The sequence below is a fragment of the Melopsittacus undulatus genome, chromosome 8, assembly GCF_012275295.1.
Source record: "Melopsittacus undulatus isolate bMelUnd1 chromosome 8, bMelUnd1.mat.Z, whole genome shotgun sequence".
Lineage (NCBI taxonomy): Eukaryota > Metazoa > Chordata > Aves > Psittaciformes > Psittaculidae > Melopsittacus > Melopsittacus undulatus.
Window position 1 is genome coordinate 27,466,216 of NC_047534.1, and position 144,179 is coordinate 27,610,394.

General features: G+C 42.1%; 1 protein-coding gene across 2 annotated transcripts; it reads left to right on the forward strand.

Annotated features, from left to right (window-relative positions):
• Positions 1-39,461: 39,461 nt before the first annotated feature.
• On the forward strand, positions 39,462-92,692 carry ANO1 (anoctamin 1). Of its 2 annotated transcripts, XM_031050347.1 has the most exons (26): positions 39,462-39,632; positions 44,029-44,352; positions 46,970-47,068; positions 48,620-48,771; positions 50,324-50,378; positions 52,539-52,590; positions 55,456-55,521; positions 56,008-56,063; positions 57,512-57,553; positions 61,140-61,204; positions 61,773-61,907; positions 63,668-63,828; positions 67,480-67,562; positions 69,544-69,555; positions 70,338-70,409; positions 73,633-73,707; positions 75,514-75,715; positions 76,956-77,067; positions 78,176-78,233; positions 78,339-78,439; positions 78,668-78,813; positions 81,060-81,212; positions 83,288-83,340; positions 84,631-84,815; positions 89,232-89,337; positions 90,109-92,692. In XM_031050347.1, the coding sequence occupies exons 1-26, from the start codon at positions 39,525-39,527 to the stop codon at positions 90,367-90,369; spliced, it is 2,934 nt and encodes a 977-aa protein (XP_030906207.1). In that variant the 5' UTR covers positions 39,462-39,524; the 3' UTR covers positions 90,370-92,692. The 2 variants fall into 2 exon arrangements, with proteins under 2 accessions (XP_030906207.1, XP_030906208.1); XM_031050348.1 differs by lacking the exon at positions 55,456-55,521.
• Positions 92,693-144,179: the final 51,487 nt, after the last annotated feature.

Here is a 144,179-nt window from a genome sequence, read left to right on the forward strand (position 1 = left end):
CTGTTTCCCATGCTGATCTACATGAATGATAAACACAGAACTTCCTAAACTCCCTCAAATTCCCTTTTCATCTGTAGTCACCAAGAAGCTGCTGTTATTCGTGTTTTCCTGAAAGGCAGCTCACCTCCGAAAGCAGACTCCAGAACCTGGTACCTCTTGGTGCACAGTGCTGACAAAAATGGGAGTGCAAACACCCTTTCTCCTTTTCTTGCAAATAGATGTCTGCTTGATAGTCTAAAGGGTGAGCTACAAAATGACAGAGTAACTTCCATGTGGTGCAATTAAAGAGGTTTATTAAGATTAGGTGGAGAGAGTGACATTAAAGGGGAAGAAATGTCCTTGGTGGTGCTTTGAAGACAGCAGAGACCTGGGCTGTGGGAACACACTGGATCCAGCATCAGTCACTTTTTTAAAAGCCACAGCTTTAAAAACATCCATATGTGCAATGTTCTGGTGCATTTATATCCAGTAACAACTGGCATGGCTTTGTTACTAATAATTACTCAGCTGGATATAGACAAGTTAGTTATATTTACGGCTACCTTGCTGGAAAGTACATGCTGTTCAGTCTGACCAGGAAACAATTCCTGCTGCATTATTTGATTTCAATAAATTCAAAGCAGAACATCAAAATGTCTATATTCTTCCCTGGATCATTTTGATATTCAAAGACATGAAGATACAACCATACCTGACTACAAGGCCAGCACCCATCTATTGCAGGTGACGCTCTGGCTTGTGCCAGATGGATCATTGAATATTAATTCTTTTTCAAAAGGTTCAGTACTTCTTTCTTTCCATACCTGTGCCACAGAAACACAGAGGCTTGAGGCTAGAAAAGTAAACACAACTGTTTCTTTAACCAGCTTCTCATGCAGGTCCTTGGATATTTGTGTTTGGGAAAACACTGGGAAACCACTCTGAACTTGTTATTGAGTCACAGCCCCAAGCTGGATTCTCAGGTCATTGTTCTCCTGTTTTCAGCGAGTCCTCACAGAGATCCTGGTTGAGTTCATGATTCACGTGTTTAAACCACAAACACCGTGGTGATAAACTGTGGATATTAATATAGATACTGTTAAAAAAAAACCCCAAACACAACCAAACACACTGAAAAACTACCAGCTACCTATTACAAGCAGTGATAATAGATGAAATAACACAATTTAAACCTACAATTCAGTGACAGTCATATGTGCAATTTCCCTGCTGATGTCTCATGCCCGTGAAAGACAGTATAATATTTATATGCTAACTGGGAAAGAATTACTGTATGGAGACCACTGAGACTTGCACTACAGTAATGGTGCAAAAAAGCAGATCCATGTGTAATATTATCCAAATATTAGTGCAACAGCTTCTCTGCCGCTCTACTGCAATCTGGTACTGCTCTAACTTCAGATATTCACTCATTTACACAAGACCTCAATCCGTTTTGTGAAGTTACTGTAAAATAAGACTCTTAAATCCTCAGCTCCCAGTGCTTAAAAGGCACTTGTGAGAGGATCACACACACCAGAGATGCCTACAGCCTGCACAGAGTTAATAGAGGCCTCAGCATCCTCCCAGTTGGGGCCATGCAAGAAGGTGGCCCCTGTTGGAAGGGAGGAATCCCTCAGCACCCCCAGGGAATAAAAAGACTTTGCACTTCTTCATTTGGGACTCAGAATTGTCTGAATGCAGGAAAAGGAGGTCAGGCTGGGCTCCTGGCTGCCCAGGAGTTGGGCTGGATAGGGAGCCCAGTATTGTGGTGTGAACTCTGATGGCAGGCAGGTGGTCACACTGAGAGGCTAGAAGCACCAATAGAACCTTCTGGAAGTGCTATCAAACCTCCAGGCTTTTCAGTCTAACCTGCAGTGAGTATCAAATCTTGAGCTATTTTAACCCTATCTGCTAATAACTGGTAAGTCTGTGCCAATCTGTGCAGGATGCTGCTTCTGCTGTCTCTCTGCCCTGTAGATGTCTTATAGATGACTGTAGCACATAGGACATGGTCTTCCAGTGTCCAAGCTGCTGACAGCATGTTAATTTGAGCCATTGTTAGTGCCCTAAATGTGTGCTGAGGAGGATGCTGGCTCCAAGGAATGCAAAGAGTGGCAAGAAAATACTTCACCTTTTCTTGCTCTCTGTGGAGAAAATTTGTATTTTTTTTATCCTAGTTATTTGAAGCTTCAGTTCAAGAAAGTAATCAGTAAGTTTAGCCATGCATATCAAAGAGAAGGGAACATACATGTGTAATGGAAATGGCCATGGACTAATGGACTTGCCATATAGGAAGAAGGGATTGACATTAGGAAAAACTTCTCTAAATCACAGAATCATAGAATGGTTTGGGTGGGAAGGGACCTTAAAGATCATCTGGCTCCAATGCCACTGCCACGGGCCTGTATCCTTCCATTCCAACACTCTAGTCAGTGTCCCACCACATCTCTGTGAAGCCAATGAAGTTGTAGCCCTTCAGGCTTGTGCACACCTCTAATTCCTCCTGCTTGTTTTCCATGCAAGGATATTCTTGAGTATAGCACAGGCTTCCTTCAGAAGCTTGAAACTGATGATGGCCACCTCATAGAAACAAACCAGGAAAACTCAGATCAGCAGTAGCTTGGGTCCAGCTAATCTGCTTTGGGATGAGGAGGGAATGGATGCAAAGACAGAGGGTTAAAAGAAGCTGGAGTGTGCTCAGTTTTGCTTCCCACCCTACCAGCCAGCTTGCCATGGCTGTAAGAGTTTCCTTGCAGCAGCAGCAAGGAGAGAATTGGAAACCAACCATGACTCACATGGTCTGAGTCAAATCTTCTCTCTTCCTGTCCTGGCTGGGCTCTCAGGCTGTGTCACTTCCAACTGTAGATTGCCTGGGGAAGAAGTGGGAGGTTCCTCTAACTTCTGTCAAATGACACTTGGAAACTTCAGCATCATTAATGGGAAAACCCTGCCTGCATCCATAATGGTAACTGGTGAAAGCATTTCATAAGGAAATAGTCTTCACATATGCAGAAGCAGGGAGGGCTCTGTCTTGTAAGTTTTGCTATGCAGAACTTCATTTTTCACTCCTGTTACACTGGCTAAACTTGTGAAAATCAGTCATCCTGAATATTTATTCTGAATTTAGGGAATGTGTGGTGATCCCCAACCTGCTTTTGTCACTGGCACAGGCAAAGACTTGTAAAGTAGCAGATGTTTTTTACTGTAGACAGTTTGATTCAGTCCTTAAACTGCCTTCGGGTTAAGCACCTATTTGCTGTACTAGGCATTACTATTTACAAACAATAATGGTTTTCTCACTCCACTTTGGCAAAATGTTAAATCACACACTCAAGAAAGCCAAGACTGTCCACAGAAGTAATATTTCATATAAATATGCACAGTAGCACTTGCAAGACTGGGGCATTGATGAAATGTTTTTAGCAGTATCTGCTTAATAATTCCCATACATCTATGCTTGACCTAAATAAATTCAAAACAAATGAAATATTATGTGCTTTAAGTACATGAGTACTGCATCAATGCAGTGTTACAGAGCCCAAAGACTTGCCATCTAGCCCAGGACCCAGGGCCTGTCAGTGGTAAGCAGAAAGGAAGGAGATAAGAAACAGAACATTTTTCCCCACAAATGCCTTTCCAACAATCAGAGGCTTAAGAGCTTACTGAGCTGAAAATTATAGCCAAGCTACTTTGCATGGTAGACACCATGGAGCTATTTTTCATAAATGTTTCTCAGTACTTTTTAAAAAAAGCTATGCTTCTGACTTGGCTTGTATCACATGAAAATGTAGCAACAGCCAGAGTTGTTAGTGCTGTATTACAATTTACATCATAATCTTATGGTCTTGGTATATTACACGGCAAAAAAACCTCTTTCTGTTCATCCTAATCTTGCCACTTGCTAATTTCTCTGAGTATGCTTCAGTTTTGATATTGTGACTTATTATTCCCTGTTAGTCTTTCCCTCATTGCCTGTGATTTCAGGGCTCTCTGGAACCTGATTCTCTATCTCATATACGACATATCCCTTGAATTTTTATTTGTTGTGTGCATCAATGACAGTGCTGCATGCCATACTGAAGGCCATCCAAGCTACAGCCAGGGTTTGTTTCACCATCATGTGATTGTGTTCATGCTGTTTCGGGTGGCTGCCAGGGAAATGGGCTCTTATCTCTGTATGCCCCAGCCGAAAGGAGAGCTGAAGTGTGTTCCTGCCTTCACTGCCTGCCTCTCAAAAGGGGAAAAGACTTCATAAAAATAGTCCAGAGGCAAGTGCAAGGCACAGAGGTGGCTGGTGGGCTTGTTCTGCCATTTGGGATGGTGGGCCTTAAGCCCTGGCATTTCCCCAGAGTATGAGTACTCAAAGACGCAGAGCCTTCCTTTGCTCAGCTCCAAATCCCAGGAGCCAAGAACTGCATCATTATTGTTGTTACAAAGGTACACAGTACATTGTGCAGGAGCAGACTGTAAATATTTCCAATGAGTGCACTTATTATAGATGTGGATGCCAAGCAGCACTGTCTCCTTCCTCATTGTTAAGAAAGCAGTTTTATTATATAGACAGTAGCTCCTCCGTGCCTTTACCAGTCTTCTCCCAGGAAGGTGTTGAGATGGCACACAGGGTTTATCTCATGCTAAGGAAGAAAGCTGTAGCTGGAGGCTCTGCTTCCTATCAGACCAACGGCCTATTTTAGCTCATGGGGCTCTTGAAAAGACAAATGGTGTTTCCTCTGCTCTTAGAATCAGAGCAGTCCCACTGCTCATTCCTGTCACTTCAGGTGCAAGAGTCGTCCAGCCTTTGTTACTCTAACTACAAAGTCTGTACACCCGCACAGAGAAGATCCCAGGGGATATTGACAGGAAAATGAAGAAGTGTGGGAAGCAGCATGGAATGATGGAGGCCAAGCAAACTCTCCAGATGCAGGATTTTCCCATGCTCTTGACAGCAGTTTCCAACAAGGGGCTTCTTCAAAGCAGCTAAGGGATCTGCTAGAGCTCTTATAGGGGAATGGGAAGGAACCTTGTCCTGCCTCTCGGTACTCCCGGGTGAAGCACAGGTACCACATCACACCAAGATTTTTTTCCATTTCCATTCAAGTCTGGGCAATGTCACCTCCAGGCCTCCTAAAATAATACTAGAAAATTAATGTATTTCAATTTTCAGGACACTACAAATAAATTATAGAATCACGGACTAGTTTGGGTTGGAAGGAAACTTGGAGATCCCTCCACAGATCCAGAACAGAGGTGCTCCAGCCCTCGCAGCATCTCTGTGGCCTGATTTCTCATTAATATGTAGACAACTGGAATGAGCCAGTAACATTGGCTTTATTGCTGTATTACAAAATTATGTCCTTGGTTAGCTGGCCTGCCTCAAGCCAGTCAGCTTGTGGTCATGATGAGATAGGACACTGGAATCCAGTGCTATTTCCAGTCATAAATATCTATGTTGGTCTTGTGGTCACATTTGGTTCTGTTGTAAATCTCCATCCAAAATGTTAATTTTAAAGGAAAGGAAAAGAGCAGGCTCTTTCTGCAAGTGCCTTGCATCTCTGGTGAAACAAAATGGGAAATGAGGCTTCAGTTCAACACAAGCTACTTGCCTGTTCTTCTGCAAAGAATACACTAAATAAATGCAAGTTGAAACACCAACTGTCTCAAGAAACTGACTAAAAAGATACAAAATGTAGCCTCAAAGCATCCTGACTCAGCTTCAGAACATCTAGGGATTATATTCCATGAATGAAGAGTCCATATGCATAAATATATAGAAATATAACTTTATCTTGACATGTTTTCTGCCCCTGGTGTCAAACCTCCAACCACCCAGCCAAAGATGCTTTTCTGATTTTAAACTACAGTCCCACAGAACTCTCTGAGCCATAACCTGCTCTATTTTTAATTACAAAGGAGAGTTGAGAGTAGGATTAGATGCTACTTAGCAGTGTCCCTTCTATGGGTGCTGGGGACAGGAGTGCCAGTAGCTCACCCCAATCCGGAGTGCCTGCCAGATGCTGGGAATACTGCTGAGCCTGTTTCCTTCTGGCAGGGCCCTTGTGCACTTCTGTCCTTGCAGTTTTGAGGGTTAAGTGCTTGTCTGAGATGAAAAAAAATAAACAAACCAAAAGAGAAAGCAATCAGAGAATAGTGCTGCTTTGGTTTTGCCTGAGTGGGCTTCTACAGCGCAACATGGGATCGAGCAGCAGGTTGGGAGAATACCAGAGAATCTGTGTGGGCACCTCTGTGGAGGTGGGTAAGTCTGGAAACCTGTTCAAAATTCTTGGCAAATACAGTAGCCATCCAGCTGGACGTGCAAAAAGTGAGTGGCAATGATTTCATACCTCACATTTGTCCAGAGGAACTCTTGGAGATGCTGCAAGGGCTGGAACAGCTCTGCTCTGGAGACAGGCTGAGAGAACTGGGCTTGTTCAGCCTGGAGAAGGCTCCAGGGAGACCTTAGAGTAGCTTCCAGTGCCTAAAGGGGCTACAAGAAACCTGAAGAGGGGCTTTGGACGAGTGCGTGGAGAGACAGGACAAGGGGGAATGGCTTTAACCTGACAGAGGGGAGATTGAGATGAGATCTTAGGCAGAAGTTCTTCCCTGTGAGTGTGCTGGCACAGGTTGCCCAGAGAAGCTGTGGCTACCTCATCCCTGGCAGTGTTCAAGGCCAGGTTGGACAGGGCTTGGAGCAACCTGCTCTAGCGGAAGGTGTCTGTGCCCATGGCAAGGGGCTGGAGCTGGATGAGCTTTAAGGTTCCTTCCAACACAAAGCAGTCTGTGACTCTGTGATTTCTAAAAACCCAGTAGTCACAAGGTAACCTGGTGTTGTCCTCCCAGGACCAGTGTCTGCTGGAGATGTTTGGTGCATCCCTCTTGGGTCAAACCGTGGCAGGCAGGGCAGAGCCTCCCTTCGCAATGAGGCCCTGCCTGCAGGTCTGCGCGGCTGGAGAAGCTGGAAGCACGGGCAGCGGGGAGCCGGGAGCAGTCCAGCCGTACCCCGGCCGGGGGGGGTGTGACCCCGGCAGTGGCTCCGCTCCGGAAGCGCATGGGCACGGGATGGTTCTTTTCGAACCCTTTTTGTTAAGCTGCGAGAACTCTCAGAACAACCATCGCCGGTAGCAAACGCAGCGGGGAAGCGATTAAGCCGCTGCCCCTCCGCCGTGCCCCCGCTGTCTCCGGGCGTGCTGACCTTTCGCGGGCGCGCTGTCCCCGCCCGGCAGCTGCCGCCGTCGCTCCGGCGCAGCCCCAAGGTCAGGGCAGCTGGCTGTCGCCGCAGGTAGGCGCTGAGCGGCGCGCAGGGTGCGCGGGGAGGGACCGGCGCGGTGCGTGTGGGAGGCGGCTCCCCGCGGAGGGACGCGCTCCCCGCGCCCTTATTTAAAGTGTGGCCAGGGCGCTGAGCGGTGCCGTTAGTTGGATGCGCGGGGCCCTCCCCGAAAACTGGGGGAGGAGGAAGGGGGAAGGGGAGGAGGGATCCTGGCAAGTTCAGTTTTATACCAAGTAGCGACTGGGCTGCGGGGATCTGCTCGGAGATGGATAAGGATGAGATCCACCTGCGCAGGCTGCCGGCATCGCGTAAGTCTGCCGAGAATGTGGGGTACGGGAATGGGGTGGTATGGGTGAGCTTTTTCCCGGCTGTGCGGGCGGTCGCTCGCCTCGGGCCCCCGCTCTCAGTGCCCTGATAAGGGATTTATTATTAGCGTTTTATCAACTTTATTTAAAAATCCAGGAATAATCTCTGCAAAGTAACAATGAAATAAAATAGCCGTGTCCAGTAACGCCTCCCCCTCACTCCCCCCCCGCCCCAAACCATGAACCAGTGTAAAGTCCCTTGTACGTCCATTAATACAATAATTAAAAACCTGTCTTACCCCGGGAAGCCAGTCTAATTATGAAAAACGGCTGGAATACAAAGTAGATATGACAAATTCTTGAGCTGGTGACTGCTGTGAATTTGCACTGGGCCACCGAAGAGCAGCAAAGAAAAAAAGGTCTTAGGAAATGCACTGGGTCTGTAAAATCATGTAGCTCTGTATCGTTAACTAATGTGTGCAGCAAAATAAATTATATATATTGGAAGGGGAGAATATTCCTTGGCTGGGAATTTAGAGAATGTTTAGAGCCAAAGAGCAATTGTTTAAATGGTAGGGGGTGGGAATTTCGTTGGCTTTCCTCTGGAAATAATTCACAGTTCGGTGTCTGTGTGCATGCATGTGCACCCACAGAGGCATTTATATCAAATCTGCATCCACACCGTGTATGTTTACATACCTTTGTGCACACACTCACTAGAACACAAATTCTACAAAGCACTATTTACTGACTGCATTTTTCTACCAGTTTAGAGACAATAAAACTCAGTTTAAGATGCTAACCAGGAACATACTGGAACACATTTGATTATCCAGCTGAATTGTATACAAATGCAGTAAATTTAGAACGGCACCATTTCTAAATTCCATGCTTTCCAATCAAAATTCCAAATCTAACTGTTTGCAGCTAAGAATAGCACAGGGAGCCCTAGTCTTTACTCCCTCTTTTTGGATTCCCACGAAAACTGTTATCCTGGAGCCTACTCATTAAATGGCCAAATATTTCACTGGAGATCAGCCCATTTCTAAAGGAATTGCTGTATGCTCATCAAACTGTAGGCTAGCCCAAGTGCTCAGCTTGGAAAGAAAACTGTTTCTTTAGTGTCTGACACAAACCAGCTGGGCTTGATATCCAAATACTGCGCTATAGGGTTTCTGTGGGCCACTGGTTATCCCCCTTTAACTTCTTTATCAAAATAAAGGAGCTGGAAGTTCTCAAAACTGCAATGGGAAGAAGAAAAGCATGGGAAGCTGAAGTGTTCTCAAAGCATGTTAACAAGGAATCTTGAGAGGGGGTTTTGATGAGGGCAGGTAGGGACAGGATGACAGAGAATGGCTTTAACCCGACAGAGGGGAGGTTGAGATGAGATATCAGGCAGAAGTTCTTCCCTGTGAGGGTGCTGAGGCCCTGGCACAGGTTGCCCAGAGAAGCTGTGGCTGCCCCATCCCTGGCAGTGTTCAAGACCAGGTTGGATGTGGCTTGGAGCAACACGGTCTAGTGCAAGGTGTCCCTGCCCATGGCAGGGGGTTGGAACTGAATGAGCTTTAAGGTCTCTTCCAATGCAAACCAGTCTGGAATTCTGTGACTCTATAATAGATCTGTTGGTAAGAGGACTAAATGATAAAATGACACTAATAAAGCTGTATCATTAGTCATGGAGCAGGTGGCAATTTATTATCACAGTGTATGGGAGAGAGCCCTGAGAAATTGTTTGAGTGGCTCTTCAGCTTTGAGAAACTTCACATAGTATTTTACAGTGTCATTTAATTTACCAGATCACCCATTAGCAGTGTGAACACTGCACACCAGCCTCATCAGTGAGTTCAAGGAGCACTTTTCTTCTTGGAGTCATGTGTTTGTATCTCTGTTGATCAACCATCCAAAAGAGCTTGCTTGTAAAAGCTGTTTGTCAGATGAAAGTCCTGCCTAATTCCATAGTGGATCCATGTATTGTGTTACGGATCTTACCAATTGTTTGGCAAATTTTTGCATCTATTGGAGAGACATGTGGAGACCTGTTCTTGAGGTTTTTACATGGTCTTTATAATCAATAAGCCTCCTGCAGACAGTGATGGAAACTTGCTTGGTAAAAACAGGAAAAAGGTGGGCTCAGTGACAGGGTAATAGGAGACAGAACAAGTGGAGCCCAAACTCCACTTAGCTCTGGGTATATCCTATCAGTTGCCTGCATCCAAAGTACTATTTTACTTTTTGTTAGCAATGAGAAAAGTGACCTCAGTGCCTTATTTTTGACTTTTGGTGGCATGAAAGGGTGCCTCCAAAGGCGAAAAGGATGCCACTTGTCCTCAGCTACATCTGTGCTCTGAGGACCCAGAAACCACAGCTGGTGCCTGCCAGCTTACTTGATGCCAGTTCCTTCCTCATGTTCTGGGGTAATGAAGCACCTAATGAAGGTCAGTTGGGGTGGGCTCTGGGGAAGGGTACTGACGTGTTGGTTTCTGGCAGGACCATGGTGATATCCTGTCACTTCAGATGCACTGGGACAAGTGCTCAGGACTAAGCCCAGGATTAGGAGTCAAGTCTTTAACCATTTCAACAATCAAAAATTCTGTGAGGGAACATCTGACCCCTTTGAAAAACATGAGTTCTTGTCATCAACTTCTATGTCATCAGACTACCAACCGAGAAAATGAAATGTTTTCTCTTTTAACTCTGGAAGACATAGTTCTGTCTGGAGCTGGGACTTCAACACAGCCTCATAGGTTTTCATATGTCTTACCCTGCTTCCCATGGTAGCACTGCAGCTATTTCCATTAGCATTGAAAATGATGAAGCATATTAAGCTGATAATTAATCAGAGATGACAAGGGACTAATAACCGTATTGATTTATTTAGGACTCCTTTTCCAACCCTGTAACTCAGTCATGCACATCATTAACTTAGTATTTTAATTTGTAGCAATAACTTATTAATTTCTAGGAGATGAGCACATACACAGCTGAAGCAGCTGCTCTGGCTTGGTGCTGGACTGCAGGCATGTGCCTTGGGAATGCTGAATAGCTGTGTTGCCTTGTCCTGTGTAAGGCTGGCAGCAAGCAGGGCAGTGTGTCAGTCACTGGGAGCTCTTCTGGAGACTGTAATATACATGGAAACTTAACCACAGATCTGCAATTGGAGGTGAGGGAGGTGAGGTGCTGGCGCAGGTTGCCTGGAGAAGCTGTGGCTGCCGATCTCTGGCAGCTTTCATGGCCAGGTTCAAGGTCTTGTGCAACCTGGTCTAGCGGAAGGTGTCCCTGTCCATGGCAGGGGATTGAACTGGATGAGCTTTAAGGTCCCTTCCAACCCAAACTAGCCTGGGATTCTATGATTGAGATGGTGGGAAGTCAGGCATTGGAGTGCCAGATTGGTGGGTGCGCTAGTGATGTACATGTAACCTGATGGCTACATGCTGTGGTTGGATGGGTGGGATGTGAAATCCAGGGTAAAAGTAGCTGGCCAAAGCAGCAGGCAGAAGAGTAACCCTGGGAAGCAGCATTTATTGGCATCAGGAAGGGAAAAATGTCCCTTTTGACTTGAATTAGACCCTTTGGATTCTGGTGATTTTGAGGAAAGGAAATTCTTGGGGACGTGCTGTGGTTGGAAAAAAAAAAAAGCCTTGCTTTAAATTAGACTCGCTTTGGGGAGAGGGAAGAAAGGAAGGGACTGTGACAAGCATGACAAACTTCCCAAGTTTACTGGGTGAAAGGCTGGTGAATGCTAAGTTTGCTCATCTCCCCTCCTTTTTCATGGGGTTACTTCCAAGTCTTATGCCACTGGATCCTCAATAAGTCACCCTCTGATACACTCCTGACCAGAGACTTCTCCCGGAGGTGAAGGAGGGAGAATCTACTCTCACTGAAAGCCAGCCTTAAATACATAGCTGTATCCCACCATACAGCAAGGGTTTTGGCTTCCTGGGAATGAGATTTTGTTAGCCTCCGCACAGAGCTCTGTATCCTGCTGTGTGTTATCAAGGTACTCCTAAATCTTTGCACTGTAGCATTGAAAGGCTGAATCCTCTGTTATGTCTTAATTTGCTGCAGTCTGCACAGGGACGAGACCTGTCTGATCCAAAGAGCAGGCTCCAGAGGATAGCCTGCCCAAAGTCCTTAGCATTTTCCTTCGGTAAGATGATGGGGAATTGAAAGTACCTGAGTTATCAAACACTCATTTCATATAAAGTTCATGTAGAGTTCCTGGGTCACTTGAAAGGTAAAGCATTAGACTGATCAGCTCCATGAACAAAAGTCATCACTTCTTTCTTCCTTTCTTATTTCTTGTGAGTGTTTTCAGGGATTCTGAAGTACTTCTGTGACATCCTCATATTTCATTCTACAAGCCAGGAAAACAATACTGGCATGAAATAGTTCTGCTTACTTTCAGACTACAAAAGGAGTTTAACTGGGGATGATCTGTGCTGTTATGGGAATATTCACCTTCCTGACCTCACCCAGTGCTCACTGCCAAACTTGAGATGATGGCAGGGTTTGCAGTTCTGTTGTAGGTATAAACCCCATTGTGGAGTTTACAAATGCCACATTTTTGGATGTTGGCAGCCTATGTGCCTTGCTGCAACCCCATCTCGGGGTTATTTTCAGTGGTGCTAAGTCATCTTGTACTATTAGATGTCACGGAGTAATGTAACTAAGAGGGCACAATTTCTTTCTGTACTCTGAAGAGCACAAAAGGATGGTGATGTCTCTGTTATCACTGTGAGGTAATTTATAGTAAATATAAGCCTTTTAGAAAAAACCACAGTGTCTGCCTTGCTTGGGAGGCTTGGAATGCACAGGAAGCAAAGCTCCTAGTGCTGCACTCCATTTGTCCCTACTGCCACTTCAGTGGCTGGCCCACAGGCCCTCAAGGGAAATGGAGTTTTATTTATTTGGTTTAGCCTTTGATTTGGATCCCTCATCCCTTTATTTCTCAAAGTCATACTATCTCCTTTTGGGAGGGCTGTCCCTTCTCCCTGCCTTCTAACCTCCCTGTATCCTTTAACTTTTGTCTGCAGGCAGCTGAACTGCGTCCCTGTGTCTGTCCTCACTCCTCGTTTGTTGTGTTTCTTTGTGCTGCACCCCATGTTGTGCTGCTACAGCTTCCTTTGCTATCTCCAGTGTCTTGTCCCTGCCTCTCCTCTGTGGCTGGCTCACATGCCAGGCTTTTTCTCTCCTTTTCTCTCCTTCAGACTTCCACAGTTTATGTCTTTGAATCTTCTACTGGCAGTGTGTCCTTCCAGCCATTACGGGAACTATTTCCAGATTTGAACTGATAAAAATGCACTAGTAACACTTGATCCAATGCCATTCCTCTTTAGTAGCTTTGCCTGCTTACCTTATCTGCATATCTGATTGACTCTTGGCAGCTTTATATCTGTGCGAGGACCTGGATGTACATTCTTTTTCCCATGAGTAGTGCATTAATAATCTATAGAATTGTCAAAATGTCCTTTCAGGCAGCAGCTCTGAAAAACAGAACTTTTTTTAGTTTTTTAAGCTGATACAAACACCTATGGCTCTTTGCACATGACTGGAAGTGCTCTGAGGGAGATTTAAAATCTGAAATCTATTATGAAAAGGCTAAGTGGTTTGCAGGCATTAACTGCTCTTTTTCTGTCTTGTAAATTATTGAACTTGCATCTTGACATCAGTGATTACAAATTATGTATTCCTGGCTCCCAGTCTTGCTGGCTTACCTCTCTCGCTATTTGTATCTTGTGTAGAGTGAAACTTGCTGACTGTGTGCTAAAATGAGAAAAAACCCCACCTCTGCTTTCTAAACACATTGCAAATATTTGTTGCCTCTTGTACATCTTCACTGATGTCAGCTGGAGTCCTGCTTGCAGAACAAACTTGGGATATGCAATAGGGATCGGTGTGTTTATAAGTAAGGTTCCCTAGGGAAAAAATTGTCCAGAGAGAGAAAAACATGTTTCACAGCACTCAATTAGGGACGCCTATATTTATATAGTTAGTGATAGCCCATATGCTACTAAATGCTCTTTAATTGGTTACATTGGTTTGTCCACCTGCCTGTCTATACATAGCCGTTGGCTAAGCTAGAATTTCCATGTTAGTCTCTGCGTCTGCTTACAATAGCTCAGTGTATTATACTTTGACACATACACAATAACTGGCTGTATTAAGATTGGATACATAATCAATAGCTTGCTGTATTAGTGGATACATGTACAGTGTAGCACACAGCAACTAAGATACAATTGGTTACATTAAGCCTATGGAAGCCTGGTCTCTAAGGCTTGCTCACAGTTCACTATTATGTCTTAACACATCCCAGTTTCTTCTCATCCTGCTTGCACTGTTACTTTTGCTTCTTTACCTATGGCTTTCTTCATCCTCGGTTCGTGTCAAAGCTCCACATAGGCACTTGCTGACTTGGGATTGTGGCCTGCACTCCTCATAAACACCATCTTCTAATGCTAAAACATCAGGATTGGGCACAATATGCCCACTGCTTTGCAGCCAGTCCACAAATTCGTGAGAAAGGGAAAAGGCTGGCAAGCAAATGACATTTCCAGTGCAGGTTCAGAACACATTTTAAAAAGAAAATAGTAAAAGTGAGCAGATACTGACTTCAGCAACACCACAGAGGTAAAAGTAATGAATGTAGAGTCCTCTGAATGCATTTTAAACTTCTTTTTAACATGATATTGTGGGAGTTTTGTAATGGTTTTTAAGAAGAGGACCAAGAGCCAAGGTGGAATTTTAGGGCTATGTGTCACTCAAAGTTTTAGTTTTTTAACTGCTTTGAAGTAAGGAAAGTGGCAGAAATGTATCTAGTGCTGTGTTAACAGTCCAAGCAAAATCTATTCTGTATTTATGTCACATCATTTGTGCTATAGCGTCTTGGCTGACGACGTACCACAAGACATGTCACTGAATGTGCTTTGCGATTCTTCCTGGATTTTGGCAGGCAGGGATTCAAAATATGGTATGACTTTATGCTTGTGCTATGATTGCCCAGAAGAAATCTACTGCAGACTGCAAAAGATGACAGCTTTTATGCAAATACCATTAAATTCATCACAATGAGTTGCGGCACTATTGTCCTGAAAAGGTTTTCTGCTGATGGATGCAGGCAATTTTGGCAAACCAGCAAGAGGAGGAAAAAGAGGATTGTATGGGCATGCTGCATTTGCTGCTCTGTTTCTGTGAGTAGAGCATTCAGCTCATATTAAATCACCTCTTTAGTTTGGGGTAGTATTACTATGGTGTATTTTTATAGAGAAGCCAACCTTTTGTGTTTAAGCAGGTGTAGATACTGCTGGTGGAAGGGATGGATGTAACAATTTGGGATGTACTGTTTGGTGCCACAGTTTATCTAAAGGGAGGTATCAGAGTCAGAACCCCTGCAAGGGTAAGACTAAGCAGAACATGTCAAAGCAGCTAGACCTAGTACTGTGTTCAGCTTTGGAGCCCCCAACACAAAAGGGACCTGTTTGAGTGAGTCCTGAGGAAGCCATGGAGATGCTGCAAGGGCTGGAGCAGCTCTGATCTGAAGACAGGCTGAGAGAGCTGGGCTTGTTCAGCCTGAAAAGAAGGAGGCTCTGGGGAGACCTGAGAGCAGCTTCCAGTTCCTAAATGGGCTACAAGAAAGCTGGAGAGGGGCTTTGGACGAGGGCCTGTAGGGACAGGACAAGGGGGAATGTCTTTAACCTGACAGAGGGGAGACTGAGATGAGATCTTAGGCAAAAGTTCTTCCCTGTGAGGGTGCTGAGGCCCTGGCACAGGTTGCCCAAAGAAGCTGTGGTTGCCCCATCCCTGGCAGTGTTGAAGGCCAGGCTGGATGTGGCTTGGAGCAACCTGGTCTAGTGGAAGGTGTCCGTGCCCATGGCAGGGTTTGAAACTGGGTGAGCTTTAAGGTTCCTTCCAACATAAACCACTCTGTGATTCTATATGCAGTGAGAGCACCCTTTCCCAAGGCTCACTAGTGAAGGCTACTAATTTATTGTCTGTGTCCTGTGTTCCTGGCACAGAGTTTGAGAGTGGTCTAAAGAAGGAAAATGGTTCTCTGCATGTAGTATGAATGTTGGTATGTGGTCAGCAAACCTCATCCAGATGCTTGTAAATTGCTGCATACTTTTGAATGTTCTTTTTTTTCCTGATGAATGGCAAGAACAGGTTTCTAAAAATAAATTAATGGTTTTCCCTTTTTACTTCCTGTGACTTAATATACTTTATTTATCTATATGGCTACTAGTCATCATCATTCTTCAGCTCACAAGAGTATAAACAAAAATGAGCCTGAGTCACAAAGTAAGTATGTGGAGCCAGGTTTTTTCCAGGATTTTAGCCAGGTGTAGGAGTGTAGGAGTTGGAGCCCGGGAAGGGAAAGGGCTGGCTCTGGGTTCATGCTTCAGCAGTCTTGCATATGAAATAGGGCAGCTTTCTGCATCTTCCTCCAAGTTGGTAAGGCCTTGCAGCTCTGTGCAAAGAGCTGAAAATAAGCAGAGTGGATTTGCAAGGTTAGTTTATCACACCCAAATGGGAGTCCCTTTAATTATTCCTCTTGCATACCCAAGGGTTGATCAGACCAACATCTAAGGCAACAGTTGCTTTCATCTAATCAGCTCTAGAAACAAACATTAACAAATTTAGCCTCCTAGAGCAAATAGTCATTTAATCATTCAGCTAATAGTGTGGCCCAAAACCAGTCATAAACTTGAATAAAACACATTTTAGAAATCTTGTTGTTGGATCTTTAGGAAGTGGGTCTCTTTTCTCTGGTGATTGCCTACTAAAATCTAAGGCTGATCTGTGCAACAGTAGCAGAACATGCTAGAATTTTGTTTACTTACCAGAAAGGTGAAGTAATCTGACCTAAATCATGCTAAACATCATTTTCATTCCCAAAACATATTTTGGGAAGTCCTCTCTTTGTTGCGAAGGAGCACATCTGTCTATTACAATGTATGTTAAATAGGAAAGACCCATTACAAGGTGGACTGGACAGTATGAATTAATGCTGTCAGGACCTCTGTGTATACACATAGCTGTGTGTTGAGAGATAATAGGACTCACTCTTTGTCCCATGGGAGAAGCAGACTTCCTAACAAGCAGAACAATGAAGAGTGAGTGTCAACGTATTCCAATTTTTATCATCATGACCAAAACTTTCATTTCAAAGGATTATTCTGGGGCAGGTACTAGTAGGCTTGTGTCTGCAGGCTCCATCAGTTTGTAGGGTTTAGTGTTGATATCAACAGGGGCATAGATTTGAAATGCTATTTTATCTTTACAATCTCTGTCAATAATCCATTTGATAGATAGCTGAGACTGGCCAAAAAGCACAAGAGAACAGCATATGGTACATTGAGAGGATATACTCCAGGTAAGAGAAACAACTATTTCTATGCTACAGGTCTGTATTTCAAATTCAGTCATCTCGTAGAAATATTATACTCCATGTGCCCTGAGATTTAAGACGATGTCTGGGCTCTCTGAATAGAACAGATCCTGTTTCTGAACAGTTGCACTTGAGGGTGTACAGAAGATCCTCCTTTAACTCCCATGGTAGGGAGCCAGGTTGAGATGCAAAGGCTGAACACAGGAATCATGTCTCAGCCCTTCTGGACATGCTTTAGAAGTGCAATATATTTCTTTACCCACAGATCTTAGAAGATTCATAAACTTTAGTGAGCTGCCAGAAGAGCCCATAAACTCCTTTTGCATTGTATTCTTTGCTGTTGCACAACTTCTGTTATATGGCAGGAATGAATATGTTGAATTTATGGGTTTGACAAGTAACAGAAAATGAGAATTGTCACTTCAGTTCACTTTTCATTTCAGATTCAGATGAGAGAAGATTCAGAAAACTACCATAGGCATTGTGTAGGTGAGAATGGAAAAAGCAAAGCAGCATGTTGTCTGCCCCAAATTCAGTAGGGTCAAGTTCTGGGTGCTCCTTGGTTCAGAAGTGGAGATAGACTGTCAGGCTATGTTGATTCACTCTGCTGTTTACTTTGCAGGGGACTGTTGAGTGTCATCCTACAGGAAAATCTGACTGAATGAAATAGCTCCTTTTTAAAATCACAGCAAATAATTTTCATTTGAGAATGAATTTGTTCTCCACAACACACTAAGAATAATGACAAATCATCTACCCAAGAGCAACTGTGCTTGCCTGCACTGTTCTTACCCTGCCCTTATGACTTTTATGTGCTGCCATACATTATTGTTAATTAATCTTAACCATTAAGTCCATCTGACAATATAACTGAGTCTTTGGATAATAAAAACCAAAACCCACATACTGATTACCAGTGGAAGAGCAAAACCAGGTTTTGGATTAGGTTTTAAACATTGTTACATACCAGAGGCATAAAGTCTGAGCTTTTTAAAGTGAGTTGTTTCTAAATGGCAGATGAATTAGTTTAAGTTTTATTAAACTTTTTCATTGTAACATCTTGCTGACAAGCCTTCAGTTAAAAGAACCAGTTTCCAAAGCAAGGTATTTGTTGTCTTCATAACATAAATTAATGAAAGATTTCCCTTTTTCTTTTATTTTCCCAAAATAGCTCATTGGGGTTGTATCCCAACATTTTCCATGCCTGTGTTTCCAGGGGAAGCCTGCAGCATGCTTCTCCGTAGCATTTTCTCCACCAAACAAACAATATTTCACAATACAGCCCTGATACTTCATTTATGCATCTGTTGAAGCAGTTTTCAGAACTATTCAGTTGAAGTGGAGGATCTTCGTGTTTCAGGTAGCTTCTCCTGAACTCTGCTCTGGAATCCAGCAAAGATTGCACCGTTTATTTTAATTTGTGCAGCCAAACACATGTCTAATGGTAGTAGAGTTCAGCATCTCATCACTCATGGCACTAGATCTTTAAAGTAAACCCCAGTCAAAGCAGTTCCTGGGAGCCTGCAATTGATTTCAGTCCAGCAATTACTCTGTATTGACTGGCGTGGGCACATTGTCCATCAGGAGTAGGAGTTGCTGACACAAGCTCAGTTGCGGGAAGTTTTCCTGTTTCGCAGGTGGCCAGTAAAACCAGGGACCTTTGCAAACATATTTCAGCCTCAACATGAAAAACCTGATGCTGAAAACTCCCCAAAAGGCATTTAATTTCATTCACTGAGTGAAGGGTGTGTATGAGTTGTCATTTAATAACATGAGTAGAAAAAGAGAGTTCTTATAACCAGGTGATTGCAGGGGAATGTGCCTCTTCTGGAGTCTGGTACTGCTACCAGACCAAACCAGGGAGCTAATTCAGCTCTTACCAGGTTTGATACCTCTTTTTTTTTGCAGCTGCTTTCTTGTTTTACTCTCTTTCAGACTATATCTTTAAGATTTAAAAGGAGAAAAGAGGCTATTACAGACACAAAGACCCAACAGGCAAAGTGTTTCAGCTATCCCCAGGCACAAAATCTGATCTCCTTTGGAACCTGAATGAGTCCTGGCACAGTCTTGTTCTTTCTTTATATATTTATTTCACTTTTTGGCTATTCTACTTGCTTTTTCCACGTTATCATTAAAGTGGTCCCAGAAGGGACAGTTGTGAAATAGAAACTATCCCTGAGTAGGGGAACAAAACCAGAGTTTTTTGTTAAGCCGCCTGTTTAACAAAACCAAACAACTCTAATTGCCCTAAGTATCTGCAAATGTTGCTGCTCTCTTCTAAAAGTGTTTTAATGTTGTGGCTTGGGGGAAATGAAGAAGGGCAAAAAGAGATGTCAGTGGCAGCCTTGTCTCATTAAAATTTGGGTTGAGCCAGTCCAGGAATGGTGGTTTATCCCTCTTCCTTCTCTCTGCCCTGGCCTGAGTGCAGATAGATTTGCAGCAGTGAAGCTGAAGGAAAAAAATAGTTCCTTTCCCTGGTTCACATGAACTGTTTTGAACTGGAACAGATGTGGATGTACAGAACTACTTGCTTACAGCAACTGTTCCATTTATAAGCACGGGTTTTCTATTCAGGTCTCTTTATCATTTTTACTTGTTTTCTGTTTCCACATCCTTTTCCACAATAAAATAGTCTTAACTAAATGGGTTTTCAGCTTGCATCGAAAAGTGCTATTCCTTGCATGAGCTTACAATGCCAGCTTTATTGTTCAGTGACTTTTTGCTAATAATGATGGCCAGTGGGAGAGGGGTTGAGTTTGGGTTCATGGCATTTGGAAAATGGGGTTCAGAATATTGGTTTATTATCAAATTAGGGCAGAATCTGGAGTCTGATGTGAAAAAAACTTGCAAAAGGTGTTTGTAATATTTACTCTCCAAATGGCATTTCCATTCAATTTCTGCTGCTTTGAACTCTATTTAACTTTGGTGTACAAACTAAGTTTGTGTGCAACCCAGACTAACTTTTTCCAGTGAGATAAGAGATTCAAACTCAACCACAAAAATGAGGATGATGGTGGTGTTTGTGCTTTGTGTTTTTCATGAACTCCTGCTTTGGAGTAAGTTCACTCCCTGTTAGATTTGATTAAGTGCTCAATAATTAATTCTGCCAATGCTCTGCTAAAGAGGAAGGTGAGTCCTGCAAGTCCTAGTGCCTGAGGCAAGGGGATGTGTCCTGAGATGGTGAAAACCCATGGAAGTGATACATGAAATCAGTGGTGGTTGGTTAAAACTCATCAGTTAGGCCTCTCCAGTGCTGTGCTTGCTTGGGTGGACCATGTGGCCTTTATTACAAAATTAGAAATTCATTTTTGTAGAGTTACTTCAGTTTCTTCGTTCTCTAGTTTTTCATGGAGACAAGCAGTTGTTTGTATATTGGAGACCATCCATGTTGCGTTCTTTGGATTTAGTTCTTTGCTTTGGGCCTTGACACAGAAAACATAACTTCATTGAAGCTGTGCAGACAGAGAAGATTTTAATCTAAACCATACTAAAAGTTGGAACCTTCTGTGACCATAGGGTTTCTCAGGGTTCAGCCATGAGCCTGCACTAACTTTGGGGTGGCCAAAGATTATTTTTTGTGATCTCAAGGCACTTTTCTCTCTTCTGGTTGACTTGGTACCAACTCTAAAACTGGATAATGTGGTTCTGTGAACCAGTGTTGTTGTATCAGTGTTGGGATACCCTGAGGAGGAGTCTAGGAAGGCACCAGGGTGTTGCAGCCCCCCAGGCTATGTATTCCTCACAGCTTTGGGCAAGAGATGCTTTGCTGTTGTTCAGATTAGATATAAGGAAGAAGTTCTTCCCTGTGAGGGTGCTGAGGCACTGGCACAGGTTGCCCAGGGAAGCTGTGGCTGCCTCATCCCTGGCAGTGTTCAAGGCCAGGCTGGTTGGAGGCTTGAACAACATGGTCTAGCGTGGGGTCCCTGGCAATTGCAGGGGGGATGGAACTGGATGAGCTTTAAGGACCCTACCAACCCAAACCATTCTGTGATGCTCAAGTTAAATGAAAATAAAAGTAGATACTTGCATTATGGAGAAAAGAGTTTCAAAAGGTTCCTCAACAACAAATGGATGAAGAAACGGAATGTTGCGCTTAATCTGCTCTCACCAAGGTTAAACTGGTAAGATGTCTTTCTCCATCTGCCAAGTTGATGTGTAGACAGGTTTCTGACACACAGCTTAAACCCTGACTCACTTAAATTCTCCTGTAATTACACCCCCAGGTTCACCTTTCAGGGTGTGAAGTGTTTCTTTTTTCTCTTTCCCATTATCTATATGCTTTCTATCTCAATAAATAGAAATAGCTGTAGCTCTCTTTGCTTGTTTTAATTTTCATTTGAAATTTCTTCTAAGAAAAAAAAATACAGATATTCGGCTGCATATATATATATATATATTTTTTTTTTAATCTCTTTGACTGTTTCTGGTTATATTGCATCTTTCCACCACATAGCAAACCCTTTTCACGTTATCCCCAGGACAGAACTTTTCTCTTGAACTCTTCTAGTGTCCTTGCATTCCCCTTATGTAGCTTTAATACAAATTAAAACTTTATGGGAATGCAGCCCATCCACAACCACATCAAAGCTGTGTTTTTTAAACAATCCCCAGCATTGGTCAAATCCAGTTGATTCAGTTTTGATTTGATATGTTCTATAGAAACCGTACTTGCAACGTTCAGTGAAGGCTGGAGAGCAGACACCAAGTCCCAAAAGCTAACTGCTGTCTGGATTGAAGCAACATGTTGTTTATCCCTTCCATTTTTTGTTCACATTTGCCTGTTTTATTTACTTTAATTCTAAGGAAAAATAAGTACATGGAGTCTGGTTTTAGTCGAGGACTTTTCTGTGAGGAACAGACAAAGATCTGTTGCATCAGAGGAGTAAAATTAAGTGGGGGAAAAACGTGTACTTTCCCTTCAACAAAATCAAGTACTTCCACCATACAGGAATACACTGCAGTGTATTCTTCCCACATGTGTGGGCACTAAGGATAAGCAGACACGTCAACAGAGGGAAATCTCTGACAAGTTTTAATGTCACTTGGACATGGGATGTATCTTTGGAGACAGTCTGTCCCTTTTATTCCCTAATAACTTTTGACAAGAGACAGATAATGTGACAGAGTTTATTTTAAGGTAGATTAATTTTGTATGTCTTCTCTGTCTCTCTCGTCTTTTCCTCTCTCTTTTCTTTTTCACACCAAAAAGTTAATGCTCCAGCTCTTTAAGTTTGGGGATTTAGGGTAAGTAGCTGGTTAGATTTGGGAAGGAAGCAATGGATGCAGAGAGCAGCTGGATGTTGTTGGAATGTCAGGTCCTTGGCTGTGAGGGACATGTTCCCCCCACCCTCCCATCAATGCTTCTTCTGGGAACTCCTGATACTTGGGGACTTTTTGGGTCTTTGTTTGCAGGAAAGAGATGATACTTCTGAGCTGTCCCCAGGGTTCATGCAGAAGAATACAGATTTTTTTTTTTCTGTTTTTTCTTTTTCGTGTTTTTTCATTCTTCTGGATGCCTTTTGTTCTTTTATCAGGTGAGCACTTGAGGGTTGTGGTAAGTACCACTGAGCAGAGTAGTGCTGGTGGAGGTCAGCCCCAAGCATAACTGAGCAGAATCCCAAACCACGTGGTTGTTCAATGGAAGGTTAGATGTCTAAACCAGTACATTATCTGAACAGTACTTGTGACCAAAAGGAGATTTAAACATCAGGGTCTTCAAAAAAGAAACAGTTTGTTCACCAGTGCCTGAGCATGCTTGATGAAGGCAGCTTTGCTGTCTCCCTGCATCCATCTATGCTCTCACAGCACCAAATACATCCAGAGGAAATAGGATGAAATGTAAGAGTTCTTTTGGGAGCAACATGGGAGCATAAGGGCTGTTTGGAGAGGCTGCACCTGGGAGGAGGTGGGTAATTTTAAAGCTCTTGGAAGTAAATATGGGTGATGCTCAGCCTTTACTGGCTCCCATTTTAGGCTGATCTGTTATACATCTGTGGCACCATTGAAAAATGAGGCATCACCCAATTTGAAGGACACAGAAATTTGCCATGGGAACCTGGCGTGTTCCTGTAGGCTGGAGCTCCCCCAGGCCTCAGTTTGTTTCCAGGCATGCCCTGCAGCCTTCTCCAAGAAGGGAGCAAAATGTCTTATCTGAAACAGAAAACAGAGGATAATTTGCCCCTCAGGAATTTTCTTTCAGGTTCAAAACATGAATTCTGGGTTGGCTGGTAAAGTGCTGTTTGAGAGGCTGCTTTTGTATGACACATGTCAAAGCCCTTCTTGAAGTCTATCAGCTCTTTGCATCAATTGGTGTCTTACAGTGAGAGTTCACCAAAGTCTGTGTGAGTGAGTGCTTTGCTTTGTGTTTTCTGTATTAGTGATTCATTACAGCAGCATAAGATCAAGGAAGTCTGTTAAAGAGGAAAAGATCCATCTCACCTCACTCAATTTGTACAATAAAATGATGAATTTGCACTATGAGGATTGTAACTGGTACCTTATACAGCCTCCTCCAGTGCACCAGTAGGGTGTTTAGTTTTAGAAGCAGGGATCTGACAGCAATACCAGCTTTAGATTGTCAGGAGCTTTTGCTCCATTCTCACCATTCTATTACTTAAAACCTCAATCAGTCAATTAAGAGTCTGCTACAGCATCTGCAGCCTTAATCTTTCCTTGGACTTGGTACTGCTATTTGGTTGGATGGGGCTTGGAACAACCTGGTCTAGTGGAAGATCTCCCTGCCTGTGGCAGGGGGTTGGAACTGGATAAGCTTTAAGGTCCCTTCCAACCAAACCCAATATGATTTCTTTCCATCCTAATTTACACAATAATCTCATAGCTTAAAGTGATAATCGTGTCATTCCTTACCCACTGTCTGCAAAGCTTAAACCCAGCCAAAAAGTCCATATAGAAGTAAACTGATGGATGTCTGAAACCTCTTGCTTTCTGAAAGCACGAAAGCTTATCCTTTAAACTCTCTTTATAAGGCTTTATGAGGGAATAACTTGTGGCTTTTAATTCTTGGGGAGGGAGGGAGCAGCCAGTAAGTAAAAATCTATCTGGAGTAAGTGAAATTGATAGTCACCAAAGTATGTTACAGTACAGTCAACATCTGTGAGAGGCTGTCACTCAGAAAAGGCCAAAAAGGCAGACTGAAAGATGAATTAGAAAGGAGACGGAGTGTAATTAAAGCTCTTAATTATAAAGAGGAGGCACTCTTATGTTGGTTCTTTTCTTTAAAACTGCCCTGCGAAGAAGGACTTGCTGAATGGGAGATTGTAGCACGGGATCCAGAACCCTTTTTTGGCTTGAGAGGAAGCTGCACGTTGTCTTACCAGATTGATGTATTCCTAACGAATTTGAACTATGAGAGCTATGGACTGTAGGGTTTCTAATATTAGTGTTTTCCACTGGTTGTAACTCGGCTCCAGTAGGCATTGAAAGATTGAAAGAAATACATGCTGCCCTTCACTAGAAAATGTTTGACTCCTGACTAGTTCTGAAATCCCTGGTCTGCTCTCAGCATCACATAGTGTGTGAACATGGTCCATCATCCGTTGTGGAGATGCAAACATTTTTGAAAGGGGTTTAGAAAGGTATTTCCACTTGGGTTTTCATTGGTGGCAGCAGCTATTTCATGCTGCAAATATTGTGAGAGCTGATTCCTTTGCCCCTTAAAGAAAGGGCGTGTTAACACAATGTAGTGATTCAAATTTCTTATGCTGCTTGTTTAGGTGGCTTCAGTAATGTTGTGTTGGAAGATAGGCACCAAAGCTTCACTGAGGTCATAGAATCCCAGAATGGTTTGGGTTGGAAGGGGCATTAAAGCTCATCCAGTTCCAGCCCCCTGCCACAGGCAGGGATACCTTCCACTAGACCAGGTTGTTCTGAGCCCTGTCCAAACTGGCCTTGGGGTCAAGGACTAGGCTCTAGCAGTGACTTAGTTGTGTTGGTGCCAGAAGGACTCATCTTGAAGGTGACAGCTGTGATCTGTGTCCTGTTACCCATCCTGGTGGCTGTGCTGATGGCCATCAGGCAGGAGTGGCAGTGGGCTTGCCGCGCTTATTTCATGTAATTAAACACTTCATCAGAGCTGGTGCACAGCAGCTGTTTTGAGAATAACATGATGGAAATGTGATGGGACATTTTGGTGGCAGTAAGCCCATGCATACTTGCAACTGGGAGCACCCTGTCTCCCCTTGAATGCCCCATTCCATGCCTTAATTTCAAGTATACTTAAGACTGGCTATATTAATGAGAGCTACTGCTTAATTTGCTTAACTTTGAAAAGCTGGAAGACTTTCTGGTGAAGGGTATTATAGAAAAGGACTTTACTACTATATGGGAATATGGGTAAAGAAGGCATGTTTAGAAAAGCTTGAATGACTGCAGATTTCTGTCATTTTGCTTTGTGTTGTTATCCTCAACCTTGTCACTATTGGAATGCCAATGCTTTTGGAATTACCTTTTCAACTTGGTCCTACAGGTTAGTAATGAACCAGATCTATCTACCCTGAGAAATCTTTGCTTAGCATCAGCAAGACAAATAGCCTGCTTAAATATGCACATTTGTGTTTCCCTCCATCAGGATTGACGTGCTTTGCCCTTAGTGGTGTCTGTTCTTGTGTTTTTAAATCCATGTTTTGTTCTGCTCCATGTATTTATTTTAAAATCTAGTTGTGCATCAACACATTCTCAATCTGAAATGTAGATCTCAGACTGAGATATTTCAGATGTTTGAACTGAATCCAGTTTTCAAGTACCACAGTTATCTAAGAAGTACATCAAAGTTTCCTTCAGTGTTCATTTCTCATTATTATCTATTCTGGAGCCCTGCTTGTTTTTTAGTGTAATTAGTGTATGTGTTACCATAAGTTCTCTTTGTGATCTTGCATCAGATGTGTTTACAGAGAAGAATCTCCTCCTTTATCTATGAACTGAAGTTTTACTATATCAAAACCAAACTTTTCTCCTGATTCCACAATTTCGGACACCGCATCTGTGTACTACTGAGTTACTCCAAAGCGCTGGTTTTATTTCACTATGGTCACTATGGTTTGCATTTCTATCAGATTCCTCAAGAAAGTCACCCAAATGAGTTAATGGTAGCTCTATACTATGCCAGCTTTATGCCGGCTGTGGCAGGGCAGGATCTAAAATGAAGTGTGCTAATGACATGCGGATGATGCCCCAACAGAAATTTCTTGGAACTTGAAACAGTAAAGTGAGTGTATTTGCCATTTGTTGTGTTACGGAACTGTGAACTATTGGATGTGGTACCAGCAGCCTTACATCTTACATTGTTAAACCAGACTTGGTCGTGCATACCTTCCTGGAAAAGGATGTGTTCTCATGACTTGGGATGAGAACCAGACAAGTACAACACTCCACCTGAGTAGAAATAATTAGCTGGTTAAATAGCAGTTCCTCAGAAGAAGGTCTAGGAGTCATAAACTAAGCATAAATCAACAATATCTTATGTTGTAGGGAACATGTAGTAATCCTTCTCAGGGCTGGAAAAGCCTGACCTAGTGTATCTTATCCAGTTTCAAGCAGGTTTTTGCAAGAAAAGTGTGTATCATATGGGCCAAAGCTGAGAGGAGAGCAACAAAGATGAAGAAAAATCCAAGAAAATATCTCTTAGAAGAAAGCAATGGGAGAGAGGCATTTGGCCAACGAGGTTTGCAAACTTCCCTTTGGGTTTCTAGGTAGAATTGTTGTTTTTGGGGGAACATTCATTATCCTTGTCCTGTTCTGAGGTGCCCTATGTTAATGCTGGAATTTATTTGTAACCTGGAGGAAAAAATCCATTTTACATGACAGGAAAGGAACTAGTGGGAAACCCTCTGTGCACGCATGGCCTCTGTGCCAGCTGCTTTCAGGAACTCCTGGGTCATTATGTCTAAATCTTTGCTATTTCGGGCAACTGCATCGCAGAATCCCATTCATGAATTTTTCAAGTACCATTATAAAAATAGTTTGATCTGATGTATTTATTTATTTTTTATTTTCTATTTTTTTTTTGCTTCCATTCCACTGGTAGAAACCTCGTGTCTTTGTTTTGGAGGCTCATCTCTAATGATCTAAATGTTAATGTAGCCACACATGCGCTTTATTTGTTCGTCATTGCCCTTTTTCTTCTTGACTTGGGGGAAAAGAGAGTAATGAAGGGGTAGTTCTTTTATTGTCTTCTAGAAAGACAACCTTCTCCTTCCGTCACCACCACCCCCACTCCGAGTCATTCTGCATCTGTTTGAGTTCATGTTGCTGAAATAGGGGGTGATGAATACTGCAGGCCATATCCTAGAGAAATGATGCTTTTTTGTCTTTATTGGAAGTCTCTTGCTTGATATACCCTAAATTGCCCTTTGCCTTTTTCCGGAACTGTCTCACAGATGGACAGTTGTACTATGATCAACTGATACATACAGGAGTCCTGGAGTATCCTGCAATGCTAGACTGAGCCACCATGTGTTACCTCTGGAGACAGTTAAGAACAGCCAGTGTTTAACCAGAAATCACATTCCACCATATTGAGAGCCCCGATGGGCTTGTAGAGGAATTACAGTCATAGAAAAGGTATTTTTGTGTATGTTCCTTGGAATCAAGAAGTCTTGTTGCTTTTGGGCACAGGATTAACAGGCAGTAGGTGTGCAGTTCAATCATAAGGTGTTAGCTGCAGTTTGATCATAAGGTGTAAGTCAAAAGGCTGGTTGTTCTGCTCTGAGAGCACCTCTGCTACCAGTGGTGACTAGAAATTCTCAACAGAACGTGTCTCCCATGGAGAAGACCTAGGTGGCTGTTGGAGTAGCGGGGTATTATATTAGCCATTTCTTAACACCATAATAAGGGAACTTGAGCAACACAGCAGCTTGAAGTTGTTACTGATAGCAAAAAGAGGTTTGATTAGGGTTGGAAGGGCCCTTACAAAGACACCCCTTAAGTCATATGTTTGAGAGAAACTGATGTACCAGGTGAAGTTTTCTAGAGATTGAGCAGCAACCTCAGCTGATTTTTGGTGGTGAAAGTTTTTAGGCAGTGTATAAAGACTCAGAAGATTAATCACCCTCACCTCTTTCAGTAGAGGGAATCACTCTCATTGAGGACAGCAAGTTTAGTTTCTGAGAGGAGCTGTTTCTTACAGCAGCTGAGGTAGAGATCAGAAAGATAACCACATCATATTGTATGTGGCTATATTTTACATATTCTGAAAAGTTCAAGGTATTCATTATTGTGCTAGAAGGATGCTGGGGAGGTACTCTTCTTTAGAGACTGTAGTGGTAGGACAAGGGGTAATGGGTTAAAACTTAAACAGGAGTAGTTTAGGTTAGATATAAGGAGGAAGCTCTTTACTGTGGGGGTGGCGAGGCACTGGAAAGGGTTGCTCTGTCCCTGGCAGTGTTCAAGGCCAGGTTGGACTGAGCCTTGGGTGACATGGTTTAGTGTGAGGTGTCCCTGCCCATGGCACAGGGGTTGGAACTGGATGATCTTAAGATCCTTTCCAACCCTAACTATTCTATGATTCTATGATTGACACCAGGACTTGAGCAGAAGCGGTCTTGTCTTTCATAGAGGTTGGAAAAGACATAAGATCATCAAGTCCAACTGTTCTGCCAAGACTGCTAAGTCCACCACTAACGCCTGTCACTAAGGGCCTCATTATGATAGATACAAAGTAAGGAGAAAGCAGAACTGTCAGTAAATAATAAAACCAGTAAGTATCCACCCCTAAACCATCAGAAAGAGCCCAGCTCAAGGGCAGAATGTCATCATGCTGGTGGTGGGGATATTGATGGATTTGAGGATTGCAGAAGCTTGGTGTCCCCGCTTGAACTGCCAGCCATTGCACCCATGAGGACTGTAACCCCTGAAGTTACAACCTCATGTGGTTCCTGATGATGAAGCAATAAGGCTCTGTTCAAAAGGTCATTGCTGAGTGGAAAGTTTTTATCTGCTTAACTGAACCAATATTTTGCAGTTTGTAAATCTTAGAGCCCTGGTGCACCCTGGTGATGCTGGTGGATTAATGAAAGCTAAATGTCTTTCTGTACAAGATGATCCCTTTCCTCCTTCTCTCTTTTTACCTAAGGCATCATTTTCCTAGGGCACAGTAGCAGCACCACGAGTCACTTTGTGCTGCTACTAAGCATCTCAATATTTAAACAGTACTCCAGATTGTTTATTGAAGTGGCTTATATGAAGTCATCCAAACCTCTGGGAATTATACCATTAAATTTCCTCAATAAATAGGCAGAAGGACAGAAGCCAAACAGGATACAAGTGCTAAAAAAGCCTCAAGATCAGCAAAATGTGCCCCTTTCTGTCAAACCAGCAAGTCATTGTTCTGCTATGAAAAATAGCATTTCAGAGTTTTCTACAATTGGCTGGGTTTGGTGTTTGGCTTCTTAAATCTTGTTTGAAAGGTGACAGGCTGAGCCCTTTCTAAGAGCCAGAGGGCTAATTAGTAAGATAAAAGATAAGCAGAGAAAGTGCTTGATATGTTCTTGGTTCAAGTCGCAAGTGACAGGAGAAGAGGAAACGGCCTCAAGATGTGCGGGGGAGGTTTAGACTGGAGATTAGGAGCAATTTCTTCCCCCAGAGGGTGTTCAGGCATTGGAACAGGCTGTGCAGGGCAGTGGTGGAGTCACAACCCCTGGAAGTGTTCACAAACTGTGTAGACAAGGCCCTCAGTGCCATGGTTTAGTGGTGGCCTTGGCAGTGCTGGGGAACAGCTGGACTTGGTGATCTTAAAGGTCTTTTCCAACCTGTTTCATTCTATGATTCTATGTTCTGGTACAGAGAGATCCCAGCAGGACAATGTGAGAATTGTGACCCAGGCTGGAGTGGGTGCCATGAGGCTTTTTTTTTTGTTTTTTTTTCTGCGGGAACATCACTTTCAGGGATGACATTGCTGGTTTGTAGATATTTTCTCCCATGAGAACTGCCACTTCAAAAGCTTTGGGTTGGGTCAAGTCGTAGCTACATGTATACTTTTTCAGTACCGTTAAAGCATCCAGCCTTCCACGAAATACAATTTAAATACCATTTTTGTGATGTATTGTTGTGGGACATTAATCATAAAATCACAGAATAGTGGACTGGCTTGGGTTGCCAGGGATGGGACAGCTACAGCTTCCCTGAGCAAGGGAGGCCCTGAGGCCAGGGCCTCACCACCCTCACAAGGAAAAACTTCTGCCTAAGAGCTCATCTCAGTGTGCCCTCTGTCAGGTTAAAGCCATTCCCCCTTGTCCTGTCCCTACAGGCCCTTGTCCAAAGCTGCTCTCCAGGTTTCTTGCAGCCCCTTTAGGCACTGGGAGCTGCTTTAAGGTTTTAGTATTGACATCATTACTGTGGTCAGGGAAAAAAATTTCCTTTCTCTTAATCAGCAAGAAATGTATTGCAGTTTTAAAAGTAATCACTTCAAGGTAATTTCTGAAGAGTTTAAATATATTAAAATCAAATAAAAAACTAGAGAGAGTATTCATGGGACTTTACACCTTTCTGGCAAAAATGCATCATATATTTTGTAAACTGGTTGAATCAACCAACATAGAGTATCTGTTATTAACAAACTCTGAAGTTTGCAAATAGCAGTTTACAATCTATATAGAAAAAGTTTATGCAATAATAGATACACTAAAGGACAGTATTCAAAGAAGTTACTTTTCTAAATATTTTGGCAAAACAATGTTTTTTGTCATGCAGAGTATTGTTTTTCTAAATGCTTCAATGCTTGAAGATAAGCAATATATTAAAGTTTAATTCCATTATTGAAGGTTTTTTTGCCAAGCTGATAAACATCTGCTAAATAAGTGAACAGAACATTTTCCTTTAAAAAAAAAAAAAGACAGCAAATGAAACATTATTCTGCTAACCAAAACAGAAAAATAGAATAAACCCTTGTCTTAAGCTTATAAACTCAATCACACTTTAGAGGAAAATAAATCCCTCTCCTAAATTCTAGGATGAAACCTTGGCCCTGTATAAATAACAAGGTTACAACATCTTCCATGTCTTTCTCAGGAAGTATGAAAACAAATCATGTTTTCTGTCTCCCTGCACTGATGTCAAATGGTTGCTCTTGGCAGGAGTTGCTGTTTCCTTTCTTACCCAGAGTATCTTCATAGAATCCCAGAATCCCACACTGTTTTGGGTTGGAAGGGACCTTAAAGGTCATCCAGTTCTAACCCCTTGCCACAGGCAGGGACACCTTCCACTAGACCAGGTTGCTCCAAGCCACATCCAACCCTGCCTTGAACACTGCCAGGGATGGGGCAGCCACAGCTTCTCTGGGCAACCTGTGCCAGTGCCTTAGCACCCTCACAGGGAAGAACTTCTGCCTAAGAGCTCATCTCAATCACCCCTCTTAGTTTAATGCCGTTCCCCTTGTCCTGTGACTACAGTTCTTGATGAACAGCAGACCATCTTCTGCAGACTAGCCTTCTTAAGGCAGATGATTGCCAGACACATGGTGTGATGCATTTTGGCCTGCTTCATGGTTGTATTTTGCTTAAATCTCAGAGCTGTAGAAATAATTAAACCCCCAAACAATCCTAAGATGCAGTGGAATGAAGTAAACTTGCTAGAACCAATCTTTAGCTTGAGGTAGGATTTTGGTTTTATTTCCTTGCTACAGGCAAGGTCACCAGAGGGACTGGCTGTTTCAAAGCAACTATAGATAGCTGTAGCTGCTATTGAGCCTGTAGCCATACATGTCTTTATCAAGTTAGCAAAACCTTCTAGGACATCTATGCCTACATCTATGCAGCCTAAATGCCCCTTTGACTTTGCATGGAAATTTGGGACTTGAAATGGGAAAGCTCTTGGATCAACAGCAGCTGTACCAGTTAGTTAGTATAACTTATGGCTTCAGCCCTGGATTGAAGTCTATGGATGATATTTTAACAATAAACCTAATGATCTTTGGATCCTCATTTGCACATAGTTGATACAAGGAGCTATTTGTAACGGTCTGGTAAAAGGGGGAGATTGTGACGCAATCTGATGCAGAAGTTCTTCCCTGTGAGGGTGCTGAGGCACTAGCACAGGTTGCCCAGAGAAGCTGTGGCTGCCTCATCCCTGGCAGTGTTCAAGGCCAGGTTGAATGTGACTTGGAGCAGCTACTCCAGTGGAAGGTGTCCCTGCCCATGGCAGGGGGTTGAAACTGGATGAGCTTTAAGATCCATTCCCACCCAAACCAGTCTGGGGTTCTATGCTAATTAATATTTAAAATGTATTTAGAACCTTCTAAAAGCTGCTGTGGGAGTTTAGGTGTATGTTGTCACAGGGCATATCAATTCTCTCCCCATAATATCTTTTTTTAGTATTTTTTCCTTTCATTTTAGTGCTCCCAGTAGTAACATTTGCCTTCCTTTGGAACTTACAGACAAAAATGATGAGTATCATAACCCTTCAAAACAGAACTAAAAGGATTCATAGGGTGTAGATTTAGTGGATCTCTATTTTCTCTGAAGTACTATCAATGTGCAAAGCTATAGTTACAGTTTGCAAAGCACAATCTGCAGTGGACTTGAGCAAGGCTTCAGTGTGCTTGTTGTTGAATAGTAACAAAAGCAAAGCTGAAATATTTTTCCAGTATCTGGTAGATGATGTTTAATTTAAATAATTGAGAAATAAGTCTGAAAACAGACTTACTTAATAGATATGAAGCAGCTGGGGGAAAAAAAAGTGCAAATTTGTCTTGATGGGGGTGGCAGAGGCTTTGCGTGTTTATATGAAATGTGGGATTTTCCAGGGTCTAAATAAACAGGCAGCATGAGTCGTGATACATGGAATTTATAGTTGCTGGGCCTTTATATATTTTTGAAAATGCCATTTCATTTTACTGTCACTACAATTTTTAGGTGACTTTGGTCCACCTTTTTTACATTTCACATATCATAATGCTTGTGTCAGCTCAGATGTGTTGAAGTCAATGGCTACCTATTGCAAACAGGAAATGAGTTTTTAGAAACAAAAATAGAAAGGCAGGAATATAAGTGTTTTCATATAGCTGTGTGTTCTTCTAACCTCCTTTTAACTGGTAATAATAGATCAATAACTTTAAAGGTGCGAAGAGCCTTCCAAGAAAGCTACAGACCGACTCTGGAGACCCAGTACTGGTAAGGCAGTATGGAGAAATAGAGGAAGCAAAATGATGTTTCAAATTGTCCTGCCAGGAGCTGAATTTTCTCCACCTGTGTCATAGGAGCTGATTTTCAGACTCCCAAATCCTGATCGCAGTATGTCTGAAAGGGCTCTGCTGTTCAGTGGAAGATGAAGTGAGAATAAAGTTGTCAGCATCTGCTATATTAAGATTGTCCAGCTTTAAAAGTGTTTCTATTCTGTAAAGGAAACTGACTTTGGAATCCAAATTTCATTTCACTGTTTGTTCTTTTTCTTTTAATGGATTGGATCATAACCTCCTGTTTGCTTCATTAAAGTAATAACCTGTACAGACCTAGGCTACAGCCACGTTTGAAAAGAAATGCAAAAACAAGGGGATAGGTGATTTCCAGGGTGTCCTCCTACAGCAGATGGAAGTGGCAAGGAGTCACCTCCGTGTCACCTCACAGAACAGGAGGTGGCAACATCTCTGACAGCATTAATCTTGCCTGCGGGTAGGTTGGTTGTCTTTTCCAGCAGTGCTTTTGCCTGCCAGATTAGGCAGTGTTATTAGTACACCTCCTGAAGCAGTGCAGCTAGAGGCAGCATCTGGCTATTCCCAACTGGAGAGGCAAGGGAAAACTTAAATGGTCACAGATGTGGATCTAGTCAGTGCTTAACTTTTGGACTTCCAACAGAACAAATGTTCAGGATGTGTATGAGCGCTCCTTGGAGAGCATAGTGGTTCCTGGCTGGGCTCTTGGTTCTTTGCCAGTGCCTCGTCAACAGGTGTCAGCAACCCAAAAAAGCACTGCCCTCCCTGCCAGCGGTGGGGATCCTCTCTGGCATTCCTGCTCCACAGCTCTGCTGGCCAGCAGGAATGACCCATAGGTCAGGAATGAGAGGCACTGCTGGGGTGGCACACTGCAGCTGCCTTGACATTTGCCTTGCTTTTCCTGGGGCCGAAGCAGAGATTGCTGGCTCCAAGTCTAGCAACCTTCTAATAGATCAGGAAGGGAGGAAAAAATAGAATCAAACAATAAAAGCACCAAAAAGGGGAAGGAAGTGATAGGTGAGTTGCTTGTAAGAATTAAGTTTTGTTGTTTTTTTTTTTTTTTCTTAGCCCAAGGATTAGCCTGTAGCTTTGAAATTGGGAAGGTACAAGAAGTGAAGAAATGGTTTCAAATGTGCTGGAGGAGGATTCTGCTGCTAGGGGGCAATGTACAGTAAGCAAAATCACTCATTATCTAGGAGAGATTTTAAAAAAGAACCCAAATCCAGAAAATATCTGACATACTGGTCTAGAGTGAGGTGCCCTGCCTGTGGCAAAGAGGATGGAACCCAATCATTCCAACCCAAATCTTGTGATTCTATGATATTGCATATACTAGCATTTCTTCTGCAGAAAGCATAGTATAAAGAAAATATACATCCTTTATTTATTTATGTGTGTGTATAACTTGTTTTTTCCATATATATCTCTCTGTGTCTGCCCAGCTTCCTCAGTATGCTTCTTCACTATTGCAAGATTGTTACCAATTCTGAGAGCTGCACACAAAAGTTTTGGTTAATTCATATGAAACAAATGTCTTCAGTTTAAGGAATTTAATCTCCATATAGTAGTATTTCAGAATACTTTGGGAAAGAACTGATGTGAGGTCATTATAATGCAAATTTACTTAGGTAACTCATCCTCTGTGATCCTTCATTTTATGTTCTGAATTTTATCCCAATTTATATAATCACAGAATCATAGAATCCCAGACTGTTTTGGGTTGGAAGGGACCTTAAAGCTCATCCAGTTCTAATCCCTGCCATGGGCAGGGACACCTTCCACTAGACCAGGTTGCACCAAGTGCAGTCCAACCTGGCCTTAAACACTGCCAGGGATGGGGCAGCCACAGCTTCTCTGGGCAACCTGTGCCAGTGCTTCAGCACCCTCACAGGGAAGAGCTTCTGCCTAAGATCTCATCTCAATCTCCCCTCTGCCGGTTTAAACCCATTCCCCCTTGTCCTGCCCCTGCAGGCCCTTATCCAAAACCCCTCTGCACATTTCTTGTCGGCCCCTTTAGGTGCTGGAAGGTGCTCTAAGTTCTCCCTTGAGGCAGAAAGATATGTATGTGAACATTTAGAAGTCTTGAATAATTTTGTCTTGCAACCCTTCTGCCTCTTCTTTGTTGAGAAAAACTAGTACAGCAAACTTACTTCGATTTCTTTGACTTTTTTGTTCTAGGCACTTTCAAAGAAGCCAACTTCAGCAAAGTCACTGGTTTTAGACTAACCAATGATATAGTTGTTAATTTTTTTAATCTATATCATCATACTGATTGATAATTCCATTTTAGAACTAGTACATGATGCTTCTGTTAAAACTGTGGTGTGTGAATGCAATTTTCTATTTATTTTAATGAAAAAATCTGGTGGTGGGGTTTTTTTTGTCCTGCCAATATTCAGTGTTTAGATGTGATTATGACTAATGTTAAAAGTAGATAATCAAGTCTGAGGCTAGTAATGCAGAAAATATACCCATTTCTAGAGCAGGTTTTCAGTTCTGTTTCACCTGGTCATCAAAACTCAAGGAAGGAGCATTAGCCAAATAAGTAAAAGTTAAAGCATAACATGTCAAATTTCTGCAGTAGAAAATCTATCAATTAAATAGTGTTAATTCTTGCAAGAAGAGTTGTAAGACTTTTACGGATGAAGTTTGAACAAAGGAGCAGATGTTTGAGAGTTTGAGGGGGTTTTATTAATTTGTTTCCTATATTGTCATTCATATAAGTTGATCTACTTCAGGTGAATATAGTGCATGTTTATTTAGTGCTGGAAGTGGCACAGAGCCCCTTGTACCTGGTGCATCTTACATAGAAATCTTTTCAGAATGGCTAAAACATATCTAACTTTGTTGCAGTTCGCAAGGTCCTTGTAGTATCTCCATGGTCTGAATTGCAGCTGGTGGCTCAGGGTAATCCATGACCTCCCCAGATTTCTGGGAAACCATCCCCTAGAGAGCAGCAAGGCAGTTGGAGAGCTGCTGCAAGTATCTATGGCTATTTAATTGCTGTCTCATTTTACCTCACCCCTTACCAAAAAGGGGACAGCCCCTGTTAAGATAGCTGTATGGTCACATACCCTATGGAGCTCTTTGTAAACATAAATGCTACCTAAAAGCCTGTTCTTTTATATCAGCTATGAAAAATGAAACATTATCAACAGGAAATATGGGAATAACCTAGCAGCACTGGTGCTAAGGAAGGCTGAAGTTCTGTACACTGATGTTTACCAAATACTTCCTCAAACCTGGTTCATGGGTGGGATAGAAATTGGTATCAAATGCTTTTCAGCATTCCGCACTCTTACAGAATGTGGATGATTCAAGGCAAGGAATACTTTAGAGTATATCATTATATACTGTGTTCTTGGCAGGGTGCTCTTCAGTTTGTAACAAATGCTGGTAAATGACAAAGCAATACATGATAAGCTAAAAGAAGCATCGAGTGGGTCTGAGTCTATGTTCCAGGAATATTAGGAACTTCTGCTGTCTTGAAATCCATGGGTTTCCTAACAACTGCAGCTGTGGATATGGAGGAGAAAGGGCTAGTTGTTTATATGGCTGTGTTGAAATATGTTGAATTCTTCTTCAAACCATTGTTGTAGTGTTTTCTGCCTAGTAAATAGAAGACAGTGGATTAGTCAATGTTGGAAGGCAGCAAAGCTAGCAATTTTCACAATACTCTTCTTTTTCAGCTCCCAACAGAGAGATTAAGATGTGACTCTAGCTGAATTAAGACACGCATGTGCTTTATACTCTTTCATATTGCATCTACTATTTTGCCATAAATAATTCTGAATATGAATTTATTTTGAGATAAAATTACTGTCCTTGTTTAATACAATTAACTCAAAATAGAGGTTGACATTTTTAAGTCTTTAAAAAACTCTATTCCACATAAAAAGTCCCTTGTGTTCCACAAGAGACTGGTTTGACCTCTGCCAAATCAGCATAAGTGCAGTAGGTATAATCCCTGTGTGTTTGTGATTACCCAAGTGGCTTGGATGGTTTTACTTAGTATTAAATCCTGACATCATCTTGAAGTAGAGAAATACAACTTGGCTGTAATTAAGATTATATCATTAAAGTTCTCTCATTTCACATCTTTTCCAGTAGATATAATGAACCAGACTGGTATGATTCATTGTCTACCTGAGGTATTTGTTCTTTCCAATATATTGCCAAGTTACAGATGGGTAAACAGCAGTGTAAATATATGCTTGCAGCTAGGTGATTGTTTGGGCTTGCACAATAGCACTGAATCATTTGAGCAGGTCTCCTTGCTCTCTACTGTGGACTTAACAAATGCTGCTCAGCAGTGCAGCTCCAGAGCACAGTTAGCTTGTTTGGACTCAATGAAGCTTGTGATTTCCTGCTCTAAACCTAATCCATCCCAATCGCAGTTTCTAAACTAGCACTTTTCAGTTCACAGGTTCATGTGAAACACTCAGTATCATCAGATACATACGCGATAGAATCCCAGACTGGTTTGGGTTGGAAGGGACCTTAAAGCTCATACAGTTCCATCCGCCTGCCATGGGCAGGGACACCTTCCACTAGACCAGGTTGCTCCAAGCTCTGTTCATCCTGGCCTTCAACACTGCCAGGGTTGGGGCAGCCACAGCTTCTCTGGGCAACCTGTGCCAGTGCCTCACCACCCTCACAGGGAACAGCTTCTGTCTAAGAGCTCATCTCAATCTTCCCTCTGTCAGGTTAAAGCCATTCCCCCTTGTATTGCCCCTACAGGCCCTTGCCTATAGTCTCTCTCCCCAGAGCCTTCTCTTCTCCAGGCTGAACAAGCCCACCTCTATCAGCCTGTCTCCAGAGTAGAGGTACTCCAGCTCTTGGATCCCATAATTTGTCTTGTCTTCTTTGTGCTGCATAAATACAGGTAGCTCAGCCTCTACTTGTACACTTTAAGGCCTTGACCATTCTTACACAAACTTTTTCCAAGTTTGTCAATGTCCTTCTTGTGTTGGGGAGCTAAAACTGAGCACAGCAGCTGTGTTCTGGCAAGTGTCAAATAAAGGAGAAGATTGCTTCCTTAGATCTGCTGTCTTGGCTTTTTTACTAATGGAGTCCTATATGCAGCTATCCTTCACCACTGAAGACAGTCACTCACTTTGAACCTGTGCAGGACTTCATATCTGACTTTGTTGAGTTCCAGGCAATTCTTCCAGCCTTTGGAGATCCCTCCAGCTTATCAGCCATGGTCCTCAGTTTCACTTCATCTGCAAACTTGTTTGGGAATGGGATTTTCCCAGTCTCTTCTTTCCACAGCATCCCTGAAGTTCAATCAAATCTAGACCAGTAGTTTGGTGAAGAGGAGTAACATGCTCTTAGGCTAAGACATAGCTAATGAACATGTGATCTGTCTTCCCCTCATAAGCTTAGGGGCAACTCTAGGTAGGATGAAAGTATTTTTCCTAATGGGCTAATTGTGTAAGATATTTGCTGCTATCTGCTCCAGGGACATTGTTGACTATTTGCAGCAGCAGCCTGTTGTAATATAGCTGCTATTAGAGTGTGCTCCTCTGCTTGGTTTTGTGGTTTGTTTCTGGGGGAGAGTTAATTTGGTATCCATTCTAAAATTCTTGCTTTATCTTCACTCATTAGACATGCAAATCCAGCTCCTGTGTGGTTAATAAAAAAGGCCATAATGCTGCAGTGTTTTATTTTAATGTCAAAATGAATAAAATCTTGGAAAACTTTGTGTCTATTGCTGGCATAAATGCACATACACAAACACTAGTTTGCATTTTGTCTGGTTTCTTAGTTGGTAGGGAAATTTTTACATGAAATCCTTTAACCCATCTACAGACTTCAGTAGGAAGCAGAAACGTATGAATGTCTGGCAGAGTGAGAGTGAGGAAACCTCAGACTTTCAAGATTTACTTAAATAAGAATAGTTCCATAAATCAGATACAGTACATATGGACTTGAGAGGAAACCCACTGTTTAGTTTTTCAGCATGAACAAGTGCTTTTTGAAGGAGAAAATGCTTACTGAAAAGGGGAAAACTCCGTGGCACCTATTGTCACCAGCTCCTTCTCAGTCTGCTTGTCTTTTTTCCCCTTTTTTCCTTCTTTTACTGAGAAATAAAACTACTTTATGAGACCACAGAGTAAACACATCCCGAGACAGAAGTGCTTAAAAGTTAACTGAGCATTCCTCCAGAGGAGGAAACCTATGTACGGCTAAAGAGGACTGTGGAGGAGGCAGAGAGAAGGGGTGGGAGCCCTGCACAAGGGCTCATTGGCAGAAGAAGGCAGGAACAGGATACGTTTCACCTTTTGGGTGGCTCTGGGAGGAGCAAGGGTTGGGATTAAAAGTGTCATGATGAAACTGTGCCTTTTCTTTTCAGACACAGACAGGGAGTTCTGTGGGGTGGATTCTCTGCCAGAAGATCTCAACGAGGCTCCGGAGGAGACAGAAATGAGAGTGAACAAGACATATTCCTGTCTACCTGCTGAGGAGAAGGGGATCCACATCATCAACATCCGAGCTATAGAGGATATAGGATATGACCAGTATGAGAGTACAGTGAGTAAATTACTTGCTAGACATGTCATAACTGGTGTCCTGCACTTTACTCTTGAGCTTATTTCTCATTCTTTCCATTCCCAGGATGCTCTGGAATCTTCTCCCTCCCTTTTTCAGAGGTGCTGAGGATTGCCACCAACCATAGTATACACTAATTTAGTGGGGTTTGTTCTTTGATGTGAAGAAGGAAAGCCAGGGATCCTTATTTAACCTGTAGTGTAAAAAGGATCTGGTTGTTCTCCAAGTAAAGAATCTGGCAACGAGGCTGTGACAGTCCTTAAATCTCTTGGCCCATAAAGAGCAGAACAGAAAAAATGTCCAAAATTTCATGCAACAGTTACTGTTAATGTAGGTATAACTAATATTCTTTAGCATGTAATAGAGGTTCAATTTCCAGTGTCATTAATTGTGCCTTGGTGGATTCTTTAATACCAATTTTAAAAGTAATCTGAGTACCCAAAAGGATTAGGAGTTGGTTATGTCATAATCACATAAAAAGGAGTTTATTCAGGTGAAGGAACTGAGGTGGAGTGGGCTATGTAACAGCTCTACCTGGGGAAAGCTGTACCAGACAAAGCAACGTTGAATTCATTGTGTTTGTGCTTAATTGGGATGGAGCATGGAGGAATAATTCTGTCAGAGTGTAAACATCCCTCCTGATGTGGTAAACTGAAATGTTGTTTCTCTGTCTCATTTGCAGCTGAATTAACATGAGCTTTACATGGTCCAAGTCAGTGTAACTCTCATTGTAGCAACACTTCAAGAAAGGATGTGGCCTGAGTACCTTTCAGCATTAATACCCCATCCTTAAAATAATCTAACCCTTGATTTCTTCCAAACAGGAACAGCAGGCTTTGAGTTTTTCAGCTGCATTCCTTTCACAGTGAGATAAAGCTATTCCCATACACTAATATACTTATGAGGCTTTAGTATATCCACAGTACAGCACCGTCTCCTATATCATCAGTGAGGCCCCACAAGGGTCAGCTTTTCAACAGAAAATGTCAAAGAAATGTGAAGAAGCTCTCATTCAGTCTCTGCAGTGTGACCCATCCACTTCCCCATGCAGTGGCTCAAAGAAAGAGACACCAGGGGTTTTCGGTGCCCTTTTCTCCAGCCAGGGTATTCTCTAGGAAAAGAGGATATCCTGATCTCTCCTGAGCTCCTTAGGTACTTAGAAAAACCTGGTATGTACTCACCACTGTCATCTTCTAGAGCCATTTTCAGTCCTGCCCATTTCCCTTATCTATTAGTCTCCAGAACAGACCAGTTAATTTGTCCTTCATGAAGACAGCAGTGAAGGTAGGAAGTGATTGGGATCTGAGTCTTCTGCCTATTTCTCCCTATATCTCCCTGCATTGGGTTCAGCCCAGTTTAGACCGGAGATTAGGAATGGTTCCTTCCCTCAGAGGGTGTTCAGGCATTGGAACAGGCTGCCCAGGGCAGTGATGGAGTTGCTGTCCCTGTGAGTGTTCACAAACTGTGTAGACGAGGCCTTTAGTGCCATGGTTTAGTGGTGGCCTTGGCAGTGCTGGGGAATGGTTGGACTTGATGATCTTAAAGGTCTTTTCCAACCTCACTAATTCTATGATTCAGAAATTGATGTTTAATTAATCAATGATTAATACAGCTTTACAATATAAATACATACAATATAAATCCCAGTGTTCCTGTATGTTGTTTACAACTCTTTACTTTGAGGCATTATAACCTGAAAATCCAGTTAGCTAATATTTCTTTATATTTTGCTTCTATAGAAATTTGCATAACTAACTGAGTTGCCCACTACAAGCAGGCTGTCAGCTTTTATAGAAACATATTCTGGATTCACAGGTGCATGCCATTAATTATGAAGCAGTCAGAAAGGAATACTTAATAATGGACTTCTATATTGTAGTTATGCTTAAGAACTAAATAGGAATATCTAGACAGGGTACAAATAGGAGCAGCCTATGTGCTGAAGAATGTATTATTGTTATGGCTAAATAAGACCGATGTGGAGTGGGGGAAAGGGAATAGGACAGAGAGTGAAAAACATGGTGGCAGCCAATGCTAAATTGTTTTACTCTGTGTTTATGTATTTGGAGGAAAGGATTTAAGTTCAATGGGAAAGAGAGGTATGATGCTGGAGGATCCCACTGCAATCAGCTGTGTGTGCTTCAGCCCAGAACCCCCCCATGTGCTGGGGTGTGTCCCCAGAGTGTGAGCAGCTGGTCAAGGGAGGGGATTCTGCCTCTCTACTGTGCTCTGGGGAGAACCCCCCTGCAGTCCTGTATCCAGCTCTGGGGCACTGACACAAGAGGGACATGGAGCTGTTAGAGGGAGTCCAGAGGAAGCCACTGAGATGCTGTGAGGGCTGGAGCAGCTCTGCTCTGGAGCCAGGCTGAGAGAGCTGGGCTGGTTCAGCCTGGAGAAGGCTCCTTAAGGGGAGACCTTAAAGCAGCTTCCAGTGCCTAAAGGGGCTACAAGAAACCTTAAGAGGGGCTTTGGACAAGGGCCTGTAGGGATGGAACAACGGGGAATGGCTTTAACCTGACAGAGGGAAGGTTGAGATGAGATTTTAGGCAGAAGTTCTTCCTTGTGATGGTGCCGAGGTGTTGGCACAGGGTTGCTCAGAGAAGCTGTGGCTGCCCCATCCCTGGCAGTGCTCAAGGCCAGGTTGGATGTGGCTTGGAGCAACCTGGTCTAGTGGAAGGTGTCCCTGCCTGTGGCAGGAGGTTGGAACTGAATGAGCTTTAAGGTTCCTTCCAACCCAAACCAGTCTGGGATTCCACGAAAAGGAGAGAGAAACAGATAGCAAAGGAAGGCATGGAGTGAAGCTGTGAGAGACTGAGGAGATGCAGACCTGTAGCCAAGCTGGCCCTGGGCATACATAGTTAAGTCAGGCTTTGGAAGGTAACAAACGTTCCACATTCCCACTTCAGACTGCCTGGCATCTCGGGCTCTTGCTCTCTGCAGTTCTCCCTTGTTGCTTGGTATTGCTCTGCACTCATCTTATTACACTTATCTAATTACTTACACTTCCTCCTCCTTCTAAACTCAGGAAGTTGGGGTTTCCTACTTGAATTTGTTGTCTGAGTAAAAATTTCACCGAGACAAAAAAGGGAGATCAGTCTGTCCCTTAGATGCCATAATTTATAGTTAAGGTAGCTGGGACCTGCCCTCCCCAAAAGGATGTTCAGAGAAAGATGCTAATTTATCTAACACTGGGTGGGTTTTGTTGGCATTTTGGCCATATTGGCTGTGATATACTGTGCTGTAAACTCAGAGGTTGCTCTTTTAATCTGGTTTTTAAACAGCTCTTTTCAGATAGCTTAGATTCATGGTCTTATGTGTGAAAGCAGAAGGTATACACACTCCAAATTGATTTTGACTGATACAATTTCTAACTCATATCCAATTGGTATAATTTTTGCAGAAGTCCTTTTCCCTACATGGAGGCTTAACACACTTATGTAAAATTAGAGGCCAGAAAATGTCCCTGAAATTATCCACTATTTTTTTGTAAAAAAATCCGCACAGCATTAAAAACAAATGCAAGTTACCAGTGAATTTTCATGCTTTTTAAATAGTCTGTGTATCTCCAAGGGTAGAATCATGAATTAGGCCTGGGAAGTGCTATTGAAAGGAGAAATGAATAATTGTTAATACTTTTTCATGTTTCTACAGTTGCCCTGGGCAGTTTTTCAGGTAAATGCTTGGAAATGGAATTGTTTTAAGTCTTACATTTCTTGCATCTTGCAGCACTTACACAGTGTTAATTCAAGATGGGAATAAAACCTTTGGCACCATTAGATCGCAAAGCCACAAAGGTTTTATAAGTGGGGGAAAAAAATGTGACAGACTCAGCAGTGAACTTTCTTGGCTATGGGCCATCTGTAGTTTTGGCCTGGCTTCTTGACCAGCTGGCTCCCTTCAGTCTGTATCTAAGATGATCTCTTTCTCAGATGATGCGAACTTGCAATGATAGATAAGAGAAGTGAGAAATGTTTCCACATGATAGTAGTCTATTTGTCAGAATTGAAACCCAGATATGTCCTGAGTGAAAAAGACAGATGATCTTGGTGGCGATTAACCCCCAAAGTAGAAAACCAAATCCACCAAGTAGATGACTTATGAACTAGTGTGCTGGTAGTTAGATTAAATCCCATTTTATCTATTTCTGGCCAATGAAATCCAGCTGGCTAGCTGTAAAACTGCAGGTGTTAACTTGCAAAATTGTTTTGAGTAATTATCAAGGGGGGCTCTTCCCCTCTGCTGTTTGAAGATAGGTCAGTGTGTGCTCCAGCAAGGAGTCCTTGATACAAGGGTATGGCCTGTCTGGTGTCCATGTTGGCATGTGTACTCATTCTTCTTCTCCTCTCTCCTTCTCCACACCCCCATTCCCTGCTTCCAGTTATTAAATTCCCTATCCAAAAATCCAGATGCTGACTGCAAATACGGACTCTACTTCAGAGATGGCAAGAGAAAAGTAGACTACATCCTAGTTTATCAGTACAAGAAGTCATCAGCGGGGAGGACAGTCACCAGGAGAGGTCATAATGATTCAACCGGCCGGAGCACCAAGCAGGAGCAGCTGCTTCCTGGGAAAGGAGTGCAGCTGGAGATGGGGGAAAGTGAGCCTCACATGGATTATCACGAAGATGACAAGAGATTTCGCAGGGAGGAGTATGAAGGGAACCTTGTGGAGGCTGGCCTGGAACTGGAACATGATGAGGATGTAAGGAGGCATTTAAAAGACAAAGATAAGGAGGATAACTGGTGATTGAATCCTGGGAGAAGTTATGCAAGCTGAACTCTTCCAGAATTTTATTCCAGTTCTGGCAGTGCCATCCTTGCCCAGTGATTTAATTCACAGCAATGGGCTGTGGTGGTGTTAATGCCGCAGTGAGGTGAAGTTCCTTACTTTTCTTGGCCAGAACTCATGCCACATCCACTATTACACAGCTTGTTGATGTGTTGCCATATCTAGATGTGAGACTTAGACTGCTCTCAACTTTGCTCCAGGTACTAATCCCAGTTTGGTGGGTTTACAGTATGCTGTGGTTTGGAGCCACTGGTAAATCCAGTTCTGATGAAAAATATCTGATACTGACAGTGACATTTCTCTACCTCAGTATAGACTTCAGGGGAATGCAATTTGCTCAGGAGGTTCCAGTACACGCTTTAGCTGGAGCACGTGGGTCTGTATTATAGTTTACTCTTTCCATTCTTAGATACGAACAGTACAGCTTGTAACACTTTCACCTGTACCCTGAAAACAGCATATTCTATTAAAAGACCATTAGACTCTGAAAAATGATGTGTGTGAAGTACTGCCAGTGGGTGATTAGTAGGAATAAGCAGGGCTATATTGACTTCAAAGAAAACTATTGTAATTAACTGATCCAACCGATATGCCTGAAATTCCTGTGAAGGAGGGTAAACATTTATCTTGGTTTTCTTTACTGGATATAAAAGTTGATATCAAACCTGTAATCAGAGTGTTAAAAAACTAAATCTGCCACCTATTACCCACAAATTACAGGCAGATACATAAAGAGAGATATATGAAATATATATATCATATGTCTGTGTTAGGGAGAGACGTTGTAACAGTCTTCCAATATGCAAAGGGAGCCTACAAGAAATCTGTAGAGGGGCTTTTAATAAGGGCCTGTAGGACAAGGGGGAATGTTTTTAACCTGACAGAAGGGCAGACTGAGATGAGATCTTAGGCAGAAGTTCTTTCCTGTGAGGCGCTGGCACAGGGTGCCCAGAGAAGCTGTGGCTGCCCCATCCCTGGCAGTGTTCAAGGCCAGGTTGGACAGAGCTTGGAGCAACCTGGTCTAGTGGAAGGTGTCCCTGCCCATGGCAGGGGGCTGGGACTGGATGAGCTTTAAGGTCCTTTCCAACCCAAACCAGTCTGGGATATTTTGATTCATGTGATCTATGAAATAAAACACATATTTTGCATGTTATAATGCAAAAAAAAACCAAACACTTTCACTTCTCTGTCCCCCAGATGGATATAAGACTTGCTTTCTGTAAAACTTGCAATTTGTTGTAGTGAACTGGAAACTTGCTGTGCAAGCCACAGACAGTTAAATCCCTAGCAAAGTGGGAGGTCCCCACCTATGACATGTAATATTGTTTGAAGTGACAGATGAGGGCTCAGAGTTCAAGCCAGAACACCATGAAAGAGAGAGCTCTGCTCTTCCAGTGCAAGATACCAAATCAGATCAGAATGTATAGAGATGAAAGCAAGCCCCAGGAATTTTCACCAGCTTCCATATCCAGTTCATTCAGTGTAGGGGGAAAAACCTGCAATCCCTTGAGCTTGAAAAGCACACCCCAGAGTTGCACTGGAGGCCATACTAATTGCAAAGAGAGCAGAGGATTCTTAAACAGATTATGTTTGCTAAGTCACTGAAACTCCCTTCCGTGAGATAAATCCGAAGGTGATTTGGAAGCTGTGCCCTGTGAGAAGCCTGGCAGTTTATTATGACTTCTGAGTAACTGATTTCTAGAAAACCAGTTTGGAATGTTGCTGCATGAAAGCTAGTTATAATCACTGCCTGAATTGACACAGCAGTGAGATTAGAAAGATTCTTTCAAGCTTCTTGATCTTCTGTTTGTGGAGTGCCTGCTGGTTTAATGTAATTTTTCCAGTGGCTTTGAAATTATGATTCCTTTAAATTTATTGTCTCTTTAGGAGTCAATACAGGTACATGTGAGAGTGTCAGGAGCAAAATTCAGCTCAGAGAACTAGTGGGATGCAGGTGAACATTATCATTAACTTGGCTCCTTTTTTAATTTTTTGTTTTGTTTAATTGTACCTACCAGTTTTTCTAATTAAAATCCTTAGTGTTTTAATGCAGATGTTCACTTCTGTACCTGAGACTGCTTTCTTCCTGCAGTTCTGATCCTCTGAGACGCTGAGCAGCTCTTAGAAGGCAGCAGGAACTCTTTTAGCTCAACACACTCAAGAGATCATCCCATTTGGCTGGATGCCTATACTTCAGATTTAACTGCCTTAGTCTGTATTTGTGTCCATAGTCATTAGCTTTTATTTCCCAAACCCTTTTGATCTGTTTAACCTTGTGGTAATTGTTCTGGAAGACAATAACATTTTTGAATCAAATTTTATAGCAGCTCAGCACAAAGAGGTGTTCAGTGATTGTTCTGTTGTTAGAAACTGGCTGTCCCAAGTGAAGGAGATTTATTGTGTTGGTGGTAATAGTAACAATAGTTTGTTCCTGAAATACTTGTGAAACAGAAGGGGGAAAATATTTAATTTTCTTTCTTCAGTAATCTTTTGCTTTTTTTCAGTAAACCTCTTGCTTTTTTCTTTAAAGACTAAAATTCATGGGATTGGATTCGTAAAAATACATGCACCATGGAATGTGTTGTGTCGAGAGGCTGAATTTCTTAAGCTCAAGATGCCCACAAAAAAGGTGAGTCCTGATTTTCTTTTTTTGTTCCTCTGGAAGGTATAGTTTAAACATATCTCTGAGCACCTTATAAAACATGGACTTTTCTTCCCACAAGTGTTTTTAAAATAGTCAACTAATCTGTACAGAAAATAAGTGCCACAGACTTGTTTACTTGGGAAAGCAGAAAGAATATACAGAAGAAGGAATGGAAATCCAGAATTCCTGGCACGTACCTGTACACAGTGAGAGTTATCTCATGTGATGCCTCATTCTCACAGTGTTTTAAAAGAAGAGGTTGCAACTGATGATGACATTTCTGTGTGTGTTTCAGAGGCTTTTTCCTCACCTAAAACCCTGAACTGCTAAAAATGATCATGAGGGTAACAATTTGTTTGCAGTCTTGCAGGCTTTAGTGAGTAGTCATATACCTCATTAGTCATGTTTACAGGAGTTGGGACTACTGTACCGCAAAATAAATTACCTTTCAGAAGATTTGAAATATCATTAAAGAAATGACAGTGTATTTTCATCAGTTCTAAATCATCTGTGATAGATTGCTACCTGCTCACTGAGCATAGTTTAGAGATGGATTAATATTTAAACATTTACTAAGTGCACATCCCAGAGTACAGAGAGAAGTCTATAATGGACCAAGGATAGTCTTAAAGCCCAGTGTCATTTGTTACAACACTAAAGCCACATTTCTGGTTTGGATTTCAGATTAATCCCCATTATTGCCTCACTCGCCTCCAATTTTAATCGAAAGCACAATAAGATTAAAAAAAGTCTGTTGTGATCCTGTGGTTAAAGCTGCTTTGCCACAAAAGAGAAGTTATATGGACATTCTGTGGGCCTTTTTACTGAGTGTGAAAGAGGTAACCTAGCCCTGCAAGACATTGCCCAGGAGAAGTCATGTGCCTGAAAACACCCTCAGACCCCTAAAGCCTTATTTCCAGGCAAGCATCTTCCTGCAGTGGGAGTCTGGCCCTGTATCTGTGCCTAGTTTATGTGGCTCAGAGAGGGAAGCCTGTAAAATCTTCCTCTGCGACCTGCTAACACAATTTCTGCCTTTAGTGCTACAGAATTGCAGTTGCAATTCAAGATATTGTGGTTCCTTTATATGGAAAAGGGGAAACTCCTGAGATCTATACAATATTCCCAGGAAAGCCCCCTGAGAGAGGAGACCACTCCTGCTGTTTCGCACAGGGACTCCATGGCTCCTTCATTTCTTTGTCCCCTTGCACAATGAAAATAGTAAATGCTAGAGGAGCTGGTGTCTCAGGAGCCAGTGCTGATTCTAGGTCCATGGCACATCTCAGTCTGATTATTTAGAGTCAAACACAGTCCATGTTTTGGCTCAGAGGAAGAGTAGTAACCTTCTTCTGCTTGCCTTGGTTTGCTTTTCCCATCTGTCTCTGTCTTTTTGAATGTTTTCAAGAAGGTAAGCTATGCTTCTTGATAATTTATTGTGATGTATTTATGTAATAGACAGTTTATTCCTTACAGTTCACTATCCTTTAAGGGTAAGCAAAAAGCAATGAAATTTCACTGTTTTTCTCTTTGCCCACACAGATGTATCAGATCAATCAGACCCACGGTCTTCTGAAAAAGATTAATTCTGTCATTCAAAAAATAACAGAACCCATCCAGCCAAAAGTAGCAGAACACAAACCTCAGACAGTGAAGCGCCTCTCCTACCCCTTCTCCAGAGAGAAACAGCACTTGTAAGTGGAAGCTTTCTGTAAATGTTATGTCAAGAGGTTCCAGCCTTTCTGCTAGTAGCTAAGGCACCAAAAGGTGACAGGGAAAATGAACTCCAACACTTTCTTAGGCATTAGAAGAAATCTGGAGAGGAGATTTGGGCAAGGGCCTATGAGGACAGGACAAAGGGGAATGGCTTTAACCTGTCAGAGGGGAGATTGATATGAGCTCTTAGGGAGAAGTTCTTCCCTGTGAGGGTGATGAGGCCCTGGCACAGGTTGCCCAGAGAAGCTGTGGCTGCCCCATCCCTGGCAGTGTTCAAGGCCAGGTTGGATGTGGCTTGGAGCAACCTGGTCTAGTGGAAGGTGTCCCTGCCCATGGCAGGAGGTTGGAACTAGATGGGCTTTAAGATCCGTTCCCACCCAAAGCAGTCTGGGATTCTGTGATTACTATAAAGAATATTTCCATTTTGCAGTAAATATACTTTTTTCTTTTTCCTCACTGTTGAGGAATGAGGCTTGTAGAGCTCCTCTTGTGAAATCTGTGTGGTTTAGCTACTGTTGTGGTACATAATATGTATCTATGTAACTCTACACATCAACTCCTAGACTTGCCAAACACGATTTGTAATGTGATTTTGCAATAGTCTTTTCCATATAAAACAAAATCCTTGATGAAACTTGTAGCCAAAGATGTGGGTTGATAAATTTCAGAATAATTTCAGTCATCCAGTATGGGCAGCTCAGACATGTTCTGTCAACCAGGCCTTGTCTTTGGAAATGTGATGAAGTTGGTGGTAGCTTTGCCTTCGATTTCGAATCAGAATGTGGGTGTAGGAAAAAATCATATGGTGAGGCCCAGCCAAAGTTTTGACTGCCCTGGATTGCTTTGCGGCTCCTCTTCCTTGGCCAGCGTCCCAGAGGAGAAGCTTTGAAGGTTGTGTTTATGTATGTGCCAGCTGGAACAAATAACAGTCCTAGGGCAGGATTTCTTCATGGTACATAAAGGGGTTTTAGTTTTTAATCAAGAGATGCAGAACACTGATGGAGTTGTGTGTATTAGTTGGGTCAGGCAATGTTAGTGACATTTGACAAGTTCTTGGACTTGCATGTAGGATGTTCCTGCAGCTAAAGAGAAGGCCCCAAAGGTGCTCCTTAGGTTAGGTGCAGATGTGTCTTATGCTTTTTGCAGTGGTGGCTTTTTAATGTGATCCTACCTGTGTCTGTTCTGAATAATGGAGGCAAGAGCAGCCTCACAGGGTTTGATGTACAGACAAGATGTAAAGATTATTAGGAAAATTTGAGGCCAGCAGTGGTTGGGAATTCAACTTCAGTGAGCATCAACAATGTCTTTTGTACGGAAAAACCTAGAAATATATAACTGGTGAACTCTTTAAAATATGACAGGTGAGATGGACTTTCTTTGTAACAAGGTTTCTACAAGCTATTCTTCAGTATTAGCTATGGGAGATCCACAGGAACAATAGAAACATTGAAGTGGACAACAAAAGCAGGAAATTACTGGCTTTTTTGTTTGTTTTTTAACCTAATGGGCTTCTATCTAATCTTTTAACAGATTTGATTTGTCTGACAGAGATTCCTTCTTTGACAGCAAAACAAGGAGCACTATAGTAAGTACCATATATAAATGATGTATGGGGTGTATTGCCTCAATCGTGGTGTTAATAACCCCTTTGCCAGCTCTAGGGTCTTTCTGCTTCTTCAATGCTAGTTCAGGACTTCGCCTTTTGTAATTAAACAAGAAATCAAGGGTAGGACAGGAATATGATACCACAAACTACATTCCAGTGCTTTCTTGTGACTTTTAGAACATAAAATGGAGTGGGGAGGAAGGTGTAGCCTTCTTTATAGCCACTGAGGGGGGAATTGCAATCCAGCCCATATGAAATCCAAGGCAGTTGGAAGGGTCCATGCCAAGCAGACTTGCTGCGACACATTTCAAGTATAATGTGGACTCTTTGCCCCATTCCACTGCTGCTAATCGGTGCATTGGAATGTGACTGTGAGCATGCTTTTATCTTATATTTAACATTAGCCTTTGGGGTTGCTAAGTGGTTTCAAAAAGAGCTTATATCACATTTATAGCCGCCTTTTCTTGCTGTGGTGATAAGGGGTGTAAGATATCTAACTTCCCTTTCCTGCTTTGAAATGCCAGTGTGGGGACCCTAGAATGTAGTTTCCCTGTAACAGCTTGAAATGCACTTGTTTGATGCGAGCGCAGGTTATCAGGGCTATGTGTGTTTGACCAGGGAGGGCAGATGCAGTAGCACAGAGATGTTGAAAAAAAAAGACAAACATTGAATTGATTTATTTGTGATAAAGCATTTCAGATGATATCAAAAAAAAAAAGGCCAGTTTTTGTTTGTAGACTTTCTTTCATATGTCCAGATGTCTGTTAAAAACCCTTGTAAGTACAAGAAACTTAAGGGAGCACATGAAGAATTAAAATTCATGGCAACAAGCTGAGAAAGATGGCAAGAATGGCACTGTAGAACAAGAGGGTGAGCAAGACGAACTGAAACAAAAGGAGCTCATAGCAGAGGCTGGGAGAAAGAGGAAAGATGGGGGTTTTGTAAACCAATCAAGGAACACTGGACATATAACAAAAATGCTGGTAGTATGTTGCTTTGTTTGAAACCCCTGTAAGTCACCCAGTAATAGAAGACACGCTGAATGTTTCCCAAGCATCATTTTATCCTTTGTGTTCTTCGTTCTTTAAAATTCTGTCCTGCTTTTCTCATCGGTATTTTTAAACCACAGTGCAAATATTGACCCTTCCACCCACTCCGAAATGCACAGGAATCTAATCACTGCCTGTGGGTCTTTGATGAATAGAAACTAAGCCAAAGAACTTTCACTTATTTAAAATAAAAATGTGCATTATATAACTGGAAGTCTCTGTGACAGCCCTTGAACTCATGAAGCTCCAAGATGATGACAGACAGATCAGCTGTGGGACTTGCTCTACATGCCCTCATTCATTTCCTTCCCTCTGGCAATTGAGCGGCAATCAAGTTAGTGCATGGATTAGTGGCCATCCCAAAGGAAACTGGTCCCTGATTCCTCTGGCAGGCCAAACAATTGGGCAGTAGGTGCCTCTGAGGTTTTCCCCTAGTGCCCTCTCCCTGGCCAGCCTCACACCGGCACAGTGCTTGCCTAAAAGCATTGCTGCACAAGAATGGCTGAAAGCTTCACCGCTCGGGCAGCATCCTGAGATGTGCAAAGGTTATTTAACACAGTAAATGCAATAAATCCTAAAATAAATACATCTGTTTTGCTACTGAGGTTGTGCAAACTCAGAAGTTTTAAGGTCAGCCTGTGTTAGTCCAGTTTCTGATGAACAGCTCCATGTTGTGGATATGTTAGGAGCCTGAAGCTCACCTGAGATCCTTGGCTTGAAGCCAGCTTGTGCCATCAGAGGTGAGGGAAGAGCTTGTCTAGCACACTGCCTGGTCCTGGTACAAGAGGGCTTTTGATCAGTGATCAATGTCTACCATGAGCAAAACCAGCATTTCTGATACGTGACAGATGAGCTGTTTCCCTATTTCCTACAATCATTTATGTTAGTAGCTGGTTATTTCATTGAGCATTTCTCTCTTGCATGGAAATCTTTAAGCCCTGCTCTTCTGAATACCATGACTTTTATTAAAGAATGATGACTTCATTGGCATCTTGGTTTTGCCAATATTTGAGCTGTACACAAAAAGATTGTGCTTTTCACTGGCAGTAGCTGAAGTAACCCTTTCATTTCTTTTATTTTACTTCTGTAGGTTTATGAAATATTGAAAAGAACAACATGTACCAAAGCAAAATATAGCATGGGTAAGGAACTTCATTTAGCTCTAAGATCGATATTGTTTTCAGGTATTGAAAATAATTGCAAGCTGTGGAGTTTAGGTTTTTCCCTGCTCTCCAATTTGATGTATGTGGATATAATTGTTTTATTTGGAACTTTAATTTACTTAATGTAGCCATTTGGATTTTTTTCAAATGTGAATTTATAGATTCAACTCTAAATTAAATGGTGAGCATATAGGCACTGCAGATGTCAGTTGGGTCCTTCGCAGCAGGACTGGATGGTGATATAAATCAGTGGCTAATACCTGCTCTGCATTGGTTCAATTTTGCACACACTGATGTGGATGAGGGTATTACCATGAATTTCAGTAACTGCAGTGAAGGTCTGTGTCTTGGTTCATTCCTTCTAAGTAGGAACTTTACATTTTTATCAAGGGATTGCTTTTCAATGACTTGAATGGAATGGTCTTAATTGATGACTGCCCCAAACACTGTCCTAAATGGAACTGAGATGACCCAGATTAAACAGCCAAGGACTAAGGCATGGACTGAAAGCTGGCATATCTCTTAGCCCTTAGAGCAGTTGTTGCAAGTCAGTGAGTGTGAAGTTTGTACTGCCATGGCAAGTCACTTTTAGGATTTCAGCCTTAGGGCTTCACTGTAAAAGCTAAATTCATGATGCGGAAGCTAAATTCATAATGCGGGTAAACATGAATTGCAAATCAAGTCACCTTAAATATTTGTTGGCACTTAGAAACTTGATTTTATGTGTATTATGATAGATAGGTATATACTTGACTCTGGGACCAGAGTTAATAAATAGCTAATGATAAACCTAATCATAGAAGGTAGAAGGCTGAATTCCTTCAGGTCCAAGCTTCTCAACAGTAAGCCAATAGAAACAAATTTGTAAGAGAAAAATGCATGTGAGAAAACGTTTGATAACTGTTGGAATCTGTTATGGTACTTATTTGCCTACAAGCGGTTAAATAAAACAATGGGAACTTGAATTACCGGTAGTTCTATTCAATATTGACCCATGAGCTGCTTAGAAATACATCAAATAATAGAAGAATAATTATGCCAAAAATTATTTCCATGCTTTGACTTTTCTGTTGAAGTAACAAAATACAATGTACAATTGTTGAGTCCTTATATACACTAAATTTTGGTGTTCAGCCAGTATTGACAGAAGTGCTTCCCTGTAGCATGTGAAATCCAAATTAATCTGTGACTTTCAGGACCTTTTTTGAGCCTGGTGCTGGATCATTTTCATTGGAAATTACGTATTTGCACTCTTGAAAGGGGCAGGTCATACAGTTCAGTTTGAATTCTTGCTTTGTAATTGGTTAACTCGATTTATTTATCTTTTTTCTGTGTGTGTGTGTGTGTCCAGAAATGGGAAATGCATTAGAGATTAGTTGAATAGGGTAGAAGCTAAAAGAAGGTAAGGTGTTAGGATTCCTGAATCATTCTGAGATTAGCAAGGCCACACAGTATACCTAATAAAATATACCTAATAAAATGTCATTAGGCTAGCCCATCCATGGGTACACTCAGCCTAAATCAATCAGGTCCTTTGTGTTCCAGCACAACCCAGCAGAGGTGGCAAACAGATTTGAGCAAACACAGATAGTGCTGCAACATTTCTGCCCAGCAGGAAAAAGCTGCCTAGTGAACACTGCAGTCTTTGTTATTTAGTATGAAAATGTGTGAAAATATCAATGTGCCTTTATTGTTAAATGCTAAGATGTACAAGGGTACTATGTAGCTCTTGGTCTCACAGCCCTACTAGTTGTTTCTGCAGATATGTGGAGGCATTTGCAGACAATTCATAGTACTATTCTAATCTTAAATAGGACTTTGAAAATCAATGATACTGCAAGATACCAAGTACTCCTGGGGTACTTCCTCCAGCAAGTGATTAGTATTTCAAAAATGGTCAGGAACTTGAAAAATTCTCATTTCAAGAACAATCAAAAAAGTCTCAGTGAACCTACTGTTCAGTGAACTGTTTCCTGGTTCATAGTCACTGTTCCTCCAAGTCTAGTCCCGCACTTTTAGCAATGAACTGATGGGCAACATGGAGCACACTGCAGTACATCCTTTTTCTTTAGTTTTTCTAAGTCCTTTAAAATTCTCCAAGATGCGCTATATATATGTGTGTATATATAATTTGGCATTAATGAACTTAGCCTTGCACAAAGACAAGTATAGAATCATAGAATCCCAGACTAGTTTGGGTTGAAAGGGATCTTAAAGCTCATCCCGTTCCAACTCCCTGCCACAGGCAGGACACCTTCCACTAGACCCGGTTGCTCCAAGCCCCATCCAATCTGGCCTTGAGCACTGCCAGGGATGGAGCAGCCACAGCTTCTCTGGGCAACCTGTGCCAGGGCCTCACCACTGTCACAGGGAAGAGCTTCTGCCTAAGAGCTCATTAAGTACTTGACTTAGTCTGATTCAGCACCCAAGACTGATATGTTAAATCTCCAAATATATCTTCACAGATAACACGACACCTTCAGATGTGGATAATACTCTGTAATTGGAAGTAGCTTTATTAATGCCAGAAGCTGCAGCGAGAACATCAGAGAAGTAATGTCGTAGTGTACCATATTATTTCTCTGATGTTCTCACTTTGCGGGCTACAGCCCTCAAAGGTCCAGTTCCAGCCAACTGACCTTTGGGAATCCCTCACTTGTGCTCATTCAAACTTACACGTTAAGTCCTCCTAATCCACCTGTACTCTGGCCCCAAGTTAAGGAGCAATACCTAACCTGGGAAAGCAGGACTCCTCAAAGTCCCTTCTGCCACATACAGTTTATAGATAAAGCATTAATTGCTTTCAGCCTCATGCATGTCACTAATAAACGGATGTGTAAACAGGGAAAGGAGAGGGAAGAAAGAAGGAAGCTACCCTTTTAAATAAAAGACGAAAATGTGGTAAATATGGTGAGTATTACGCCAAGGTCTTTGCAAAGGCTTTCCCTACATTTTCTCTAATCAATCTGAAATGTGAATTCAAAACTTTGAGTGGATGATGCGTGCGTATGTGTATTCCCATATGCCATCAATTCCAGCCATATTCTTCATGTGATCCAGCCTTCTGCTACACACTCTCAAATCTGCAGGCTTGCCCTTCAATCAAACTGACTTTCCAGAAAATGCAATTTATTTTAATGACTAATTTCAAGTCATTGGCTTCTAATTCTTGATTCTCAAATATATATGACTTCCTCTTGCTCTTTGCAGTTTTCTATTTCATAAAATGAGTCATGTTTAATAACCTATATGATTAAAAATGAAACTACATGGAAAGGAATGAGATGGCAGGAAAATTATTATCTGACTGTTATTTTGAGAGAAATCTTCAGGAAGATGAAGTGAGACTGTCTCACCTCAAAATTATAAATAACTATTGTGTCTTTATTTTTTAAGGGATCACCAGCCTGCTTGCCAATGGAGTTTACAGTGCTGCATATCCTTTGCATGATGTAAGTGATCTTGCAATATATTTTACATGTCTACTACCTGACACCAAGAAATCCTTAATGTGTTACGTATTAATGGCATAATCTCAAACATGAGCGTTTTTGGGCATGACCTCCTGCTTGATTGTATCACAACTGCAGTAACTTCTGCAGGTTGTTTCCATCATTCTGCTTGCTTTTAATGAATTCCCCACCTTTATTCTGCCTCTGATGATCATAACTGACATTTGAATGTAACATTAGAAGAGTTGTTTTGGTGGCTTAGCAAATGAAATGCTTCTGTTATTTGCTGACCTTCTGCACCCACAATCCCTGGCATCAGTGCTAGGAAACATATTTATTCCTGGGGCAGCGAGTGGCTAGTTCCCTCATGCACATCTCCCTGGCATCCTCCTTGCAAGTGCAGAGACCATAAGAACCATAAGCAAGACTTTGAAGTGACGTCTTTCATGGGACAGGATGTGCCTGCAGACCTTCTTCCTGTTGAAGTCTGCTTTTGAGCAGTTGAGTAAGATGTCAAGAGTATGCTCAACTGTAGTGTTTATTGAGAGGGTTAGAGAGAGGGAGGGAATTTTGGTGGCACTCCTACTTGGTCCTGCCAGAGGTGCACAGGTTCAACTGGAACTGACAAACACACTTGCTCTTAACTAGACCCTTACAGAGAGGCTTGGCAGATGTCAAGGTGATGCAGCAGTCATGCTGCTCACAATGTGTTTGCTGTGTGAGCATACAAGAGCCGGTTTTCTGGCACGGGATGTGAAGATGAAGTATGTCTTCCTAGTTTTCTGCTCCCCTCATTCACGCTGTTTTTGCATGGTTCCGCAAATATTTTATCTCAGTGTAGCTGAGACCAGAACAGCCTTTTTATCTGCCTGATGTTTATCATAAATGTCAGGCATTCTTAAACTACAGCATTATCGCTTAGAAATCGAGAAAGGTTAAATAACTTCTCTGCGTGTACTTCTCTCATGTCTTTAGACAGCTATTGATAGTCTTGTATATAAGTTATTGTCTTGGTTTACTCCTTTATCATATTTAAAAATAGCTCAAAATTAAAACCTCAAATCTAATCAGCCGTGAGTGTTTGGAGAGTCTAGATAGGGATCAGGTCTCCCAGCTGGTCTCTTTTCTTTCAAGTGGACTGAGCTGAACCCCAAATACCATGGCGATACCACATCCTTTCCCTTGACATTTTTAGGCCACCTTTATCACTTATTCATTTCTTTTGCCCCAGTGACAGATATTATTACTCTTTCTTAATGTGCCTGCCAACAGAAGACAAAGTGTGCTATGACAAATGACCTCCTAAAATACAGCATTATTTTACATATTGCTTTTTCTGGTTTTGATGCATTAAGTGCGTGGGATACATGGGTATGCAAGATGCAGAGCAGTTCTGGATGAGACTCACTGACTGACGCACATTTTCTGTTGTTTTTTTTCTTTTCAAGGGTGACTATGAAGGTGAAAATATTGAACCAAATGACAGAAAAGTAAGTTGATATCAAGGGGATTTAATGTATTTGCAGGAGTCCCAGCCTGAGGAGTCACCTGTTGGAATACCATAAAAAAAAAAAAGCCACTAAATGTCAAGCAGTAGAAATACAGTATTTTCCAAGGTTTAAATTTGACCAAATATGGTCTTTTATAATGTTACGTTTCTTGCCATGTTAGTAAGAGTACTGACAGGAGTGACATAGAACTCCTAAAGTTCAGATGGTGTAATTTCAGGCCACCTCTGATGAGAATACACTCAGCTGTATTCTGATATCTGTATCTGACATAAATCCTGCTGTGCTCCATGGTGAGCTCTGGGCTCAGCACTGCAACCTCTGCTGAATTAATGTGCTGTGATCTAGAGTGTGAGGATCAGAACTGGTGGGGACATAAGGGTGGCAGTTGGAAACATAAGCATAGAAGTTACTGGGAGAGATAAAGACTGAATATTTATCAGAAATAAGACATTCTTGGCAAAGCTATAATGTGGGCTGCTCAGCCAGGAACTGCCCCATGGATGTGTACTGCTGCAGTGCATCACTTTTGGCTTAAGTCTGGGTTGAAATTGTGTTTTTATTGTCTGTACACTGAAAGAAATTTATTGTGGTAAAATGAGTAGGAATTATTAGAAGATAGTATTTCTGTGAGAAAAAGCAATTTTTTCACCCTTTACAGAAATGTTGATTTTGTAAATTCAATACTTTAATACAATTTCTATATACTCCCAGTCACACTTCTGTAAAGAAGAGAGGCTTTTTGTCTGTGCATCACACACAATCTAAAGTAGAGGTATTATAACCAGTTCTCCCCGAAGGAGACAATAAATTTGGGTGCCATTTATGTCAGGTTTTTAGATTTGAAACTTTACGTTTTGTTTCATGGTCACATCTCTGGAGAAATGCTGTGAACATTCAGGTTGTAGGAAAAGCTGATCTAAAGCCCTTCAGGTTGGTCATATAAAAATAGGTATCCCAAATTGAAGGTCTTCTGGGTCTTAATGTGCAAATGGCTCATCAAAGGACAGCGACTTTTATTTTCACTCCCCACCTCTATTGATTTGTGGTAAAAATACCACATACCTGTCATTTCATTATTAAGCAACACATTGCTCAACCAAAAATAGGATGAAAGTCCATGTTTTCTCAGAGTATCTGGGTTATCATCTCTATTACTAACTTTTCAAACTTCACAAATTCACTCATTTCACAAGTTCACTCTGTGTTTGGAAATGTTCACCTTGGCTTTTGACTTCAGTTGCCTCAAATAATCTTTTGGTGTGTTTTGGCACATCTCTTACGGTTTCTTGAAGCTTTCTTTAATCTAATCCAGTGCTAGGTCAGGCTTGTGCCTTTTTGAACAACAAAATTCAAGATTTGAGGCATAGAAAGGAAGTAAATATTTAGGGCTTGTGCACTGATCTCCTTTTATCATGTCTTTGAAGCTGTGCTTTGAATATCAGGCTGATAAATATCAGGATAAATGAGAGAATTCATTTATACTTTAGGCACAAATTTAGTTTGAATGTTGTACAAAATTAAAACATGGCACTGATGCAAAATCTCCTTAGTTTAGCATTTTCCTGATATGCCTGACCAGAAAAATAATCTAACAGCCAGTACAAACTTAGCTTGTAAAAATGAAGTAATAATAAATAATAAGAGGGTATTAGCTAGTGCACAAGGATGTTGAGGTGTCCCAAATTATTAACTGTTTCCCAGACATAGGCAGCTGGCCTTAAACTGTTGGAAAATATGGTTGAAAGAAACTTAAAGCAGAATAAAAACAAAATTTGCAAGGATGTTGTTTAATAAAGGCCTGCCTTTAGTTCCAGTCTCTGCTCTTACTATTGTGAGGAAACTAATACAGGTTAATGATCTGGGATTGCAGAGGGCAAAATCCACACTCCAGTTGGATTTTGATGTGGTATTTCTGTAAAAGTAAGGAAGTTGTACTATGAATGATTTAATCCATTTGCACAAGAAGCACAGCAGTTCAGCTTGGAAAGTTCGTGTTAGTGCGTTGGCAGGACTTTTTGCAGAACTGCTCTAGAAATGCTGTTGGCCGCATGACTTCTCTGTGATAAAAGGCAAGAGGCAGGATTGGACCCAGGCAGCAGCAGGGCATTTCACTGGAGAGATGGAGGAGGCTGACATCTGTCAAGCTTCTCCTGATAAAATAGCCTACCAACTGAAGGAAAAATATCCTATTTGGTCTATTCTTCTATGAACAAGATTAATCTTAATATACTCTTCACTATGAAGGTGCTGAGGCTCTGGTACAGGTTGCCCAGAGAAGCTGTGGCTGCCCCATCCCTGGCAGTGTTCAAGGACAGGTTGGACGGAGCTTGGAGCAACCTGGTCTAGTGGAAGGTGTCCCTGCCCATGGCAGGGGTTTGGAACGGGATGAGCTTTAAGGTCCCTTCCAACACAAAGCAGTGTTGGATTCTATGAACTGGTTTAGGTCTTGGTTCCCTGTGTAGTTTCTTCCACATCTGGGCTGGTTGTGCAGCCCTCACACACTGCTGGATACTTGTATAACCAAGCTCTGTATTTTTCTGCCTTTTTTTTTTCTTTTGCTTTTTTAACCCAGTACGTGATGAAAATAAATACTTCAGCACTAATCAGTTTATGCTCTTACACTTGAGAAAAGTAGCTAGATGAATTAATGAGACCAGAAGTGACCATCAAAGCATCTCTCTGAAATATCAGTAGTTAGTCCAGAACATCCTGCTACCAAGTTCATGTCACTGCATTGAAGCAGGGAGAAAAGCAGTGAAAGGAGACCTGACTTCACAAGCAGATGTCAAGCTTATTTTCCCCCGTTCCACAGAGGAGGTGATGGCTGCATGGCTAGTGAGCACAGTTTGTCTTCTCCAGTATTTTTGTATGCATGCTTACTTCTTGTTCACTCTGTTAGCTGAACAAGATCTGAAAAAATCAGATCTGAGAAGCACTATTTATGTATTTTATGAAGTAAAAGTTAAGTTGAAGGTCTCAGAGGAACCTATTTTTGTGAGGGACTCAATTTTATAAATCACGAATGGAGATCATTGTTTTCCTTGGCTTCTATCATAACCAAAAGGATAAGTGGAAATCATTGTGTTCTGTTAGTTTTAAAGCGGAAAACCTCCTAAATGCAGCCTTTGAGGCGCCTCTGCACAGCACCTCTTGATGGATGATGAATATAATAGCTTGTATAGTGAAAACAAAACAGCTCATTCTAGGGTTTTTTTTTTGTCTTCTAAGTCAAAGCATGTCCATCTTTCACATCCATTCTGCTAGATACCTTCTACAGATCATAAAATCAGGACTGCTCTCCCTGTCCCTACTATAATTATCCATCAATCCAGTTGCTGAAGAGCCTTTTAATGTACTAGAATTCATCACTGCATTACAGAATGCCGAACCATCAAATTTGTTTTTAATACTTAATGCACTCTGCGTGTATTGGCAAATGATAGGTTGAAACCACAAAGCAGTAAGACCGGATCCACAGCCTGGGCTCTGCAGTTTGCTGGGCTCAAAAGAGAAAATGTTCATGTCCAAGTGCTTTAGCTTTCTCTTTTGCCTTTCTGTTTCACAGCTCCTGTGTGAGGAGTGGGCAAGCTACGGTGTCTTTTACAAGTACCAGCCAATCGACCTGGTGAGGTGAGAGTTCAGCCCTTCCCGTCATGTTTCCATGGGGAACACTGAACCTGTGCATGGTGATGCTTGTGTGAGTGTCCCCACAGGGATGCTGCCTTCAGTGCCACCCTGGGGGATTCCAGAGAATGGGACATTCATTGGGAGAAAAGGAGTTTTCTGTGAGTTTAGAGGCATGCTGATGTATCTCACCTAGTGTGAAAGCTTGCAGGGGATATATTTTTAATGAATTTTGTTTGCTCGTGGTGAGAGCTGAGACTCTCAGAAGGAAATGTGGTGCTTTTTTAGGAGGATTTGATCACAGAAGATCCAAAGATACCAATTTACACAGCAGAAACACAGGGGAAAAAAATTCCTAGTCTGTCTGATTTACTTTCATGGTGCCTCTATAGCTGGATTAACTCCAAGCATCATGAGAAAGAAAGTCCTCTGAGAAGACAAAAATTCCCACAGGTCACTGGCTCTTACTTTGCCCATGCTTAATCCAGCTGCAATCTGTAATTTTAGCCATGTTGTATTTTAAGAAATAGAAAACATTTATCTCTCTTAATTCTCTTTTAAAAATGTGTTTCAGAAAGTACTTTGGAGAGAAGATTGGACTATATTTTGCCTGGCTGGGAGTTTATACACAGATGCTTATTCCAGCTTCAATTGTTGGGATTATCGTTTTCCTATATGGCTGTGCAACAGTGGATGAGAATATACCTAGGTAAACTAAAGAAATAAACAAGTTCTATTATCAGAGGCCACTAGAAACTCAAAGGTACCTTTCTCTAGAAATGTTTTGTTACTGAAGTGTTCAAGGCCAGCTTGGATGGGGCTTGGAGCAACCTGGTCTAGTGGAAAGTGTCCCTGCCCGTGGTGAGTTTGCAGTCCCACTGCTTCCTGCTGGCAGTAAGCTATGGAGAGCTCCTAAGGGCTGAGAGCAGGCAGCAGAACTACAGCATGGTTTTAAATCATTAGCATTTATTGTTAAATTGACTTGTGCAATTTGCATTGATGTGCTAAAAATAATTCTTGGCCAGTTGCTCAGGTGGTTGTTGGGTTTTTTTCCCTAACTCAGATCATTATGTTAAAACAAACCACAAAATACTGCTAATGATAGGGTTTAGTGCTTGCCATCATAAAATGCTGCAGAAGGCATTGTGTTACATAAAGATGAATCAAGAATATACATGCCTTAAAAAAGCTGCTGTGATCAGATTAACAAAATCTTGACATTGTACTATTTTTCCTTTTAGTAAGTTTTGTATTATAATGTTCTTAAAGCCCTATGATTTAGCATTATTTGCCCTGCTTGTATCATCAGCTGAAGATGAAAATTACACAGTTTGTACTGCAACCATAAGCCCTGAGTAACAAAGCAGATAATGGATATAAAAAAATAGATGGGTTTTTTTGTTCACTAAGATTGCTTTGTAGTGCTCCCAGCAGCTGAAGAAAGTCAAAGGGAGGGTTGCTGTTGCTGTTTCACAGATGGAGTGCATAGAAGAGAAGTTGGTTGAATTCCAGACTCTTGATCCTCAGCAGTTCCCTTATCCCTTATCTCCTGCTGTAGTTAGTATTTCAAAACTAGAATGATTTTTAATTTCAAGTTTTGCTGGGTTATTTTTTTACTGTAAGATCCTATAGTAAAGAGCTGTCATGGGTTGAGCAGTAGCAGTCATTTTCTCTCCTTCTTGTAGCTGGTGCATTTCTGTGTTCTGACTTCTGGGCTGGGAACAGTTGTTTGATAGCGAGCATGTTTTGAGGGTGTTTTTGTTCAAGGCCTTTTCTGAGCACGTGTTCTGCCGGGGAGGAGGGGAGGCCGGGAGGAAGGAGAGACAGGACACCTGACCCAGGCTAGCCAATGAGGTATTCCATACCATAGCACGTCATACCCAGGATGTAACCGGGAGAGACCCAGAAGGGCTGGAGCTCTGGGGGGAAATGGAGGAGGTATCGGTCGGTGCTCGGCCGGGCAGGGTGGAGTGAGTTATGGGTCGGTGGCTGGTGGGGTGTTGTATTCTCTTCACTTGTTGTTTGCTGTATCATTATTATTTGTAGTAGTAATGGCAGTAGTGATTTATGTTATACCTTAGCTATTAAACCGTTCTTATCTCAACCCATGGGGGCTACATTCTTTGGATTCTCCTTCCTAACCCTCCGGGAGTTGGGGGACTTGGTTTAAACCATGACAAGAGCATAGAGCCTTATGCATCTCATAATGCATCTCCCCTCTTCCCCGGAAAACAAGTAGGGCTGGGGATGGAGTATGACAGCAGCCTTGGGGGATTTCAGCCCCTACAATGGGGTAGGTTGTGGGCAGAGCCACTCGCTGGAGCAAGAGCTGGGAAGCACTGAAAGGGTAGGATCTGCTGGGCCTACAAGCCAGAAGCAGATGCTGTGCAAAGGAGGAAAGATCAGTGGAACATGGAAGATGGAGCCAAAATGGCCATGCTTTTTCTCTATCTTGTTGCTTCTTTGCAGTATGGAAATGTGTGACCAGAGAAACAACATCACCATGTGTCCCTTGTGTGACAGAACATGCAGTTACTGGAAGATGAGCTCTGCTTGTGCGACTGCTCGTGCAAGTCATCTGTTTGATAACCCTGCAACTGTCTTCTTCTCAGTCTTCATGGCTCTCTGGGGTAAGACCATACATGTCTTCATGTTAAGTTTTTAATTTTTTCAAGTACAACAGGAAGAAACAGAAGAGATAAAGCAGTTTCTTTGTACTCAGGCAGTTAATTATATGAATAACTTATCTTTTTTTTGTCTTTCCTTTTTTTTTCTTTCCTTTTTTTTTTCCCCATGAAACTGTCACCCCCAGATTTGTATTCTGGACTGAAAGCTAAAATTCACAAAGTTGCTGGAGATGAATGTCAAATGAAACTGTTAAGCATTTGTCATAAAACTGCTGTGTGGTACATCAAAATTTCATTAACAGGATTGCACAGCTTGCCAAAACATAGATATATAAATAAATAACCCAAACCTATTTGCAGAGCCAGCTTCCACTTTAGACCATTACAGAAGAAATGTATTAATGTACTCTGGGGCTGAGTGGAGGGCTCCACAGGGAAGTGTAATGGCCTTTGGTGTCTCAGGAAAAAACAACATTGATTCCTGAGTCTGTTGAGATGCAATTAAGCAGGCAGATATCATGCATGTAGACTATGAAGCAAGAATGGTGGCATTAGAGGTATTTTTCGGGATGCTGTCTGCCCTTGCACTTTGAGCACATCATTTTAACCTTTTTTGGCATGTCTGTCAAACTTGGTTAAAAATGTTAACCCTCTCATGAAATATTTGTCTTCAGTAATGGTTATTGAGGGCTTTTCTCCTCCCCCAAGGAGATCCCCATGGGGCACATGGTTCCTTCAGCATGGGTGCTGGAGGAGAGGAGCCTCCAGTCATCTTTGCTGGGGACCAAGAGAGCCTGTTAAGATAAATGGAAACTGATGGGGTCCAAAACTTGTGTTTGTAACTGGGAGCCCTATAGAGGCTTCAGAGAACAGGAAAATATGTGTTATTTCCACTAGTTTTGCAGTTTGGCCACATATTCCCGGAAACAGGGAGAGCAGCACAAGATGATGATTGCCCTTCCTATACAGAGTTAGCAAATAACTGGTTTTGGCTTATATTTAATCTGAAAACTATAGCTTGAGTTTTTATTTGTTCTAGTATGTAGGGAACCATTCTTACATTACCATTCATCTGAACTGATTTTAGTACCATTCAACATAATTTTGATCAAGGCCTCCATTTGAGATAATGACGTAATGATGCAGTACTAACGGCATTATCAAGTACCATAACGAAAAGAACAAGGAGAGTCCTGCAGAGGGATTTTGGGAACAGGGGGGAGTTGGAACATGGCAGGTTTGGAGGGAAAGCTGGGAAGTGGTGCTGGGAAGTTAAACACAGCTAGCTTCACAGAAGAGAGAAGAGATTTTACAGATCATCATCTTGCCATGTAGCATACAGGGAGAAATGCGATACACCCCAAAGCAGGATGCAGTGTCAGAGACTTTAAATAGTCTGATTCTCCCACATAGAGAGTCAAGTATCAGTTTGGTCTCCCTTATTTACCATTAAAGTGAATTCTGCATGACTCTTCGCATATAATACTGTTGTTCAGAAAGTAATGCTGTTTCCTTCCCTTTCCTTAGCAAACAAGTAGGGGTCCAGCCATTCTTATTTTTACATTCTTGGGCAAAGTAAGGCCCTGTGCTCTGTACAGAAGCAGGCTTAATATTTGAGAGAGCTTAGGAGTGGGATGTGAAATCCCTCAAGTTTTTCAGGATCAACATAAAATTTTATTGTGGTACAATACCATATAAACTCAAATATTGTTTCAAAGATGTCATTTTGAATTCAGGACTTTGTCCACATAGTTTTTGAATTGGGTTAGTGGAAATTTCCTGTCTAAATGATTTGTCTAAATGGTTTAAAATAAAAATGAAATGAGCACTTTATGTTCTAAGGAAGTATTCTCAGTCAAAACTATCTGTCTCTAAACATAGGCACACATGGAGTCTCTGGTGCTGTTTGTGAGCACCTCTGCCCACAAAGAGAAGTTTTATTAGTTTCATGTGCAGTTGAAGAGGTGAGGAAGAGGAGGTTACTTGGGTTTCCTCCTTAGCATAGCAAGAAAATGAGCCCACGTTCAGGGGTATGATTGTGAGCAAACATTTGGCCAGGCTTTCTTTGTATCATGGTGGTATTGTAACACCCTGGAAACTTCACTCACGTGATCATTAAAACAGCTGTGGCAGTGAACTGAGCCCTGGTCAGAAGTTCAGCTTTAAACATGGACTGTGGCCCAGTGCTGTTTGGTATTAAAGGGCATTAAAAATATCAGAGAATCCGGATAAGATCATCTGGACAGCAGCCATGGGGAATTTTTAAGTTCCACTTATGCTTATGGGCCCAGATGAAATGTGATGATGCAGGTGGACTTGGCAAAGTGGCATCACTACCTGACATGTTCACTGGGAGCTTTTGGAATGGACTGGCTGGGTTTCAGATGCAGCCTTTTCCCTTTGCATTGGTATAAGTCAGTGCTACAGAAGGATTTTGAGTAGCACTAAGAAATGACATTTTCATTTTCCCTCTTTCTGCTGTCTGTTGAAGTTGCAGACCCCTGTGCGAGAACTGCCAGTGGTGTGGAGAGGGGAGGCAATTCCAGGACGATGACACAGACCCTCTTAAGACACTGCTATGGCCATCCCAGTTTATAGGAAGCCAATCATTTGTAAAAAAGATTCAGTTGTATGTTTTGCACAGAGAGTTTTGCTTGGAAAGCAAATGAATGTCATGACCCTTCCCTTGTTCCAGTCCTGAGGGTGTCCTTTCCTCTCTATTCAACTTTCTTACCCTCTCCCTGCCTCTGTTTTTTCTGGATATGAATGTTTCTGAGCACATCTGTTAATACTCACTGCAGGAAACTCCTCTGGGAACACCATTTCTCGGTAGACTTGTCTCTTCCATAATCACTTACTTATTATACAGCAGTGGTGTATTCCCAGCATCTAAATGTGTCCTCTGAGCATTTTCTTAGTCTCAGAGGCAGATAGGCTGATACAGACCTCAGTAATTCACTTGGACTCAAGAATTGCTTGAATGAGGTTTCTTGTCTCTAAGTCTTCTCCATCAAAAAGAAAATTACAATGTTTTAATGATAAAAACCCTTAAAGCCTTCCTCCTTAATAGCCTGCCCACATGCAGCTTTCACACTGCCATGAGTATTTGGGTTTGGGTGCAATGATTAGAGATAACCATGCTATGAAGACCACTAGGTGGATGTAATTATAACAATATCAAAATGCTTTATCTTGATGTCTTTGAGGGAATAACTGTAACACCAGTACAAGGCTAGTTATATAATTCATATTTCATATAGATAAAACACAGGTTTGTTTGGACTTACAGATGGAGTTATATGCAGATGAAGACCAACAATATCATTAGTCACACCAACAAATATTTCAGTAAGTTTTGGTTTCTTAGACCTCTGAAAAGTTGCAGGCATCTTTCTACGTAAAGCTGTGGATGTAACAAATGCCCTTTCTTTTAGCTTACCTAGATACAAAGTTTGGCTCCTAGCACGTCAGTATTTCCTAGGTAGAAGATATTAATGGTGAATAAAACAGTAATAAAAATTAAGATAACCTGTGGGATATGACACAATATTGCACCTCCTCAGACCTGAGGCAATGTGGAGCATGGCTGGCATACCTCCTAAAACAAATCCCAGTGGTAAAAATGTCAAACTAATTGTTGAACTGTTATTTCAGCTGCCACCTTTATGGAACACTGGAAGAGAAAACAGATGCGTCTCAACTACAGGTGGGACCTGACTGGGTTTGAAGAGGAGGAGGTTTGTCCCTTCAGTTCTGACTCTTTGACTTCTACTCTGACGTTACCCATAGCTCCTTGCCCTGAGCTGATAGACATTGCCTCACGGGGAACAGCTCTTGGGGCAGTTGAGTCATTTAGAAGAAAGGAAATTCTCCGTACATGAACTATTTGAGGTTTTTGTAGCAAGGGTATGACTAGTACATCTTGTAGCCATAGAAATATAATTATATAGCCACAAAAATCAAATCCTGAAGTGTATAGTTGGGTCACGCCTAGCAGTGTAGGCATGGAATATACAGCTCAGACCTTACTGCTGTGATGATGTCAGGGTGCTAACAGTTAAGGACCTCATTCAGCTCACACTGCTGTAAATCAGAAATGAACATTCTGAAGTTGATAAATTTACAGCACTGTAAAAAAAAAAAAAAACACTGAAAAATTCCTGTTAATGATGCAGGATCAAGCCCTGAGTTGGAAAATACCTAAGAATATATTTCCAGACATGTGGGCTTGGGGCAATGGGAGGAACACAGTGCAGAGGTGGTGGATTTTTTGTGTTGGCTAAAACAAAAATAATAATATTCCTAGCCAGGTTTATACTACAGCTACTGAATAGAATGAAGGGGATAAGGCTGAATCTGTGAGGAAAAAAAGGTCTTAAAAATCAATGAAGTTTTAGAAGAAAAGGAGGGAAAATCCTTAGCCAGCTGAGAAGCTGTATCCCACCTTTTCGTCTTTATCACTTTACAAAGAAGAAGACACTTCCCTGGACTATAGGATAGCCTTGCCCTGGACTTACTGCACCTCAGAGGTGACAGAAGCTCTTCCATTTTCCTGTCATATGTTGTTGGCTGGCTGCTGGCTCTTTTCTTACTGTTGTTATTATTAAAAGAAGTATGACCACCCTTGTCATATCTCTAGATGTTCTAAATAGATACACAACAAATATTGCTCACGTGAAACTAGAAACCTCATGAGCCCTGGGTTTAACACTATGCAGCTTGAAAAGCCTGGCACAGTTCTTGTTCTCACCCCCAGAATTTTTCTTCTTGAATTATTTCCTCTTAATATGTTTATCTCCTTCATAATATATTTAGGCATGCTTAGCTAGATCATACCTATTTTCCTGGGAGAGCCTATAGGGATTTATTTCCTGGATACTATACTGCTCTCTTATTTTTGGTAACTTGTTCTTAGCATACATGAAAGTAGAAAGGATTAACTGTATCTTTCTGATGTCTGTTCCCTTAATGTCCGAGTTCAGAGCGCTACACCACAAAACCAGCAGCTGTTAATACACTACATTTTATTCTTTATTTCTTGTAGTCAATGCTAGATAATAAAGTCATTGATTTGGCAGTTCATTTAAGCCCCTCCTATGCTGATTTGGGTGATACTTTAGCTAGTAATATGTTGAAGAATCAGGATTTCAAAGGATAGGCAAAATCCCACAGTGTTTCATATTCTGGTGTTTTTAGGGACACCTAGTTCATACTTTTACAAGGTCCTGTAGGGACAGGACAAGGGGGAATAGCTTTAACCTGACAGAGGGGAGACTGAGATGAGATTTTAGGGAGAAGTTCTTCCCTGTGAGGGTGCTGAGGCACTGGCACAGGGTGCCCAGAGAAGCTGTGGCTGCCCCATCCCTGGCAGTGTTGAAGGCCAGGCTGGACGGGGCTTGAAGCAATCTGATCTAGTGGAAGGTGATCTATGGCAGGGGTTGGAACTGGATGGGCTTTAAGGTCTTTTCCAACACAAACCAGTCTGGGATCCTATACAATACTTACAATAATATTATTAAATGGTATAGAATAGGAGTAAACTGGTATTTTTCGGTAGTGTCTAGCCATCCACTGTACCTATGCTTGTTTCATGTGATTTTTAAAATATAAGTCCAATATGATCTGCAACATTCTGTAATCAAATTTTTGTTTCTTTTTTTTTGTTTTGTTTTGTTTTTTTTTCCCTTGTTTTTCATGTTTTTTTCTGGTTTCCTGAAGGAGGCAGTCAAGGTTTGGAAAACATTTTGTTTTTAATTGCTCTTGCCTTTTTTATTACATGTCCACTGATGAATGCCACCTTTTGATCCTCACCTCTTCTTTTTTTCGAGCATCAGATTTTCTTTAGACCTTCCACTGATTTCTTTGCCTTTATACCCTCCCCTTCTCCACTCATTCAGACTTTTTTCAACTCCATTCTGTTTCCCATCCAGTGCATACTTGTGAATTCTGAGTCTTTTGTAAATGCAAAATTAGCCTGAATTCTGAATCTGTAAATCTTTCCGAATCTTTTGGCTGACTCTTACTTCTGAGTGCTTCCTACATCTTCTACTTTGATGCCCTGGGTAATCTGTGGATGCTGTCCCAGACAGGATTAGGGGAAGACCACAAATGGACAATTTTCTGAGATCCCAAAGCCCAGTATTTATATACTTACAGCAGATAACTGTTCCCCTCACTGAAATTACAGTCAATGACATGCAAACTCTAATTTATATCAAAAACAGAATTAAAATCCAATCATAATGTTAGTCGGTATGAACCATGATATCTGCAGGTTGTGCTCTATACTGTCAGGTATTCTGTCTCCATAGCATTGTAACTAGGTGTGTGATAGTGAGTCCAGATCATTCTGCAGTTGCTGCTCTAGGCCTGTGAATGGCATACTGAGCAAATTGGAATTTAGTTAGAAAACTTGTAAATCACCAAGAAAATGACTTGCCAAACAGTTCATATGTATCTGCTATAAAAAGTAAATAAGTTTTGCTTTTTATTAAATATGACTTATTTCACAGGATCATCCAAGAGCCGAATATGAAGCTAAAGTTTTAGAAAAATCACTGAGAAAAGAACACAAACATAAAGAGGTATGGTAAAAACATTCATCTGTTTCACTTAGAAAAGACTGAAAAAGGAGTTCCTTTATAGCAGGCACTGACCCAAGACTAAGAAATAGGTAGCAACCAAAGTCACTGCACATTGTGTTTAAGTTCCAGATGTCTTTGCTCCCAGCATACATGGGATACTTGATGTACACTAGCGGACAAATCCTGATTAGTCTTGGCAAATCTAGAACGGCTTCAGTACTTATTAAAGATACAAGACTGTGGCTTAGGGAAACTAGCTGAGCCTGACTGAAGGGGTGCTCCAAAAGGAGCTAATGAATCAAGTTTGGGAAACCTGTAACAAGACATCTCATTCTGTGCTGGTCTCAGTAGCTATAGCCTTGGAGGGAAAGTTCCCTGTCTTACTAGACTCTGGTTGTAAATAAAAACATTAGTAGAGCATTTATGAAGAGTATTAACACCAATTTCCTTGCCAAATTCCAGCTTTGTTAATAATAACTTTCTTCCTTTTACAAAACGTTACTTCCATTTTACCCCACTGAATAAGGTAGCGCTCACTTTATGCTTTTAACTTGTTCTTTACTGTGGCAAAGGTGCTGCTGGTCACCTCAGAGGCGCTTGCATCTCACCAACAGATAGCATATTCCCTATAAGCAGCTTTCACTGACGCTGTAATTTCTTCCCTTCTACTGTCTGTCAGCAGCTGACCCCTGTGGAAAAGCTCCTTTTCTCCCCACATCCTGGTTTCCACCTTACCAGAGGTTATTCTCCCTTCACTGCATGAATTCAGTCATTTGTATGACCATGTTTTGAAGAGGAGAAGTAAAAGCTCCAGGAATAAAGAAAACCTGCTGGCAGAAATTACTCTTTTGTATCTGTTGGCAGTGGCATAGCAGCATGGAATCATGCCCTAAACTGGGATTTTTATGAAAAACTTATGAAAATACAACTTCAGTAACCAAATGAAACATGCTTTAAAAGACAGAATATATAGATTGGACTGGCGTTAAACTAAATGTGCATGGTTCTTTGTCATGGTACTTGAGTACAGTTGTGCTTCTCTTAAGAAATTCTACAAAGCTGATGGTGGAATGTTCCCCTTGATCTATAGGATGCCTTACTTGCACCACTGCTTTAAAATCTCTTGCAGAAGGGAAGAAATTTGGGTTGCTGCCCTCTTAATCTGTTGGCTAAGCCATATTTAAATACAGATATGTCCATTAAAAACCTGCGACTCACTGTACTTTTCGGTATATTAAGAATTCAGAACTTAGATGTGGATGGCTGTAGGATAATGAGACAAAATGGTGGCCTCCACATAGCGGAGTATGAAAGCTGAGCAATTAAAAGAGGATTTGCTCCTTTTTTTTTTCCCTTTAACTAGACTATTTATAGCTTTTTGGGCTGTGTTCAATGTGAATGTTACTAATTTGGGAAACGTGAGAAAGGGAGTTCTTTTCTGAAAGACTTGGTAATTATCTTGCATTGGGATCTGGAGTGTTCAAATTCAATGGCTGTAAGACAACGTGTAAATCTTAAACAGAAATATCTAAAGCTAAACAAGAAACTTCTTATATTTTTCAAGAGAAGTCCAATTAAAGAACAAAAAAAAAAAGAAAAACTCTTTGGATATTCTTTTTACATCATCCGGGTAAAAGAAAGGCACAATCCTAAATTAAAAAGGGAATATTCTTTGCAGGATCGCTTGATCTACCCTAGGGGTTGGGGCATGAGTTTGTCTTTTGGTGGTGTTTTATTGACTGAAAGCTGAAACAAAAAGCCTTAAACAAACTAATAGAGCATTCACTTGTGGCTAAACTGCTGTGTATGCTGAGTCAGTAGAGACTATGGAGATCAGTTTAGCAGTGCTTTGTAATGCTATATTGCCCAACCCTGTTTTTGTTTCTTTTGACTGCCATCAGAAGCACCGATATTTTCCAGAAGAGACAGCAAACAAATGGAGACAAAGAGTTAAGACAGTCATGGCTGGGGTGAAATTGGTTCTTTTTATTCAAACTTATGAAGAAACTCAAATTATGAGTAATTATGGAAGACACAAATCAATTTGGTTTTGGCTGTTAAACCTTGTTTAATATTCACATTCAGTTCTTGGTTTCTTCCCTTCCCTCTCCTCGTTTCTTCAGCACTCTTTGGGACACTGTTTCTATGCACTGGGAATGGCACTGCATGGCTAATCTTAGATTTACATCCCGGACTGACATTACATTTTGCGGTGGAGCATGGGCCATGTGTTGGAAGAATTTGCTTGCACTTTCCTGAGACAATGTGCATGTAATAAAAGTAGGATTGGAGTAATATTTTGATGTTTATTGTAATGTGTGCATCAGCTTCCTGATGTTCCTTTCACTGCTTATTTTCTGGTGTTTAGAAGCAATTCCTAGCATCAAAGTTTATGAAAGACTCTAGATGACCAGTACTGTTGTAAATGACACTTTCATAGCCAAATCAGGCAGTGGCTGGTTGACCAGATTTAGGGTATCCTATAAAGAGTTATTATACATGTGCATCTTAATGCTATTGGCATAGTCCATTGAATCCCATGTGAATAGTCAGGTAGTTAAAAATCACTCTTCTTGAAGAAATTACCTCACACCAAAACAAAGTCTTCCCTGCCAGCTGTGTCTTCATCTTGGAGTTATTCAGTAGCAGTTAGTCTTTGCCCAGAGAAACTGTGGCTGCCCCATCCCTGGCAGAGCTCAAGGCCGGGTTGGACACAGGTTGGAGTAACCTGGTCTAGTGGAAGGTGTCCCTGCCTGTGGCAGGCGGTTGGAACTGGATGAGCTTGAAGATCCCTTCCAACCCAAACCAGTCTGGGATTCTATGATACCATATTTCAGCAGAACCAGTTGTGCAACTGCAAAGCTGCAAATATTAACTGGGGAGTGAGAGAGGAAGAAGGAGGATTTTTCAAGAGAAGGGAAAAGAAAATATTTAACAGTAAGAGAAACCTTACTTCATGGTTTCTGACAGCCTATTTGCATGTTTCCCTCAAAAAGTATACAGAAAAATCTGGTTTATTTATACTCCCAGGGCAGGCTTTTGGCCAATTTAAACCTAGATACAGGGTAAACAATTTGCCTGCATGGAATTGTAACTGTAAACACTGTGTCTGCATTTCTAATTGATTGTGTGTTTGCCAGCCTGTTCTTCCCCCTCTTTTTTGTCATGTGTGCAAAATCATATTTTGTCTTTATTAAATTTACCCTTTTCCCCCCCATTTTAGACAGATAAAGAAAAACTGACATGGAAGGATCGTTTTCCAGCCTATTTAACCAATTTTGTTGGCATTATCTTCATGGTAAGCATCACCCAGTAAAATCGGTAATTTTTGTTACTGACTCATTGTATAGAACAGAAAAAATGGAAACTGTGGCACACTTTGAGACTAATGTGGTTCTCAATGGCTTTTCCTCAAGAGAAAGAAAAATCAACTGTTTTATTGTTTTATAATCTAAAAATCTTTTCAGGACTTTGAATTTATACTTTTCCATCTCTTTCCAGTAAAGAAATAAGAATACCTAAATAGGGTAGGGGGAAAATGTCTCCAGGGAGACATTTATAGCAGTTTTCCAGTAGCTAAAAGGAGTCTACAAGAAAGCTGAAGAGGGGCTTTTGACAAGGGCCTGTAGGGACAGGAGAAGGGGGAATGGGTTTATCCTGACAGAGGGGAGATTGAGATGAGATCTTAGTCAGAAGCTCTTCCCTGTGAGGGTGCTGAAGCACTGGCACAGGTTGCCCAGAGAAGCTGCGGCTGCCCCATCCCTGGCAGTGTTCAAGGCTTGGTTGGATAGGGCTTGGATCAGACTGGTCTAGTGGAGGGTGTCCCTGCCTGTGGCAGAGGTTTGGAACCTCAAATAAAGCTCACTTGGGTCAATAAAGCTCACTTGGGTGAGCTTTAAGGTCTCTTACAACCCAAACCAATCTGGGTTTCTATGAAAAATGGGGTCACAGAAGCAAAAATTGATATCGCCAATTGCAATCCTGATTGCAAGGATCTTTAATGAATCAGTCAAATTTGTGGTTATACCATATAACAAACAGCAGGATTGCAAAGACAGCACTGAAGAAAAAGATGCAAGAATGATGAGAAGAGCCTTCCTCCATTTGCTGATAAAGCATCAGCATTTAAAACAAAATTTGAAGAAATAATAATTAAAGACATAGAACACATTGGCTGATGCATCGAAAAGCTTAAGCCCTTTCTAAATGTATACTATTCCAGACCAACTCAGTTAATGTAACTTTTTGGGTATTGGGATTCTGTTTTGGGGTTAGTTTTTTGCAATTGTGTTTTCAGAGAATGGAACTGCAGTAAATCTGATAACCCTGGTTGAAAAATTTGGACTTTATAAGAATCACATTTTAAATTATTCATCTGTTTAAGCAAAGAAAAGTTAAGTAAGATTTTGTACACCTTTACATTGCCAAGAAGTGTGTTATTTATCGGATTGAATTTCAGTTTAGGATTATGACAGCATAGCGAGCCTGAGTAGGGTATTTGAAGGCTTATGTGCAGACTTAAGCTGAAATACTCCTCTCTGCCTCAGTGCTGGCTTGATTTTATAATTGAGCAAATCCAATGGATCTATGCTGTTGCTGTTAGGGCTGAAAGGAAGCGACTAATACTTTTAATAACAGCAAGTATAGGACACCCAAGGAAGTTGTGAATGCTGCATCCCTGGCAGTGTTCAAGGTCAGGTTTGACAGGGCTTGAAGCAACCTGGTCCCTGGTCTAGGGGAAGGTGTCCCTGCCCATGGCAGGGGGTTGGAACTGGATGAGCTTTAAGGTCTCTTCCAACGCAATCATCTCTGTGATTCTATGATTCAAAGTAGTTTACATTTAGGGCTTTTTTTTGGGGGGGGGGGGGGGAAATAGAGCCCTTTGCATATGATTATGTCATATTTATATCATTTTTTTCCATGTGATGATCAGATTTCTAGCAAAAGAGTATATTTTCCCACAGTTCATCAAAGTGATTGGGAGCCTTCATGCAGAACTGGGGGACTTGGCCCAGAGACCCCATTTTTAAGATCACCGCTAAGTCCCAAACAAAGTATTTATAGTTAAATCTTTCATAAGAGGCTATGCTGTTCTTACTTGTAGGTAGGGCTGACATTTGCTATCGTGTTTGGAGTCATCATATATAGGATCTCGACTGCAGCAGCGTTGGCAATCAGTTCAACTCCCTCGGGCCGCTCAAGTGTTCGGGTCACCGTCACTGCCACTGCTGTCATTATCAACTTGGTTGTCATCATCATCCTGGATGAAGTATATGGCTGCATCGCGAAGTGGCTCACTCAGATAGGTAGGTTTAAATCCTCAACTGGTGTTTGCTGGAGCGAGAGGACCCAAATGACAAATGATGCACCTCAAAGTGGTGAGCAAACCCAGGAAATTCAAGTGTGCTGCTAAAGTTCTAACCAGCTACTTACAAATAGCAAAAGGCACATGAATTTGACTTTATTTGTCAAGGTTTTTTTTCAGCAGTGGTAATGCTAATCCAGTTACAGGTGACAGCAGAAATTCCTATGTCTAATATTGAGCTTCCCTCTTCTCCATTACACAATTGTTCTTTAAATTTTCTGCCATTTTTTAATTGACATAAAACATGTTGTGAAAGGCAAAATTGTATGGTGCAAAAAACCCACAGAATAGGAAAAAAATATCTGAATAATTTCCAACAAGCATCAGTGACAAAAGGGCCAGAAATTTTTTCAGGTAAGTTCTTGTCCATCTGCAAATGATTGTCATGGAAGTCAGCCAGATGTGGAATGAAATTTGAATTCCTGTTGTAATGCATCTGAATGGTGATATCCTTAGCAGGCAGGGGGTTGGAACTAGATGATCTTAACATCCTTTCTAACCCAAACCGTTCTATGATTCCATAATTGACCACTCAGTGTGGCCATATTGCATTTATGTGTGTACATGTATATATTGCTACAAATTCTTTACTGTGACCAGAAGATAAAAGGAGGTGATCCTGCCCCTTTACTCTGCTCTCGTGAGATCCCATTTGCAGCACTGTGTGCAGTTCTGGTGTCCTCAACATGAGAATGACATGGAGAAGAGAAGCTGTGTGCAGACCTCAGAGCAGCCTTCTGATATCTGAAGGGGGTCTACAAGGATGCTGAAGAGGGACTTTTCATCAGGGACTGTAGTGATAGGACAAGGGGCGATGGGTTTAAACTTAAATAGGGGAAGTTCAGGTTAGGTATAAGGAATCAGTTCTTCCCTGTGAGGGTGGTGAGGCACTGGCACAGATTGCCCAGAGAAGCTGTGGCTGCCCCATCCCTGGCAGTGTTCAAGGCCAGGTTGGACAGGACTTGGAGTATCCTGGTCTAGTGGAAGGTGTCATTGCCTGTGGCAGGGTGTTGGAACTGGATGAGCTTTAGGGCTCATTCCAACTCAAACTGGTTTATGATTCTATACCCCTTTTTTGAAAGACGGCTCATGTTTTCCAAAGCCCACCTTTATATGATCTTGAAATGTTCCAGGTAGGATTAATTCCTTAATGTTTCTTATGCATTTCACCTTGGTTCCAGAGGTACCAAAAACTGACAAGAATTTTGAAGAGCGGCTGATTTTTAAAGCTTTCCTCCTGAAGTTCGTCAATGCCTACACACCCATCTTCTATGTCGCTTTCTTCAAAGGCCGGTGAGTTATGCTAAATGCTGTTCCTAGTTTCAACTCATTGCTTCTGAGACAGCTGCTGCTGAGCTAAGACCATAATCGGACAGTGAAGTAAATCCGGCTTAAGCATGCCTCAGTATTGACCCCAAACCTCTTCAGCCTTATGGGATAATGCACAGACTTGGTACTCTGCAATTTCAAATTTGTTAAAGCCATTTGTTAAGATAATCACAGAAACAATTCATACAATATTTTGGGTTGGAAGGGACCTTTAAAGCTCATCTAGTCCAACACCCCTGCAATAAGCAGAGACATCTTCAACTAGATCAGGTTGCCCAGAACCACATCCAGCCTGGCTTTGAGTGTCTCCAGGGATGGTGCATCCATCACCGCATTGGGCAATCTGTGTGTTTTACCACCCTTACTGTAAAAAATGTATTCCTCACATCCAGGCTGAATCTCCTCTCTTTTAGTTTAAAACCACCACCTCTCATCCTGTCGCAACAGTCCTGCTAAAAAGTCTCTCTCCATCTTTCTTATAGGCCCCTTTTAAGAACTGAAAGACTACAATAAGTTGTCCCTGGAGTCTTCTTCAAGCCAGTCTCTCTCAGCCTTTCTTCATAGCAGAGGTGCTCCAACCCTCTGATCATTTTTTGGTCCATCTCTGGACCCTCTTCAACAGGTCCATATTTTTCCTGTACTAATAGCATTCAGGTACAATCCCCCATCAGACTATTAATTGTTTTCTATTTACCACTCCTAACTTAATATCATAGCAAGTATCATCTCTCTTCTTACAACTGGCAGGAAAACATAAGGCTAAAATAAAGTATTCATGTGGCACGTTCCAGCTAATGCAACAGTAATGAGAATTACCTTAGAGGATTCTGCCTGGAATATTGTAGTTTAATTGTAGTGTAGTAAAACACTTGCAGTTTTACCGAGTCGTTTACTCAGTAAACAGGACTTGCTCTTTAAAACAAAACCAAAGATAATGTCATTCACTTTTTCAGGACTAAACACTAGGTGGTCCCACTCAAAGGCATAGAGTTTGACATCAGTGACTTTAGGAATCACATATAAAAAGTATAAAATCCATAACAAGTTTATAATTCTAACCATTGTACCCTAGATTTGTTGGACGTCCAGGAGACTACGTCTACATTTTCCACTCATTCCGGATGGAAGAGGTAATTTCGCTTTCTTTCTGTGATCTTGTTGGGTGTGAGCACCATCTGCTTCTGCCACAGGGATGCAGCAGATGTTCTGACTGTTGTTTCCTCTGTTCACCCTAGTGTGCTCCAGGAGGTTGCCTAATGGAGTTGTGTATCCAGCTCAGTATTATCATGTTGGGCAAGCAGCTGATCCAGAACAATTTATTTGAGATTGGTATCCCGTAAGTAGCAATTTTTGCTTGTTTCTTGTTGGGGTTTTATTAAACACATGTTTTTTAGGACATGTGAAATAGATGGTGTATCCATAGCCCCTTGACTTGTACTCTGCTCTTGCATAGTTTTTATGAAAATAAGTATGAAGCTCATTATGCCTATTAATGTAAAATAGCTGCAAAATGGGCACTGTGCCCCCAAGGGCATGCTAATGGAATCCTTCCCTTTTCCCCCAGAAAAATGAAGAAATTTATACGCTACATGAAGTTAAAGCGTCGGCATTCTTTAGACCATGAAGAGCCCATGAAAAAAAAACAGCGCTATGAAGTGGACTATAATCTAGAGCCTTTTGCTGGACTTACCCCTGAGTATATGGAAATGAGTGAGTGGGATGAGAAGAAGGCATTTTAAACCACAATTATTCTGACAAACTGGGATGGAGAGCTGAGGTTTTTGAACTGTAGATAAAGTGGACAGTACTTATGAAACATAACTTAATTATTAAAGTATATAGTCTTGGACTGTAGCATGTTTCAGCCAACCACTGGCTGCTTCATGGATGAATTTGGCAGCATATTGTCAGAGAATCATGGACTGGTTTGGGTTGGAAGGGACCCCAAATCTCATCCAGTTCCAGCCCCCTGCCATGGGCAGGGACACCTTCCACTAGACTAGATTGCTCCAAGCCCTGTCCAACCTGGCCTTGAACACTGCCAGAGATAGGGCAGCCACAGCTTCTCTGGGCAACCTGTGCCAATGCCTCAGCACCCTCACAGGGAAGAACTTCTGGCTAAGATCTAACCTGAACTTTCCGTGTTTAGGTACTTTCTCTCATACCACTGTCAAGTTTCAAATGCAAATGATTAAATGGCATAAACTTGAGATCGTCACTTTTGACGATAATTTTTTTTTTTGAGATAATCAGTTGCACCCTGCATTGGAAATAAGTTACTTAATTCAGATTTGATAATTTCCACTGCATATTCTCACACTGGATTTTTTCTTTTTAATGAAATCTGGACTAAACCTTCTTAGAGAGATAAGTGCCTGTAAGCGAGGTTGTACCTAACAATTGAGATTTTTAAAATAGCATGTTATGTTGAGTGAGTGATACGAAATTTAAGCACTGGATGCCAGCTCTGCGTTGTTATACAACTCTATTTCTTTTCCTACTTTTAATCTTGGAAAGGCTGAGAACTGTTCAAAGTAATGCCTTTAGTGATATGGTTTAGTGGCGGTCTTGGCTGTGGACTTTATGATTTTAAAGATCATTTCCAATCTACTTGATTCTGTGATTCTATTATTCTATAACGCTGTTTGCTACAGTATCCAGCATTCCTGAAGGATCTTTCTTAAAAGAGCAACTTTATTTACTATTTTCAGGAATGACTAGGCAAAATAGTAGTGAAGGGTAATGAAGTAAAATAACACCAAAAATTTGCGTTCCCAGCAAATGCAGAGGCAAATTAGAATAGCTGATGACCTTGATGTTCAGAGTAGGGGAAACAGACTGAAATTTAATGGTACAAGCTACAAGGTCATGCTGTCAGTTCCTAAAAATATGAAAAGATGCAGTTACTGAGATCAGCATTCGGAAGTAACAGAGGAAGAGAAAGGTGGAGCACTGACAGTACCAGGGTATGGTATCATTGTCATGTCCTCAAAAGACAAAAGCAAGTATGACCCCAAGTTGTAGGAAACAAATTATTCCCAATAAAGGCAGAGAATCAGTCACTTCCTTTTTGAAGCATGTAAGTTTCTGTATTTCAGATGTAGCTTCCAGTGGGAATAATGAATGCTAAAAACCTGCTGGGTGGAGCATGGCACATTTATATAGAGCTCACACAGTTGCTGCCATATTCCCACTCCTTCAGATCACTCCTGTGCCAGTCTCACTGATGGCAAATTTAGTTTGGGAGTTTCTTTATCCATGATATTGAGGTGCTGGAGCAGGTCCAGAGAAGGGCAATGGAGCTGCTGAAAAGCCTGGAGCACAGGTGTGATGAGGAATGGCTGAAGCAGCTGGTGGGGGCTCAGTCTGGAGAAGAGAAGGCTCAGGGGGGGGATGGATCTTACTGCTCTCTACAACTGCCTGAAAGGAGGATGGAGCCAGGAGGTGGCTGCTCTCTGCTCCCAGGTAACAAGTGACAGGACAAGAGGAAATGGCCTCAAGCTGAGCCAGGGGAGGTTTACACTGAATATTAGGAACAATTTCTTCTAGAGGGTGTTCAGGCATTAGAACAGGCTGCTTAGGGCAGTGGTGGAGTCACTGTTGCTGGAAGTGTTCACAAACTGTGCAGATGAAACCCTTAGTGCAATGGTTTAGTGGTGGCCTTGGCAGTGCTGGGGAATGGTTGGACTTGATCTTAAAGGTCTTTTCCTGGTTGGTTCTTTGATTCATGACTCTATGATTCTGATTACTTTATCTTGCCTTTTGTAAGAGTGGCAACTGGCCCTTTGGTCCCCACATGGAACAGCAGTCAGGGAACCCCTGCCTGATGCCAAAAATGGGATTTAGTTTCACAGCACGTGTCATCTTGTTAGAATTTAATAGGATGGCACTGATGGGATGATGCAATTTGATAAATACTGAACACAGCTGATGAAATGGTTTCTTTTTCTTTCTAGTTATTCAGTTTGGGTTTGTGACTTTGTTTGTTGCATCCTTCCCGTTGGCACCTTTGTTTGCTTTGTTGAACAACATAATTGAAATCCGTCTAGATGCAAAAAAGTTTGTTACTGAGCTGAGGAGACCAGTAGCAGTCAGAGCAAAGGATATAGGTAAGTGCACATTGCTATTGTTATCCCTGTTTGTTTATTCCTGGATGGATGGCAGGATATTATTACGCTGAGTTAGTTTCATTAACAGGAAGATATTTATAGGAAAATTCAAAACATTAGACTGCACTTTAACTGTGAACTCTCATAACTTATCAAGGATTTACTTTTAAAATAGAAACATCAGAGCTTGAATATTTTATTAAGTAAACAATATCATTTTTCAAATCAAAATGATCAATACAATTGTGAAATATCTCACTTGGTTCTGCACATCAACAATCCTTCCTGGTAATGCAGTTTTCTTGCAGAAGTAAAAATACCTATGTTTAATAATTCTGGAGTTAGCCTGGAGAAATACCCTTGGGAATGAGAGAAGATTGAGAAGTCTGTGGGTAAATGTATCCCTTCAAACCTACACAGCATTAATGTTGCAAGGGTTAAGCTGAAAGCTGCAGTGAATTTAGGTTGGACTGGGCTCTGCAGCAGTATAGTGACAACAGTCCAGTCTTCCCCATACTGTGGGGGGTAACAGCTATGAGTGTGTGTAATGAGGAACCTATTTCTCCCAAGCATTGGTTACTTATGATTAAAATGGTGATTAAAGTAATTGTTCATGTTACAAACACTCAGCCAGAGCAGTGGAGTTCATGATCTGTTACCAAACTCAGTGTTTATTCTGGTGTTATACAAGCAGAGATTATCCCTGGGCTCATCCTTGTACCCTCAGATCATAGAGCTGAAGAACACACTGCATTTTAGTATGCTGTTGCCTTTACCATATTTTTTGGGGAGTGTTTTGTGACTGGCTCAGCTGATGCTGCATGTGAAGGTTGCTGGTGGAGATGTTAGGCATGTTGGTTTTATGGTTGTGGTGGGGGTTTCTTTTGGTTTTGAGAGGGTGTTAATTGCAATTTATTACAGTTCAATCCTGATCTTGTGGGTGAAAGAACCCCACTTCCTTCAGAGACAGTCTGAAGTCAGAGACTGTGAGATGGTCACAGACAAACCAGACAAGATTTTAGGGCAGGCCTCAGCAGAATCAGGAAAGAGAGAAAGTCCCACCAGCTCAAGGCAGTGGGTAACCACTGGCAGCAAACACAGATCTATCTCTGCTTCCACTGATACTGTAATATCTTTTCCTGAAGTTCAGTTCTGTACTTCTGACCTTCAATTCTGTCCAGGCTGGCTTATGTCTGCTGTGCCAGGAGACCAGTTAGTTTTCAAGCAAATGATTTGGCCAGGCTGGAGGAGTCTTCCAGGGATGTCTCCCTGTATAAAGCCTCCTACATCTTTCTTCGCCTTCAGACCCAGAATAGGAGAGTAGCTCATCAGGGCTGTAACCACAGAGATCTTGTAGCAGCCCTGTATTTCTTCATGAAGAAGCTTTTCCATGAGGAGTGGGATGTACAGAGGGAGATGGGTCAGAGCTGGAGGACTTCATGCATCATCCTCAGGCTAAATCTGAAGGGGTTGAACCTGATTCAGCATAGGGTTGGTTGGTATTACATTTTGTCTGCACAGAGCCCATGCTAAGGAAACCCATACCTGTGTGGTTTCCAGATGCAACTGGAAAAATCCCATTAAGTGGCTCCACTGGAGCTTTACTTTCTCAAAACTGAACTAGGATCAAGAATGATGTGAAGGCGTAGACACAGATTCAGGTAGATCTTTAAAGCTGGTAAATCAGTATGTTCTGCACCACATGTATGGAAGTTCCAGCTTCCTGTCTGTAGCTTTCTTCTCCTCAGGCATTTGAGAAGTGTGAATAAAATTTCCTGATGTTCTCTTTTCTACCTATGCAGACATTCTTCTGTCTTACACTTGCCTCCCTCTTCCTCAAAGAAGTTTTTAGCTTAAGACCTCTAAAAAATAGGTGCCTAAACACTGAAAAACAGAGTTGGGCTCCCTTTGCCTACAGGTTGTCAAATTAATCTCTTATAATTTGTTCTTCTTTTAATTTAAAATATAACACTAGTTTGGCAGTCGTAAGTGCTCCTAACACTGTTAACTAAAAAAGTAATTTATCACAGTTTAGTGACTGGAATAGCAATTTATATGTTTGTCTCCTTCCTCAGGAATCTGGTATAATATCCTCAGAGGTATTGGAAAGCTTGCCGTAATCATAAATGTAAGTAATTTGGCATGAATAACATTTTAACTCAATAGGCCCGCATTTCCATTCTGCTCTAGTAGTTTTATTTCAGTGTAAATCCCTTAAAATCAAGAGAAAGTAGATTTAAATATTTTTTGAAATATTAGAATATCCCAGCCCTTAGAAAATTTTAGCTCACTTTAATAATGTATGTACTTATCTAATATTCTGTATGAATAGACATCCATAATGATCATCATCAGTTTCATTAGTTGAAACAAGAAAAGTTGAATGACAAGCTGAAAACATGTTTGAGATGCAGAAAAACAGGGGCCGTGTAGGGCCTTATAGCCACATCTCCATGTGCCCTCATGGCTTTCCCACCATTGCCCAGACTAGAAATCCCTTCATTTTGCTCACAGGTGTCTGTTGTGCAATGGCCAAACGGTTCTTTTGGTTATTTGGTAAACTGCCATTCTTTACCATTTCCTCTCTTTTCCTTTGGAAATAATGTCTCTTTTTTTTTTTCTTTTCCTCCTTGTAGTCTCTTTTTGTCATTATCCAGTGTTATTTTTCCCCTCTTTGATATATGTACTGTGCCTCTTTATTGTAAAAGAAGTAAAACGTTTCGTACTGTGTTTGTTCCGCATGTATATGAGATTAATGCCAGTGAGAATTGTTTCATAAGAATGACAAATGAAAAGGGCTAAAGTTCTGAAGAGCTCAGCTGAACTGGTTCTCTTGCATTTTCTGTAGCACAGTTTTAGAAAGCCTTTTTAAACCACAAAATACAATGCAATTTTGTGGACCATAAATATAAAACTGGCCTCAGCCTGCTCATCCTTTTCTCTCAATGGAGTTGAAATACATACCTGATTTTGCAATGCAGTGAGAATTTAAAGAGTCACTTCACTGCTGGTTGTTTGCAGAACACAAAATTACTTGGAAATCAATCAGTTGGACCTTATATAATGCATCAGGGACAAGCTGTGGCTTATGTAGTGCCATATTTTGCTCTTCTCTGGTGCTTGGGAGTAGGACTGCTTCATTCTCTGGGGAGTCCAAGTTGTTATCCAGGTAGGAATCTCAGTCAACATGGAGCTATTCCACCTAATATTCTGCAACTAAAAAGAGTAAGCAATAAATCCTACCTTGTTGCAGCAGTGAATACTCCATTTTTAGGACTCTGTGGACTGCGATTTCCCCCTTCTTTTACTAAAGCAGCCCCTGAGTTGCATGAGTTTGTTTGGACAAGACATACTTGAGGATATTATGAACTTAACCACTGCCTGAATGTTGCGCTCACTCTTTACTCTTATGGCTTAGGCATTTGTGATCTCATTCACATCTGACTTCATTCCACGCCTCGTGTACCTGTATATGTACAGTGAGAATGGCACCATGCATGGCTTCGTGAACCATACACTGTCTTCTTTTAATGTCAGCGATTTTCAAGCAGGAACAGCTCCCAATGACCCTATGGATCTTGGCTACGAGGTTCAGATATGCAGGTACTCTCTTGAATGATAACTAATTTTAAGTATTTTCACGGTTGACTAAGAATGGGACAAATTTCTACATTCCTGTGGCAGGTCCCTTGTATTTTTAAGACCTTTTTAGCACCTTAGTAGCCTTTTCTATCAGATGGATCCATTGCCTTGAATATTTTTGCTTACATATTAAGCAACCACAAAACCTACTTATTTTGGGAAACAGGGCTTAGCATTGTTCAAGTCAGTGTTTGTCCATGCAATGATTTTTCTTATTACATATTCCTTTTTTCAGGAAAAGAGATGAATTATGATAAAGAGTACAGTGATGCTTTAAGAAAAGAAAATGATGTTACTCTGATGTCATGTTGTCATACAACATGCTGTTAATATGATGTTTCTGTAACAATTCCTGATGAGAATCATAGAATCATAGAATAGTTAGGGTTGGAAAGGACCTTAAGATCATCTGGTTCCAACACCCCTGCCATGGGCAGGGACACCTCACAGCATGCTATGAAAGGCTTCATCCAGCCTGGCCTCGAACACTGCAAGAGATGGAGCATTCGCAGCCTCCCTGGGCAACCCATTCCAGTGCCTCACCACCCTAACAGTAAAGAATTTCTTCCTTATATCCAAGCAAAACTTCCTCTGTCTAAATTTCAACCCATTATCCCTTGTCCTGTCACTACAGTCCCTGATGAAGAGTCCCTTCCCAGCATCCATATAGGCCCCCTTCAAATGCTGGAAGGCTGCTATGAGGTCTCCATGCAGCCTTCTCTTCTCCAGGCTGAACAGCCCCAACTTTCTCAGACTGTCTTCATACGGGAGGTGCTCCAGCCCCCTGATCATCTTCATGACCCTCCTCTGGACTTGTTCCAACAGTTCCATGTCCTTTTTATGTTGAGGACACCAGAACTGCACACAGTATTACAAGTGAGGTCTCAGAAGAACAGAGGGTCAGGATCACCTCCTTCGACCTGCTGGTCACAATCCTTTTGATGCAGCCCAGGATATGGTTGGCTTTCTGGGCTGCAAGTACACACTAAAGCCGGCTCATGTACATATTCTCACTGACCAACACTCCCCAAAAGTCCTTCTCTGCAGGGCTGCACTGAATCTCTTCTCTGCCCAACCTGTAGCTGTGCCTGGGATTGCTCCCACCCAGGTGTAGGACCTTGCACTTGGCATGGTTGAACTTCATAAGGCTGGCATCAGCCCAACTCACAAGTGTACTCAGGTCCCTCTGGATGGCATTCCTTCCCTCCAGTGTATCAACCGAACCACAAAGCTTGGTGTCATCAGCAAACTTGCTGAGGGCACACTCAATCCCACTGTCCATGTCACCGACAAAGATGTTAAACAAGACCGGTCCCAGCACAGATCCCTGAGGGACACCACTCGTTACTGATCTCCAGCCGGACATTGAACCGTTGACCACAACTCTGTGTGTGGCCATCCAGCCAGTTCTTTATCCACCGAGTGGTCCACCTATCAAATTGATGTCTCTCCAATTTAGAGACAAGGATGTTGTCTGGGACAGTGTCGAATGCTTTGCACAAGTCCAGGTAGATGACATCAACTGCTCCACCCCTGTCCATCACTTTTGTAGCCCCATCATAGAAGGCCACCAAATTGGTCAGGCAGGATTTCCCCTTAGTGAAGCCATGCTGGCTGTCACCAAGCACCTTGTTGTTTTTCATGTGCCCTAGCATGCCTTCCAGGGGAATCTGCTCCCAGATTTTGCCAGGCACAGAGGTGAGACTGACTGGTCTGTAGTTCCCTGGATCATTCATTTTCCCCTTCTGGAAAATGAAGGTTATATTTCCCTTTTTCCAGTCATCAGGAACTTCACCTGACTGCCATGATTTTTCACATATGATGGCCAGTGGCTTTGCAACTTCATTCGCCAGCTCCTTCAGGACGCGCGGATGGATTTCATCAGGTCCCATGGACTTGTGTACATTCAGGTTCTTAAGATGGTCTTGAACCAGATCCTCTCCTACAGTGGGCCCAAGGTCTAGATTTTCACAGACCCTGCGTCTGCCTTCTAAGACTTGGGTGCTGCGGTCAGAGCCTTTGCCAGTGAAGACCGAGGCAAAGAAGTCATTCAGAACCTCAGCCTTCTCCAAGTCCTGTGTAGCCAGTTCTCCCGAAAGCTTCCGGAGGGCACCTGTGTTGTCCCTAGTCTGTTTTTTAGCCGCTACATACTTATAAAATCCCTTCCTGTTATCTTTAACTTCCCTAGCCAAGTTTAGCTCTAACTGGACCTTAGCTTTCCTAACCTGGTGCTTAACTTCCCAGACAACATCCCTGTATTCATCCCACATCACCTGTCCTTGCTTCCACCTTTTATAAGCCTCTTTTTATCCTGTAATTTTTTTTTTTTTCTCAGCAGCTCCTTATCCATCCAAGGAGGTCTCTTGGTCCTCCTGCTGCACTTCCTTCTAGTTGGGATGCAACACTCCTGAGCTTGTAGCAGGTGATCCTTGAATATCAACCAAGAGTCTTGGGCCGCCCTGCCTTCTAGGGCTATATCCCATGGAACCTTGCTAAGCAGGTTCCTGAAGAGCCCAAAGTCTGCTCTCTTGAAGTGCAGGGCAGTGATCTTGCTGCACACTCTTCTCACTGTCCTGATGATCTAGAATTTGACCATATCGTGATCGCTGCTTCCAAGGGTGCCCTGGAGCGTCACATTTCCAACGAGCCCTTCCCTATTGGTGAGCATGAGGTCAAGCACGGCACTTCTTGTCGGCTCCTCTATTGCTTGCAGAAGGAAGTTGCTTCCACACAATTGTGGAACCTCCTGGGTTATTTGTGCTGGGCCGTACCATCCCTCCAACAGATGTCAGGGTGGTTGAAGTCCGCCATGAGAGCAAGGGCCTGTGAGCGTGAGGCTTTTCCTATCTGTCTGTAGAGTGATTAATAGCACCCTTTTCTGCACTGGAACTTAAGACCTATTTAAATTATTGTTTACATGAAATCTACATGCCTGTAACAATAGCTATGTATTCTTTTAATTTTTAAAGGAAATTATTGTCACATAGTTCAGCTTAGGAAGCAATCTAGGTCAGTGCTGAAACACACACTTTGTCTAAGCTCCCTTGCATATGCATCACCTTCAAAACAAATATTTTAACCAAATAATAGAACCCCAGACTCGTTTGTGTTGGAAGCGACCTTAAAGCTCAACCAGTTCCAACCCCCTGCCACAGGCAGGGACGCCTTTCACTAAAACAGATTGCTCCAAGCCCTGTCCAACCTGGTGCTGAACACTGCCAAGGATGGGGCAGCCACAGCTTCTCTGGGCAACCTGTGCCAGCACCTCAGCAGCCTCACAGGGAAGAACTTCTGCCTAAGAGCTCATCTCAATCTTCCAATTTTCAGCTTAAAGCCATTCCTCCTTTTCCTGTCCCAACAGGCCCTTGTAATATAACAGTGAAAGCACTTAGGCCAGTAAAACTGAAAGGCAGATAAAGGAGCTAAAGAAGAGGAAAACAACGAGGGAAGAGACATTCCAAGGAGGAAAAAAGAGAAAGCTGTGTAGCTTTGCTTCCTTTCACTTTCTTCTGGTGGTCTCAGGCACAGGATAAATTAGGTTGCAAATGTATTTTTAGCACAGAACTTATGGAAGTCCAATACAAAAATGCCAGTTTTATTTGCTTTCTACTCCTAGCCTCTTTCTTTTTCCCATCTCATCATGTCTTTTATATTCCATGGATTTTTAATTAATTTGAAATCATGGAACCATAATTGCTTCAACATAAGAATCATGCTGTGATTTAAGTTTAGTGTGTTTTTCTTGGTCGTGTTTCTAACAAGTTATTGTTGATGAGCTCATAGATTTTCTGTGAGCAGCAGCTAATGCAAAATACTAATCTTCTGTCTATATGGCAAACATGAGCTGATCATGAGCAATGAGAACACTACGTAGTATAACACACCCCATGGATCTGTCTTTAAAATTAGTCTTATAAATACAGGCTGAGTTGGGTTTTACTGATCTTAAAATAAATTATCTAAGTGTGTAATTTACTTCATCTTTATGCAGAATTGGTATTATTTGTACAAATCAGAGGGTATTAAGATGGAAGACGTTTAATTTGGAGTAAAGCTTGTGGGAGGCTTTCAGTTGTTAAGAGATTAATAATGTCTCATACTGTAACAGTGAACTTGTTTTTAGAAGGTTTGATTTCCTGTTCAACCCTTTGGTATTAATTCCTCATGGTGAAAAAATTTTTTGAATGACATCACTGATTTACTGAGTCTTGTTTTGCAGTGGTGATTCTGTGTTATGCCTTAGCAATTAAACCGTTCTTATCTCAATCCGTGGGGGCTACATTCTTTGGATTCTCCTTCCTAACTTTCTGGGAGTTGGGGGACTTGGTTTAAACCACGACAAATGACATCACTGATTTACTGAGTCTTGTTTTGCAGATACAAGGATTATCGAGAACCCCCCTGGTCTGAAAACAAGTATGACATTTCAAAGGATTTCTGGGCTGTCCTAGCAGCAAGATTAGCATTTGTGATAGTTTTCCAGGTAGGTTGTACTGCAGGTACTTTCTATCTAAGAAAGAAAAAGAGTTATAGTATTTCTTTGGCTGCGTAAGGCAAGCCACCTTTGGAAATAAGCTATTAGGTAAAAAAAAAATTATGATCTTCTTCCTCAGCTGCCCATCCTTGCTCACCCTCTTCACCCATGCAGAGCCAGGTACATCCTCAGTGGAAAAAGTAATCCCCAGAGAATCCCTTAACCGGTTTGATGCAGAAGCAACAGAATAACCTTAGTGAGCAGCAAAGCACAAGGTTAATACTAATTAGGTCCCACCAATTTCTCCAGGGCAACAACAACAAATTCACTGAAGCAACACCAATTTCATCCCAAATAATTTCTAAACCTAGCCAAGAAATTAAATGTCCAAAATTTCCAAAGTAGAGTTTTTAAATAGGGAATATTCATTGGAATGTATTTTACCAACTTGCATCATTTTACTTCTTGCTGTTTTCTTCTGGCCTTCTGATGTGAAACTTTTCGGCCATGTATCAATGGCAATATTCTCTTGGATTTCCAAATGATTGTGACAGTATTTGCACATAAAACAAGAGATCTGTGCCTGCCATTTCTCTCTACTTCTAGCAAGGAGCTGAGGTGAATTTGGCTTGGTATCAGGCTTGTGACATGCAGTTGAGCCTAATTCAAATAATGTCCTTTCTTTATTCTTCCTTCCTAAGTACACTGAGAATGGCCCCTTCCCCTACAGTCATCCTTTCATTTGATCTTGCTGACATGTTCTCACAATTTCATTTTCAGAACTTGGTCATGTTTATGAGTGAATTTGTTGACTGGATTATCCCAGACATTCCCAAGGACATTAGCCAGCAGATTCATAAAGAGAAAGTTCTCATGGTGGAGGTCTTTATGAGAGAAGAGCAAGGGAAGCTGCAGTTGCTAGAAACCTGGAAAGACAAGGACAAGAAAAAAGGTGAAAACTGTAACAATCATAGCCCCAGACTCTCCAGGAGCCACAGTGGGAGCTTGTCCTCCTGCCATTCATACCCTCTTGATGTCTAGAAGAGGAGTGAATTGAGTATGTCGGGGCATTCCACTGATACACAAGCCATCGCATTCAGGGCAGAACTCGATTAATGGACAACCTGGTGCATGCTGAAGGATGTGCTGCCATTTTACTCCCATCTTTGTGAGAAATGCTCTTCTTACAAACATGGAGGACCACAGTCTATTTCTGATAATGTGTTTTTTTTCTTTTGCACAAGCAGCAATGCAGGGAATTTTTAATGACACTATTGATGGTGGTGTGTTAAGAAATGCAAGTGCTTAGTATGTCTTGATAGAGTTATTCTCTGAGAATCTGACCTTAGCCTATTAATTAACAAATGAAAGGTAACCTTTAATGCTAGTAATTTAAGTGATAATACTAGTAAATTAAAATATTTAAAATTTTAATTTTTGAAATTAAAATATTTTTGAAACCCCAGGCTTGAAGGTCTATGGGATAACTCCATAAAGTGTATGCAAAATCAGCTTTAGAGTGTGCCCTAGTATTCCTTTTGGCAGGACAAACACCATGTAAACCCTATCAGACTGACATGCTTTCCATGTCAGGCTTTAGCTCTGCTGGCAGATATCTGAGTGTGACCCTGGAGGTGTGAAACAAGCACCAGGGTACTGCTCTCTTCAGAGACATCAGAAAAATCAACCTGGAAAAGTTCTTTATTACCAGTGCAGAGCTGATGTGGATATGAAGTTGCCCCAGTTGTGTGTGTGCAGAACCCCAGCAGCTCCTTGCTTACAGCCAGGCAGCAGCAGCACAACCCTGGAGATCCTCCCAGCAGATAGATGATCACAGAGCATTTGGTTAAATGCCCTGAATTAATGAGCACATGTAGAGCCCTGCCTAGTACTAAGACACTGGTATTGCTGAGGAAATTCCCTTTTCCCATTAGTTTAGTACATCCCTTTCTCAGCCAGGCTTTTGTCTGTAGCCCTCTGTCCTCTGCAGAAGAGGTTTTCACAGCTTGTTGTTCCTGCAGACATTCTGCTGTTGAATGGCACTTCAAGGAGGCTGTGCCAGAGGGGTAAGCCCAAACCACATCCCATTTACTGTCCTCAGTGGAAGTTTTGCCTGCACAGGGGCTACAGGACCAGACTGTCAGTTAGTCACAGGACTTTTCTTTTGTCTTAAAATACTCTTATCTTTTGTACAAGGAGCTTCCTTAAAGTAGAAGTCTGAAGTCCTTACTTAAAATGCCTAGCTAAATCCCATCAATACACCTCTTTTGAAGCATAGGACATTTTAGTTTTGCTTTGTCAAATGACAAACCTGCACTTCCAAATAATATTGGTGCAATTAACCTCCTTTCTTTTATTGCTTTGTCTTGTCCATGGCATTTACATTACAAATATCAAACTGAAAAATAAAAGAAAAATGAAAGATTCCTTTAAAGTCTAACTACTGTATGGTTTGTTACAAAACCAAACATCAAAAGACTGTTTTCAAGAGAAGTTAGTTGTTTCCTTTTTCCTTTCCTTTTTTTCTTTGCCAAACTAATTTAAAGATAAATGCTAGAACTTTAAAAAAGAAAAATACCATATTTAGCTTTTGATCTATTTATTTGTTTTAAAGTATGTGATAAACTTGATATATTTCTATAGTCTGTCCAAAGAAGGTACTAGAAAAGTAATTATGTGGAAGAAAGAAAATGGTATTAACCAAATATTCTTGAAGCTTATTTAAGATACTGATCCAACCAAAGATTTTTATTAATAAAGGGCTTATATTTTGTTAACTCTTGTTTCTGTTATATTTTGACTTGCAGGAATGCCACTGTTTTAAAAATTTGTAACTTTGATTTGTAAATTTGATAGCTTACAACTGTAGGGACAAATCCTGCCTGGTCTATTCACACAAGCATTACTCTTGGTAGTATTTACTAGATCAGGCCCAGTGACTGCAACAGGACTGCGAGTGGGAATAGATCAAGCAGAATTCTGTCTGTACATCCATGTTCTTCCTCTCATTCCTTGGAACCTAAACGATCCAGAAGAAAGCCAAATGTGAACTACCTATTCAGAAGAGAAAACTTTGGGGAACCGCCTCAAAGGGGATTTTATCTGTAAATACTTATCCAGAAGTATTCCTGACTTAATACTGACATTCCTCTAAATGGTAGAACTATATCCTGAACACATACTTATCAGAATTGTTCCTTATTTGCTGAAATCATGAAATAGTAACAGTCGCTTATTTGTAATTGTTGGAAATGGAATTTTGTATATATAACCCCCCTGTATTACTACTTGGAGAACTATAAAACTTTCATGGAATAATTTTTTTAAGAAAAGCAAATATATATAAAATCTGGTTTAGTTCTTTTGGGGGGTTTTGTTGTTTGTTTGCTTTTTTATTTTTTTTTTTTTTTAATTTTTTCTTTGAATACCTATTTGAAATAAATAAGCAAGAGTTTCTCCTGTGGGACAGGTTCTGTTCCCAGTCCTCCTTGGGCTCTGAACATGCAACTGAGTACTGTTTAATTTGAGAAATTCAGGAATTCATGTTGCAGTTTGCTCCAAACTGGATCTATGATGGCCTTTGTGTACTCAGAAGGCAGAGACCATAACTGAGATTTGCAGGTACCAGCTACTTCATTTCTAGACATCTTCCCCACAACATCCAAGGTAAATCTTGTGTTTGGGCTGCTTTAGATCCTCACTTTAGGATGAAGTGAATCCCACCTAAAGAGGGAGAGCTGCTAGCGCTGACCTAAACACTGAATATTAGCTGATGGATTTTACCCTGGGAACTTCAGCTTGCTTCTGATTTTAGTCTTGGGCACTAAGCAGGATACAGCATATAAGAACTTTCAGTAAGGCATTTGAAATGGGCTTGCAACAAGGAGGAATGCTGTTTGGTTTGCTTATTTAAACTGAAAAATGCATTCACTCAAGAATGAAATGGTAAAACTGAAGGAATGAACTCGGGTATTCCTTCTGCTACATCTTGCTGAATTCGGCTCTGAAGGGAAGTGACTGAGGAAGCAGAAGCGCTCCACTGTGTATGTCACACCTTTATTGCCTTGTGGGACCTGTACAAGTAAAGCTGGGCTCATAACCTGGCCTGTCCTTTCCAATTTTCTCTCCTTCTCCCATTTAATGTGGCTTCAGGCCAATTCTCCCCTTTTAACCAGAAAAATATTAATGCTCTAACTAAAAAAATTTTGTTAGAAGTGAGAATTCTGTTCTGAGGTAATGGATATGAAAACCAGAAGCAGGTAAATCTCTGCCTAGTGGGTAACTGGTTTCGTTTTGTCAGTTCTTGAAGACAAAGTAGTAGCTAGAGGTTCATTAAGTATTAGGATATCATCCTGTCAACACAATAGGGTGGGTATGAGTCTGAATCTTCTGGATTTCCATGTAATTGTGTTTCTAAGATACTGTCTTACAAATATTTTGCAGTCTTAAATAGCTTAAGGGTGAGTAAGTCTCACGTCAAGGCACAGACACTATTTATTCTATTTTTAAACCCTCCATGCTCTCTGGTCCTGAGCTGTTAATGATCTTTTTTGGCTGCTGTGATTTCCAATAAGCAATAATAAAATTATATACTTTTCATCTTACCACCTCAGGAGCCTGAACTCTCCTGAGGTCCCGTAAATCACTCGAGTGCATTTATATTTTCCTATGAAGTTTTCAGAGCAAGCAACATTTTTTTCCCCTTTTGCCACTGAAGAAACTGTCTTAAAACTTATATGGATTCCATTCGAACTCTGCCTCAGTTCTTTGCACATTTGAGTACTATTTATTCCATGATCAAACACAATATGCCATTTTTAGTACAGCACAGAAAAACCAATGTTCTTTTTTTAACCTCCTTCCTTTTTAAGCCCAGCAGACCTTTTGTGAAGAAGAAGCTACTGATGTGGCTTCTTTGTAATTTTAAGCTCCTTCCTTAATAATACCATGCATGCCACCTGAGTCAAGGCCACCTGAAGCCAAAGAAAGTATTTCTTTTGATTCCCATTGACTGCAGTGTACCTTATGTGAGACTAAGCATTGCTTCTTGGTAAGTTACAATAAGAATTTGTGATGCTTGGTACTTTTATGAGCCAAAGTCTCAGGTGAAGCCAAAATACATTCATTCAGCTGAGTTGTGCAAGCAGCAAGGAAGTTGTGCTACTTTCCATGAGGTAAACAACTCAGAAAATCAAAGGCATGATACAGTCATGTGAACTTCATTCCACAACTTTGAAAGTTTCGAGGTCAGAGCTTTCATTTTTCTGTGGGAAAAAAGTCATACTTAAATGGGAAATGTATCCATATAGATGCTCATGAGAAAAAGAATCAAAATATTTAGAGGAATTCTTGTGCTGAACAAGCTTAACAGTGTAACAGATCCATTTTTCAGAGCAAGAGTTAAGTGTGGGTAGTAAGACACCTTTCTTAGAGCAAAAGGAAAGGCTATTCCTTGGTTTTACTTCTAAATGAAAAAAAGAGTGTTCATCTTCTCTCTAGTTCAAATATAAGAATGGAGGTTGGGGAAAAGGTGCAGATAGGGAAAGAAATATCATCAGGTCATCAGCTTTTACTGAGGTTTTTGTTGATATTGTGTTCAGATGGAAGATGGAAGGCTTTCGTCATAGAATCATAAAATGGTTTGGGTGGGAAGGAACCTTAAAGCTCATCCAGTTCCAATTCCCTGCCAGGAAGGTTTGGAACTGCCCTGGGCAGGGAAACCTTCCTCTAGACCAGGTTGTTTCAAGCCCCATCCAGCCTGGCCTTGAACACTTCCTTTGGAAGGAAATGGATGAAGAGTAAAAGTGAGAAGACTCTGACATCAGTGAAGGCTTGTTCACTGCACCTTCCCCAGTGATGTACTGAACTGCAAATAATAAGATCCTAGGCAATCAAAACTAAATGGTTCCTCGAGGACACACTTCTTTTAAACATTGATCAGAACAACTTATAAGCTCTCACACAGCTTCCAACATTGAAGTTGGTTCCCAGCTGGCACAAGGCTTTTGGTTCTGTAGTAGGTAAGTCTCTTAACCCCCCAGAGATGTTATGCAGGCAAGTGGTTGATCTGCCTGTGCTGCCTGCTTTAAACCATCATTGTGGCACAGTGCTCACAAGCATGGAATTTCCATCTGTCCTGGTAGGAGCGTGTAATTGGATGAGCAGCTCACATTTCTTAATGTTAATCTTCAAAAGAAATCTGTAAGTAAAGAAGGTAGGTGATTGCAAGTAGTCAGCCATCAAGTGGGAAAGTACTAAATCTTAGCAGGCTAAGACTATTCCAAGTCTCCTGCATGACCTCCCAGGTCAGCAGTTCTGCAGTCTGGTGGATTCTGGGCCACACTCCTAGATCTATTGAAGGATTTTACTGCACTCAGGCACCCTTGGGAGTGGGAGGGAGTTGGGAGCAAGGAAGGAACAGTGGAAGTCCTGAGAGTAAAAGTGGTCAGTTACATCCTCTTTATGTCTTCAAAGAGGAAAAGAAGTAAAACAGATTCATTTTTGAAATTCTACTAATTCTCTTCCTTTGTCTTTTTGAATTTTACTTCTGAAACCAAATTTCCTCTTTATGATGCTTAGTTTTTAGTTCTGACCAAAGAGAGCAGTAGAACTAATCTGGTAGTCATCTTGGGGTGGTCTTGTGGATAAGAAATGACAGGTAATCACTTCCAGGTTCAGGTACTTGGCAAAGATGTTGTGCAGGCTACTTGTGCTTTGAAAAGCCTCACTCCAAAATTGGTGAGTAACAGCAAAGTCATATGTCTGTATGTATATTTGAGAGACTAGAGAGGGTGAGCCTGGGTCTGACCTCTTGTTGTGCCACTTGATGTAGGTGGTATCTCTTAACAAGAGCTTTTCAAGAAAAGAGAAATTGCAGGATGTGATTCTTTTGAGGGCAGGTAAATAAAGCTGTTGTGTTTGTAACTTAAAGATTCATAGAGTCACAGAATGGTTTGGGTTGGAAAGGACCTTAAAGCTCATCTAGTTCCAAACCTCTGCCACAGGCAAGGACACCTCACACTAGACCAGGTTGCTCAAAACCCCATTCAATCTGGCCTTACTTCCTTGTCAAGTATACAGATTGAAAGTAAAATACATAAATGCTTTATGTCGTATTATATTAATCCAATCTTCTCTCAGTTAGTCATGCGCCTTCATAGACTTTTCATCTCTGTGAATGTTTGTGTATGAAAATGAATTCCAAATGGTGGCTTAAGACTAACTCGCATCTGGTTCTGACTACAACACTAGCTCAAATGAAAGTGTTTCTTTAAAGAGTGGAAAACAGTATTTCCGCCCCGAAGAATCAAGGAAAAGGGATGACGAAATCAGAATTGCTTTTTTATTTATTATACCTAAATCCCCTATGAGTAACTAACCTACTCATATCCTGTGTCACTTACTGCTTGCACAAAACTATGTTTCAAAAGGAAATGAGGGCTCTGGATAATAACGGTACTGTGTTCAAGCAGACAAGGCACTCCCTGCCTAATTGAATTGGAAAGAAACCCTTACACCTTCCAACTTCAATGACAGAGAGATAATGACACACGGAAAATACTGTATTGGCACATGCTTGAGGGGAAGAACAGATAACCACTGATCTCTCCTCAAATGGGTGATTTCGCTGCCAATCACAGATATCTAGGGTAATACTTGTTCTAAGGAAATATATCTCTTACCCTCTTGGTTTGTCATTATCTCGTCACTGTAACGAGCTAAGTTTAACTCAGAAATGCCATCCCTGGCAGTGTTCAAGGCCAAGTTGGACAGGACTTGGAGCAACCTGGTCTAGTAGCAGGGGATTGGAACTGGATGAGCCTTAAGGTCCCTTCCAACCCAAACCATTCCACGATTCATGAAATCAATCAAGTATGACCACACTTATTCCTTTATGTTTATTAAAGCAAAAATTTAGTAATTCTGGAAGACATTTAGAGGCCAGGATATTCTCTGGTCTGAAAAAAAAGGCTGGCTGCAGAGACATAGCTGGGAAAAGATTACATTTTTCATATCGCTTTCATGACAATGACCAGGTCCAAAGCAGAGTCTGTTAATACAGAAGTGATTAATGCTGGAACATTCACAGACATAAAAAATAAATCCCTGCCTTTCCTTTTCTAACTGCAAGTGCTGCTGTACTCAGTGAGGAAAGGTGAAAAACCCCTTGCCTTGTTTGGGAGGATCAAGTCCTGTGGTATAGGAATATTTGCATGCTTGGAAGAAACACTTCCAAATGGTGCAAACTACTGCAAAAAGGATCCACGTTCTGCAAAATCATAGAATCCCAGACTGGTTTGTGTTGGAAAGGACATTAAGATCATCTAATACTAACCCCTCTGCCATGGACAGGGACATCTCACACTAGGCTATGTCATGTAATTAATATTAAGTTATTCTAAACTTTTTTATAGCTGCTCTGAATATTGTATTTTCCAATGCAAAGAAGAGTGAAGAAAAAACACCTCAATTTATTTTCTAACCAAGAAAATAAAACTTAACATGTTAAGTATTTACCTTTTCATGTTTTTACTGGGCTTGGCAACTAGCAGTACAGCAGCTCAGGGAAATAAAGAACAAATAAGGAACCTTTCAAGCCTGGCATAAGAACCACTGGATTCCTTGCCTGGGTGAACAGAAACTTCCAGTTCTATTTTGGTTGGCTTCATTCTAAGCCAGTCACAGAGCCCACCACTACACCATGGGGCACAATCCCAACAATGGGTTTGAGAGTCAATGGGCCGGAGGGAGTGCTGGACACAAAAACGACTTAAGTCCACGTGGCTCTTCCTCACCCTAAGGGAGGTATTTTGCCTTCAGACCCATGCTAGTATCCCTATGGGGTTCTGTTATGGCACAGCAGAAGACAGGCATGCGGAGATGCCTCGGCATAAGTTAACACAAGACTTCATATCTCTGGATCATACTCTGCCATAGGTTTATCATCAGGAGAAAACTGCTCATAACACCTGCCTCACACAGTGATGATAAAGTAAACCTCAGAGAACGTACACTTTCATTTCATTCCAATGCTCTTCCCAAGTCAGCTTAGACTAGTTTCAGCAGGAACTGAATAGAATAGAGATAGAAAGGGCCCCAAAAAATTCTTCCCTGTGAGGGTGGTGAGGTGCTGGCACAGGTTGCCCAGAGAAGCTGTGGCTACCCCATCCCTGGCAGTGTTCAAGGCCAGGTTGGACAGGGCTTGAAGCAACCTGGTCTAGTGGAAGGTTTCCCTGCCTGTGGCAGGGTGTTGCAACTGGATGGAACTGGTTCATTCCTTCCAATCCAAACTGTTTTATGATTCTATGACTCAAAAGAGATCTAATGACCATTCACTGCTGTTTGGGGAGGCTTATTTCACAACAACATTCTCGTGCAGACAACCGTTATTTTCTGTTTTCTCTGTTCTTCTGGTTTTCCAAGTGCTATATTGATGTTGCAGAGCTTCAGTAATAAATATGGTTTAGAAGAATGAAATGTGCTGGTCTAACGTATACACACAGCTTTACTGACATATGAAATGTTTGTCTGAATGATTCCATACTTACATGGTAATGAAAATTCACTATGAAAATAGGTAGAAAGTCAAGTCAGAGGTTTTAACTGGAGAAAATAAACAAAAGTCCACAATTTTCACCCTCCCCCTAAGGTTAAACTGATTTCTTCTGCCAACAATAATACAACAGACCTGTATCAACAGAATTATATCAACACTTCTTCTGTTTCAATATTAAGTTCAAGCATCTGTTAACAACTCACTGCTTGTTGTTGTTACTTGGCCAGATCTTTTCTCTGTATACAACCTATTCATGCAGGAGTTCACTTTCTTTTCAATACTTGTTTACTTTTCCCACACTCTGCTTCTAATTTCCTCCCTTTCAACCCACAATAATTTGACATTTCTTATAGGCTATTTTGTCACAGTTTTCTCCTAGAATACTAAGTCTCTTCACAACTTTAACTTCTTTGCTAGAGCAGTTCCTTCTGTGCTATAGCAACAGAGAGGTAATACCTGATAAAAGAAACATGGATAGATCAATTAATTCACAACAAAAAAGTTGTCTTTGCTGAAAACATACATTTTAGGAGTTTTCAAACAATCGATGAGAGGCACTGGGTAAGTGCATCAACTAATTTTAAGAAAATCAGTTTATTCACTGGAGGAGTGAAGAAGAAAGTAAGCTTCCTAATTTCCCTGAGAGGAAAATGTCAGCTATAATCAAAGAAGTGTACAATTGATTGGACCTCAAAAGAGAAGCAATTTCTCAGCACTGAGACAGGATAAAAGAGGTCTAGTCTATGTCAAGGAGCTTGTCCAACCTGTGTCTCAGAACTGTCAGGGATGGAAATTTTAAATCCTCCCTGGGTTCTTTAGTATAGATTTGTCTGATGAAGTTAAGAAATGTTATCCAAGTAGCTTCATTTAAAAACACTGTAGCTTCAAATACTCCACTTTGTATGGACCTGTGTGACTATAAACTGCACCTCATCATGTTTTTCATTACTCAAAAGGGCAAGTGTACCCCCCTCTCCAGCTGCAGGGCTTTGGAAACCAACATGCTGTCCCTCCACAGGGCTTGCATCAGATTGTTCTTACTATAATGAAATGCCTTGAATTTTGATGCCATGTCCACTGTATGGATGTTTCCCCCTTTTCTTCCACTTACTAAAAGAAGGATTTTCCCCCCTTTTCTTCCACTTACTAAAAGAAGCAGCAAGTACCCCTTTGACAATTTCACCTCCCCCTTAAATCAGCCCTTCTGTTGGGTTCAACAGCCCTTCTGTTGTTCTGTTTAACAGCCTTAATCTGTTAAATATTACTAAGAAGCTTGTAAAGAAAGAGCACTAAATCAATGAGCTCTCCTTGACTTGATTCCAGCTTCTACCTCTGAAGACACCTATTGACTTACCTCTTCATCCAACATATTACTTAAAGAAACTACATTGTCAAGAGACAATCACAGAATCACAGAATGGTTTGGGTTGGAAAGGACCTTAAGATTACCTAGTTCCAACCCCTGGCCACGGACAGGGACGCCTTCCACTAGACCACGTCACCCAAGGCTCTGTCCAACCTAATATAATACCTGAATATCCATTGAGTCTTTCACCTCTCTCTGCTATGTGAAACTAGGCAGGAGATCCTACAGAAGCTCATCCTTTGCACTTGACAAACCCAGAGGAGAGCTTTAACCTCATGCAACTGGAGTGAATTAAGAGCGATTCAATTTAAGCTTCAAACATATCAAATTTACAATTGTTCCAAATTTAAGCTCTAAACATATCAAAGGTAAGCAAAGTAGGTATGAAGCAGTAGGTATGTAGCTCAGAACAAAAGCAAACAAGAAAAATATAGGTATTAACACTGGAAACTTACTCTAACCTTGCTGTGGGCCTCAGAAAAGAGATTACTTTGAGTATCTGTGTTACCATCTCTGATTTGAGCACATCATGTACTGTGCTGAAGTAGCTCTGTTGCAATCAGCGTCTGAAATTGCTCGATTAAAACTAGTGGTGTGAATAGTGGGCTGCAAGCATATCCCAAGTTGGAGAAGAGGGGTTGGCTGAAAAAAGAAAGCAAGCTATTAATATTTACAGAAAAATATTAAGAGTAATTTGAGAGAAATAAACAGTCATCAAAGGTAGACTTAGCAACTCATATGCTTGTTAATGAACCCTAACAGCAAATCAAACTACATCAAAGGGACTGCAGCACTTGCAGAAACTAAGACATCACCATAGCCCCACAGCAGAACAGAGTATGATGCTAGAGCAAAGAAGGGCCAGCCAGAAATGCAGGCTGCCTGGGCTGGAAAACACAAAGCACCTGATGTTTCCATGCAAACTTATCACAGAATCATAAAATCCCAGACTGGTTTGGGTTGGAAGGGACCTTAAAGCTCACCCGTTTCCAACTCCCTGCTATGGGCAGAGACACCTTCCACTAGACCAGGTTGCTCCAAGCCCCAGCCAACCTGGCCTTGAACACTGCCAGGGATGGGGCAGCCACAGCTTCTCTGGGCACTCTGTGCCAGCACCTCACCACCCTAAGAAGAACTTCTGCCTAAGAGCTCATCTCAATCTCCCCTCTGTCAGGTTAAAGCCATTCCCCCTTGTCCTGTCCCTACAGACCCTTGTCCAAAGCCCCTCTTCAGACTTCTTGTAGCCCCTTCAGGCACTGGAAGCTGCTCTAAGTTCTCCATGGAGCCTTCTGTTCTCCAGGCTGAACAAGTACAGCTCTCTCAGCCTGTTGACAGCTGTTGTTGTGGTCACCTGTGGTTTAATACAGCCATATATGTTTTACCAAAACATCAACTATTCAAGGCACATGAATTAATATACAGCTTTCTAAAGCAGTCTTGAACCCTCCAAGCAACCTTTCAGCCACCCCACATATATTTATGCACCCTGACAATGCGCATGCCCTGCTATGGGCAGTTTCACTGCTTCCTGTCCACGGTCTCCAAATAGGTGTTTGTGGCCTGAATGTCCTGGTGACCTCACCGAGAGCTCTGCAAAAATGAAACTGTTATTTGTCCTCTTTGCCCTGCTTCTTTCACAGAACACGAAGCCAAAAGGCTCGGTATGAAACACTCCTAAGCTTCGAGCTCCCTCTGCAGTATTTTGCCAGAAATTGTTTTACCTCAAGAAACCTTCAATTTGGTTAGGAACTGGATCAGTCACAGTGCTTAAATATCTGGGAAATCTCCACTGAAATCTGAGCTGGCCTAATAAATCACTTCTACATAGTTTGATTCTGATGTGCAGCAGTTATGGTCTGTTGACCTGGTCAAATACAAGCGTTGTTAAATCCTTTCAAACTGCTTGCAAAGGAAACAACTGGAGGAAAGCAAGTTGTTTGGGTATATTCAGCTATCAATGTGTCAAAGTAGAGTTAACAGGTCCAATTCAGACATAATAAGAGGGACGACTAAATCACAATGCCAGGCATTAAGAATGACTTTAAAAGAATTTAAGTGATGATTTACATCTTATTTAAATGATGATTTGCATATTTTATCTCCACGCTTGTTACTATTTCTGATACTATTAAAATTACACCAATGTATGAAATTGCTTTCACCCTTCCTCATACTTCAGCCCTGAATCTGACCACTGAAGTCGTATGGACCTACTAAAATCTCAAGCTGATATTGCTTTCAATTGCATGTCAAGGGATAGAGAATAAAGCTATAAAGTACCCTGATTTATACTTCCTTCATAGAATCATAGAATAGTTAGGGTTGGAAAGGACCTCAAGATCATCTAGTTCCAACCCCCCTGACATGGGCAGGGACACCTCACACTAAACCATATCACACAAGGCTTCATCCAACCTGGCCTTGAACATTGCCAGGAATGGAGCATTCACAACTTCCCTGGGCAACCCATTCCAGTACCTCACCACCCTCACAGTAAAGAATTTCTTCCTTAGATCCAATCTAAACCTCTGCTGTTTAAGTTTCAACCTATTACCCCTTGTCCTATCACTACAGTCCCTAATGAATAGTCCCTCTCCAGCATCCCTGTAGGCCCTCTCCAAATACTGGAAGGCTGCCATGAGGTCTCCAAGCAGCCTTCTCTTCTCCAGGCTGAACAGACATAATTTTCTCAGCCTGTCTTCACACAGGAGGTTCTCCAGTCCTCTGATCATCCTCGTGGCCCTCCTCTAGACTTATTCTAACAGTTCCATGTCCTTTTTATGCTGAGGGCACCAGAACTGCACACAATACTCCAATGGGGTTGCACAAGAGCAGAGTAGAGAGGCAGGATCACTTCCTTTGACCTGCTGGTCACACTTCTTTTGATGCAGCCCAGGATATGGTTGGCTTTCTGGGCTGCGAGCGCACACTGCTGGCTCATGTTCATTTTCTCATTGACCAACACTCCTCAAAAGTTCTTCTCTGCAGGGCTGCTCTGAATTTCTTCTCTGCCCAACCTGTAGCTGTGCCTGGGATTGCTCCCACCCAGGTGTAGGACCTTGCACTTGGCATGGTTGAACTTCATAAGGCTGGCATCAGCCCAACTCACAAGTGTACTCAGGTCCCTCTGGATGGCATTCCTTCCCTCCAGTGTATCAACCCAACCACACAGCTTGGTGTCATCGGCAAACTTGCTGAGGGCACACTCAATCCCACTGTCCATGTCACCGACAAAGATATTAAACAAGACCGGTCCCAACACAGATCCCTGAGGGACACCACTCGTTACTGATCTCCAGCCGGACATTGAACCGTTGACCACAACTCTGTGTGTGGCCATCCAGCCAGTTCTTTATCCACCGAGTGGTCCACCTATCAAATTGATGTCTCTCCAATTTAGAGACAAGGATGTCATGTGGGACAGTGTCGAACGCTTTGCACAAGTCCAGGTAGATGACATCAACTGCTCCACCCCTGTCCATCACTTTTGTAGCCCCGTCATAGAAGGCTACCAAATTGGTCAGGCAGGATTTCCCCTTAGTGAAGCCATGCTGGCTGTCACCAAGCACCTTGTTGTTTTTCATGTGCCCTAGCATGCCTTCCAGAAGAATCTGCTCCCAGATTTTGCCAGGCACGGAGGTGAGACTGACTGGTCTGTAGTTCCCTGGATCATTCATTTTCCCCTTCTTGAAAATGGGGGTTATATTTCCCTTTTTCCAGTCATCAGGAACTTCACCTGACTGCCATGATTTTTCACATATGATGGCCAGTGGCTTTGCAACTTCATTCGCCAGCTCCTTCAGGACGCGCGGATGGATTTCATCAGGTCCCATGGACTTGTGTACATTCAGGTTCTTAAGATGGTCTTGAACCAGATCCTCTCCTACAGTGGGCCCAAGGTCTAGATTTTCACAGACCCTGCGTCCGCCTTCTAAGACTTGGGTGGTGCGGTCAGAGCCTTTGCCAGTGAAGACCGAGGCAAAGAAGCCATTCAGAACCTCAGCCTTCTCCAAGTCCTGTGTAGCCAGTTCTCCCGAAAGCTTCCGGAGGGCACCTGTGTTGTCCCTAGTCTGTTTTTTAGCCGCTACATACTTATAATGTTATCTTTAACATCCCTAGCCAAGTTTAGCTCTAACTGAGCCTTAGCTTTCCTAACCTGGTGCTTAACTTCCCAGACAACATCCCTGTATTCATCCCACATCACCTGTCCTTGCTTCCATCTTTTATAAGCCTCTTTTTATCCTGTGATTTTTTTTTTTTTTCTCAGCAGCTCTTTATCCATCCAAGGAGGTCTCTTGGTCCTCCTGCTGCACTTCCTTCTAGTTGGGAATCAGCACTTCTGAGCTTGTAGCAGGTGATCCTTGAATATCAACCAAGAGTCTTGGGCCACCCTGCCTTCTAGGGCTATATCCCATGGAACCTTGCTAAGCAGGTTCCTGAAGAGCCCAAAGTCTGCTCTCTTGAAGTGCAGGGCAGTGATCTTGCTGCACGCTCTTCTCACTGTCCTGAGGATCTAGAATTTGACCATGTCGTGATTGCTGCTTCCAAGGCTGCCCTGGAGCGTCACATTTCCAACCAGTCCCCCCCTGTTGGTGAGCATGAGGTCAAGCAGGGCACTTCTCCTTGTCGGCTCCTTTATTACTTGCAGAAGGAAGTTGTCTTCCACACAATCAAGGAACCTCCTGGATTGCTTGTGCCGGGCCATTCCATCACTCCAGCAGATGTCAGGGTGGTTGAAGTCCCCCATGAGAACAAGGGCCTGTGAGTGTGAGGCTTTTCCTATTTGTCTGTAGAGTTCTTCATCCACAGGTTCTTCATCAGGCGGTCTGTAACAGATCCCCACAGTAATGTCTCCCATCACTGATTTCCCCTTAACCCTGATCCACAAACTTTCCGTTAACTGATCACCTGTCCCCAGACAGAGTTCCATACTCTCCAGCCTATCCCTAACATAAAGGGCAACTCCCCCTCCCTGTCTGCCAGGTCTATCTTTTCCAAAGAGCCTGTAACCTTCCATTCCAACACTCCAGTCAAAGGAGCCATCCCACTATATTTCTGTGATGCCTATTATATCATACCCCTGTAGACGTGCACACATCTCTAATTCCTCTTGTTTGTTCCCTATGCTACGGGCATTTGTATAGAGGCATCTGATTGAACTCCAAATGAAGCTGACTCAGTGGCTGGAGCAGCTGGAATATCACTACATTGCTCCGAGCATTTATTACAGGTGCTGGCAACTGACTGGGTGTGTTGGGATGGAATGATGCCCCCCTCCTCCAACACATCTAGTTTAAAGTATCCTTGACAAGTCTGGCAAGCCTCCTAGCAAAACCACTCTTCCCTTTATCAGAGCAGCTCCACCAGCCCCCACTAGGCCTGGCTTACAAATGTGGGCCCCATGTTCAAGACACCCAACCTTGACTATGACACCACCCTTTTAACCATTTGTTAACCTGTCCAATCCTCCTTGCCTTTGGAAGGTCCTCCCCTGTGTCTTGGAGAATTGTCGAAAAGACTATCTGAGCTCCAGAACCCCTGACCACCTCTCCCAGAGCTCTGTAGTCCTTCTTTATACTCCTCAGGCTACTACTATCTATATCCCTAGCACATACATGTATCGCTAGAAGTGGGTAATAGTCCGTGGGACTTACTAGAGCAGGCAGCCTCTCCACAACCTCCCTAACCCTAACCCCACGTAGGCAATACACCTCCTTTGAGACTGGGTCAGGCCGACAGATGAGTGCTTCTGTCCCTGTCAAGGCAGAGTCCCCTACTACTACAACCCACTGCTTTTTCCTGGCAGCACCAGTAGAGATCTTCTGTACCAGTGCACCAGCCGACTGTTTCTGATGCAAGTGCATTTCCTCATCAGCCCCCTGCAGGGCAGCAAAGCAGCTCTGGGTGGGTACAGCAGATTTAGGAGGAAGCCCCTTGCTTTTAATTGCTCTCTTCCTCCTTTCATTGTTTTTTTTTTTTTGTTACTAATTCCCAGCTTCTCAGGTTAACAGCCTCCTTCTTTCCTCCATGAGTTAGAGGGGAAGCTTGAGGCCCCTGCACTGTTTGGGCCTGGAGCAAGCAGTCCTGCTCCCTCTCAGCTTCCCTGACATTTGCAGCCTATTGACAGCGTCCCGCAGCTCAGCCCCTGCTGCAGGAGGACCTGCACCAGGGAGCACCGAGTGCAGCCCTGCCCATTCTGCACCTTTCCCTCACCAGACCAGTGCAGGCACTCTCTACACTCCCAGCTCTGCACTGCAGCCTCCCCTCTTACCAGCTCTGTCTGGGTGCCTACGCTGGCCACTGTCGGGGCAGCCAGGGCAGAGCTCCCAGATCGGGCCCTGGTCATACAGCGAGTGCTCACCATCCCGCGCAAACGACCTCGACCTGCTCTATTTGCCCGCTCTGGTCGCCGCACTCCCTGGGCAGGTTTTTAACCACTCACAGTTGGTGCTGCTCCTCCTGGCTCTGCCCCCGGTGAGTCAGCTCCTCGTGGGAGCTGAGCTGCCAGCTCCTGGGCAAGTCCTATCGAGGATTTGAGGCTCCCTCCTTGGTGGCTCTTGTCACTCTGAGGTGAGCCCCCTGGATGCTGATCTCCCCCCCGCTCCGCTCAGGTGTTGCAGGCATCCTCTCTCAAGCTACTCACCTCAGCAACTGACCGAGAATGGCTGATGATGGATGAATAGTCCCTCCCCGGCATCTCTGTAGGCCCCCTTCAGATACTGGAAGGCTGCTATGAGGTCTCCACGCAGCCTTCTCTTCTCCAGGCTGAACAGCCCCAACTTTCTTAGCCTGTCTTCATACGGGAGGTGCTCCAGCCCCCTGATCATCCTTGTGGCCCTCCTGTGGACTTGTTCTAACAGTTCCATGTCCTTTTTATGTTGAGGACACCAGAACTGCACACAGTATTACAAGTGAGGTCTCAGAAGAACAGAGGGTCAGGATCACCTCCTTCAACCTGCTGGTCACGCTCCTTTTGATGCAGCCCAGAATGTAGATTTGCCTCTGATTTGGCTGCCAGCCCCAGTCACAACCTACGTGCTAAGTGATTTGGCTCCTCCTGTTTTGTAGAGTCACCTTCCTTGGCCAAATTAAAATGAGATTTTATTTAACTGGATTTATTTGTACTTCTTACATTGTTACTAAGGCTTACATCTGCTTTCTAAATTAATCCACACACTGCAAATATGTCTCTCCTCGGCATCACACTACCTTTTTTATTAATGTGCTTCACACTTCACTTTAAAGTGTATTCAGAAAGAAAACACAGTTCTCAACTCAGGCACATCTCAACCCAGCTCAGGTTTAGTGCCAACTCCTCTCACATTTTACCCTGCAATAGATGAATTCCCTCCAATTTGCAGCATTTACAGACTAAACAACATTGCCTCTTTTAAACAGGTTTAATATTTTACCTAAGAGACTGCAAGTTAATATGCACGCTGTCTGCTTTTTCAGGTTGGCATGATAAGGTGCTCTGTCATCTTTTCTGGATGAACAACATAAAGAAGAGAAAGGAGGCTGGTGGAATTTTTTGTCAGTTTTGGGATTATCTGGTTAAAAATCTAAGAAAATACTGCTAATGCTTGTGCCTGTGAGAGTTTTACAGATGTTTTGGAAGTAGGAGTTGCTCCTCATGTTGGAATGAGAGCCTGGAGAATGAGATACATGGTGTATCTGACATTGAAATATTTAATGATCAGGACCATAGGTGTATTTGTGTTGAAATAATAATAAACTAAAGGCTGGACTGGAAACAATTTAGAAATGGGGTAGCTTGGGGAATCAACATGTCAGTGGTCACAGAGGAACAAAGAAATCACTGAACTACCTACACCTGCTGTGGGGAAAAAGAATTATAGTTTTTCTGACCCTTGGGGACCTTAAAAACATGGGAAGAATTGAAACTGTCCCATTTAACATAAAGTTCACAAGCTTTCACCTTGCATAAAAAGTGCCTTTAGAACACAGGGACTGAACGTTTACCCCATTTATTCCCTTTTTAAGGTCAGGAGTTATTTCATGTCACGACCAAAAGGAACAAAGGCCAAGTTGCAAGCCCTTGTTTCCAGAGGAAGCAGAAGCCGCACAAGGAGGGGAGAAGCTGTTTGCATGGGTGGCTGCCAATGAGGGACATCACAGGAATCCTGCCTTTTTGGGAGCATGGCTCTGATATGGCCTTTGTGTGCCCTTGCTGCTAGGAGGAACAAGAACATCCTGGGGTGCATTGGGAGGAGTGTGGCAGTAGACAGAGGGAGGTAATTCCTCCCCCTCTACTCAACCCTGGTAAGGCCACCTCTGCTGGGCTTCTCAGCACAAGCAGACAAGGAGCTACTGGAGAAGTTCTGGTGAGGGCCACAGGGATGATCAGGGGTCTGGAGCATCTATCTCTCTTATGAGGAGAGATTGCAGGAGCATTGGTTAATCTCAGTAGTGGCAACACAATGTAACACGAGAGAAAGTGTATTTTTAATGCATCAGAAGAGCTACGTTACCTGAACTTCGCATTTTCTAGGAAGGGACAGCATCCTCAGGCAGCCTGGTTGATACTAACAGATGTCAATCCCTTGTCCTTTAACATCTTCCAGGCAGCATCGCATCTGAATGCACATTTGAAACTCTTTATAGTTCTTTTTATCAGCATTGCCATGGCAAGCTTTTACACTTTGGCCAGAAAGGAGGAAAGATGAACCTCCCATTTAATTGCTTTTTAATCCCCCTGGAGTGTTTACATAGATGGAGGTGCATCTTATCTCCTCCTCCTGCTTGTTTCCTCAACAGCACTCTATTAGACTGTAATTCCATTCTATAGTAAACACTACCAGATAAATACGTAGCTTTTATACATTATTGTGTGTGTGTGTGTGTCTCTGTGCTGTGGAGAAAAAAGGCGAAAAACCCAAGAAGTAGGAATGGATGAAAATGGGTGTGAGAGGGGCTGCATGCCTTCTGAGAAAGACTGGCACTCTGTGATGAAGCAGAACAGGCACTTGAGATACTGGAGAGCGAAGGGGAAAGAGGGCTGCACTTTGGTCACACTACAGGGAGATTAATGGGTGAGGTGGGATGATAAATACTATCATACCATTGTGTATTTTGCTATAATTAAGTTGTGAGTTCCTCCAGCACTGCCAAGGCCACCACTAAACCATGGTACTAAGGGCCTCATCTACACATTTTGTGAACACTTTCAGGGATGGTGACTCCACACAGTTTTTTCAGACTCTGCAGTGCAAGGCTTCTCATTTCATGAAATACAATTTGGCCATCAGTCAGGATTTTCCTTTTTCTTCTCATTCTCCTCACACCAATGCATGCAGAGATAACCCCTTGGTAAATTACAAACTCATTTGATAACCAGGTGTTATCTTTTTACATCTGACTTCCATTCTTGCACATTGCCCACTAGTCCATATGCACTGGAATCACTCCAGATCTCTGTACAATTTTCAGAAGGTTGTCCCGAGGAAAAATAATTTACTTGTAGAGTCAATTAAAATTGCCTTTTTTCCTCAGAAGAGAAAATAAAATAAATTACTATTCTTGACCTACAACTGCCCTGGTCTTTGGTGGAAGACAGACTTCAGACCAAGCCACAGGCAGGGGCAATCAAAGACTCTACCATGACCATGATAGAAGGAGAAGCCAGGTGTAATGAAAATTTCACACTGTAACAGTGGTTTAATCCTCAGGTACCAAACCCGGAAGGTTTCTGTGGGCCAGTTTAAAAATAAGTATCTGAAATTGAGTCCACTTGTTGGTTTGTGCCAGAGGAGCAACTGATCCTGAATTCCAGTTCTAATTCAGTTTCTCACTCTGTAGAGTCACTAATAGATCTTAAGTCATACAAATGAAGGAATATACAAATTATCCCGCATCCACCTTAACAAATTTTTAGTGTCTTCCAGGGAAGGGTCTACTGATATCACTAGGTGCTACAGGGAACACATGCAAACATTCAGAGATGTACAGCCTTTTACTGGCATACATTAAAAGTATCTTGTGTGGTTATAAGCATCTAACTACTGTCTTCAGCCATGCACTGATCCTCCCTGGCAGGGCTGCCTGCCTTTTCTTCTCTGCTCCCCCCACCCGGAGGAAGGACAGCCCCTCTGATTGGTGCGTGGACAAACAGCCTAGGACGCTCAGCTCAGGCTCCTCGGCCCTGGCGCCTCAGCCCCGGCCCCGCGGCACAGGCCTCTTGGCTGTAATTCTTGGTCCAGGCCCCGCAGCTCAGCCCCTCCGGGGGAGCGCGGTCCCAGCAGCGCAAGAGCCGCACCGCCGTGCCAGGAGGTGTCGCTGTGTCCCCGCAGATTCACCCTGGCTCCACAGGGCGGCTGCCGCCGGCGAGCCCGGGGTCTGCTGCCGGGGGAGGAGGCGATGTGTGGTGGAGCGGGGTCTGCTCACACGCACAGCACAGCACCGAGCCCTCGCTACAAAATGGCCGTTCCTTGCTGAGGGCGTGTTGTACCGCTGGCTTACAGGGCGTTACACCTGTGCTGTTCCAAGAGACACCTCCAATTCAGCCGGAAAACAGAGAGAAAAACTGGGGCGTTTTTTCACTATTCCCCCCCCGGTTGCTGTCTTTGTACGTGTACTAGCAGCCTGATTGTACCCGTCTTACTCTTCATCTTGCCACAGTGTGGAGGAATTTTAGAGCCTTCTTTTAAATGAGTTGTGAACTTGACTGTGATAGTGATGTTAGTTGGAGCACTATGTGCAGTTCTGGTGTCCTCAACATCAGAAGGACACGGAGTGGTTGGAGCAAATCCAGATGAGGGCCACGAGGATGATCAGGGGACTGGAGCACCTCCCGTATGAAGACAGGCTGAGAAAGTTGGGGCTGTTCAACTTGGAGAAGAGAAGGCTGCGTGGAGACCTCATAGCAGCCTCCCAGTATCTGAAGGGGGCCTGTAGGGGATGCTGGAGAGGGACTCTTCGCTAGGGACTGTGGCAACAGGACAAGGGGTGATGTATTTATATTGAAACACGAGAATTTTGGGTTAGATATAAGGAAGAAGCTCTTCATATGAAAATTTATGGCATTTTTCATGAAATGAAGTATTTCCACAATTTGAATAAGGTATAACTCTGGAATTGTACAAATCAGACCATACGAAATACTAACCTAATGTTTTGTGAAATATTTCAGAAAATTTCTTAGAATATTTGTGCCTCCATCGATGGTACTCACTCTCAATCCCTTGTTAAAGTCTTAAAATTCATATCAATTTTCATGGAATGTTACCTAAAGAAAGCTACACAGCCACAGGTTTAAGCAAACATGAGTATCAAATCGCCAAAAGTGGGGACATAAGGCACCCTTGAATACATGTCTCAAGCAGCCACCACTTTGGAGGAGGAATTGTGCAGTCACAGAGTATTTTCACCTTGTTCTCAAAACCATTGGGTAAAACTTGCTGCTTGGAACAGCAGGTAGTGCAGCATTGCCACTTACCAGGCAGTAATGTTTCCTCTTTAGGCACATAATTGCTTTATAATGTTATCCTTTAGCTACAGATAATTAAAGAACTTCTTTCTAGCACACATGTTTTCAAGTAGAAGATTTAATCACACATGAGGGATGAGCAGTCAGTCCAGAGTTACAATAACAATAATGTCTGTTACAGTGATAGGAGCAAATCAGCAGTTTGTTGAATATGAGTTTGAGAGTTCCTGGCATTACTAGAATCAGGACTGTTTCTAGACCATCTGCATTAATATTAGTAAGTCTACCACTGTGCTCATCCAGGTATTGCAGCCCTAGGCAATGGTACTCATTTCTACTAACAGCTTCTGACACCCTGCACAAGAGGGAGGATATATCCAGTGTTTGCTTTTTCAGACTTTCAACCATGTGTGAATGAAGTCCCCAACAAGCTCTGAACATTGACCAGACTTGAAGCATCTGCTGATCCTAGTTTTCTAATGCCACTCCCCACCTTCAGCACACAGAATCACAGAATTATTAGGGCTGAAAGGGACCTCTGGAGACCTAGTCCAACCCCTCAGCAGCATCATGTTCCTTCCTTCAGACAGAAGAAAGAAATCCCTGTCCATCACAGTCCTCCTGACAAAGATATCATGATTCTGGCAAATCCTTGCAATGCCCATCTCTCCACCCCTTTACCTAAATTTTTTGGGGAGAAAATTGTAGTGTCATATTTAAGACCCACAGGGACATTTGAAGTGTGAGCACACCACCAGTGGAAAGGGTTAGATACTCCTGAGGTCTGGGGGTTGGTGTAACCCTTCAACCATTTTAATATCGACGTTTTTCAGTACTGATAATTTTGACTGTCATGGTTGGCTAAAACATAAAAACGAGTGTCATGAAATTACAGACTCTATATATGATGTGTTCTCTTTCATAATTCATATTATGAATTCTTAATTCATAATTGAGGTGAAATTCACACTCAGTTATGAATTTTTGAACCATAGAATCAACTAGGTTGGAAACGACCTTTAAGATCATCAAGTCTAGAAGCCCAATCTCTCTGCAGCACACTAAGCCAGGGCAAACAAGGATGGCACACTTACCCAGAGGAACTCTGGTGCCTGGGCTGACTCCTTCATAGATGTCCAAAACTGTAGTTTGTCTTAACCTGGAAACTCAGTAGATGGCGGTGCCAGGACCTTCCTTACCACATGCCTCTTGCTTGATAAATTCAGAACCAGAATTTCAGCCATAGATGCTGACCCAGCAGCCTGATGTACTGTCCTGTGCCTTCCAGTGCTCCTGAGGCTGCTCCTGAAGCTGTTGCCACTGCTTCCAAAAATGTGTGAGAGCTGCTCTGCAGTACAGTGGCAGATTGGCAGTGCTAAAGCCACAAGGCAGGAAGCTGTGAAAACTTCTCCACAGCTTCTGTGAATTTGCAGTGACATTTGCAATGGCATGGAGCTGGCTTGTAAGAGTGTGAAAATGACACTGGCTATGCAGAAGGATCTAAACAGTGACAATAGAGAAGAGGAGAATCCTGAGGAGCTGAGGTTTAGTTTTAGCTGGTTTTGGCAATATTCTCCAAAGGTACTTCAGAAGAATCCCAGCAATACCAGGAATACCTGGAAGCACTTAAATAAAAGGTCCCTGCCACCTGGATGGAATACTGTGGGTTATAGCAGGCTGTATAAACATGGCTATGGAAACCACTGTCTACAGCACTTACTGTGCCCTGAATCCTAGTTTGAAATAGGATCTCTGAGCAGCCAGTCCCTTTCTGCTTGGAACTTGTCTAGGTTTGAACTAAGTGGCATACCCTTAATGCTCTGAGCCACTCTGATGAGAAAAATAATCCTAATTAGGTTCATTTGTTACAATAAAGTTTGATGGTAATTTCTATCTAAAAGTTTGATGGAAAATGTTTGATGGTAATTTCTATCTCCAATTACCCTAAAAAAGAAGCACAGTATTCTTTTCCCTTCTGCCATTTCTTGAACTAGAGAAATTAGACTGTCAAAGAGGGCTTTTTTTCTGGCATACCTCTAAGATTTTGCTGTCATGGGGATGTCAATTAATGGGGTAGTTTGTTATGTTCTTAACCTAACTGTGCCAGCTAAGCTTTTGCCTGTAGGCCAGGTCTCACACTAATCTGAAAACTCATAAAAATAGGAACTGGGCTTTCTGTTTAATAAGTTGTCTCCTGAAGACTTCACTATACTCCTTAATGTTTTTCTTCTCAATTCCATAATGTATACTCATTTGTCATAAAAGTGTGGAAGTGTATGGAATTCCATACAATGGTTTTCATATGTGAATGTGTGTCTTGAAAGCATCTTTGTGAGCATGTCTAACTATACTGCATTGATAATTCCAATTAAATACTCATCATCAGAGTTCTCCCGTGCCTAGCAGGGATTGCAAAAAACCCTGGAGGGGAACAGATACTACAGCTTTTTCCTAGACGTTTTGCACTGGAGCTCTGCAGCTGCCTCCTCTACCGGAGAATCTGTGCTCCTTGGAGCACATGAATATTCTGTGCTGCCTAGAAACCCTTGATGTCTGCCAGCAAAATGTTGACAGGGCCCTTTGTTGGTTTCCCTGGGGACTTCATGCAAATCACTTTGAAACACAACAATCTATAAGATCCCTAAATGCTTCTAAACAAGACCAAATTAGGAAAAGGCTTGACATTGAAAACCTTATTTTCAATTAGTGCCTATTCAGTGGGAATGGGAGTGGGGCGGGGAGAGCTGGCATGTGAGATAAACTGGATTTGTTAACATGCTTTGAAAATGCTTACTGGCTAGCATGCCTTTTTTTCCCCCCTTGCAAATGCTCACCTTGCTGTAATTTTGTGACATTTCCACAGTTGCAGTATGTCCTGCTCTTGTACTTCAGGTAGAAATGAACTCTGCCCAGCAGGAGGTAGACTTGAGACAACCCTCCACAGACTGCACTTATGTGCCATGTACACAGCCGAGCACTGCTGCAGAGGCTTGAAAGCTGGCAAAAACCCAGGTCGTTTCTCTTCTCAGTCCATCCCTATTAGTATCAATCAGTGCATTTATGAGAGCACTGAACAGAGAAGCTGATGACTGACTGGCCAGAGACCAAAGTAACATCTCACTCCCTCCAGAAAAGCACAGTCTGTCTTTCATATAACTGATTTAGGAGGAGATAGACAGTGCTAGTCTGCACGAAAGGCACTGGGGACCCTTCAGTGTTTTGTCAATATTCTCTCTCTTAACAGAGGAAGAGGACCAAATCAGTTTCAGCTGTAACTACTTGAAGGAGAGGTATGAAATACATTATAATTAGTTACTTTTACCCCTTATTCTTTTATTCTCTTATTCTCCATCATGTATCAGGATTGAGCATTTTCCCTGATTTTATGAATAAGGGTGAACGCACCTGCTGCTTTTCTTCCTGCTTTGTTTGCTTACTTACGTTACTTTGGCTCGGACCTCCTTTAGAAGATCTCCTTGCCTTGCCTAATTTTCTCTTTCCCTTCTCACTTTGTTTTGGTTTGTTATTTGTTGTCGCTCTTCTTAAAAATTATCCCTTCCCTGCTTTTAATGTCAGGGAATGAAAGGACTTGTGGGGTATATATGATGGATACACTTTAGTTCAGTGAAAACAAGGTGATGCCTTAATTTTTAATTGTGATAGTTAGAACAAAAGAAACGATGAAAAGTTTTAAGAAATTATTTTTCACTTTTAAAAATATTTTAAAACTTTTGAAGAAGGACATAAAGATATATTTGAAGGATTTCTTAAAGAGATATGAGTATCTAATATGATATCTTTAATATATATTATATGTGTATATATGTATTTAAAGGCTGACAACGCCTTTCCTAAGTTTGCCATGTTCATTTGCACTCAGGTATTCTTTCTGCAATCATTTTGACAAAACCCGGGTTATTTTGCTTTAGAAATACTTGCCTGTGTACTCTTCACCACTACGTTTCTTGTCCTCCCTTAAAAGCATAAGCTCTCTGTGCATGAGTGGTTTGGGGCTATTTTGTGTGGGCCATGGAAACATGGAAATGAATTGTTACCTATCTGTCCAGTTAATTCCTATGAGAAAATGCACTGAAATTAAACTTTCAAAGGTAGACAGGAATGTTGAAGAAAGGGTAAGTCTACTCAGTATAAATGTAAATAAATTACTGTCATACACATAAACAGAAATAACAACATTGTATTTTGAATAAGAGAAGTATAAGATAAATTTCCTGGTAAGTCTGGCCTTTACTGGAACAGTCCAGATAAATTTAGCATTAAACCTCACTTTTCTTTTATTCCTGGAGATTTTCAGTTCCATAATTTTTCTTGGTGTATTTGCCCTGTAAATCTGAAATCAGGCTAGAAGTTGTTCACTTATCATTTTACGCCTCAATTTACTTCTCACATTCCTTCTTTCTCTCATCTCTTTTCCAAAGCTCAGAGGCCAGAGGAGCTCATCATTACACTCTCTTGTTACCTTTAACATTCCAAACAGAATGGTATCTCAACTCTATAAACTGGCAATTTTTCTCTCTTCCCCAACATCTCATATGTAACATATTCCAAATGAGCACCAGCTCCATTATGTACTGCCTCTTTTTCCTCTGAATCCTTTAGAGCAAGAGGAAGCAACTGGTTCTCTAGTATAATTATATCCTTTCATAACAGAAATCTGCAATTACAGTACACTCTTACATGTAGTATGGAAAACTATGGAACGTACTATAGAACACACTGTGGAAACTATAGTACAAAGTAAGAAGTACAAATTCACTTTAGAACAATGTTATGGACATTGTGTTATTTCACAGCAGTTTGGGAGAGGCACAGTGGCTTGGCCTCAGTTCCCATTTTGTCCTTTTCAAAAGGTATGAACCACTCAGTAGTGAAGATACCTGAGCAAAGTTTGTGGCAAAATGTGCGGACTGGCTAAACTTTTTCCCTTGCCAACTCACTCCTCTTTCCTGTTTGTGTCAACAGGGAGCCACTGAAACACCTTCTCAGCTTTCCCCCAGTGCTGACCAAATCAGTCATCTCTCAGTTGAGACTGAACAGAATTGATGAGAAGAGGCTGCAGCTGTGGATCTCCTCCTCATTTGACCAATGCTGCACTGAGAATCACCTCCTGTAGGGAATAAGCAGGGAGCAGCTCTCTAGCTTAGGAAACAGTCTAGGTTTCTGCTTCTGGCATGGGTTGAAATCCATCCACGGGTCCTGACGGAGCTGGCGAATGAAGTTGCAAAGCCACTGGCCATCATATTTGAAAAATCATGGCAGTCAGGTGAAGTTCCTGATGGCTGGAAAAGGGTAATATAACCCCCATTTTCAAGAAGGGGAAAATGAATGACCCAGGGAATTACATACCAGTCAGTCTCACCTCTGTGTCTGGCAAAATATTGGAGCAGATTCTAGCATGTCAAAGGAGGTGATCCTGCCCCTCTGCTCTTGTGAAACCTCACTTGGAGTATTGAGTGCAGTTCTGGTGTCCTCAATATAAAAAGGGCATGGAACTGTTAGAACTAGTCCAGAGGAGGGCCCCAAGGATGATCAGGGGACTGGAGCACCTCCAATATGAAGACAGGCTAAGCAAGTTGGGGCTGTTCAGCCTGGAGAAGAGAAGGCTGCGTGGAGACCTCATAGCAGCCTTCCAGTATCCGAAGGGGGCCTACGGGGATGCTGGTGAGGGACTATTCATTAGGGATTGTAGTGATAGGACAAGGGGTAACGGGTTGAAACTTAAACAGCAGAGGTTCAGATTGGATCTAAGGAAGAAATTCTTTACTGTTAGGGTGGTGAGGTACTGGAATGGGTTGCCCAGGGAAGTTGTGAATGCTCCATCCCTGGCAGTGCTCAAGGCCAAGTTGGATGAAGCCCTGTGTGATATGGTTTAGTGTGAGGTGTCCCTGCCCATGTCAGGGGGGTTGGAACTAGATGATCTTGAGGTCCTTTCCAACCCTAACTATTCTATGATTCTATAGGTTGAAATATCTTGATTATTTACTTCTTACTGTTTGGCTAATAATACAGTCTGGAGCATGAAGAGCTCGAAAAAGAGACTTATGCTTCCCCAGTTAAGATACAGTCAGAAATATCAGCCACTGGCAAGAAAACAGCAAAAGGTTAAACTTCTTGACATGCACTCTAGAGAGGTTTACAATACTGACTGTTTCCTCATTAGTCTTATTGGTCCCAGTGAGCCATTCCAGCTAATCCTTTTCTCTTGCCATTGAATCTGGCCCTTCCAGCAGCCAACACAACTAGCAATGGGCTATTTATATGTAACTTGCAAAAGAGCAAGACAAAATTAAATGTCTGAATTACAAATTGAACAGGGACTTCCAAGTTTCTGGGAAACTCCTGTGGTTTTCTCAGAACTCTCCATGTCATAGATGAATGCCTCTGATATCCTCTGCAAAACATGAATTAAGCTGTCGTGTTCTCTCTTATGGATTTGTATAGCCTTTCCTGGAGCCAACAGGCAACCTAGTCAAATGTCATCTTGAATATACTCAAGTGGTATATAAAGGGGTATTTTCAATCAGTCTTGATTACTCAAGATCCATGGGCACTTTATGACTATGCTGGTGCTCAAATCAAATCCTAATTCTCATAGTCCTTCTTCAGATGTGAAAGAGGAGTGTGACTCTCTTACATCGGATATTTGCATCTAACCCGTTCCCACCTGTATGCCAGAAGAATTTGGAATCAGAGATGAACTAAACCAACCTTTATGATTCAGTCCTATAAAAAGCCTGTGTAACTTCAATTTGTAATTGTGAACTGGCTGTAGGTTTTTTTGTGCTCTTCTGAACAGCTGCAGTGTTCTCCACTGTGTTCACTGCATTTCATTGGCAAGTCAAAGGATTTATTAAAAGGATTATATGATGTCATTAACAGCAAAAGGCTGGACTCAATGACCTAGGCAGTCCATGCCAATCTCATGTCCTTATTTTCCTGTGATTCCTGTAGAGGATTGTCATAGGTTGAGCAGTAGGAGTCATTTTTCTCTTTCCTGTAGCTGGTGCAGTGCTGTGTTTTGGCTTCTGGGCTGGGAACAGTTGTTTGATAGCGAGCATGTTTTGAGGGTGTTTTTGTTCAAGGCCTTTTCTGAGCTCATGCTCTGCCAGGGAGGAGGGGAGTCCGGGAGGAAGGAGAGACAGGACACCTGACCCAGGCTAGCCAATGAGGTATTCCATACCATAGCACGTGATGCCCAGGATGCAACTGGGAGAGGGAGCTGGAGGGGTGGAGCTCTGGAGGAAAATGGAGGAGGGAGCACGCGGTGCTCGGCCGGGCAGGGTGGAGTGAGTTATGGGTCGGTGGCTGGTGGGGTGTTGTATTCTTTTCGCTTGTTGTTTGTTGTATCATTATTATTTGTAGTAGTAATGGCAGTAGTGATTTTGTGCTGTGCCTTAGCAATTAAACCGTTCTTATCTCAACCCGTGGGGGCTACATTCTTTGTATTCTCCTTCCTAGCTCTCCGGGATTTGGGGGACTTGGTTTAAACCACGACAAGGATGTAAATGATAATAGGATTGCTGGCATGAAAGCCACAGTGCTAATATGTTTTATTACTGCTTTGTCCATTTTGAGCTGGCATATCCATATCACAGAGCTTGATTTTCTGTTGTCTTGCAGCTTATGCAGCATTTAAACTAGCCCATAAAGGGTGTCAGAACTCTATATCAAAATGGAAAAGCTTGAAGTTCATTTTGCACAGATGTAAAATGATTACCTAGGCAGGGAGCCATCAGTCCCTCATGTATATTTTGATACACCAAATTTCCAAAACCATATTTGGGCTGTTGAGCTGTGAAGTGTCCTCTTTCAAGGATTTAACATTTCAAAGTATAGACACCCCTGTGCAAACAGAGGATTAGGATGTTCCAGGAAGAGGATTATGAATGCAGAACTTTCATGCAGTGAAGAGCTTCTTTACAAGAGAATTACCATTGTAAATAAACATGTAGTTCTGAGAGCAAATGAACTAGTGAAGTCTGATTTCCTATGATTTTGTGTATAGCGGTTGGATTTTCTAGTATTGGTAGTGTTCAAAGTGCAGGTGAGGCATTGCAGACAGCTTTCCTCATGTAGGCTCTCTAATATGGAGTGAGGATGATCATATATCAGAAATCCTCATCTTCTTGAGTAGGAAAAATACCAGTAAAGAGCAAAATTTACTTCCAGCTTTGCCACCGGGGCATACTAACCATGAGAAAGAAGCTGCAGCCTTTATCCCATCTGTCTATATGTATGGCCTGGGACATTACACTACCATTTGATTCAGAAAGAAATGTGCTGCTGTGTAACCCATCTGTGTTGTGGGCCACAACTAGTTCTGCAGTTGTTTAGCTGGAAGAAGCTAATAACATAGAGACAGGACTGCACATACTTTCTATGAGTTGCTGTCTGCTCTTACAAGTGCTTTATAAAGCATGCTCTGCCTGCTTTCTGTCACCCTGAAACCCACCACAGAATAAGCATTTTCTTTGTAATCAATCAGGGTGTAATAGAGCACCCATGACCCACTCAAACATGCAAATCTTCAGCACGGCTCTAAATAACTCTTCAGCCATTTCACCATATTAAGGCCCCAAAGTGGGCATTTTGTTTGTCTCTGTGGAGTGTGGAAAACGAGATTGCCTTATACTGCATGACTCTTTTATTATAATAAACACATTGAAGATTGTGTTCTTTAATTATTATCTAAAAGAAAGGGAATGTTCTACTATTGAAGCCCTTGGGCCATTTCAAGGAAAGGGTAAAGGTTAGAATAAGCTGGAGAAGAAATAAAGCAGCTTCCTGAAAGGCTTCCTCAATACTCATGTCCAGAAACCATGGGAAGCAGGATGTTTTTTCTGTTGAGGACACATCCCAGGGCTATTATAGATACAAAATCATGATGTCATTAGGGTCAGCTTCGCCTTTTTCCTTTCCCAAGGTGGCAGCAAGGAGGTATGATCAGTACCAGTGTAGGCCTCTTACAGGGGTAACACACATAGCTCAATCACACAGAAAATTGAGAAGATTAAATACCTCCCATTGGAAATTTGGATGGGCAATGCTTCCCTCATGAACACTAAGTTTGTGTATAAAATAAAAGCATAAGGAAGGAAGGACACAGTCCTTGGCAAAATGCAACAAATCAAGTCAAGAACATGTGACTGATAAGTACAACCCAAACTCTTCAGTCTCTTCGGTAGCTGTTCATTCAGTCTTCCAGTTTACCAGCATAAGTACTCAATATTCAGGTGGCCCTATTATACTACTTTTCCCCTTTCTGCTGCTGTGTCCGCCTACAGCTTGATGTCAGGTATTATAATACAAGGTCCAGGGATGCGCCTGTGATACTTCACCTTGAGCTCAGATGAAGAAAGCTGCCAGGCTTTTATAAAGCTTTTATAAGGAGATACTTCAGTGTCACTACTGGGGCCCTAAAACCACCCACCATTTGATTACTACCTCTAGTCTTGGAGTGTTTTCCTTGTAGGCCATCTCTACTCACTGTTTGTCTCATTGTGCTGTGTGTCAGTAGCACCAGCATCTAGCCAGCTTTTGTGCATCACAGTCTTAAGATGGTGGTGTGTTATATCCCCCTTTTCCTGCTACTGCTGCTTCAGTATTAATGAATTCAGCTATTCTTGATTCACTGAACTGGAAGAATCCACATCTTCATCACTGACTTCAGAATTGTGTGAAGTTTAAAAGGGCTGTGGTTCAGAACCACAAATTAATTCATATGAACCATTCCAAGGAATCAGCCACCCTCGGTGAAGCAGGCTTGCAGTTTCATCATGAATAGCGCAGTAAAATGGCACAACAGCCCCTATTTGTCTTCTTTTTTCCAAACATGTTCCAGAGGCATGAGGAGAGGCAGGATACTCAAGGCTGACTTGAAGTAGCATCCTTTGGTAATTAAAGTCTGACTGGCTGAATGACTCTGATGAATTTCTGAAGCACTGAACTGAAGGACCAGGAGCAGATTCTCTTTTGGCATGCTAATCCGAGCCTGTGCTGTGAGCAGCTCCAAAGAACCATGTAAATGAAGCCAGAAGATGAGTTCATGGAAAAAATATCAAGTTTGTCTCTCATTCTCTTTGCTTTGATCTCTGCTACCTACTTTTACAGCATATATAAGTCCGATTAAATCTTGTAATGAAATCCTCAAGTGCTGTCAAGGTGGAACTTGCAATAATTGGTTTTGATACATAAATAAAATTTCCAGATGAAATTTGTTGTTTTAAACTCATGTTCCTCTTCTAGTTCATAGTGGTTTATTATTTCACTGTGTGAGATGTGTGAGAAGTAGCTTCCAGCATTCCTGTTCCCTTGGTTCTTACAGACTCTATGCTAATGCATTGAAAAGAACAAAAATTAATGACAAATCTATTAAGGAATTATTCTAGTGGTAATGCTATGAACTGGAATTCTAATATGAAAAACATTCTTAGCCCCTTAGTTTCACACCTTCATCCATCCAGAGAAGGGCAAAGAAACTACTGATCATCAAGGCTCTAAAGGCACAAGATAGATTTTACAAGTGAACATTCAGAAGCTGGCTAAGATGCTGTGCTTGGTGTTATGATGAGTGTTGTAGCAGCTAAGAATTCCACAGGTTGCAGTAAGGACCCTCTGCTTGGTGAGGTTGTTTATGTAAAACCCCAAATACCTTGGCAAAGTTTTAATGAAGTTACGCAGCTAGAGCTCAAACCATACCTATTAAGTAGAACTTTCTCACTTGCCACTTCACTACACTACTTTAAGACTCATTTCCATTTAAACAAAGTAAAACACAGTCTCGTAGTTTATGCTAGCACAACAATACACAGAAATAATGGTCTTTTGGCTAAGAAATGGCATGAGACGTTAAGATTGTGCAAGTCCCCTTCTCCATACTGCACGTTTCTGAGTTGATGTAGACTATCTTTTAGGATGAGATTTTGGGTCAGTTAGCCTGTCCCTCGAGAGGGCTAGTACTTTGAGCTGGCAGTTTAGGTTGTTCAGGTACTTAAATCCCTGCTTTGAAGGGGCAATTAGGGTGTTGCAAAACTAAATACATAAATATAAGAAACATCTGCAAATTTAGATAAAAGTTGATTTAGTCATTCTTAATCTGTAATGTTTAGGGTGCATGTATACCATGGTACCAGTAACTGAGTGACTGCATACAAAAGACAGGGAGATGCTAATTACTAATGTAGAATCACAGAATCACAGAATCAACTGGGTTGGAAAAGACCTTTAAGATCATCAAGTCAAACCATTCCCCAGGACTGCCAAGGCCACCACTAAGCCATGGCACTAAGGGCCTGGTCTACATGGTTTGTGAACACTTCCAGTAACAATGACTCCACCACTGCCCTGCACAGCCTGTTCCAATGCCTGAACACCCTCTTGGGGAAGAAATTGTTCCTAATCTCCAGTCTAAACCTCCCCTGATGCAGCTTGAGGCTGTTTTCTCTTGTCCTTTCACTTGTTACCTGGGAGCAGAGAAAAGCCCCCTCCTGGCTCCATCCTCCTTTCAGGTGGTTGTAGGTAGTGATAAGGTCCCCGTGAGCCTTCTCCTCTCCAGACTAAACCCCCCCAGGTCCCTCAGCTGTTTCTCATCACACCTGTGCTCCAGGCCCTTCACCAGCTCTGTTGACCTTCTCTGGACCTGCTCCACCACATCCATGTCTCTCGCAGTAAGGGGTCCAGAACTGAACACAGGATTTGAGATTTCTCATATCCTGCTTTCTTCAACAGTTATGGAAATTCAAAGGGCTAGGCCTCTCAGGGTCTTGCAGGATTTAAGGCATAGTATTGCAGATGCTACCAAGTAAGCCTCTTGCAAAAAGCAATATGCCAAGGCTGCATATATATGCATTTCCATCTCAAAAGACACTTCTCTGGACTCCAGGCTTGGCTGCCTTATCAGTGTACTTCTCATGGTGTCTTCTTCCTTTCTCCTGACTGACATTCTGGGCAAGTAATCCTAGCTCTGTCAAAATATTTTAATGCTACATCCTTGCTGCATGTCTCAAGTTTTGTCTTTGCTGCAATAAAGGGAAACTCAAGTAAGGTTTGGGCATGTACACTTAAGTCCTAAGTCAGTGCAGACAGCCGAAGAGCGAAAGGCCAGGCTTATCACCCTGCAACACACAGCCTGTGGCCACAAGAAACCTTTCTGAGAAGCAGTCTGTCAACCTGCAAGGGCCTGGGGTGCTGGGGGAGATGATACAGCATTGTCAACAATAACAATAAAACGTGGCTTATACTCCACAATAGCCTCTGTTAAGTAAAACCCCTTCCTGCCCCAAATACCACAGAAGGATGGCTCACCTGATTTGTTCTCTATGTTTAAAGTTAACACAGTAGGGCCAAGCCACCTCTGACCCAGCAATAATGTTTGTGCCAATGGGATTATTTTCAGCATCCTAAATTATGGATTCAGATTAATGTATGCTGCCTGCTTTAGCACTCTTGCTAAAAATTGCCCAATCTTGATCTCCCAACCACATGAGGATTCATCAGTATTTCATAGAATCATAGGATGGTCAGGGTTAGAAGAGGACCATGGTTAGGGTTCGAATTTCCAGAGCTCTCAGTTGCGATGCACTCAGATGGCTTCATTTCTTCTAGTCTGAGATGCTTAAGTCAAGTACTTCCCCTGGGGATCAAGCTATACCAAGATATCTATAATCAAGGGAGAGAAAGAGAAGCACCACTAGATGGCAACTCAGATCCAGCTAGTGAGAGGCAGATTTGTAGGAACATCCCTTAGGTTAACAGAACATGACAGCTAACTGAAGTAACACCTGTAGTCTGGAAGCTATAGGGAAGTATTGCCATGGCTCTGTATCCCAAATTCACAACAAAAGCACATCTCTGAAATGTGGTATGTTTGAATGATATATACACTTTATTCACTCCTTCCAAAGTACAGCTGGAGCCAAGCCAATTTCCAATGTTGTTTCAGTACCTTGCAAATAATTTGCAGTGAACTCCTAGCTCAGAATAGAGCTAATAGAAGCATGCTTACAAAAGTCTGCTTTTCTCACAGCCAGCAGACAACAGGCATTTTTCATCCCAGGACTGTTTAGTGCAATTTGCAATAATTCAGTGAAAGCAAAAGAAAAAACATGCTTATGATCACTCTTAGCAATCATGTCCATATGAAAAGGACATTAATAAGATGAATCAATAGAAATATTATTTCATAGAGGGCAAAAGAAATATCCAAATGCCAAAGATACTCAATCACATTAAAAAAATGTGCTCAGGACATGCAACAGGCTACTACTGTTTACAGGAAGAGCAAGTCTAGTTATCTTATTAATTGCAGGGAATCTGAATATTAAAAGTTGGACTTGATGACCTAAAGGTTGGACTTTATGATCTTAAAGGTCTTTTCCAACCTAGTTGATTCTATGATTTTATATGATTCTGTATTCACTGCACATCATCCTCAAAAGTCATTTTAATTCTGCAAGAAAAGGTGAAATGTCCTTTTTAAAATCACTGGCAGGACCCAGGATCTCTTTAGCATCAGAGCAATCCAACAGACACAGCTTTCCTGAGTTTATCCTTCCCTAGACGGGCCCTTAGAGGATGATAAGGTGGGTGACAGAAGGCATGAAGAACAATAGTGCATTCAGTCCTTGAGTAATGGCACCCAGTCTCAATCAGCAATGGCAAAACACTGAACTCATGCTAGATATCCCCATGCTTTTGCAGACACTGCACTGCAGAGGGGCTGGGTATCACACTTCCAGCCAACAACAGTGTTCTGGGGTGCCTTATCCCCTTGGTCAAATAATGACAGCATTAAAACTGGAACAGAGATACTAATAGACCCACAGAATACAACTTCTTTACACATACAGAGCTCTCCCTTCTTTGCCATCACAGAGCTTTCCTCCAACCTGCAAGCATGCCTTTAATTGAGGAGTCTAAACCATCAATCATATAAGAGAGCTTGCCACCTTCTGCACTGCCTACCACCATGAGGAAAAAATCGAAAGTACCAAAGGAGCATATGAATTGAATTGTATTGAAAATTTACTCAGTCAATCTTTCGGGACCAATTCTTGTCTCTCAGAACTGATTTCACTGCTCTATTTGTCTTGGTAATATAAGCAGAAGCGCTTTCTTCCTTCTGGGAGTTCAAATGCCTCTTGCTGTAACCTCTCCAGCACAGCAGCTGAAAACAGAGGGGCTGTATCACCTACTGAGCAAATTCTCAGCCATTAAAACCTTTCTATTCTCCATCATGGCCCACTTTAAGGTCCCCTCTATTCTTAACAGAAAAGGCAGCTGCTGGGCCCATTAAAACCATTCCTTCAGAGATGCTCAATCCAGTGTATGCTAGAACTAGTATATCCTACTGTCCAGCAGTGGAAAGAGAGATTGTGACGGGAAATATGAAATAGCAGCCTTTGCACGGGGTTTGATCACCATAGCCAGTTCAATGTCTCTGATGTTTCACATTGTTCCTGAAGAAAAACTGATTTACTTGTAGCTAAAGCCTCTAGTAATAAAGGTAGTTCTGAAACTGCAGATTGGGGTTGTTGTTAACAGAGAAGCAGGGACCTTCTGGCTTGCTGCCAAATGTCAGTATGATACCTATGTATGATACTCTCTGACTCTATGGACTCAGAGAGCAGTAATCTGAAGATGACATTCCTTTATCTAAACAGTATGGGGCTCTTGCATCCTGCGGTATCTTTCATAGGCTGTTGTGAATTATTCTTATAGCAGCACTTTGCCAGTTCAAGAGTGCAGAAGGGAGGCTGGATCAGCTTACAGCACTCGGGAATTTTCCCATATAAGCAGAATAACTTTGCTGATGAATAAAGCTCCAGTGTGGCAAAGAGAGATTTAGTGGAGAGGAGACAGGGGCAAGAGTGAGGCAGTCGGATCAAAGCAATACGGAGAAATATGGCCTGTGTGCACTGGAGGATGCAGGTGTGAGACACTAGTGAGAGTGGGGCATTAAGACAAGGAGGGCTTGACATGCAAGCAACTTTTCAGTTAGCTCTCGGTTACCAGTACTTTGGCAAAGATGTATCTTCTGACATATTTGTGTTGAGCTTTGAAGTACAAGAAGATCCTTTGAGAAGAGCTAGACTTTCGTCCTGTCTGCAATATTTCCCCCCAAAGGGTCTGTTCCCAAACAGCTGTGGTATCAATTCTTGCCTTTTCCTGACCTTCTTTCAAGTCTTCTTCTAGAAGATTGATTCATCTGTATTGTGCATGGGAGATCCTCACATCCACTCCACACAAGCCTCTAGTCCAGGCTATTTCTCACCTTCTGCTGCTGTGATCTGTGGGAACAATATATATTGATTAGTGGCTGGACATGAAACTGCGCAAGGCTGAAGGATGCTTCTTTTATTGAGAACCAGTTCCCTCCTTGCTCTATTTTCCTGTTATGAGCTCCAGAAGCAAAGATTGATGACAGCTGTTCGCTTGTTTAAACAGCTGATGTATCAGGCCTGGATCCCACCTGGGGCTCCCTTCTGGACAATAACAACAGACCATTACTGAACTAAGCAAAAAACCCTGCATAAAAAGTAGCAAAATTTTTAGCTTCCAAGTTGGCAAAGAAAATGATTTCTTGAGGAGCAGAAAACTTGTTGAAGGACAGAAAATGAGAAACCCTATGGGAAGCAACAGAATTTTTACTGTGGTGCATTATTATTGTATTTTCATAGATGCAGATTGCAAAATGCAGATGTTGCTGGGGTGAGATGCAGCTGCTGGATATGAAGAGACACAATTGCTGTAAGTGTATGATGGATGTGTTCACAATGATGAAATGCAGAAAATGACAGGGTCAATGATAATCTGTAGATACAGAGGAAAAAAGCTGGAAGTACATAACAAACAAGAATAATAGGGGAAAATGGCATATGGAGCTATTTCATGCACCTACAGCAAGTGCTTTTGACACAGAGAATAAAGAGGATATAGATAACAGGGCAGCAGAGCTGACCATTAATTAAAACCAATGTATTAAAGAGAGGTAACCTTAGAGCCAAGCCTGGGATTTCTTGCTCTGCACCCAAAGACCTGGCTGAAGATATATGTGGCCCAATAAAAGGACACAGGTTGCTTTGCTCCCCTTTTGGCAGCAACAGAAAGAAGATGGCAATAATAATGGTCGTGTTGCTGCTGAATGTGGTGCAGTTATTCTTTGATTAGAGGACTTGAGGTTCCAAGATTCTTGTTTAGTTATTTTTTACCCATATAAAATTATGGTATTGAATAAAACAGCCAAGAATAACAGCTAGTTAAAAGGACTACTTGAAATACTCTTATAAATAAGTACTAAAAGTGTGTTGCTTTCTACTTTAAAAGTCCCACAGTCAGGTTTATTGGGTTGTTACTATAACAAGGCTTTTTTTTTTTTAATTTAAATTTTCACACCTGAGTCTCAGGTACAGAGAAATAAGAAATAGGCATCATGCAGCCACCAAGCCTTTTCTTATCTCATTCCACATAAAATTATCAGCTGAGCCTTGAGCTACATTGCAAACCACTGAACTAATGAATGTTACATCTTGTAGATGCCGTTAACTTGCAGAGGTGGTGGGGTTTGAAGGGTGTTGTTTGACTAAGGAGCAAAAAAGGAAAGGACATATTGCACCCTCCACCTGTGCCATCACCACTCTGCCTATCTCTATCTGTCATCCACGTAGGCTCTGAGTGATGAAATTCATAAGTGCTTTCAGGCACATTGGGTGAGTACTGCTGAGTCAGGAGAAGTATAGTCTGGTCTCAGCAATATTTTAAGCCTTATGTTAGTTAAAAGGACTTTTACAGGTCCTTGGTAAAAACGGAGATGCTCCTTTCAGAGAGGTTGTAAGCACCAGAGCAGAGGACTGATGTCCTAGATTCTAGTCCTCAGATCTGCACTCTGAGGTTTTGGGAAGGAGGGGTGAAGAAAAAGCTATTTATCAGTAGTGACCTTTGTTTGTCTCCTTTTCCTTGTTTTAGTCTAAGAAAAGCTGGACCTCTCCAACAAGGTGAGAAGTCTGGGCTGACTTGGCATAGCCACTCTGAGGGGTTCCAAAAGACAAACAGAGGAGTCTGGAGGGGTCTTATGCTGCAAAGTGCTTTGGCCTCAGCAAATGCAGAGCAGCCTGGCTGAGCTGCTGCTGCTGTGTCTGAACCAGATTCCAGTGATAGTCCACAATGGGAGAGTGTTATCACCAGTACTGGCAACTTGATAAAGGCTGCTGTTGCCAGGTCTGCTTGAGAGACAAATAAAGATGGGAACTTCTCCCTGGAAATTTTGTGGGTTTTCTTTATGTGTCAGAGAAAAGTCAGGCTTTTGTCTCACTTAATATTCTTGCATTGGGCCTTTTTGTAACTATCAGGCACCCTGATGCATCAAAGAGGGCATCTTATAGGAGTCAGGCAATGTGTCCTCAAAGGCTGAAATTCTGAGATGTCACATAAAGGGTTTTAAGGAGAGAAGACTGTGGCAGGTTGCATAAAATCCACATGTATTCTGCTGACAAACAGCTCGAGGGCAATTTCAGGTAAAGGAATCCTGCCTCTCAAATTGGGACTATATGAAATTAAGCTCTGCTGATCCTGCCTGAATCGCCTCACTAAATCTAGTCTGACTCTCCAAATGGCACTCTTCAAATAGCTCCTGGTAAAATGGAGACTCAGCCTCCAACCTAGGTTTTTATCCACCCCTTTCCTTCTGCCATCAGCATATAAATGTCAGAGTGGTTTTACTGACCTCAATAAATGCTTGAGGGCAGGCGAGGATGATCCCAGATACTGCCAATAGAGTGCCATTAAGATTGATGTTATGTTTCAACAGCCCATGCTATGTGGAAAGACCTCTAAGGTTTTACAGTCTAAAAGCAAGATTCAGTCTGATCATGTTCAGGTGGGTGAGTGGAAAAGAACAGGAGACTGCCCTTCTGTATGCCATGGGAAGGGCTGAGCAGCAGTCAGCAGGCAGATATCATACAGACAGGTGGGATGGTGACAGGAAAAAAGCAAGTGAGAGAGAGAAGATGCAAAGATATTGTCCCGCTTCCTACTCTGTACCAGCTGGCAGAGCTTGCTAGTTGTGTGGGTGAGAAGAATATGCTGTACCCTAGGAAGGGGTTTAGGAGCACGCACAATTCTTTGCATACCAGAATGCTCTGACTGCTTACTTGTGAGCCCCAAAGGGCTCATTTATCTCTAACATGAGTCAATGGATTTTCATGAGAGCTGAATAAGCTCCACTCTCTTTTGTTAGAGGAATAAGATTCTTAGGAAAAAAAAAATCCCAAACCCCAGCCATACAAACAAACAAACCAACCAAAATAAAATGTTCACATGCTAACTCTAAAATCAAGCAATCACCTTGTAAATTCTTTCCAAGTGGCAGATGCAACCAGCATCTTTCCCCCTTCTCTCTCCAACAGCTTCTTACCCAGAGGATGCTCCAAGTATGCAGCTCCCATATGTCACAGAAATCCTCTTGTGGTAGGCAATGGTGTAGCAGAGCAGCATGTACACAATGACAGGGTGAGGGCTGTGCTATGGGACATCTGGCTATGCAACTGAAGATTTTGTCAGGCGTTTTAGAGTGAGTCAGGCTCTGGAGCAAAGTATTCCAGTGCATCCTGGCCACGTTCCTTACCCTGCTAGAGACAACACCTCGTAACTTTCGTAGCTTCTTGGTGCTTACTTTCAAAGCTTCCATGGGAGAACTTGGCTTTGTTAGTCTGCTCCTAGCATTGCCCTCTCATTTTGAGTTTTCTACTGTACTGAACATAGACTAGCAGAAGGAAGGTTGAGCAGAAGGTGAGAAAACAGGTTGCTGGCTCAAATTTATTTGTCAAACAGGAAGTCTGTCCTCAGCTGAAGAGCAACGATTCCTGGAGAGTGATAATGTATGAACACTGATGCTTCAGAAACCTCAAAAGATTTTTACTTGTCTGTACTGAGAATAGGAATCCCATGGTGCTGAAGATGCTGGACCACCCAGAATTGGCACACACATTTACAAGGAAGAAATTCTGACCAGTGCTAAATAAAGCTGGATTCTACTCTCAGTTACAGCAGCAAAAAACTGGCACAGGCATCCTAATGCCAATGGCATCATTTTGGATTTGTTCCTAAACACTGAGCCAGCCTCTGGCCCTCCTTTCTGTTCACAGGAGCCTTCTACTGAGCATATGCATTAGTTTGTGCCTCTTTTAATCTTCCTTTCAGCATGTAAAATACCAGCCTCAAAGTAGAACTTCACAGTAGTCAAGAAGCAGATGGATCCAAAGGAGACATGAAACTCAAAGGCTGATTTTGTCTATACTGATTTCAGCATGCAAATGCTACCGAACTTGGATAATGTCCTTTTCAAACTTATTTCAAACACTTCTAGTACTCTGCAGCAAGCTGGCTTTGGCCATCCCTTCCTTCTTATGTTTTATTCCCTTGTTATCCTTTGAAATCCTTCAGTTTCACAGAAAGTTTTCTTCAGCTAAGACATTGTCTTTGCATTTCTGAACAGACCATGGGCAAGGTAGAAACAATTGCCACTTCTTCTTTCAGCATCGGAATGGAACTTACTTTCCAACCAACTGCACTTTGCAGTGGGTTTGACTGTCCTGAGGAGTGGAGTTTCCTGGGGAGCAGAGTTCTCTGTTAAAAAGCAGTGGTTCTTTAGAAATCTAGAAAGAAAGCTGTCTCAGAGATGCTTTCTCTTGCTGCATCTCCAGCTATTTTATGTTACATTTTATCCTTTCTCAATTTTTTTTTGTTCCTTCTATCTCTTTAATTTTTCAATTAACACCCAAGGAACAACTGCTTTGCAGAAAGCATCTAATCCTTTATATTTTAATCTAGTTTAACTCAGCTTCCTGATCACAACACACTGATGACACTGCTTGGCATATGATCCCTTCAGATTGTTTTCAGACTTCCAATTTTGGAGAAACTTCTGGTTTAGCAGTATCTTCTTTTCTAGACTTTTCATTTATTTCCACTGCTTCTTTACCATCCAAAAATGCCACAATTCAATTTCCTTTGTATTGTCCCTCTCTATAACAATGCCCTGAAGACCGCTGTTGTTAAACGCCATATTCATCTTGGTTTTATTTTTAACCTCTCTGGAGATTTGGAACCTCAAATCCCTGGCCCTATTTAACTGACTTTATTAAAGTAATTCATATATGGAAATGTGCTAAATTATTTAGCTCAGTAGCATTATGCAGCTGCAGCAGTTCTTCCTTTCCTCCAGAGTACCCAGCCAACAATCCCAAGAGGGCTACAGACAGCCAAGGAAACAAACCCAGATCTTGGGGAATGTGAATGGATGGAATTTCATGAGCATGTTCCTCATGGGGAATGTTGTTGAAACTTTAGGATCCATCCGTATTTTAATTAATATGATTGTCCTACATTCTCTTTTGGGAGAAGGGCAAAAGAAAGCAATTTTAATGAGTTCCCATAGGTTTTCTCCTGGTAAATGATAATATCTAAAGACAAAATTCAATTAATTAAGTCAAGGAAGTAATAAGAAAATGTCTGGTTAATGGATTTGGGTTTGGCTTTCCAGTACTGGAAAAGAGGAAAGATATGTCAATATGAGATTAGGAGATGCATGTGGAAAGGTAACAGAGTTTTCAAACATGAGGCCAAGAAGATAGAAAATCATGGAAGGAGAATGGTGATACAACTTGAACAATCTTGCACTAAGCTCTGAAGATGAGGAAAAGGGGAGTGAACTTATAAAGAAAGAGAATGAAGGTTGATGAAAAGTGCCATCTGTTTTTTTCCTATATGGGTTTACTCAAAACACCTATTTTCACATCATTTTTGGTTTATATTTTCTGCTGATTTTCTAAAGTAAAATGTTTTTCAATAGAAATTGGAACTGAATGTTACCCTTTAAAAATAAACTGTTTTTTTAGCTGAAAAAAAACCAAACCCAAACCTTTTTGTTTTGTCACATATGGATGTAATTTCCCAATGCAGAAAAAGGGGTTTAAATCCAGAAATAATTAAAACTTAGCTGCACCAAAGCCAAGAGAGGAACTGGAGCACTAGGAATAGAGCTTTGGACTGGATATTAGGCATATGTATACGATCCCCTTGCTGACTGGAATTAGACATTTAGAAGTCCTTGTTCTTCACTGGCAAGAGGACAGGGGTGGCTTTGCAGCAGTGTTGATAAATGGAGGCTTACTCTGTATTCACTTGGAAGAAACTTTTGATTTTGATCCAAGTGTCTGTCTGTGCGGAATTTAGTTACCAAAGGGGTTAACATGCCTGACCAACAGGATTGGAGCACCTAAAGACAGACCACAGCACTTGCAGTTTGCAATGTCATGCACACTACAGGTGCATATAGAGTATTATTACCAAGCAGCTGCTTGCTGATGTGGCTAATTGTTTGACTTACTGAGTTCTTGTAGTCTAACAGCAAAGCATAGAAATCAGAAGCAGGAGATGGGAAGGTCCCAGTGGCAAAGTAATAATCTATCCAAGTCAGTCAGTTGGGCCTATGTGAAGAATAAAGATCATAATTCATATATTAATTTGAATGGGAAAGGTGCAGAATGTGCAGGGCTGCGCTTGCTGGTCCCTGATGGAGGTCCTCCTCCAGCAGGTGGCTGAGCTACGGGATGCTATCAGTAAGCTGCAAGATGTCAGGGAAGCTGAGAGGGAGCAGGACTGCTTGCTCCAGGCCCAAACAGTGCAGGGGCCTCAAGCTTCTCCTCTAACTCATGGAGGAAAGAAGGAGGCTGTTAACCTGAGAAGCTGGGAATTAGTAACAAAAAAAAAAACAATGAAAGGAGGAAGAGAGCAATTAAAAGCAAGGGGCTTCCTCCTAAATCTGCTGTACCCACCCAGAGCTGCTTTGCTGCCCTGCAGGGGGCTGATGAGGAAATGCACTTGCATCAGAAACAGTTGGCTGGTGCACTGGTACAGAAGATCTCTACTGGTGCCACCAGGAAAAAGCGGTGGGTTGTAGTAGTAGGGGACTCTGCCTTGACAGGGACAGAAGTGCTCATCTGTCGGCCTGACCCGGTCACAAGGGAGGTGTGTTGCCTACCTGGGGCATGGATCAGGGATGTTGCGGAGAGGCTGCCTGCTCTAGTAAGTCCCACGAACTATTACCCACTTCTAGCGATACATGTATGTGCTAGGGATATAGATAGTAGTAGCCTGAGGAGTATAAAGAAGGACTACAGAGCCCTGGGAGAGGTGGTCAGGGGTTCTGGAGCTCAGATAGTCTTTTCAACAGTTCTCCAGGACACAGGGGAGGACCTTCCAAAGGCAAGGAGGATTGGACAGGTTAATAAAAGGTTAAAAGGGTGGTGTCATAGTCAAGGGTTTGGGTGTCTTGGACATGGGGCCCACATTTGTAGGCCAGGCCTACTGGGGGCTGGTGGAACTGCTCTTATAAAGAAAGGGAAGAGTGGTTTTGCTGGAAGACCCCCTTGTATGGATAAGGAGCTGCTGAGAAAAAAAATCACAGGAAAAAAAGAGGCTTATAAAAGGTGGAAGCAAGGACAAGTGGCCTGGGATGAATACAGGGATGTTGTCAGGGTAGTTAGGGACCAAGTTAGGAAAGCTAAGGTCCAATTGGAGCTAAACTTGGCAAGGGATGTTAAAGGTAATAGGAAGGGATTTTATAGGTATGTAGCGGCTAAAAAACAGGCTAAGGACAATGTAGACCCCCTCCGGAAGCTTTCAGAACTGGCTACACAGGACTTGGAGAAGGCTGAGGTTCTGAATGGCTTCTTTGCCTTGGTCTTCACTGGCAAAGGCTCTGACCGCAGCACCCAAGTCTTGGAAGGTGGATGCAGGGACTGTGAAAACCTAGACCTCGGGCCCACTGTAGGAGAGGATCTGGTTCGAGACCATCTTAAGAACCTGAACGTACACAAGTCCATGGGACCTGATGAAATCCATCCGCAGGTCCTGAAGGAGCTGGCGAATGAAGTTGCAAAGCCACTGGCCATCATATGTGAAAAATCATGGCAGTCAGGTGAAGTTCCTGATGACTGGAAAAAGGGAAATATCACCCCCATTTTCAAGAAGGGGAAAATGGATGACCCGGGAATTACAGACCAGTCAGTCTCACCTCTGTGCCTGGCAAAATCTGGGAGCAGATTCTCTTGGAAGGCATGCTAGGGCACATGAAAAACAACAAGGTGCTTGGTGACAGCCAGCATGGCTTTACTAGGGGGAAATCCTGCCTGGCCAATTTGGTGGTCTTCTATGATGGGGCTACAGAACTGATGGACAGGGGTGGAGCAGTTGACGTCATCTAGCTGGACTTGTGCAAAGCGTTCGACACTGTCCCACATGACATCCTTGTCTCTAAATTGGAGAGACATCAATTTGATAGGTGGACCACTCAGTGGATAAAGAACTGGCTGGATGGCTGCACACGAAGAGTTGTGGTCAACGGTTCAATGTCCGGCTGGAGACCAGTAACGAGTGGTGTCCCTCAGGGATCGGTGTTGGGACCAGTCTTGTTTAATATCTTTGTTGCTGACATGGACAATGGAATTGAGTGTGCCCTCAGCAAGTTTGCCGATGACACCAAGCTGTGTGGTTCTGTTGATATGGTAGCGGGAAGGAATGCCATTCAGATGGACCTTAACACACTTGTGAGGTGGGCTGATGCCAACCTCATGAAGTTTAACCATGCCAAGTGCAAGGTCCTACACCTGGGTCGGAGCAATCCCAGGCACAGCTACAGGTTGGGCAAAAAGGAAATTCATGGTAGTCCTGTGGAGAAGGACTTGGGGGTGTTAGTCAATGAGAAAATGAACATTAGCCAGCAGTGTGCACTCACAGCCCAGAAAGCCAACCGTATCCTGGGCTGCATCAAGAGGAGCGTGACCAGCAGGTTGAAGGAGGTGATCCTGCCCCTCTACTCTGCTCTCGTGAGACCTCACTTGGAGTATTGTGTGCAGTTCTGGTGTCCTCAACATAGAAAGGACATGGTACTGTTAGAACAAGTCCAGAGGAGGGCCATGAGGATAACCTTACTGTATTTGGAGTGTCTTTATTCACTTTAAAAAATGAAAAGGCAATGGCTACAAACTGCAAGGTGATCAGGGCATTGGGAAGTGAAATTGAAATTCTGTTGTTCTAGAGACCAACCAGGGAACATGGGTGTCTCCATTGGCATCTTCTTCCCTTCTCGTTTACCTCCCTTCTTAATGTTTAACCAGAGTTTCAGGACTTTTCAAAAAATTAAATGCTCAGGAATGTTTCTAAACGTTTCTGAAGCAAACTGTGTTTGACTGGAAAATTCACAGTGCCAACAACTCAGGCCTGTATCATATGATTTGTATTCTTTTGAAGCTTTTCCCCCAAATGACAAAGCATTGGGAAGGTCAAAATCTTCAGAACTCCATTGTCATTGCTCATTCCTTGCTCTGCTCTTGAATAGACCTATTTTTTAATTTTCCCTTTTTGACCTTCATTCCTTCATCTACTCCTATAATGCTTAGAGCTGTTGTGATTTGTTTTATAAACTACCTCTGTCTGGGCTGCTTCTGTCCTGAGTGCATTCTCTTTGGAGCCTGAACCATTCCCTATTCTTTGATGATATTAACAAATCGAGTTGCCTCACTGGATTGACTTTTCCCCTCATTTATTTCAGAGAGCCTTTTGGATTGAAATCTCCAAACCCATCACAACTGCCACTATAAATCAAGCTGACAGTCAATTACAAGATGGACTATGTATTTGAACCAGCCCAGCTTTGAAAGCCCATCCATTTCTAATATACTTACAGACCTGCAAATGCTTTTTGTTTGCAGGACACAGGGGTGCTCACTATATGTGAACTGTTGGTGCTGGGCTGCTGTCTAGAAAATCAGCAGAACTGCAAGAGAACTCAGAGAGTTTAGTCAAAATGATAAGAAAAACATTATCTGCCTCCCAAGGAATAAGTCTTAGTTGATGGGTGTGCTATTTTATGTAAAGCTTTCTTGTATCTGATGTGTTAACACTTTGACTGCTGACAGATAGCAGCCAGGCTCTGACATACCAACGTGCGTTTCAGAAGCAGCAGGGCAGATAATACCCATAGAAAGGCGTTGGAGTGCATGAGGAGCTTTTGATCCATGAACTGCACAATAATGCATCTTGCACCACCTTGAGTTTTGCAGTGAGACAGTTTGTGATATGGGTGTATGTGTCTCTGAGTAAACTCCAGAGAGCACTTGGCATAGTTTAATTCTTCTCCATTTGGCAAATCATCTGGTGTTCTCCCTTATGTTGCATATCCCAGAATAAAATAGAAGCTGTCTTCAAGTGTACAAAAAGGAGTGAGCTTAGGCTGCATAATGACAGTGTTTCTAATGCATCAGAAATGAAGGTAGCTCTGTTTGATTTACAATTTTGTTAGTGTAATAGAAAATCTGCAGAGACGTGGAAAGAGCACCAGCAGAGTAATTGCTGCAGAAAGTGCACCATGGTGTTCAGTATGGGCTTTCCTTATGGAACCTGCTCCAATAGGGTTGTGTGTATAACTTCCTATAACCTTGCATTGAAAAATATCTGACAAAAGCAAGAAAAACAGCTCTTACTTCTGAGAGGATGCAGTCAGTCCAGCCTGGGGATGGTGGAACATATGAAATGCATACTCCGTGCAAGTCTTTGTCAGGCATCCAATTTATGGTGCCAGTAAATCTGTTGCCGTGATTTGAACAAGAATAGGAGTAATACAAATCCCTGAAGAGAAACTGAAATTCTGATGGAAGAAATAGATATATTTATTTTTTTTTTTAGTGTGACTGTTGAAGAATATTTTCTTGTTCTGAGAACCAACACACATTCTATGTCTCAGGGACCTGGACTAGAAACAAAGTCACAGAGGATAGGCTGTGACTGTATTACAAGCCATCCTCTCTCCATTGCTTGCAGGAATTTTAACAGCATAAGGCAAAGCACAGGAAAGAGTGTTCTGAAGAGCATACCAGGACTAGCAAGGGACAGGCCTGTCCCCATCTGCTTCTTTAGCCCCTGCTGTTCTGCAGGAACATCCTGTCTCTGTGCTGGTTTAGTCTGGGGTGGAACAAAAATAAAAGAACCGACAGTGTTGGAACTTGATTAACTGCAGTAGCTGCAGATAGTGAAATGGCCAAGTTACGTCTCTTGTTTCTTCACTAACATTATGATCAGTTTGGCTATATTATACTATGTTATGTGACAGCAGACTTAAGAGAGCACAGTTATACTTTCTCATTCCATTGAATCTCTTCATACTTCATCTTGCTCCTAAACCTATCACTTTTCCTCTATTCTCCTGTTAAGCTGGTAAAGTGGCCTTCTTCACAGGCCAGCATGAAGTGACATTTTGTGGGGTAAGCGGTTCCTTTCCAACATGAATCTTGTTTCACATGGTAGACAAACCCACTCTTTGTTCAACTGCATCTTTAAGAGAAATTTAGAGAACGTCTTCTGTTGCTTGGTTGGTTTAAGGAGACCTAATCCTTTAACTGCTAGACAGAGAGAGCGAAGGAATGGTCTGAGAATTGTCCATGTGCAATGTGTGCAACTGTTTCTTCCCCCAGCAAGCATAAGACTGGGAAACAAATGCTTCTCCTGCCTCCACCTTCTTGGCAGCTAGCTGCTGGCCTGTTGATGGGACCAGACTGAAGTGGGAATGAACTGTATGCTTCTACTGGAGCTCCGAGAGGCACAGTAAGAAACTGTCAGTGTTACCCAGATATTGTGTGTAGTTCTTCCTCTTTCACTCAGCTGTAACTTTGATTTAGGACATATATTCTACTGTGTGAATGAAAAAAAGATTCACTCTTCTCGGACCAGCAGCAGTTATTCCAAACTTGCCATGGGCAGAAATAACACATTGCACATTTCATTCTTACAAGGTTATTGCAAGCAGTGCAGTTTATCTACCAGAGTCAATTCTCAGGTGTCTACTCCATGCTTTGACAGTGTCAAAGCTCCATCAACTAGCAGCTCACCTCCAACCTCACAGTGAGCAGTGGCAGGGCTAGGGAGAGCACCTATAAATCCTCCCATAGTAGGAGCCAAAGTCTTCTGCTACTGCTATTGGAGTAGATGCTGCAAAGAAAAGCAGTGGTCCTAGGTCTGTCTCTGGTATTAAAATATTTCTGCTGAAGAAATGCCCATCACTCCAGAGTCTATGCAAAGAATGTTCAAGTTTTAAAGAGGCTACGCACAGGAGGAACTCTGGAAATATTTCTTTCACTGTTTGACTTCCCAGAAAGAAAGGATGCTAATAAACTAGATAAGACCCAGGAACAAGGGGTGAAGAAAATGATTGGTTTATGAAAAACAAAGTAAATATATACTACTGGAATCTTTCTTTCTGCAGTGGGAGGGTACTGTAGTTAAAAATAAGGAATGTAAGAAATATCCATGCCTTTATCTGAAACTCAGAGTATTTGTGCCTGTTACCTCATATTTTTTCTTCATCCATATAGGATGTTTTAGGTAAAACTTTTGAATTTCACTTTTTCCTTATCTGAGGATATTGTGGTTCCAGCACTGGTCTCCACCTTCACCTTATGTTTAAGTGAGCTTTTCCTTTCTTTCTTTCTTTGGTCATTTGCATAAAAACACAGATACTGTGTTCCATAGCAATTAATACTCATCGGTCCTTTGACCCTTGTTCTTACATGTTTTGTTGGTGCTTTCATATAGCCACATTTCCATTCATATTTAATTCATACAAATATTAATATACCCAGTATTAATATTTCTGTTGCAGATTTCTCAGATTAATGGTAAAATCAGTCACCGTAAAACTGCAGAGTACCAAAGAGTGAAATCTGCAGAGCTACTGCAAGCTTTATGTCCCACTTAAATCCCAGCTGACACTGCTGAAGAATTAGCCAAGACTTCAGCAAAAAGAAGAGTGACATTCATCCAATAGCCCTTTTTTGGCTGTCATATCTCAGCCTGCAGGACTGAGAGCTACCCAGTAACCATAGGCATGACTAAGAATTGAGACAGAAAAGAGCTTTCTGGTTTAGCTGACAGCACTATTGGTGCTGCAGCATGGCTGTCACAAAGCTGCTGCAAACTGAGTTCGGAGATGGGATGCAAGGAGGGTCCATTTGTGCTTTACACCAGCTTCTCAGCTATTTGAGTCCTCCTTTTGAACTGCCTCTGTGTTATCCCCTTTACTCCAACTGTGTGACTGGTTTTAATGAATATCATCTCATATCATGCTGGAGACTGGCATGTTTTCAAATTTAATGTAAGTAAGTTTCTGTTAGTCTGTAACACGGAGCATCTGACATGAATGCTAGGGTATTACTGTATTTGTTTTTATTTATAGACCTCTTAGATCCTAAATATTGTGTTAGCTCAGCTCCCTTGAGCACAAGGGGACATTTAGAAGGAGGCTTGTTCAGCCTGGAGAAGAGAAGGCTCGGGGGAGACCTTAGAGCAATTTCTAGTTTCTGAAGGGGCTACAAGAAACTTGGAGAGATGCCTTGGACAATGGCCTATAGGGACAGGATGAAGGGGAATGGCTTTGACCTGACAGAGGGGAGATTGAGATGAGACCTTAGGCATAAACTCTTTCTTGTGAGGGTGGTGAGGCGCTGGCACAGGTTGCCCAGAGAAGCTGTGGCTGCCCCATCCCTGGCAGTATTCGCCAGGCTGGAAGGGGCTTGGAGCAACCTGGTCTAGTGGAAGCTGTCCTTGCCAGTGGCACAGGTTGGGACTAGATGAGCTTTAAGATCCCTTCCAACCCAAAACAGTCTGTGTTTCCCTGATTTACAGGTACCTAGAATTTAAAATGGGCCAGTGTACAATAGCACCCTACACTGGCATTTTGTTTCTTAGAAGTCCAAATTGTCTACACACCTAGAGTTTTTAAAGATCCTTTTTAAAAGAATAGTGAACTTACATGCCCAGACTTCTTCTCATGTTTTGCATAGTTTTCTCTACAACCCAATATGTATTCCACACTAGTAATAACAATCAAGACAAACCCAGCATCTGTTCATAAATCATGACATTTTTGAGCAGTTTTTGTGGAACAGTGATCCCAAACTCATACTAAATTCCATTTCTTCTTTTCTATTTATGTGCAGCATCTTGTTTTGTGGGAGAAGTGTGTCTAGTGGCTAAAGTACTAGTGCTGCCCACAGTGGGTGCCCAGCATGCGTGAGAGAGCAGGTGATAAATCCCATAGTGACAAGAAGGTAGACCCAGATGTCTGCCCCCTTCACTGTAGCAGATGCATCTTTTGGAGAGAAGATGAGATGTAGGCCTTGTCCCATAATCTTTTGATCTTTAACTGTTCTTGAAGAGATGTTCCAATACTGCTGCTACAGTTTGGCAGTAGACATTTTTCTTTCCACACTCAGCAAGTACAAATGGATTGTGACTCCTCCTAATGCACCTACTGTCCTCCTAGAAATAGTCTTTTGGGAATATCAGACTCAGGACCTGGTAAGAATCACTTTCAAATCTACATTTAAATGCTATATTGATGTTTAATCCCTTAATCTTCACCAATCCCATCTGAATTTGCCATATATCTAACAGATCATCTGGTTTTAGACAAGGCTCATTACTTAGAATGAGCAATTGTACACTTGGCCAGCTCAAGGTCTCTACCATTTTAATACTCCTTGTAAGACTCAAGCAATTCAAAGACATTGAGCTCAACTTCAGACAAAAGCTGCTTGTCGCTGTGACTGAATCTTAAAAGTAGTGTTACAGAAAAGAAGAAATGGGTTCAAAACATGAATAGTGTGCATCCATCTTTTGGGACATGATCTTCCATATCCATAGGGAAGAAACTGCATATTAAGTACTGGCACACACAAGTGTAAAACTACTTTGCACATGCAACTACCATGATAAAGCTTGCAAGGCTGTTTGGCTTGTGGTAAAGTTGAGATGTTGCTGTTCTTGTGAATGGGAGAGTGAGCTCTTGCTCCCATATGCAGAGCTCAGAGTCTGTGTCTTAATTTGCCAGCATGGGGCACAGAGGATATATCCATAGAGAAGAATCACTCCTAACAAAAGCCAGGAGAAAAAAAAAACCCACAATCACAAAAGTTCTTCTAATAGAAATATATTTCCATAAGGGACAAGGAGAAAAATCCCCTTTGAAATGGAGAAGGCTTTGCTTGCCTAGAAACATTTACCCGTTTAATACAAAGCCTCAGGAAGGACATGCAATAATCTCTAATATGATCACAGAAATTCTGTATTATCTAAGATATACATTAAAACTCACCCTGCTGTAAGACAAAATGTCATTAACTTCCTGATCTTTAGAGCAGTCATGTCCTTCAAGGAATCCTTAATATCAAAGCATAGCGTATCTCACCTGTCTCAGCTGAAATGGCTCTGTACAAACTACTTACATAAAACAGGCCTTACTTTCTATTAAACATGAACGTTGAAGGCTACAATAACAATTTTTGATCCTCCCATAACTCTGAAATGGGATAATTGCACAGAAAGAAAGCAACTTCATCAAGAAACTGTCCATTAATTTTCAGTTGGAATATGATTTTTGTCTTTCCTTTTTTTACCCCTTCCTTTTCTAATACATTTATTCTGGTATTTCAGATAAAGTTAACAATAATGAAAATGTGCCTACAGCCAGAAAAGCTTCAGGAATAAATGTATATGGGCTTCCCTAGGTGAAAATGAGTGGAATAGACTGCAGGATGCATACTTCACCACTTGTGTGCAATTACTTAGAGTAGGATTGTAAGCATGGCAAGAGAGTCACAGTTTTGGTTTTGTTTTGTCACAGGAAGGCCAGACTGGTTTTAGCACATCATTTTTTGCCTCTCCAGATGAAGCCCATCCACCACTTCACATTCAGACTTTACTAGTTCATACATTGGACAACTACTGCCCTAGCAGAGTGCTTTTATGTCATTACATACCTGGTATTCTTCCTCATAAAAGACCACAGAAATTATCCTCTGCTTTAAAAGGATATATGCTGATAGACTGCACTAAAGATGATTTACCTATCCAAGCAGATAACAGTAAATGCCTGGCACAGAGCCGTACAGCTCCAGGTCTAAAGATACTGCAGCTGTAATAGAGATGAAAATGCATGAGGTATTTTAATTGAGCAGTAACTGAAATGTAAGATTAAATGAAGTAACCTTTCTAAGGTAGTCTCTCTTAATACATGTTACTTTGCATTATGCCTTTGAGCTTTTCTATGCTTGAAATAAGAGCAGAAGTGAGGTCACTTTGGGTTCAGTTAACTCTGACCTAAAGAGTACTTGGCTAGTGTAGTTGTGCTGCAACATTTATTAGCATAAATGAGCAGGTCAAGAGGTGGCCTCAACTCCCTCAAAGTGATCACAGCAACAGTGCTTTCTACCATCTGTGCTTCTGCCTTACCTGCTGCCTGCATCGGCCACCACAGTCAGGTTGTGATGGGCATCAGGCACTTGGGTGGTGTATGTGGATGTGAGCAAGAACAGCTCAAAAGTTCAATCATGCTCATGGGATTCCTTCCATGAGAACAGGGAGAGGGAATCTCTAGGGAAATGTTTCACCCTGCTGAAGGTCAGAAAAGTTTTGTGAAAACTGGCAACAGTAAAGCTATTCACTGGTCAAGGGAATTCACTTCTGAAGAACAGGAGGTTGACTAAGCACTCTGTTTCTGTGCCACAGGATGGTCTGATGTAACAGGTTTAAGGGTGTGGGCTTTTTGGCAAACAACTGTCTCATGGGTTTCTGAGTCCAGCTTTTATTGCTTTCTGGCTCTCTAAAGTAATTTTTGGCATTTGCTCTTTGGGATTAATTAGGGCAATACAATGCCCTTATGTACATTACTGACAGCATATTCTGCTTTCATAGAATCACAGAATGGTTGGGTTGGAAGGCACCTTAAAATTCATCCAGTTCCAACCTCCTGCCATGGGCAGGGACACCTTCCACTAGACCAGGTTGTCCAAGGCCCTGTCCAACCAGGCCTTATGTCTTGCAACTGTATGAGGACTTGCACATGATCACAGTTGCATTCCCCTTGCCTTGCCTTGCTCTGTTCCATATCCAGGTATGTCTTTTTTGCCTTGCCAGGGTAGAACTACTTGGTAGCCGTTCAGTAGCTTAGGGGGATCAGAGCACCATGAACATGATGAATGCTGATGTGGCTGCTCATGTGGACCTCACCAACCTCTACTGACTGCTGTGCCTCTGATTTATGCTGTTCTGAGGTCAGTCAGCTGGACGGTAAGGGAGATCAGGCTGATGCAGTACACATTGAGAGCTGTCCTTTGAGTATATCGAAGGACTTTAATGTACAGCCAGTAGGCGGAGCTAAAGCTCCATGACAGGTTATTCCTCTAGGAAACACAATGGTTAAAAATTGCTCATGGAACTTTTTTCTCCCCATTTCCTTGCATTTACTTAGTCCTTTTGCTGCACATCAACAGTCACGCTGCTGGGGGCTCATGGTGTGAGCTCTTAACTTTTCTGTCGCATTCCTTGAACCACAGACAGAGCACAGGATCTGTGCC

Excerpts from the sequence above, each read along its gene's own strand:
- ANO1 (XM_031050347.1), top strand. The coding sequence starts at position 39,525 with ATGAGAGTGAACAAGACATATTCCTGTCTACCTGCTGAGGAGAAGGGG. Across the intron at positions 55,522-56,007 it reads ACGAAAATGTGGTAAATATG|GGATCACCAGCCTGCTTGCC; the intron begins GTGAGTATTACG and ends TTATTTTTTAAG. Across the intron at positions 57,554-61,139 it reads TTGAACCAAATGACAGAAAA|CTCCTGTGTGAGGAGTGGGC; the intron begins GTAAGTTGATAT and ends TCTGTTTCACAG.